Source organism: Schistocerca nitens, chromosome 5, assembly GCF_023898315.1.
Source record: "Schistocerca nitens isolate TAMUIC-IGC-003100 chromosome 5, iqSchNite1.1, whole genome shotgun sequence".
NCBI classification, from domain to species: Eukaryota; Metazoa; Arthropoda; class Insecta; order Orthoptera; family Acrididae; genus Schistocerca; species Schistocerca nitens.
Window position 1 is genome coordinate 41854559 of NC_064618.1, and position 144179 is coordinate 41998737.

Genomic DNA, 144179 nt, shown 5'->3' on the forward strand with positions numbered 1-144179 from the left:
AGAAATAATGTGACCGAGAAATTTCACCTGAGAACGACCAAATTCAGATTTGTCCAAGTTCACTGTAATGCCAACTCGTGCAAAAATACGTAATAATGAATCCAAAATTTTGTTGTGCTCACTCCAAGAACGTTTAGCAATAAGAATATCGTCAACATTGAAGTAATATTGTCACGAAGATAAACAGGTAAGATTTCGTTTAAACTACGAATGAATGCTGCAGAAGATACAGTAAGTCCAAACGATAATTTCCGAAATCACTTTTGGGTAAAATAGTCATATCCGGTTACTCTTTAACGACTCTATAGATAGATTGATAGTCGAAGAGTTGTTTTGACAGACGTAAAGAATAGTAAAAGAGTAGGCAGCGGTGCAGAAAACTAAAAGGGAAATAGCACCACTACAGCTCGGGGCCCTATGCACGCTACGGCACATATTCACTTAGTGTAGTGAATCCCCTGAGGACTTTAATAGCTGCACATAAATTTCAGTTTGTGACTTAGTGGCAAATTTGGCGGAAGTGCGTACGTAAATTGATCTAACCATGAACATGGATGTATGTCATTCTTAGAATTACGAAAGATCTTAAATTTCCGAACAGTCAAGAAGTGTTTATAGTCAAAGTTTTCTCCTCGTGGCGACAAAGACCTACCGCGTCTGTCCCAGTCCGAATGTCGATTATTGTCAAGTTGACGCGCCTGGCGCTCTCTTGTTGCTTCTCGTAAATGAAATAAATTACTTTCTTGAAACCCCTCTGCTATCTGTGATTCTAAATTTCTTCTACTGTCTTTTCCTACGATTTCGCCTTCAGTTTGTTTGACTTGCATTCGTAATGCCTCAAATTCTTTTTTAACGCCTTAATTAAATTTTCCCTGATTTTCAACATGTTTATTTATGTTCTGGTACTCTTCGGTTTCTGCAAATGGCAATGGAGCTGTATCATCCGAATCTCTGTCCCCATGTAAACTAAGACTTGTCAGTTTATCTGAAATCTCAACTCTTTCCGATGAGTCACCTATTTTTCTTTCTGTTTATTTACGTCTTCCGTAAGTGTCGCGACTCGGGTTTCGGTATTGTCACATTTAGTAGTTAACTGTTCATACTGTTGCGTTAAGTTATTTATTCTGTCATTTGGTACGGATTCCTCGATCCTCTCAAATACACTCCTGGAAATTGAAATAAGAACACCGTGAATTCATTGTCCCAGGAAGGGGAAACTTTATTGACACATTCCTGGGGTCAGATACATCACATGATCACACTGACAGAACCACAGGCACATAGACACAGGCAACAGAGCATGCACAATGTCGGCACTAGTACAGTGTATATCCACCTTTCGCAGCAATGCAGGCTGCTATTCTCCCATGGAGACGATCGTAGAGATGCTGGATGTAGTCCTGTGGAACGGCTTGCCATGCCATTTCCACCTGGCGCCTCAGTTGGACCAGCGTTCGTGCTGGACGTCCCAAACATGCTCAATGGGGGACAGATCCGGAGATCTTGCTGGCCAGGGTAGTTGACTTACACCTTCTAGAGCACGTTGGGTGGCACGGGATACATGCGGACGTGCATTGTCCTGTTGGAACAGCAAGTTCCCTTGCCGGTCTAGGAATGGTAGAACGATGGGTTCGATGACGGTTTGGATGTACCGTGCACTATTCAGTGTCCCCTCGACGATCACCAGTGGTGTACGGCCAGTGTAGGAGATCGCTCCCCACACCATGATGCCGGGTGTTGGCCCTGTGTGCTTCGGTCGTATGCAGTCCTGATTGTGGCGCTCACCTGCACGGCGCCAAACACGCATACGACCATCATTGGCACCAAGGCAGAAGCGACTCTCATCGCTGAAGACGACACGTCTCCATTCGTCCCTCCATTCACGCCTGTCGCGACACCACTGGAGGCGGGCTGCACGATGTTGGGTCGTGAGCGGAAGACGGCCTAACGGTGTGCGGGACCGTAGCCCAGCTTCATGGAGACGGTTGCGAATGGTCCTCGCCGATACCCCAGGAGCAACAGTGTCCCTAATTTGCTGGGAAGTGGCGGTGCGGTCCCCTACGGCACTGCGTAGGATCCTACGGTCTTGGCGTGCATCCGTGCGTCGCTGCGGTCCGGTCCCAGGTCGACGGGCACGTGCACCTTCCGCCGACCACTGGCGACAACATCGATGTACTGTGGACACCTCACGCCCCACGTGTTGAGCAATTCGGCGGTACGTCCACCCGGCCTCCCGCATGCCCACTATACGCCCTCGCTCAAAGTCCGTCAACTGCACATACGGTTCACGTCCACGCTGTCGCGGCATGCTACCAGTGTTAAAGACTGCGATGGAGCTCCGTATGCCACGGCAAACTGGCTGACACTGACGGCGGCGGTGCACAAATGCTGCGCAGCTAGCGCCATTCGACGGCCAACACCGCGGTTCCTGGTGTGTCCGCTGTGCCGTGCGTGTGATCATTGCTTGTACAGCCCTCTCGCAGTGTCCGGAGCAAGTATGGTGGGTCTGACACACCGGTGTCAATGTGTTCTTTTTTCCATTTCCAGGAGTGTATATCACCACGAGGCACCCGTGGCCAACATGGAGAGGACAGGTGGTGGTGTTAATTTCCTCATCACCAGACGTTACATCAGTGTTCAGAATTAATGTCTAAATCCATCAGCAGTGTCGCACTGACTGAGGGAACGACGAAGTTGATGGTACCGGTCCATCCATAGGGGCGTTAAACCAGGCTGTCGCCCCAGTGCATTTCGAGAAGAGCAGTCAATGTATCGGTACCTAGCTTCTCTCTCCCTCTCCTTTTATCATCATACTGCTGTCAACGGATACATTTGAGACACATTTCTCACACACAGCGAAAGAAGGGATCATTGTGTGTGTGTAGGATGAAAATCCTTTTCATTAGGCCTATCCCTTTGGGTCCCCCAGGAACATTGCCAACGACTAATTTTTTCGTGCAATTTATGCACATAAACTTCCATTCAGGCTTTGTAATAAGCATATAATCATGCAAACAACGGGGAAAATCCCCCTGAAGATATATGGGAAAATTGCGTAATGACATAAATCAGAAAAATAGGATTTCCATCTGTGAGTCACATCTTTAAAAAGCCATGAAGGGAACATAGTCAATTCCAGTAAATGTTGTCATTATGTAAAATTAAGCCAAGTATTATGCCTGATACCTTCTACAGCGAATTCTACAGCAGTAAGAGCACAGTTCTACATCTACAATGGAAAGAGGAAAAAATGACTGTCAATACTCTTCCGTACGAGCCCTGATTTATCTTGTCTTCGCGCTCCTTACACGAAATGTGCGGTGCTGGCAACTGGATCCTGTAACCAGCCAAACAAATGCCGCCTATCTAAATTTTTTGGACAAAAGCTTCTCTCACAAGTGAATTTATTATATTATAACTTAGGATATACGCAAGAATTCGGCAACAAATCGCTGTTCACGATAACGGTCTGTAATTTTGCGGGTCCGTTCTTTTACCCTTCTTATTGAGTCTTGATACACTCTCGTTGTTTGTGTTTGCTACGCCTAGTGCCAGGGCGCTTAAACCGACCTCCCGTACTTTCAGTCATTACACACTGTAACGGACTCAAACAAAGCCGCCACCGCTCATTGCACGTTTCATCTGACCTTCTCCTGTCTGCTACAGACAGCGTCCACACACCTCGGCGCACATTCATAATATTACGGCAGTACTGCCAAGACTTTTCATCCAAACCTCCTAAATTATTCATTAGAGTATTCCCTGAGCTTGTCACCAGTCTCAGCTCGATAATTTACAACTTTCAGTATATTAGCTAAGTATAGTACCCTGATGAGATCTTCATTTTCATGCCACCGTGAAGAATCTGTCTTAACATAAGAACCCTACAGGGAAGAAAATGTTAAATCGTTACTAAACCCTCGTGTAATTTACTACTCCATATTTTATACAAAGCAAGTTAAAATTTGTACTTCATGCACTAGATAGCTACAATTATAACGTCTCTAATGATATGTCACATACAAAATATCCTATATTTACACCCAATACTGACAATACCAGATTGTCGGGAACATTGAATTGGTACCACATGTTACGAAGAGTTTGTAATCTATGGTTAACAACCCTGTTACTCAAATCACATCTGTTTACAGATTCTCTTATTTTATTAGAAACGAACTGTTCAGTCCCATTATTCATAATTTTTGAGAAGCGTTCGACCCCTACTTGAATCCTTATATATTTCAGTCCGTTGATTCTGCTTCATGATTCAGAGAAGTGATCGTTTTTATTTTTGATTCATAAGATTAATGCGACAGTACAAGGGACGTGAACCATAAATGATTCTTTAGTTTTTGTAAAATCGCACCCGGGAAATCATTATCGGCGACATGATGTACATAGTGTTTTGAAAGACTTCTGAACTCCAAATAAAGTTCTTGGCTTCTGAAGCAACGCAGTTTCAGGCTTCGACTTACATACTGGTAACCAAAATGCGAAAGAAAAAAATTGCGGTTTCTTCGTGTGGTCGTAATTCAACTTCATCACGGAACACAAACCTTTTTCGATACGTAAATGTCTTTGGGGGACCAACCATCTTGCATGCTGAATTGCTGAATCCACTTGCTCCACGGAAAGACAGTCCATGATATGGTCCTTCGAGAAGAGAGTTCGCTGTTAATTCAAAAAGCAATATCATCCTCTCATTTGGAAAAATTTAATAATTCCAATTCCAAAGAAAGCAGGTGCTGACTGATGTGAACATCAGCGAACTATTACTGTAATAAGTCGTGGCTGCAAAATAATAACACGAATTCTTTACAGAAGAACGGAAAAACCGGTAGGAGCTGACCTCGAAGAAGATCAGTTTGGTTTCCAGAGAAATGTTGACAATGCTGACTCTACGCCTTTTTGTAGAAGCTAGGCTAAGGAAAGACAAACCTACGTCTATAGCGTTTGTAGACTTAGAGAAAGCTTTTGACTACATTGACCTGAATATTCTCCTTGAAACTCTGGGGGAAACAGGGGTAAAATACAGGAAGCGAAAGGCTATTTACAACTTCTACAGAAACCAGACGGCAGTTTTAAGAGCCGAGGGGCATGAAAGGGAAGCAGCGGTTGAGACGGAAGAGAGGCAGTCGTGGCCTATCACCGAAGTTATTCAGTTTTTTCATTGAGTAAGCAGGAAAGAAAACCAAAGAAAAATTTGGAATGGGAATTAAAGTCCAGGGAGAGCACATAAAATCTAGACTGGCAGAGGTATAAAAACCGTTTCTGAAAGTGAGAGAATTTGTTGACATCAAGTATAGATTTAAGTGTCAGGATTGCCTTTCCCCACAGTATTTGTATGGAGTGTAGCCATGTATGGAGGTGAAACATGGACGATAAACAGTCTGGACAAGAAGAGAATGGAAGCTTTTCAAATGTGGTGCTACAGAAGAATGGGAAACATTAGGTTGGTAGATCACGTAAATAATGAGGAAGTACTGAATAGAATGGGGAATCAAAGAAATTTGTGGCACAGCCTGACTAGAAAAAGCGATCGGTTGCTAGGACACATTCTTATACATCAAGAGATCATCAATTTAGTACGGGACGGAAGTGTGGAAAGTAAAAATCGTAGAGGGAGATCAACAGATGATTATGGTTATCAGATTCAGAAGGATGTAGGTTCCAGTTGTGACTCGGAGATGAGGCTCGCACAGGAAACTCTAGCAGACTGCGACGTAAATGCAGGAGATCTTTTCCCAAAATGTTTTCTCGATCACCTCCATATATGGTAAAATTTTACGCTGTTGTCAAAGTAATGATTTTATTAAAAAGGCATTCAGTGTGAGTTTCGTGGAAAACTTTTTACTGCCCTTTCCCATAGTAAGTTAAATGACGGAGATTATAATAATTCTTCGAAAACAGAACCGTCTTCTTCAGCAATTAATGCTTAGATATTTGCGCCGCAAGTGTCGACGCGGCGCGTTATCTCCCGTAAGTATTACATTGTTTGGTGTTGACTCTTTGACAGCAGGACATTTTCTAAGCGGTTTTTACTGTGTCTTATTGAGTTTTTATAATGAGATGTTCGTCGCCGATCCGTAGTCTGTGCTTTCTCTTCTGTTCAAAGATATACTCAACACAGATACGGTCAAAACAGGCGTGTTATCATTTAAATTTGTATTCTATGTTATCAAATTTCCTATTTTTCAGAAAATATTTTCATACTATTTCAAATATATATTATGTACCCTCTGCTTCCGTCACCGTCAGTTATTTTACTGATCATATAGCAAAACTGCTTCAATTCCTTTAGCGGATCAATTCCTACTTCAACCCCGTCAACATCGACTGATTCAGTTCAACTAAATTCCGTTCCCTTTATTTCACTTTTGCTGGTGTTCTTTTTTTAATCTGTTTTCAAGACGCTATCTATTCCGGTCAACTTCCGAACTGAGTTCTTTGTCGTCTCTGATAGAATTACTAAGTTAGTATCAATTCAGGGACTTTCTGTTTCCTCTCCCTTAACTTTAATTCCCTTTTCAGAGTTCTCCATTGTTTCGTTCGCTTACTCCATGTACGGGTCGAATAACGTCGCCGGCCGGGGTGCCCGAGCGGTTCTAGGCGCTACAGTCTGGAACCGTGCGACCGCTTCGGTCGCAAGTTCGAATCCTGCCTCGGGCATGGATGTGTGTGATGTCCTTAGGTCAGTTAGGTTTTAGTAGTTCTAATTGTATATTCCATATTGCGCAGTGCAGTGAACTGTGTTAAAATGCATGACGGCACAGTACGTACTATCCTTATTACCACCACACAAAATTAAGTGATTAAAAATTTCAAATCGAATTTTACAAAGAATAAGTGGCGGAAATGTTTCTATTAAAATGCCTTGTCTTTAGACGTTGGCAAACTAAATAAATAAAGTTACGGACATCCGACAATACATATGAATGTACTGCCCTGTAAGAATAAGACTACCTGCATAAGAAATGAGGTCTGAACTGAACTTTGCCTATGCTGATCCTGGTAATACTTTTTAAACGCAAAGCTTGACTGTGAACGATTTTACTATGTCCTGACTGTTCTGAAGAACTGAGCCTTTCAAATTTTCATGACTTATGTTGTGGCGTCGGAAACTCTGTACTGCTCGAAAGTGGTGTAAATAAAACACAGCGCAGCAGCAAGCCCGTCAAAGAAAATAAAAGTCTTTACCCAAGTGCACTGGAAGAAGGAGCAGCTTGGCAGATGATGCTTTATTTTGAGTTATTGTGTCCCGTTCTGTGCAATGCGGTGACAAGTACAAAACAAAATTTTTGTCAGAAGACAGTGGTAGAAACTCACTAAATGATTGAAAAGAGACTAGTATTGAAAAACTATATGGTGGATATCTGATTCCTTAACAATTACAACCATCTTTACAAAAATCGTTTGTTAGTTAACAGAACGGTATAGGAGCGGTGCATGTATAACTCTGAAAGCACGTCATACGAACAGATAGTTTTGCTTGACCCCGTCTCGATAACCATCCTAACTGACCTCAACCGACAAAAAGAAAGGTGCTAAGTATTTGTCTTTCTGAAATTTATGATAAATAACGTGCAAGATAGCAACCCAGCCTCAACATTACCCGAAAGTCTACACAGTTCTCTAATCAGTCTTTACCAGATCATATTTCCAAATAACAACATCTTTTGAATTCTCATCTCAGCGTTCTGCTAGTTCAGGACTGATCAGAAGTGTAATCAACACCCGACTCCCTCCTTGCTTCTCACTAAATGCTACTGATAACCAAAGATCCCATTGTTCAAATAACTTACGGGTTTGCTGGTGGGTGACGTCGTCGACCACCGCCGATATTTCGACAGGAGCACACCCTGCCATTCTCAAGGCACCTCTCGTCAGAATGGTTACAGTGAGAGGCAGATCAAACGGACGTTGTGCTATCAGCCTTCTGTGCAACGGGTGAGTGACGATAGCAACGAAGTGGCACCTAAGTCTGCGACCTTTTTGCCTTACGCAGGAAGCATTTACAACAGGACTGGCCGCATTTTGCGGAAATATGATGTGAAATGGGTTTTTCGACCATCTTCTAAGATTGAAGCCCCGTTGGCGTTCGTAGAAGATGATCTTGGTTTGTGTAAGGCTGGTGTCTATCGTATTCCTTGCAGTTGTGGCATGTCATATATAGATCAGACAATCAGGACTGTGAAAGACCGGTGTGTTGAACACAAGCGTCAGACACGCTTACAACAGCCGAGCAAATCCGCTATTGCAGAACATTGCCTTGACACCGGTCATCCTATGGAATACAACAACACGGAGATTCTGACTTGCACGTCCAACTATTGGGATAGTGTTATTAAGGAAGCTGTTGAAATCAAACTATTAAGCAACCTTATAAACAGAGATGGTGGATTTTGTTTAAATGCTGCTTGGAATCCGGCTCTGTCTCTCATCAAAAAACCGGGGGGCAGAATTAGTGCTACCTCTCCTGTTGATTAATAGTCGCTATCGATATTTCTGATGTTGGTTATCTTTTATTCTGTGTTGACTCTACAGTTATTTCTTCTGTGTGTGGTATCTTCCTTGTTTCTCCTCTGTGAACCGAGGTATTAAATTCCCTTGCATACTGCTTCCTCCTTGCAGTTGTGCCTTGAGAATGGCAGGGTGTGCTCCTGTCGAAATATCGGCGGTGGTCGACGACGTCACCTGGCAGCAAACCCGTAGGTTAAATGGTTCAAATGGCTCTGAGCACTATGGGACTCAACTGCTGAGGTCATTAGTCCCCTAGAACTTAGAACTAGTTAAACCTAACTAACCTAAGGACATCACACACATCCATGCCCGAGGCAGGATTCGAATCTGCGACCGTCGCGGTCTTGCGGTTCCAGACTGCAGCGCCTTTAACCGCACGGCCACTTCGGCCGGCAAACCCGTAGGTTATTTGAACATTCAATTCGCCGGGGAAACTTAAGGTCTCATGAGGATCCCATTGCTTGTACTCAGAACAAAACATATCGACAATTGAACATTTGTGTGTGAAATGTCTGTAGTACAAATGCGATGTATAGAATAAAAATGGAGTTCACGTCACTTCCATTGAGCACCAACACAGCTAACAGCCTTCTTTCTTTGTGCTACAGACATTAAAAGTGGAAATGTTTATCGTATAATTTTCTTTCTTTGGATCGCTTCCGAGTGTGTCTCAAAGCAAGAAATTTTCTATTATTTAGCCGCGCTATTGGGTTCAAAAAAAGTTACAACTTTGATTTGAGTCCTACCAAATTTTCGTCATCAAAGATAATCTTTCTCATTATCAGTAAGCACCGCATTTGCTACCGTACCAAATCAGATCGCAGGAGTTTGCGGGAAATAACGCTGGGACACTTTACTGCGGCCCGCGTGTCGTTTACAGGGCAGCAGTTCCACAGGAAACGTGAGACAGGTTCTGGCTGTGCCGGGAAGTGACAGCCCAACAAACAAGCCGTGACAAACGGCGCAGCCGTCCGCCGTTCAGTCCGCTGCTGCGACAAACTCGGCTGTCGACGCGGCGCGAGTCGTGATGGATGGTCGCGATGGCGGCTGGCGGCGCGCCCCCAGTCATGAGCTCCCCACACCGGCCTCTGCCCTCGACCTGCCCTCACACTTTCGGTACATGACAGGTGGTGTAATACGAAAAGCGAGGATATTACGCAAAGGAAATGATGTGGTACTTTTCCAGAATAGTAAGTGACTTAATCAAAACCAGGCGACAAGGAAATCTGCATGTAGTAAGTACACTAGACAGAAAATTAGCTACTCCTAGAAGACATTAGGCTAAAGTCGTTTACCACCTGGACAATGCCCCCCTTCCAGAAAAAACGAAAAAAGTACGCTATATGCAGTCCACACAGAGCATTTGAAGTGTAGTGCGCACCTGAACTATTTAGAGAGACCCTGCCATTCTCATCCTTACGGCGTGAGTCCATAAACCCACAGCATAACCTGTTACAGAACACTGGAACATTGAAATGTAACTGTAGCCGTCGTTTTTATGTTATTTTATTTTAAGCAGTTTTGGTGACAATATACCACCTTCAGGCCTTAACTGACGGTGTGGGTGTGAACTTCAATCGCACACACGATTCCATCTGTGACCAACGTCTACGAAATTGGCTTCCGGAGAATACTGTAAAAGCACTATTATCTCTGCAGCCATAAACTACCCACTCACTGGAGAAACATTCGAAATAGAATGTTGCTGACTCAATGTTTGGGCTTGATAGTTTTCACGTTTCTCTCGTCAGTTGGTAGTTCATGGTTGCAGACACAACGTCGCTTTAACTGTATTCTACGAGCCAGTTCACATGCGTTGGCCACTGATGGGATCGTGTATACGTTTGGAGTTCACACCCTAGCGTCCGTTAAAGCCCGAAGATGGTGTACTGAGTCACCGAAACTGGTTGCAACATAATAAAATATCAAAACGACGACTGCAGGTGTTTCATTTTATTACGTAAATGAAAGGCCGAAGTTTCGAGACCATCAGTCACAAGGACGGACGCACAGTAACATTGAAAGTCTCTGGTTCTAGCCTTCTACTCAACACAGAACACAGGGCCACGGTCAGTTCTGAGTACTATCACGATAGTTGGGAACTCCGTTGAAACTCAGCGATCAACGGTGGTCATCGTAACTACCGCTGGAGTCGCTGGAAAGATCAAAGAATATACTCGCATCCCAAGCGACAGATGTCGTTTGGTCCAACATGCTCTACAATTTCCTGTTTGTGCAACTTGTACTCTCAAAAGCCAATATCAATTTGATCCTTCCCATCCGTTGCCGCCTTTCCTTCATTAGAAAACGGCGCTCAAGTTGATGTCGTGTCCTTGGACTTAACGGAGGTATTTACACTGTTCTGCACTGCTGATTGAGCATTGAACCAGATTTGCGACTGGATTCAAGACTTCGCCGGCGGCGGTGGTCTGGCGGATCTAGGCGCTCAGTCAGGAACCGCGCGACTGCTACGGTCGCAGGTTCGAATCCTGCCTCGGGCATGGATGTATGTGATGTCCTTAGGTTAGTTAGGTTTAAGTAGTTCTAAGTTCTAGGGGACTTATGACCACAGATGTTGAGTCCCATAGTGCTCAGAGCCATTTGATTCAAGACTTCCTTCCAGACAGAACTTCACATGTTGCTCTGAACGGAACAAAATCGACAGACGTAGAGGTAATTTCCTGAACACCGATACACCAAGGAAGTGTGATAGGACTGTTACTGTTTACTATTTGTATAAATGATCTAGTAGAAGATATCTCAAACCACGATCTCTTTCCTGCAAATCCATATAAACTACTAAAAAGTCGTAAACTGCTGGTTGAAGACAGTACATGTATCTGTGCAATATTGACATTTTCTTGATCAGTTGTAACTCTTTATTATTAAAATAACTGAAAACACTTATTCCGTTTCTGCAGTGATCTCTTCAGATTTACAGCACATAAAACATTGATACAAAGGTTTCTAGTGTTTGTCGAAGTATTCAATGCAGTGAATACATTAGACAATTTACGACTGTGTTCTGTATCACTCATGAGTTCTGACACTCAAACTTCTCTTTAAATATTCTTGCAGGTCAGCCATCAGAGCACTTTCATGACTGTATGCCTAACTAAAATTGTAGCCTTAGACGTATTATCTATAATCCACTTGCATTCGTTGCTAAATTCGCATAGACCTCCACATTATGTTCTGATGTCTTCAGCCGCTAAGGTGGAACACACACTGTGTTAAAGATTGATGTTCAGGAAATTCAATCAATTACAAGTTATCAAGATAGTGAGTAGTACCTACACACTAAGGAATATTAGGTTAATAATGATCATGAAATTTAGATATCGTGATTTTGATTTTATTCAATTTACCCAGGGAGACAAAGTAAAAGTTGTCCTTGCCCCCCATTGTCTGCGACGAGACAAACTTGATCGCGCGATATCTTTTCCCGTAATTCTAGAAAAGCCTACTAGTACTCTAAGAGTGGTGGGAGCTACTTTATCGGACCTCCGTTAGGCCCTATTAGTTTAGGAATTAATGACTCACATCTACAGTGTTATTTCTTTTGGCGTTCAGTGCTCATCTCTGAAGATTAAATATGGTGCGGTTTCATCCCCAGGACCACACAATCTGCACTTAAGGGCTCCTTTCTACGTAACCACCTACACATGGCCAGTCATTAGACTAACACGGCTTTAATCTGCCCTGTAGGCAATGGAAAGTGTGAAGGAGAAGAAACTGAAACCATTTCAGATTTGGGGTGGGAGACGTGGAAGGGCGTTAAAATTAAGTGAAAATACAAACAACTAAATGAAAAAAATGGTTCAAATGGCTCTGAGCACTATGGGACTTAACTTCTGAGGTCATCAGTCCCCTAGAACTTAGAACTACTTAAATCTAACTAACCTAATGACATCACACACATCCATGCCCGAGGCAGGATTCGAACGTGCGACCGTAGACTGAAGCGCCTCGAACCGCTCGGCCATTGTGGCCGACACTTCCTCCAGCGTAGAAATGTTAATTTGGTGCTGAAGGAGCCACTAAGACTGTGAGGCAAGGAAGGGACAAAGATTACTGCACGGTGTCGGTTGAGCAATTTAGTATACAGCTAGGATGCGATAACTGATCTCTGGTGACCTACGGTGAAGGGAAGCTATCCATAAGATAATGAAATTTTAAAGAAACAGTAATGTCGCACAGAGGGAAATGTCTTACTGAATAACAACACGCCTGGCACAGACAAGCATGGGAATATAGGCGCCACACCACATTAATGAGAGGAGGGATTATCTATTTACAACAGAATCAAGTGGTCGCTGTGAAAATTACAATTATTACCGTAAAGCCTCAGTACATGAATTACTCACTGAGATAATAAAATCAGTATTTAATAAATAGACTTGAGGGTTATAATTGTGAAACCAAATTTTGACACAGGTGTATGGGCATGAAAAAGCATAATTAGGAGAATAAATCATGATAGGGCCAATGGTTGCAAGAGTCGTTAATGGATTAAAGAAAGAAACCAGTAAAATATGTATGAAAACCATTAAGATCGCCGAAGTGTGTGATGGAAGCAACTAAAACTGTACAGTTAGCTTCTGATGGGAGTTAACTAACATCGCATACCTACAGGTGACTGCAAAACCGCTCCACTATTACCACACTCAGGGCCTGAAGTTGGAAGTAAGAAGTTTTGACAGCTCGAGAGCGTCCAGCTCAGCCTCTGTACCCAGTGTAGCCTTCTGTAGGACCCCAAGTCTCGTCTGGCTGCAAGTGTTTATCTTCGGTATCCCAGGAAGAAGTAGTCTGTCTCAATGCTCTGTAATTCGACTGTTTCTGGTGGAGTTGATATCTTGCCATCCAATAGTAGGAGTCATTGAGAGGTACGTTAAACAATAATGTTGTAGAAAGGTTGAACAAACTTTTTATCCTGCAGATTCTGTTCTATTGTAACAAGGAAACCAGGAAATCTCTCCCACTCCATACAACAATTCTGAAGCTGACAAATAGGCAGGCTTACACACAGTCGTGAACACTCCAGAGAAATAAACACTATGAATGAGAGAGAGGACCTCTGACACCGACTTGACACGGAAGTTCTTACGTGGTGTGGCTGCCGACGCAAACGGTAGTTCTCACGCTGCAGCGTCTGTGAATGGCTGAAACTGGATTACATTTTTGTCTTTTCTAAGAGGATTCTTCATTATATCAAGAAAAAAATTATTGGCAGCTGGCTGGCCCCTGTAACATCCAGAGTACGGGGTGGGAAAAGCGAATTCCGCTTTCGACTGCCTGCGCTTAAGTCAGCTCTTAGTTCTGAACACTTTAATGATTACTAAATGGCATTTTTAGGTAAACGTCTGTGTCGGCAAAGCCAGGATGGAAGCTTTTACCTCTGCAGAAAAAACAGCCGGACCTTCACCATAATAACAGAAGGGAAAAGAAGAAGCAATTTGCTGGGCAGTCACTGTTAGTGATGAATATTATGTGCAGTTATGTTGCGGTGTGAGAGATTGACTACGTAGACCATGGGGAATGACTTTATAACATCATAGAAGATGTGTGGCAGTTTTGGGGAAAGCAGCCATGTAACATCACGTCCACATTAAAAATAAATAAATAACAAAAAAATGAAAAACATGGATATCAGTGAAGTTGTGCTAAGATTCATGTGTAGCACAAGTTCATCAAGGATATTTTACCTGAGTATGGGTACTGTTGTTATTTTTTGCTATGCACGCTCATCGTCTGATGAACTGAACGACAGAATTGGGAACCTTCCGTCCTGCTTGTTTATTGCTGTAACACTACACAGTGAATAACGTGCAACGCAACATTACTCATTACGGCATTACGCAGCGGATATGTAACTATTTCTTTCTTTGCCACTGTGTTAGGCCTATGTCGAACTGTAGCCCGCCAACCGCTTTTCTGTTGTTTGCAGATGTCGTCTGCACGTGTGTACCTGCCTTTAGTTTTTCGAACGAAGCTGAAACGATAACTTCATGATCAGAAGAAAATGGGACATGAAATAAAAGCTCGTCGCACTGTGGAGAACCTATGCACTTGTTAGTTGTGTCGCAAGTACTCATTGCATTGCCGTACTGTAATAATTAGGACAATGCAAAGACTAAAAACTCCAGTCAGCTGTCGGTCGTGTAGTCTCGGCAGTCTTCAGTCCTGTTCGCAAGTGAGAAAATGCGAGGTGTCCGCACGGCGATACTAATGTTCACGCGCCCAGTCGTGGTTTAGATAGTATCAAATAATGATCGAAGCAGTTACAGCAAGTTTTCACCGTAAATATTATGGATTCACAACTACCGACAAATCACGACACCAGTGATTGCATGCATTAGAATTACTTCATCGTACAAACATCAACAGCAATAGAAAACAAATCTGCAAGGCCGCTGATGCGATGCTTAAAAGTCAGTTAATAAAAACTGGCCGGGCCTACTGGCCAGACTTTCTAAGATAGTCCCTGGGAAGCAGAAAGAACGTATAAAACAAAAAACAATTCATTTTTCCCATTTTTCGTCACGTTTTCGCGAAAGGTTCGACACACGGACTCATTTTTACGGAATGTTCGATACAAGAAAAAAATGGATAAAAGTGTTAGTGTTTATAGTTCCAACAGACCTTTTTTCGGAAGCAGGATGTGATTCCCAAGTACAAATTAGTAGCTTGTACAAGTGGAACTACATGACCGTAATTAACGTGCTGATTAGCACAGAGTTTATATCTGCAGCCCGTTCCTTAGAACAGTTAGTTCTATCCAACATTACTACACTACTGGCCATTAAAATTGCTACACCACGAAGATGACGTGCTACAGACGCGAAATTTAACCGACAGGAAGAAGATTCTGTGATATGCAAATGTTTAGCTTTTCAGAGCATTCACACAAGTTTGACGTCGGCGGTGACACCTACAACGTGCTGACATGAGGAAAGTTTTCAACCGATTTCTCATACACAGAAAGCAGTTGACCGGGGTTGCCTAGTGAAACGTTGTTGTGATGACTCGTGTAAGGAGGAGAAATGCGTACCATCACGTTTCCGACTTCGATAAAGGTCGGATTGTAGCCTATCGCGATTGCGCTTTATCGTATCGCGACATTGCTGCTCGTGTTGGTCGAGATCCAATGACTGTTAGCAGAATATGGAACGGTCGGTTCAGGAGGGTAATACGGAACGCCGTGCTGGATCCCAACAGCCTCGTATGACTAGCAGTCGAGATGACAGGCATCTTATCCGCATGGCTGTAACGGATCGTGCAGCCACGTCTCGATCCCTTAGTCAACAGATGGGGACGTTTGCAAGACAACAACCATGTGCACTAACAGTTCGACGACGTTTACAGCAGCATGGACTATCAGCTCGGAGACCATGGCTGTGGTCACCCTTGACGCTGCATCACACATAGGAGCGCCTGCAATGGTGTACTCAGCGACGAACCTGGGTGCACGAATGGCAAAACTCATTTTTTCGGATGAATGGAGGTTCTGTATACAGCATCATGATGGTCGCATCCGTGTTTGGCGACATCGCGGTGAACGCACATTGGAAGCGTGTATTCGTCATCGCCATACTGGCATATCACCCGGCGTGATGGTATGGGGTGCCATTGGTTACACGTCTCGGTCACCTCTTGTTCGCATTGACGGCACTTTGAACAGTGGACGTTACATTTGAGATGTGTTACGACCCGTGTCTCTACCATTCATTCGATCCCTGCGAAACCCTACATTTCAGCAGGATAATGCACGATCGCATATTGCAGGTCCTTTCTGGATACAGAAAATGTTCGACTGCTGCCCTGGCCAACACATTCTCCAGATCTGTCACAAACTGAAAACGTCTGGTCAATGGTGGCAGAGCAACTGGCTCGTCACAATACGCCAGTCACTACTCTTGATGAACGGTGGTATCGTGTTGGAGCTGCATGGGCAACTGTATCTGTACACGCCATTCAAACTCTGCTTGAGTCAATGCCCAGGCGTATTAAGGCAGTTATTACGGCCAGAGGTGATTGTTCTGGATACTAATTTCTCAAGATCTATGCCCCCAAATTGCGTGAAAATGTAATCACATGTCAGTTCTAGTATAATATAATTGTCCAATGAATACCCGTTTATCATCTGCATTTCTTCTTGGTGTAAAAATTTTAATGGCTAGTAGTGTACAAATCACCATGATCGACATTGAAACTTAATTTTAATTCTTTCCCAACTGAATACACTAGCTCATATTGTGCTGTAACTACAACACGACCGAAAATTGTCTTTACAGTCAGGTCCTATAAGATCAAAAAGTTGTTACTAACATGAAGTTGGCTTTTATTTCCTTCTTTACCTCTGTACATTTCCTGTGAACTGCAATGCGTACTCTCATCCCCTGCCTCTTGAACAGCGATTATTTTACCTTGTTATTACACATATATTTTCTTACTGTGTGCCAGACTTTAATTTCTGAATCTAAGCTTGAAATCTCCCCTTAAAAAAATTTATGAATTACTGTGCTGGTAAACCCGTTACGTTATTTGATTTTGAAACAGCTGAGCAAAACTGAACGTACTCAGACATTTCTCTCTTTCCTTATTCTGATCATCACTAAACTGACACAAATTATTTTTAGCTCAACGCAATCTGCCTTTCAATAATCCCTACAAAAGAATGCCCCTGACTAACAATAACCTATACATTTCAAGAATCACTTACCGCAAAAAAATCTTTGTTACTCGAACTACTGCAATACAGCGACCGCCAATAGGGCCAGTTAAATAAAGGATTCTAACTACTGAAGGCACTAACTACTGATAGGCATAGTTAGCAAATGAAAGATTTTGATAAAGAACAAGCAATTTATTTACCTTAATAATATTCAAAATTTCGTCCGCTCTCAAAACTTTGCCATCTCTCTCCCCACATCCACCACTGCTGGCGGCTCACCTCCAACTGCACAACGCTACGCGCTGTTCACATCCAACTGCCCAACACTACAATAGCAAATATTCCAACAATGCAAACCAGCCACAGACTGCACACAGTACAGTCAGTGATTTTCATACAGCGCGCTAAGTGGCGTTACCAACACAAAAACTTAACGGCCTACTTACAAGCTGTACAGTACAGCTACATCCCCAAACATCGCATCCAGGATTGGGTATGCAATGTCCCGTTCTACAATCGAACTGTGCTACACATCCGGATATTTTTATCTTTAAAGCTTCGTAATCTACCAGCAAGCCTTTGGACAGATATTTACGAATTCTACGCCTCTGACACTAATCAGTCTGTCCTCAAGTTCCCTCCTCTATTTTCTTTTCTGCAACTGGGCCACATACTTAAACGATTTCAGCACCCTTTTCTCTTCGATCATGTCGTGCTCTGATTTCGTCTCTCATCGGCCCAATATGAAGGCGCCAACATGTTATATTGATTGTTTCTGTTCCATCAGTTACTATTTATGCAGTCTGGATGCTACTCTCCCAGTCCGCAGCTCGTGGTCGTGCGGTAGCGTTCTCGCTTCCCACACCCGAGTTCCCGGGTTCGATTCCCGGCGGGGTCAGGGATTTTCTCTGCCTCGTAATGACTGGGTGTTGTGTGCTGTCCTTAGGTTAGTTAGGTTTAAGTAGTTCTAAGTTCTAGGGGACTGAAGACCATAGATGTTAAGTCCCATAGTGCTTAGAGCCATTTGAATTTTGCTACTCTCCCAATTATGCATATGGAAGCCCATATTGTGGCAATCCGTAATGTTTTTGTACAAAGCGCACTGATTCTCTGACTTCATTCTTGCAATCGTAGGCTGGTTCGTCCACCAAGTATAAGAATATAGCTGCGTCACCCATATAACACCTGTTAGAGTGATGTCCTTCTGTATTCGAATAGGCAGCTTTGTTTGGCAGACACGTACCAGTTCCTTCGTTTCAAATAGTGCGTCCTGGTAGGAATCTCAAAGACTTAAGGTGCCGGGCTAATATTAATTCACACATCATTTTAAAAAAATTTATTAACAACAAATCTTGCTCAACAGTAATTAGGAAACATTATCGACTCTAAAGTATTTATGATGACAGTTAAAAGTTTCAAATCAAGCTCAGTACCTATTTGTGATAAAAAGTTTAAAATGCCCAAGACTACTTCAAAATGCATGTAGTAACATTTAAGCAAATTTACAATTAACTGACAGTATTTGAAAACAAAAATAACTATTTACATAAATCCATATTAACCAAAACACTTTAAATACACAACAAATTACTTCGGGATCTCCGTATCACAAATTTTGTACACGCCTTTTTTTTCGTGCCACGGATTAAAATTTGCTCATTTACAGAACAGGATTACCGCAAAATATTAAATGGCTCTAAGCACTATGGGACTTAAGATCTGAGGTCATTATTCCCCTAGACTTAGAACTACCTAAACCTAAGAACATCACACACATCCATGCCCGACGCAGGATTTGAACCTCCGACCATGGCAGCAGTGCGGTTGCAAACTGAAGCACCTAGAACCGCTCGGCCACAGTGGCCGGCCTGAAAAATATCAAACAAGTTGAGGTGACAGTTCGTCCGATGAACGCCCAATTAAGAGGAGTGGACTATTCTATTATCAAGGTAATTACTTTACTCAAGAACAAATCTGGAGCATTAGAATTCTTTACAATAAAACCTGCCTATGTTCAAGATCGATTTGATATCTTTCCAGTCCGGACAACACAGCCAAACCTTCCAGTTCGTAAAAATATTTCTTTTCTGGCTCAGCTGATGTCCGGGAGGCGGAAACCATAGGCTTCCTTTCTCTACTAATTTCCTGGAGAAAGACTTCAGCAATACCAGTATTCAGAGCATCTCTCGGCAGTGGGTTTACAGAGCCGTAATCCTATGTTAGTTGCCTCGTTAGCCTTGTGCACAATTGCTGGCAATACATTACACACATCGTTAAATTGGCGTGGTAAGTACTGAAGCATAAATCCGTTACCACTAGTACCACACATGCATACAAATAATGAGCCCCACGAGAGCAAACTTAGTGATAATCATTTAACATGAACAATTAAAACAAACAAATGACCGGTCACGAAATAGTGGAACTAATGGCGCCCACAAGAGGGGACTCAATTACAGTTTCGCAAGTTGAACAACTAAGACACGCAGATGGGCAAGTGGTCAATAACAAGGTTACTAAGTTTCACGTGAAGTTCTCAGTACTCATATGCCAATGCAACCAAGGCGCAGCGACAATATGGCTGTACAGAGCATTAATCATTACTTTAACCGACGATCTTTTTCAGGCAACACGAGCATTGTGCCGCGAAAGGGGAGCTCCTCTCCAAGTTACAGCTTCCCAAAGAACAAAACAACTACAAGTAGGACGCTAGGGCCCCACTCGCCACCTACCTGGTGCCGTTGTAATGACGTCTGCGCTGCCCTAGCCACGCCGCATGGCGGACTACATTCGCACGACAATGCTCTCTGGCAAAGAGATTATACACAACCCCCGATTCTACCAGAGAGGCACAAAGTGGAAAAATACCAAATGTTGCCGAAGGTTTCGACACACGGCACAATGCTCCCCCTGAAGTCAAAACTGTGGGGGAAGGTCATGGCACCGTCACTGGAGCGGCAGTCTGGTTGCTTAGTACCTTCAATGGAGAAATGTGTGCCCTTATCTGTTTACCACCACATTTTTCACATACCAGGGACGTAACTGGGTAAAGAAACTTGGGTACTTCATATGGACCCAAAAACCGAGGCACCATCTATATGTGGTTTTATTAGCCCCTTCACTCTAAACCCAAATATTTTTTACATAAACCTGACTGCCAACGCACAGAGTGATGGGACGCCAACCCTAATTGCAATGCGCAGCCTCCCTCTCGTGCGCATGCAGAATGCTGTTCCTAGAGGCCCGCCAATATTTCCTTATATTCTACCATCCATCTTAAATGTACGTATGTGCCCCCACAAGGGGATGCATGAAAACACTTGAATGTGCGAGGCACCTGTTCCTGGGGCAGGCTTTCCATCTCGACGGGTAGTAGAACACAAAATCTTCTTATTCAACCTGTACCCCGGAACCTCGTCCCCCACTTTAAATCGGCCTTTAATTGCACCCATCTGTGCGTTATTGTCTTTCCTAGCGCCCAGGTCAAGCAGTTCAGGTACTTTGCAAGTACAGTACAGACATACATTTCATTAATTTCTTCAGTCCCCAACGCTCCCGTTTCGTCCTCAGGTTGAAACATCCGGCTCAGGGCATCGTCGACTTGGTTATCAGTTCTTCTAATGTGTCGGACCTCAAAACGAAATGCCGAAACCCGCACCATCCACCTATCACGTTTTCCCGTCTTGCTCGGAAGAACCAGCACCCAGGACAACGCTTGGTTGTCGGTTTACAATAAAACCTGCCTATGTTCAAGATCGATTTGGAATCTTTCCAGTCCGGATAACACAGCCAAACCTTCCAGTTCGTAAAAATATTTCTTTTCTGGCTCAGCTGATGTCCGGGAGGCGGAAACCATAGGGTTCCTTTCTCTACTAATTTCCTGGAGAAAGACTTCAGCAATACCAGTATTCAGAGCATCTCTCAGCATGATAAATTGACAAAATCAGGCATACCCAAAACAGGTGCGTTGGCTAAAGCAGCTTTTATAGCATCAAAAGATCACTGTGGGACGGTCCCCAAACAAAAGGTTCTCCCTTGCGCCGAAACTGGCTTAGGAATGCGGCTAATTGAACAAAATACTGCACAAACGTACGAAAAAAATTCGGCATCCTGCCAAACCTAGAGATGGGCTCCTTGCTTCTTGGCATCGGAAATTTCTATACCACTAGAGTGCGTTGCTGATAGATACACACGCCATCAGCAGAAACTATACGCTCCCAAAAATGACATTTGCTTACTGACTGAACTGACTTTGGAAGGACCTGGGCAGTATGCAACGAATGATGGTCTAAGACACGGCTATAGGTCATGACGTCATAAAGATAGTCTTAAACAAATTTATATAAAGATCTCCCAAAACTGAATCTAACAAACGAGATAACTCCGCCACCCCTCTGGCAAGACCAAAAGGCACCAGATTATATTCGAATTCTAGACGGTGGTAAATGCAGTCACCGCCTTAGATTCTTCGGCTAAAGGAATTTGATAATATGCCTGATTTAAGTCCAAGATGGAAAAACACTTAGCCCCAGAAAACCAAGCAAAACATTTAATCGAATCGGACAACGGGACAGACTCCAAAACTATTTTTATCCACTACAGGTCGGTAACCTTGCCCTTGGGTGTTAGCCGCTAAGAAAATAAGCGAGGCGTATGGAGACAGATGGTCTAATTACTCCCTCCGTCAGCATTTTATGCACCAGTCGCCTCAACTCCATCTTAGGAGCGGACAAACGGCAGGGGGACTGGAGAACCGATACTTTATCAGTCAACTGAATGGTGTACTCAGTTTTATTTGTGACGCCCAAGTGGTCCGTCAGCACTTCAAGGAATCGTCCTAACATGGCCTCCCTCTGTTCTGTACTCAAATGTGATGTGTCAGATTTGATTAGATTAGATTCAGTTTTCGTTCCATAGACCCAAAAATTGATTAGATTCTCGTGGGTGTGGAACATGTCAAAATATAGCATAAAAACGTAAGACATCTGAATATAATACATACTATTCTGATCATTTATAGGTGAATACAATGCAGTAACTGGAACAGGTAATATTTACAGAATTAACACGCTGTCAGAATGAAACACTGTTATACACTATTAATAAATTTATCATACACACAATACCTAATCTTGACTGTTATGACCAAGTGCTGTCAAAACTGAAATCTAACATATTTGTACTTAAGATGGCTTAACAGTCGCTGTTAAGATATTCATCTATGGAATGGAAGGAGTTTCCTACCAAAAGGTCTTTCAGTCTCTGTTTAAACCGTGCTTTATCTGAAACCGAGTTTTTAATGGTTGCTGGCAATTTATTGAAAATGTGTGTTCCTGAATATTGGACCCCTTTTCGGACCAAGGTAAGTTATTTTAGTTCTATGTCGATTGTTTTTATTCCTAGTATTGATACTATGTATCAGTCAATTTGGGAACAATAGACTGGATGATACATACATTATTTCGAGACTGATGCTGACACCAACGGTATTCTACACTCGGCCTAATTTTAAAATGAATGGCGGAAACCACATAACCTAAAACAAAACCGGTTTCTTAAATAATCACACAAATACAAGACGCATAACCAACTGCATAACAATAAATTGGATACCCCGACTCAGCTCCTGGAATTTAAAATACAAGAGAATACTGCCTACTACAGGAAGAACCTTATCGTTGACACGTCGGCAACGTAAGTCTGATTTCTGTACCTGCGAGACTTGGGAAACGCGCGAAGTATGCCGATACCCCCTCGCTCGTCAATGAGAAAAATTACTCCCCGAGTCTAAACTGATAGCAATTCAAAACTAAAAACACTATTTACATAAATCAAATTTAACCAAAGCACTTTAAATACACAACAAATTACACTCGGACCTCCATATCACAATTTTGTACGTACAATCTTTTTTTTTCGTGCCACAGTATAAAATTTGCTCGTTTACAGAACAGGGGTACCGAACAATATCAAATACGTTTAGGTGCTAACTTCTTCAGATGAATGCCCAGTTAAAAGGTGTGAACTATTCGATTACCAAGGTAATTAGTTAACTCAAGAACCAAAAAAAATCTGGAGCATTAGAATTCATCAGCTGCCACCTCAGTGGGTTTACAGAGCCATAATCTTATGTTCTTCGCAGGTCAGCCTTGCACACACTTCCTGGCAATACATTAAACACATCAATAAATTCGCGTGATGAGACCTGAAGCATAAATCCGTTACCACTGGTCCCACACGTGCATACAAATAATGGGCCCCATGAGGGCAAACTGAATGACAACCTTTTAACATGAACCCCTCAGTGACAATCTTAACAATTAAAACAAACGAATGACTGGTCACGAAATAGTGGAACTAACAGCACCTACAAGAGCGGACTCAATTACAATTTCGCAGGATGAACAATTAAAACACACAGATGGGCAAGTACTCAATAACAAGGTTACTAAGCTTCACGTGGAGTTACCAGCACTCGTATGCCAATGCAACCAAGCCGCAGCGACACTATGGCTGTACAGAGCTTCAACCGTTGCTTTAAACGACGATCTCCTTCGGGCAACGCCAGTACTGTGCACGCAAAAGGGAAGCTCCTTTCCAAATACAGCCTCCCAAAGATCGGGTCTCAACTACAAATAGCCCGCACTATCGCTCCAGGTGCAGCCAAGTCTTTTTCCAGCACATACACGGGCTGCTCCCAGCACATGACTCCGATCGCCACCTCCCTCGTGCCACTGCTAAATCGAGACTCATTCACTGGTCGAGCCACGCCGCCTGGCGGACCACATGCGCACCACGAGGCTCACTGGCAATGAGATTCCACACAACCTCCGATTCCGCCAGGGAGACGCAAAATTGAAAAATACCAGAATTTGCGGAAGGTTTCCACGCACGGAACACGTCCAAGAAATGGTTTCTCGTGACCAGTTACTTGAAGTAGTGCGTCGACCTTCGAAGCTGTGAAATGACGTTCAGCTCCATCATTAAAATGCATTATTTCATACGCTCCAGTTTTACTTTGACCCACGTTTAGTGCAAATATGCCTCTTTAAACTCCTCGTTAGTTCTGGAGTTTATCGCAATCACGTTCATTGTTGCGACTGCCTCTTCTCTTAGATTTGACGAGCAAACGTAACAACACGACATGGAGTCAGAACACAGCTGTAGGAAGTATGGTGCTTTTTATGCGGACAGTTTGTTTACAGTGAGAATTTCTTATCTTTATTATCTCCTATACGTTTTGTACATAACATAGGCAGCACGCCCGCACCACATACACGCTTCACGTCAAGTCATGCTATGCTATAATCTGTTATCTCACTTTAAGTGCCTAAAATCCATCTTAGGTCCTGTTACAGTCGTTTTAGAATACGAATGGCGTGGCGTCATTTTATTTATGGCAAGTACAGCTTCTTTTTTTGTTTCATAAGATTTTATTTAAACTGTTAATTTTTAATCACGATGATATCTTTCGTAAATTATTTGTAATAAAAGGCCCAAAGTTTTTGACATTGTGTTGATTTACGAAAACGTCTTACGGGCTGTCATTTGCGCTTGATGTGCTTACATTTTATTCATGTTTTGTATCACTACTCAATGAGTTTAGAATATGCCGTATCTGACTGGCGTCATTGGTATTTGATGTACTTTTATTTTACAAAATTGTTAAGTCCAGTTCACCACCGGCAATGGAGGGTGAAGCTTTGACAATGCCAGCCACTCGTGCTGGCGAAACGTCAGAAAAATCATTAGATGAACGTCGGCCGAAGAACCCGAGACAGAAGCCAATAGGCAGTTTGTCGTACTTTTATTTTGTTTATATTTTAGAATGTTAGTCCTGTACCTATAACAACGTGGCAAGAATAAATCCTATAAGTTTTAATAATTTCACTAACTACAATTTACAGATCCTGCTATGCAGTGCTACTGCCTTATGGCTAAAATACGCCACGGGTGGTGTCATTGTTCGTGATGTTTATAGATTACACATTATATTTCTATTTGTTTATTCATGTATTACATGAACAAGTTATAAATAACGTACTTCATGTACGATTCTGTAAACCTGTTTGGGTTAGAATAAAAGTCGCAATCTTTGGACACTTGCCGCCACTAGCGAAATACTTGGTGACCTTTACGCTCTTAGAGGGAGTTTTAGCTTTGACACATGTGGAGCCCACGTTATCTACTATCACACTTACTAATTTCATGGCCAGTTTTACATTTGTATGTCTGCTGTAATGCAAGACTTGCATATATGGTATGTCATCTATTTTTGAACAGTATCAGCGAGGTAGAGCCAAAGTTTATACTGTAATGCATTTTTATAGACGTTATTCCTGTACACTGTAGGCTCCACTATGTCTATACCACAGGCTGATTTGATAATGGACAAGCAGTCCGAAACCGGTCATCAAAAGCAAATCTTCTTTCTGTGTAACGCAAGACAGTTTTCATGACTGTTATTTTAATCCCAATAAATTAGTGTATCCATTGCAACCCCTGCCAGCTGGAGATACGTAAATTGGATTGTTTTTCTATAGGCTAATTGCTGTTTTTCCATAACAAGTCTCGGTGCCTGAATCGTCTCTATTGTTCCTGGATCCTTTTCACGCTGTAGCCAGCCTAACTATGAGGTTGCTATACAGACATAGGGTAATAGCCGTATGTACGCGAGTGTAGTAGGTAGGGCGTCATAAACTTACATACGGAGGAGCATACAGCGAGGGAACCAAAAATACAGAAGAATACTTGCCCTAATGTTTAGATTCGCGTTAAAATTGCTATGAACACATTGTAGTACCAAGGAAAGCCTCATCTCGCTGAGGCGAACAGACAAGACGCTACGCTGAAAGAGTGAACCGTTTCCAGAATGGCGCAGCGCTAACTCCTGTGTCAGAACGTCTTCCACGAGGTGACTCGAAGCAGAGCGACGGCCTAGAAGAGACTATACGGGATCTGCACGATGCGCTGAGGATAGGCATAGCATGCATTTATGCATGTGTGGCCAGGGAAAAAGTATGTCCCTCGGGCGGTACATCTTCTGCAGCCTACTCCAACGATATGACATCGTTTATCACCAAGGACGGCGCGCGATTTGCAAGAAAAATCGCTCCACAACTTGTTATACGCCTGAAGAACCGCGAGAGAATGGCTCAGAGGGTTGGAAATTCGGGTTTACATGTCACGTGATTTATTTAGATGTGGGATTCCTCAAATTATTTTATTTTATTGATTACTGAATCTTCCAAACAAGTGATGCCCTTAGGGTGACAGGATTCGTTTGTGTTGCAGCGATCATATACTTTGAGATTTGATCTGAAGCATTTCCTACACACGGAAGTAGGCGTTTAGCTATTTATTCCTAGGCGTTTTTTAATGTTTGCAGTCTTCTCCTGCAGAATGTACGGGGGAAGGGGGGGGGGAGTAGATAAAAATGTGGAAACACCACCAATAAAATACATGCTTAATGTAGTATAGAAAAACCGTCGTGGCAGAATGGGTAAATACAGGTCCTGTCCGCTTTTAAAGGGGATCTTGTACCATTTTTCATACAAGATAGTGGTAAATCAAGGTAATGATGTTCGAGGTGAATAGCGATTACGGACCCTTCTTTCTATAGCAGACCACAGAGGCGAGGTGAGACAATTTATCCTCGTGGCCAGAAAACCAGACGTGGACGATGCGAGTTTTGTCAGTAGGGGCCCTGTCCTCTTGCAATAGAGCATCGCCGTTGGGGAACTTGTACCATGGGATCGACAAAATCAGCCAAAATGATCATGGAGTCCTTGGCTGTAATGCAACCCTGAACAGTGCCCATGAGACCACTGAAATACTATCATATGGCTGCATCAGTCACCACTAAATCCCCGCCATGTTCCATTCTTTGGACTTAAACTCCGCTACACGTTGGAAAGAATGTGAAGCAAGACTTATAACACCAAATGACTTTCTTTCATTTCTCCATAGTCCGAGTTTTGTGACTTCGACACTGCGTTTTCCTGATACGGACATTTCAGTCACTTCCCTCAGCGGCTCAGCATTGGTTTGCTAAGTACAGGCTTGGCAATCCTGGAGTTTCTCAGCTGGGGTCTGGTAAGCACAACCAGTCCTCTGTCAGCGTAAGCTCTGCTCATACTTCAACGACCACCGTGCGGCGCACCTGTGGAATGTTGTATGTTTCGGAGAACGGGAGTGTTGGCTTCACGGGCTGGGCCGCGAGGTAGGTACACACCTCTATAAAAAACCTTCAACTTCAAGGTGTGCTACGTGTTGAGGAGGTGAATGGCTGTTGAGGTGAAACAGTCTTTAGCGGGCCACCTCTGGGGCACCTACCACCACCCAGTTGTGTAAGGCTTGCTCAGACATGCTGGCCTCGGCCTGGGTCAACGGTTGTTTCCCTAGCGTCTCACGGGATCGCTGTGGGACTGTATCATGAAACTACTACTGCTGACGCGACGTGTGTACCGTCGGGCAGCACCTACACCCACACCTCAGCTCGGTTGGTCAGTCCTCCTGAAAAAAAGTCTCATAATCATAGTAACAGGACATTAGTGTGCAATAACACTTTCATTGTAATAAAGCGAACAGGGGGAACCTTTGAGAAGATATCCCTTTCTACATTCATAAGGCATTGGAAGGTATTGCTGGGTTCTGAAAAGTGTCAAACGACTTCGTAATGGAACATTCTTAGGTGAAACTGCTAATTCCAATCAAATATTTAAGCTCCTCGGATGTAAGGACTTAGATGACTACCCAGTCGAGGCTGAATTGCATAACACCCTTAACTTTAGTAAGGGCGTGGTTACCTGCTCCGATACAATGGTGGTGGACCCAGCAGAGTTATGTGAAAAATAGAAAAACATGGGCGTCAGGGAAGTGCAGAATTATGAGGATAATCAATGACAAATTGGCAAATCGGCAACATTTATTCTAACATTTCATACTCTAGAATTACCTGAACATATCCTTGCCTCCGTCTTAAGGGGCTCCGGAACACCCTATACTTGCAATGTTAAAATAACGCTTATAAATTACATCTTTCCTCACAAAGCGTTTGAGGTAGGAAGTTGAACTTTTTACAGATTATTTATTGGTACATGGGCTACAACTTAACACAGGGATTTTACAAAATTTTAGTTCAGTTATTAAAGATGATTTTTTTTCAATTGTAATGAAAATTCACAACATTTTTTTGCAATTTTTTATTTATATATTCAAAAATATACAGTTTTTTTGGAAAAAGGCTGTGTTAAATTATGCAGAAGGTACTGTGTAACATTTACTGAAAGTTTGAAACAAATATGTTTGGAAGATCCTTAGAAAACATGTAATTAGTATGAGAAAATAAAAGTTTTGGGAATCGAGCGACAAAGATTGGATTAACTTTTTAGTGCATTCCAGGTCCATAGGATGGATTATCTTCATCCTCTGCAAACTCCTCCTCCAGCTTCCTCTTGTTCCTCCTCCTGTTTACTCTTGCTTGTATTTCTAGACTCTTTACAGCCCTGTCTGCAGCCCGAAGGCGTTCCTTGTCTAAAGCAAGCATCGCTCATACCATGTTAGAACCTATCTTCATTCCCATATTTCTAAATACCTTGCACCTTACAATGTTGTCATCATTGAAAGTCGCAACAGCATCATACACACCAAAGTGAAGTGTTTCTATTCCAACAAATACAGTCTTGGGGATTCTCGACCATATAACACTATTTACACTTTCATTGGGGTTTTGAGTTTTTCCGTGAATACACTTTTTCAACAGTTCAGGTGCTGCTAAGTCTCTGAAAATAGGTTTTATCACCTCCATTATTGCATGAGGCAGACTATGCTTATGAGTGTACACTTCACCAGTTAGCAATCCTTTGTTATATTTACACCAACTGTCTTCTTCTTTGGGACACAAGCTATGTTGGGGATTTTCATCGTCTTTATTGTTTACAGTAATAACACATACCTTTGGCTTTCCAACATTTCTCCTTTTCTTAAAAGCCTTCAGAGGATTTCTAATAACTTTACTTTTACTCATTATTATACTTCAACAAAACAGAGACTCAAGAAACAGAATTAATTACGAATATTTTCGAGATAACGACAGAGTAAATAAACATGAAACAATCGACAATCACCAGCGATATATATTGAACCATCACAGGTTAGCCACAACACATACTTCATCTCACATCACTAAAATGTACCTGATGAACACGGACGTTAATAATAACACCATTTGACAGCAGTTTAACAGCGCCACAGTGGGTCACGCCCATGTAGAACACATTTCAAAAAAAATTAAAAAATAGTTGTAGTCTTCGGAATTGAATAAATTATATATCTATTAAAAGGTAATAGTCTGCAGATTCAGAAAACGCAAAAAAGTAAAAATTGAACTTTTCATGATTTTGAGCCTTTCCGGAGCCCCTTAAGGTTCGCTTATTTGGTCCTAACCCCATGCGATGCTACAAACGTCAACGATTTGGCCATAACACTATGGGATGTAATGGGAAGGCTACGTGAGGCAATTGTTGAGGCTCAGCTCATGAGTCAGGCACTTCTTGTACACTTCCTACGAAATGTGTAACCTGCTGTGCGGATCACCCAGTGTTGAGCATTAAGTGTGGAGTTTACAAGGAGTAAAGGAAAATTCAGGAGCTGAAACTAAAGAGACGCAAACCCTATGGTGAACCTAAAAAAGCTTTAAAAGCTATGCAGCCGCTGGTCTTAGCTAATTTTTTTGCATCAGCCCTCAAGACACCAATCGGTATGTGTGATGCCTCCGCACCACAGATTCAAGTAGGAGCACATGCGCTTGTCGATGTACCTGTGGAGGTAACGCTCCACTTGCAACTGATGTAGTTCGGAAGCCATCAGCAATAGACTTACCACCTAAGCCACGTACCACTACCCAACATCAGAAGCCAACTAAGCCATCCCCGCAACCGAGGCAACCACCTCCTCCTGCCAGTAAAGAAAAACTTCCTTCCAAAAGTAGTTCTAAGTCCAAGAACGCGGTAGTTAAACCTTCGGATCGGCGAGCTCTCTCCATTTCTGACAGAGACTAAGCTGTTGAGGATATGGACTTCCAGTCGGAGGAAACGGAGAGCAAGGAACCGGCTAACGTTCCCCCTGACTTCCACAGCAAATCACCGCCTCCGAGGGAGAAACAAAGGAACAACCATCGCTCACCAATGGCTTCCACACTGACTTCTGTGATTCAGTGGAATCTGAATGGATATCACTTACTGGTCCAGGATAAATCTTTCTGGATCTGCTTACAAGGAACGCAGCTTAAAGTCACCGACACACCTGCATTACGGTGCTACCACACATACAAGAAGGACGATACTACTGGAGACAGGGTTAAAGGTGGAGTGGCTATTTTCGTTGATGACAGATGCCACTCCTCTCCTGTCCCTCTTACTACGACCATGCAAGCAATTTCTGTGAAAGCTCTCGCAGCAGTATCACAGTGTGTCTTTGTAGCTACAACCTAATGATGCTTTGGATGCAGACGCACTGGCAGAACTCTTCGGGGCCCTCCCACGCCCATTCCCCCTTGTGGGGGACTTCAGTGCCCACAATGTGCTGTGGGGCTCGGCTACCACGTGCTCCAGGGGTCGTTAATCGAGAGACTCGTCCATTGTGAGAATATCTGCATTTCCACAGCTACAGGGTCTTTTTCAGGCACTGATCTACGTTTTTGTTCCCCAGATATTGCAGACTCAGTTCAGCGGGAACTGGCTCTAGATTTACGTTCTAGTGACTGATCACTTCCCAATGTGGAGACCACGCATATGATACAAAGGGCAAATTGGTTACAGTACAGTCGACAGGCTATGTTTGAACAAAAAGTGTGTGCATAGGAGGCGGTGGCCCATATCACTTGTAAGATCGAAAGAGTTGCCGCAGAGTCCATACCCAAATCTAGTAACCACCTCAGACGACATCCTGTACTTTGGTGGAATGACGGCTGCCGATTGGCAATCAGGTCCAGACGAACAGCTCCGCAGAACTTCAAACACTATCCAACTCCAAACAATCTCCATTTCTTCATGTCTGCGAGAAGAGGCACATGGGAGGCGAGTGATCAGTCAACAGAAGAGGGCTTTCTGGAGGAAATTCACGACTTTCATTAATCGGTCCATTTCCAATGCGCTAGTTTTGGGAATCAATAAGACGGATTTCAGGAAGGGGTAGTACACGTCCCCTTATGGCCTTGTCAAATAATGTGGTCTTGGTGAACACGCCAGAAGACATGGGTCACGTTTCAGCTGAACACTTCTCTACTGTTACTACGTTATCCAGACAAGCTCCAGCTGTTCAGGCATTCTGTGGGACTGCAGAGACAAGGAATCTAAATTTCTTCTCGCATAATGAGAAAGTCTACAACCTTCCATTCTCCATGTGGAAACTGGAATCAGCTTTGTCTACAGCCAGAGACACTGCTCCAGGGCCTGATGAGATCCATTATGCCGTGCTTCGTCATCAGTGCCCTGGAGCGATAGGACAGCTCCTCTCTTGTTTCAATCAGATCTGCTTTGATGGCCAGTACTCCACGACTTGGAAGTAGGCAATATTAATTCCATTCTGGAAACCAGGCAAGGATCGTACTGCCCATAACAGTTATTGGAGTGTCGCAATTACCAGTCGTATGATTCTCTTGAACGCATGGTCAACAGCTGCCTGGTCTGGCTGCTGGAGTCCCGAGGTCACCTGAGCCTCTCCCAGTGGGATTTCAGGCGCTACCGTTCCACCCTTGACAACTTAATTCTACTGGAGACGTCGATACAGGAGTCCTTCTTAAGCCAAAAGTATTTGGTTTGTGTTTTTTCTGACCTCTAAAAAGCATATGACACTACTTGGAGATATTATATCCTTCGCCAACTTCATGAATGAAGACTACGTGGACACCTGCCGCTTGATCCAATCCATTCTTGAAGACCGGCGTTTTCGTTATTGCATTGGTGATGCCATGTCTGATTGCTGTGTTCAGGAGAATGGTGTGCCCCAGGGCAGTGTCCTCAGTGTCACACTGTTTGCCATCGCTATCAATGGCATCTCCTCTGCAGTCAGGAGCCCTGTTAAATGTTCCTTGTTTGTGGATGACTTTGCAATCTTCTGCCCTTCCTCTGATATTACGACGACGACGAGGCTGTAAACCTGGGCCCAGACAGCTGGTTTTCGGTTGTCGCCAGAGAAGACTACATGTGTCAATTTTAACCTTGCTCGTCAGAGTTTTAACCAATCAGTGCTGACAATGAGGGACAATATTTTACGTTTCCAGGACACTGTGCGCTTTTTGGGTTTATTATTTGACTTGAAAGTAGCTTGGCTCCCACACCTGAAAGACCTACGAACAAAGGGTTCAAGTCGTTGAATAATTTGAAACGCCTTGGCGCAAAATCATGGGGAGCTGACAGGCCCCGCCTCCTGCAGTTTTATAGGGCACTTCTTGTATCACGCTTAGACTACGGCAGCGTGTTCTACGGATCGGCCTGTCCTTCCTACCTCCGGATGTTAGATACTGTCCATCGTGAGGGCATTCGGATGTCGACTAGAGCAGCTCAGTTCAGAGTCTGTGTGCAGAGGCTGGTGAACCACCACTCTGGATTCGGCGACGTGTCTTTTTGGCTCGACAGGCGCTGAAAATCTCAGCGTCACCCCAGTAATTGGCCTTTAGTTCACTGATACAACCCACCTTCGAACGACTGTTCAGGAATCGGCCCAAAGCAACCAAGCGGTTTGGTATATGTGCTACAGACTGTCTCAAGGATCTGGATTTCTCAGCCATGAAAATACACACCCAGGGATGGAACTCACAGGCATCACCGTAGGAGTTTTCTTGTCTGTTCCGACCCTCTTAGTGCACTGGAAGCACTTCACCAATTGTATCCGGTAGACCCGCTGATTCAGCTCATTCATGACACCTTACAGCGGCTCCAACATCGTGGCAGGGAGGTGATCTTTTGCTAGGCACCTGGCCACGTTGGGATACATGGTAACGACATGGCTGATAAAACTACCAAGGAAGAATGTTGGGACAGTGCTGTCCATCAATGTCCCATCCAGTGGCAGGCCATCATCTCATTTTCTTACAAATGCATCATGTTTCAGTGGGAGACTGAACGATTGAAAGTGACAGGCAACAAACCGTGGTCGCTCAAATCGACTTCAAAGGCTTAGTGGACTTCATGTCAGCCTCGCGACTGGAAGAAGGTTTTGCTTACCAGAATGCACATCGGGCATAACCCTTTCATACATGGCTTCCTGCTCCGGCAGAAGGATCCACCAGTCCGTGAAGTTTGTGGCGTGCCACTTTCAGCTCAGCATATTGTAGCTATGTGTGTCCTATAGACTGATATTAGCGCAGCCCTCGGTCTCGCTGGAGAGCTGCCCACCATTCTTGCAGATACCGATACCAGTGTTACAAGAGTGGTGAAATTTTGTGAACCGTTAGGCCTCAATCCTAAATTGGCGTGGAAGGGCAGCAGCCTTTAAAGTTTTACAAACTGCTCCGCATGTGGGGACAGCCATTATCCCCATCCATGAGATTTGCAAGCTGACTTTTCGTCACGGCGCTGATGACCATGATGTCGACGGCCCCCCTCAACCCAAATCATCATCATCATCATCATCATCATTTGAGTGGTTTTGGAATTCTAGTTCGCCCTACAATTTCCTTCTTCTGGAGCTCCCTTCGTGTTGTTGCGGTCCTGACAGGGTCAGCGAGTGCGACATTCAGTTTTGCAGTGACTATGCAGCTGTCGCCGTCTTATTTTTCATCACAACACTTCACAATGACCATACGGCACGATCACTCGCCACACGCTTTCGTCCGCACTGTGACTTCTCGGGCGATTTTTCCGCTTTCCCTTTATCGGCATAAATCTTCTATACGACACCTCTCGAAACACGGAACTCTTAGGCGACTTTGGTTACGGAAACACCCGTTATACGAGCACCAATTTGGCCACGTTCGAGGTCACTGTTCTCCGATACGGTGCACTCACCACTACAAAGAACACCGTTCTGATCACGATTGACACTTTCAGCATGTCGAGGACACCGCAATGGTGCCGCGGTTGTCAAATATAAAAGCGCAGCCTGCAGGCTTGACTAGCACCTGACTTCACGTTGAAGCTTGCATTCCTCGAGACGTCCCCATATTTCTATTTCTCTGCATTCCCTGTATATCATGCCCTGTAGAGCACAGTCGCGATCGTACGGTTATTGCAGGGACGTTTTTGATGCAGCCTTATAGTCCACGCAACACCCCATTCCCTGTACGGGATTATCCTCTTTTCAAAGTCCATGGACAAGCACTCGATACATACTAAATCTGATACGAATGTCGTAGATATTTTCTGTGGTGCAGTCTTAAAGAAACACTAGCAGCACCATACGCAGCTTACTCAAAAGGCTGTGCCTACCAACTACCAAAAGCGTATGAACTTCTGTAGGGGATACAGCGAACAATTATTCACGTATTCTCATTCCTGGGAAACGCCCTATTCACGGATGAATGGCCTTTCACAAGTGGCACCTTTTTTTAATAAACACGATGTTCATATCTAACTTTTGTGTATCCGCCTTCTGCTTCATAGGGAGAGTGAGACAACGGGTGCTCATTACATGACAATTAAGGGTAACAGAGTCAGCCGTGTGTCTGAGTCTCTTTATGCAAATGCAAGTGGTTTCGATTAGACACTGCATCGTCATCAGATCCCTCTATTGGCAAAAACTGGACCTATAGCCCATTTTTCGTACTGCTGTAACAGTTTGATTTTTATTCCTGTTATGGTAGAATGTAAAGTTGATTTTGAGTCCAGTTTTTGCCAGTTGAGGTGTTTGATGACGGTACAGTGTGTCACCGAAACCGGTAGCATTTGAGTAAATAGTTTTCGACATATGGCTGAAGGTGATATCATTAATTTTTATATACGATCATATCTAGTCGAAGGAAACTACATATCACAGTAAACGAAAGCATTGATGTAAAATTTTCGTTTAATATCTAGAGTGGCGTTATTACTAAACGAAACTCTGTCGGATCAGGCCATTAAGGCACGACCTCACCGACCGGCCGCCGTGTCATCCTCAGCCCACAGGCGTCACTGGATGTGGAGATGGAGGGGCATGTGGTCAGCACACCGTTCTCCCGGCCGTACGTCAGTTTACGAGGCCGAAGCCGCTATTACGCAATCAAGTAGCTCCTCAGTCTGCCTCACAAGAGCTGAGCGCACCCCGCTTGCCAACAGCGCCCGGCAAAAAGATGGGAATTTAAGGAGATGGGAACTGGATAAACTGACTAAACCAGAGGTTGTACAGAGTTTCAGGGAGAGCATAAGGGAACAACTGACAGGAATGGGGAAAAGAAATACAGTAGAAGAAGAATGAGTAGCTCTGAGGGATGAAGTAGTGAATGCGGCAGAGGATCAAGTAGGTAAAAAGACGAGGGCTAGTAGAAATCGTTGGGTAACAGAAGAAATATTGAATTTAATTGATGAAAGGAGAAAATATAAAAACGCAGTAAATGAAGAAGGCAAAAAGGAATACAAACGTCTCAAAAATGAGATTGACAGGTAGTGCAAAATGGCTAAGCAGGGATGACTAGAGGACAAATGTAAGGATGTAGAGGCTTATCTCATTAGGGGTAAGATAGATACTGCCTACAGGAAAATTAAAGAGACCTTTGGAGAAAAGAGAACCACTTGCAAGAATATCAAGAGCTCAGATGGCAACCCAGTTCTAAGCAGAGAACGGAAAGCAGAAAAGTGGAAGGAGTATATAGAGGGTCAATACAATATTATGGAAATTGAAGAGGATGTAGAAGAAGATGAAATGGGAGATACGATACTGCGTGAAGAGTTTGACAGAGCACTGAAAGACCTGAGTCGAAACAAGGCCCCGGAAGTAGACAACATTCCATTGGAACTACTGACTCCCTTGGGAGAGCCAGTCATGACAAAACTCTACCATCTGGTGAGCAAGACGTATGAGACAGGCGAAATACCCTCAGACTTCAAGAAGAATATAATAATTCCAATCCCAAAGAAAGCCGGTGTTGACAGATGTGAAAATTACCGAACTGTCAGTTTAATAAGTCACTGCTGCAAAATACTAACGCGAATTCTTTACAGACGAATGGAAAAACTGGTAGAAGCCGACCTCGGGGAAGATCAGTTTGGATTCCGCAGAAATGTTGGAAGACGGGAGGCAATGCTGACCCTACGACGCATCTTAGAAAATAGATTAAGGAAAGGGAAACCTATGTTTCTAGCATTTGTAGACTTAGAGAAACCTTTTGACAATGTTGACTGGAATACTCTCTTTCACATTCTAAAGATGGCAGGGGTAAAATACAGGGAGCGAAAGGCTATTTACAATTTGTACAGAAACCAAATGGCAGTTATAAGAGTCGAGGGGCACGAAACGGAAGCAGCGGTTGGGAAGGGAGTGAGACAGGGTTGTAGCCTGTCCCCGATGTTATTTAGTCTGTATATTGAGCAAGCAGTAAAGGAAACAAAAGAAAAATTCGGAGTAGGTATTAAAATCCTTGGAGCAGAAATAAAAACTTTGAGGTTCGCCGATGACATTGTAATTCTGTCAGATATAGCAAAGGACTTGGAAGAGCAGTTGAACGGAATGGACAGTGTCTTGAAAGGAGGATATAAGATGAACATCAACAAAAGCAAAACGAGGATAATGGAATGTAGTCGAATTAAGTCGGGTGATGCTGAGGGAATTAGATTAGAAAATGAGACACTTAAAGTAGTAAAGGAGTTTTGCTATTTGGGTTGCAAAATAACTGATGATGGTCGAAGTAGAGAGGATACAAAATGTAAACTGGCAATGGCAAGGAAAGCGTTTCTGAAGAAGAGAAATTTGTTAACATTGAGTATAGATTTCAGTGTCAGGAAGTCGTTTCTGAAAGTATTTGTATGGAGTGTAGCTATGTATGGAAGTGAAACATGGATAATAAATAGTTTGGACAAGACGAGGATAGAAGCTTTTGAAATGTGGTGCTACAGAAGAATGCTGAAGATTAGGTGGGTAGATCACGTAACTAATGAGGAGGTATTGAACAGAATTGGGGAGAAGAGGAGTTTGTGGCACAACGTGACTAAAAGAAGGGACCGGTAGGTAGGACATGTTCTGAGGCATCATGAGATCAGAAATTTAGCATAGGAGGGCAGCGTGGTGGGAAAAATCGTAGAGGGAGACCAAGAGATGAATCAACTAAGCAGATTCAGAAGGATGTAGGCTGCAGTAGGTACTGGGAGATGAAGAGGCTTGCACAGGATAGAGTAGCATGTAGAGCTGCATCAAACCAGTCTCAGGACTGAAGACAACAACAACAACAATCATTTATCACACATTTCGTCACACCCTGCCTTCAGTGGCTTGAAGACATAGCGGACGAGCTGTTGGATCTTATTGCTGCTGTGTGGAGGCAAATTGAGTTAGTGAATATTATTTTTTTCACATAATGTGTAGTGTCTACTGGCAAATGTGAACTGTGCTTATCCAGAACAAGCAACGCTGGATTTTCTAAGGAGCCTTTACGTATTTCTGGAAATGGAGGAGCCATTCGATGAAAACAGCCTTGGCATGTACCGCTTCTCTGAAACCATCATTACTGAAGCTGGAGAGGTCCCGCTGATTAGCGGTGAATTCATTTTGTTCTCCTGAAGATATACATCGGCGATAGGTAATAATGTCCTGTGGTGCTCATGCAGCTAAAGGTTTGACCTCTGTAGGCCACAACTGCTGAAACTACACATCTATGCCCTTTCTTTGCAGCACTTTTCGGCCATTTTCCTGGTACGGTCTATGTACCTGCTTCGCCTTCCTCATAGACTCGATGGGGAGAAAAATTATATTTATATTGCAAAGTATGCAAGTTGCTGAAAAATTGTTCAATTTGTGCCTTACTCCCTCCCGATACTGATTTTCTCCAATAGCCTCAAAATTAAGTTATGACGAGCAATGAATGAGGGACTCCAGTCTTCCCCTTCCTCTCTCAAAACTTTCTCATCCCCTCCCCCCCCCCCTACTATGATCTCCTGGATTTAACTATGTAGCACATATTGCATATAGTATTAATAGTACCAGGTAAGATATACCACAATACAGCAGAGTCTCTGTGGACTTATGAGCAGTAAAGAAGTGCAATATCATTTCTCAAGCAAGCGCCTTTCTTTCTTCCACTGCCCAATCTAGTTTTACGTTAGGGGGAAAAGAAAACTTGTTTAAAGCATGACGGCGTCCTTCCAGTTCCCCCCCTCCCCCGTGTGTAGATCATCCTTCCCTGTTCTCACATTATCTGTGTCACGGTTCCCTTGGCTGATATATGGCAGGAAGGCTTTCTTAAAATATCCACGGAAAGTTCCCAGAATTAGCATCGCTTACCGAAAGTTATAATGTACAGATAGTATTGGGAACAGAAAGCTGGTTGAAGGCAGACGTCAACGACAACGAAATCCTAAGTTCAGAGTGCAATGTTTATCGTAAGGATAGGTTAGTAGTAGTAGCCATTCGTGGTGGCGTGTTTATTGCAGTAAACAATTCGATATAATCTTGCGAGGCTATCACGGTTTCGAATGTGAATTAATCTGGGTGAATTTGAGTATCAATGAACGGTCAAAAATGGTGATCGGATCCTTTTATAGACCACCTGGGTCAGGATCTGTAGTTGTAGAGCGCTCCAGACAGAGCTTGCAGAGTATCATAAGTAATTTTCTTGATCATGCCTTTGTAATAGTGAGCGACTTCAACTTGCCAGGTATAGATTGGGAGTATCACGCCATCAAAACTAGTGCCAGAGACTGGGATTTGTGGGGAATTGTTCTGGATGTCTTGTCTGAAAATTACCTTGAGCAGATAGAGAACCAACTCGTGACGGTAACATACGAATAATCTTTTTTGAGTGGACCATGAAACGAAAAATTTTTACATTAATTTAAAATTTCTTTATAAAGAAACATAAAATATAATTAAAATGTAGATATTCTTCCGAAAATGTGCGTTTCCTCTTCTTTGTTTTGATTGGTGGTGGAGTGGATTTCCCTACGTCAGAACGTATATAACGCCATGCCAAGTCCTCTTCCGCCGCGCCCAATTCACCTCGCCGCCAGTACGCTGAGGGCCGTTCCGCTGCAGCTGTTGCTGTTGCTGTTGCATTCAAGAGTAAGCCTAAAACAGGTCTTTAAAAATCTCATAATAATTTGTGTGCATAAAATCACTTTGCTCATTAAGTAGTAGGCCTGTTGAGATAGAGACTTTTTGGAGCTTTATGTAGCACCTCCATTTGTTCATTTATATTACTCACTTCATGTCTACTCTCTTTTACATGTGTTCCAAATGCTTTTCGATTGCTATGACTGCAATGTTCCCTGTATCGAATTTCAAAATTCCGCCCTGTTTGTCCTATATAATAACTGTCACATTCAGCGCATTTAATCTTATATACTCCGGAATTATTGTATTTCATTTGTTTTGTCGTTGCTGGTTTGTGTCTTAGTCTATGTGCCATTTGCCCTTCATTCTGAGATGCCACAGCGATGTTTTTTGGAAAGCATTTAGCATAGGTTTATCAAAACTAGTCATGATTGTCTCAATGGGAATTCCGCGACCGTTCGTTAAATAAAATATGGCGTTTCAGTCTTCGATCGCTATTCTTTATTTTCAATTACCGGTTTCGGGCTAGCTGCCCATCTTCAGATCTGTTAGAAAAAGTTAAAATGTAATTAATAAGAGAGATACAGTTAGTGATAGAAGTATCTAAGTTTACAAAAAGAAATTTTGGAACGTATTAAATGCCAACATACCATATATTGTAGTTACAGAGTAACTTGTCCGTACAGAACACTCGGTTCGCTGTCATAAGTAAAGTAAATTTCAATCTTTTAAAACCTTATATCGCAGTTTTTAAGAGTAACCTGATTGGTAACAGTAAAAAGTGCGTAACCTCCCCACAAAATAAGAAATAAATGTTATTGATAATGATTCTGATTTTAGCGTAACTTCGCCACAAAATAAAATAAATATTATTTGGTTAATGATTCTAATTTTTGTGTAACCTCAGAACAAAATTGGTTACCATTTAATGTACCCACAAAATTCTTTTCTCATTTAATGTAAGCTCGAAACAGAAAAATTCCTAAACCTCGTAATAAAAAATAAATTCAGTAACCTGGTAAATTTTGGACGACAGCAGTGCTGCGTCATGGCCCTGTAAGAACATTCTGAATAAAAAAGCAAAAATTCTTACCTCAATAAAGTCGCCAACTATCTGCTCTTACAATAACTTCTTCCGGCACAGTTCTGTGCAATGCTGGCCGATAGATTTGTCATTTATGAAAGGAAGCAACTGATTTTTCTTTTGCAACAACCGGAATGATCATGGATTGGAGAAATTAGTAAATTCTTTAAATTGAAATGAATGGTTGTTAGAAATTACTTTATATGAGAAAGATTATTATCAGGACATTTTTAAAAGATTTACATGGGAGTTCAGATACATTACTAGATATGCGCGAGGCTGCTTTTTACCTTATACAATAATACGCAGACTCCGGCATCGCTGCACCGCGACCGGCCCAGCCAACACGATACACTATTCCAGAGCAGACTCCAGACCAGACAAGCGCAGACTAGCGCAGACTAGCCCAGACTAGCAACAACTTACTGCTACAGCTACACAGTTCGTACTGAGTCAACACTGCTCTCTGGTCAGCGATTCTCTTATACCTTGCATACCGCAGGCAGCGCATGAGCAATACATCGAAATTACATCTGCTCGGACCTCTTACATAAAATTACATCTGTATTACATCTGCTCGGACCTCTTGCATAAAATTACATTTGCTCGGACCTCTTACAAGTGCCCTCTACCTATAACAATTGTGCATCTGTTATTTCACCGTATATATTAATGGCGAATATTCTTTTTAATAAAACAATTTTTAAGGTAATAGCATACGAATAATCTTTTTTGAGTGGACCATGAAGCGAAAAATTTTTACATTAATTTAAAATTTCTTTATAAAGAAACATAAAATATAATTAAAATGTAGATATTCTTCCGAAAATGTGCGTTTCCTCTTCTTTGTTTTGATTGGTGGTGGAGTGGATTTCCCTACGTCAGAACGTATACAACGCCACGCCGAGTCATCTTCCGCCGCGCCCAATTCACCTCGCCGCCAGTACGCTGAGGGCCGTTCCGCTGCAGCTGTTTCTTACTGGGGCGTGCTGTTGCATTCAAGAGTAAGCCTAAAACAGGTCTTTAAAAATCTCATAATAATTTGTGTGCATAAAATCACTTTGCTCATTAAGTAGTAGGCCTGGGGTTTTTCTTTGATGAGCGTATATTTCAATCTCTTCGAGCACGTTGAGGTAGAGACTTTTTGGAGCTTCATGTAGCACCTCCATTTGTTCATTTAAATTACTCACTTCATGTCTACTCTCTTTTACATGTGTTCCAAATGCTGTTCGATTGCTATGACTGCAATGTTCCCTGTATCAAATTTCAAAATTCCGCCCTGTGTGTCTTCGATAATGCGCAAATTTCCAACTAAGGACCTGCGAGTCTCATAACAATGGACCACCTTCATCAAGCTTATGATTGTCTCCTCACACTTAAAGGCCAAAAGTTTAAATATGTCAAAGAGCTGGCCAGAAAGTATGTTGGGCAAACGAAATGTGGTTTTACGACCAGTTGACGTCAGATACTTCAAACGATCCTGAGGTGACTGAAAGGGAACTAGAAGACTGAAGAAGAACTCTAGAATTAATGTATTATGCCAATATTGTTGTACTTTCTTTATTCATAATTTTTTTAAACTGAAATATGGTTAATTATGAGAAAAATGGCCCTACAAAGAGTTTTTCATTCACTTTGAAGCAAAACTGAGGAAACTCCAAAATTGAAAACTCTATTGCACGCACCTGAGTGCATGCATTTGTGTGTATCCTCGCTAGTAGTATTAGATACCCCATACCCTAATACAAGGCGGACAACTTTTTCGTTTAGGTGAAAACTGAATTTTTAAAACTTTCTTTTTAATTTGCTACAAACTGGAAAAAGTGGAGCTGCCTCCTTCTTGCACCAAACCCTTCAATTCTCAAATCAGTCTTTATCAAATCAACTTTTCAAAAATCAGCACCATCTACAGTTGTATCTCTGTTCTCTTCTAGCTATTTCCAGACCGCACAACTGCGTGACCAACGCCGGATTCTCTCACTTCTGACTGAAAGCTACTGACAATGAGAATATTGCTACCAAACAAAGATCACATTGCTTGTACTCAAAATCTCTGTGGCGTAACATACCACCTACTGAAGACTTTGTCTGAAAACAGTCCAGTGTATAGATATTGCGTCTCTTTGGATTAAAAGAAGCAAGGTGCAGCACAAGAGGTTATAGAGTGGAAGAGTGGACGAAAAAAATATGTGAGGACAGCGTCGTTCATATTTACATACTAAGACTTTATTTTAAATCAGATTGCAGTTAACGAACACCTTTCCTGCTGATTAGAAAGCATCTTTAAACAGTAGAAAAACTTTTGTCTCCAAGACAATGAAATTTGAACTAAAGCTATCGAACATCAAAATAATTAGTAACAGCCCTTTCAAATAGCCAAGGCTATAGTCACAGAAAATAGTGTTTCTACCGTATAACAATAAAAGGTAGACATTACTCACAGAACTAAATTTTACCCTACTCAATAACAATGACCAGAGCATATTCAAATCAGTATTTAAATAATAGAAGATCTATCCGAGAACAACAATAATAATAATAAACCTGTATTTAAATAGGCCAGTCTAAAAGAATTAATGATCTTACCCTACAAATTAATAATGACAATGCCTATGCAAAACTATTTCAATAGTTAAAAATTGATACAGTGAATCAGCTGATCGCGTATATTACAACAAGTGAATGTAAATACAACACAGAGCCCCTCCAAAGGTCACACATCGAATGAAAGTAGAGCTCATATCGCTTTCACTGAATTCTAAAAGTAAGCCACAAACCTTACAAGCTTTTTCTGCATGCCGTTCAAGTTTTTCGACACATTGAGTAATCACCGTCTATAGCCTTTTTAATACTTACCGCCCCTCACATTACAGTGAAAGTAGAGAGAGAAAGGTGTGCAGAGACAGAGGAAGAGAGGGAGAGAAAGAGAGAGATCGTGTGCTGATGGATTACAGGCTGAATATTGTGGAAAAGGAAGTGCTATTGACGTGCGGTTTTCTCAGAATGGATTGGTAGTTAGGGGCTCATATTGTCAGCCAATGAACAGATTGTGATAATCTTTAGAAAGTGGCCAAAGAATCATATTTTTTTTAAAATAAGACAGTACCTATGGACATTAACAAACTAAAGATAGGGTAAATTAGAATGTCAGTGGTGTTGGTTGCAGGATTTTATTGCTAGTCGTTTATGAGATATCGTATTTTGAAAAGTTTTCACGCTGACACTTGCTTGTGCCAGTCATGCTGTGTAATTGCAATGTACATTGTTGTTATGTTTGCTTAAGGCAACATTCCGAGCGCAGTGACAGCGACAGTCAACAGAGAGAGGCGACAGAGAGGAGTGTCGCCCAGCGACAGCTACACTACTGGTTCTCTATTATTTCTTACGTGAGCTCGATCGCAGGGCGCGACAAGAGCCGCGCTGCACGTCACGCCTGTCTGTGCCTGTCACGCACACGACATGTGACACTGCTGCTCCCAGTCCAGTAGCGTCGCGTGTCGCCGAGCGTAAATATGGATTTTACTCGCGAAGAAGACGAAAAACTGATCAATTTGGTCTGTTTCAACCCCCAGATATATGATGTCAAATTAGATGCATACAAAAATACACTTGCGAAGGAGAACATACGGAAATATGTGAGGAAGAAGCTCAATAAAAACAGTGAGTTTATTTATTTAACTATAAATGGTTCAAATGGCTCTGAGCAAAATGGGAGTTAAATTCTAAGGTCATCAGTCCCCTAGAACGTAGAACTACTTAAACGTAACTAACCTAAGGACATCACACACATCCATGCCCGAGGCAGGATTCGAACCTGCGACCGTAGCGGTAGCGCGGTTCCAGACTGTAGCGCCTAGAACCGCTCGGCCACCCCGGCCGGCATTCAACTACACATTTTATTTGCCAAGTACTCGAATTTATATAAGTATGTACAAGTATGATATATAATCAAATTAATTTCGTAAATAAAAACATATACATATCGTTATGTATGTTTCTTGTAAATAATATTCAAATTAACTAGGGAAGTTCAACGAAGATCAATTACCAATATTTACAGCATTATCTTGCCATGCTACTCCGCCCTGTGTACTACATAAGAACCGTTTAAACTTGCCTCTCACCTCAAATCCAACACTCTTTGTAAGACCTCCGTTATGCGCCAATTCTATCATACTTGTTGACTGAGTCGGTGTTTCACATTGATAGAAGGGAATTGGTTGATCTTCAAGATAAGCATCTCGCAGAATATTATGTAGGCAACAAGCTGTTATAATCAGGTCATCAACTGATTCTGGTAAAATTGCAATTGGTGCATAAAACACTCCAAATACTTGAGACAATAACGCAAAGGTGTTTTCTACTACTCGACGAGAACGACACAAATGGTAGTTAACAATTTAATTTTCCAAATCCAATTTTGCATCTCTTCGAGAGTATGACTTCATCACGTAATTACCAAGTACAAATGCTTCATCTTCGATTATGAAGTGCGGCATTGAAATATCAGTGCTGGGAAAGCAATTAGATGCAGGGAAATTAAATTTGTTTGTGGCAATCTTTTTCCCCAACTCGGATTTTTGAAAAACACGGTTGTCACCTTCTTTGCCATAAGAACCAACATCTACAACAATCAATTTGTAATTGGCGTCAACTATTGCAAGCAGAACAATGGAAAAGTAGTTTTTATAGTTGAAAAAATGATATCCGCTTTTTATTGTGCTTTTAGGCCTCCATATTTCCCATGAATAGTACCTATACAGTTTGGTATATTCCATTTATGCCAGAAATCTTGTTTAACGTCCTTAAAAGTAATTTCATTTGGCAATGGCAAGGCTATTCGCACCATTTTTGTTCTCAATACGTTCAAAACTTTCATAACGATCCGGGAGATATATCCGTCTGATATGCGATAGTCATATGGCAAAGTCAAACGTTTCTCCTGTGGCCATGTATCTGTAAAAAAGGGGAAAAAAGGATCCCTTATCATTATTTATATAGACAATATGTGTTTTCTAAATGTACACCACATACATAAGAAACTGTGATAAGTATTTGAACGTTAACTTGTAAAATGCATGTCATAATTTTCATTAGAGGTGAGGATTGTAAAAGACGGTGGAAACACATTAAAGACTCCTACAATAGATTCAAGCGCCACAATAAATCAGGAACAGGATCTGCTACACTTAAGAACTCTAAATGGACAATATACAAACAGTTGAGTTTTCTTGAGACCGTACCTCAGCATAGAACTGGCTCCACTAACGTGGTGGAAGACAGGGTAGATGGACATGATACTGCTGAGTAATCTGGGGGTGAGAGTATTGTTGCTTACAGGGAGGTGAATGAGGAAGGAGCTGCGACTGAAACTCTTACAGACCGCCAACCTACAACAGGAGGCCACTAATACTTAACGACGACGCCGAAACAAAGAAGACGATACCATTCTCCATTAATTAAAAAAGAGGGATGACAATCCGCAGACATTGTTGAATAAAATAACACAAAATATGATATTGAAACACATTCATTTTGCAATCACGTCGGAGATGTTATAGGCTCGCTACCACAAATTTACAAACTTAAAACGAAGCAAGAAATTTTTAACATCCTGATTAATTATCAAATGATGGCAGTTGAGAATCCTTATTCTTCTATTCAGCAATTCAGTACCGAAGCGTCATTGAACTCCAGTTCATGTCACTCAGATTGCCCAAGTCTAACTGCGAGCACTCCTGATTACATAATTTCAAAGCCTTCTATTTCCACCAGTTCCGTTGCCATGTATGCATACTCGCCTCAAGAGCCTACTGATTTGACACTACCACATGTTCAAGAACAGCATAATTTCAGTGTAGAAGAAATTGAAAATATCATACAAGACGATACAAATAGAATACATTAACGTAAAGAATAATTTTTCTCCGACTGCAATCACATCTCTTGTAGTTGTTGGTTGTAATTCTTCACGAATTAAGTTCAAAATAAAATAAAATTGTTTTATTTAATCTGCAATAAGATCTAAGTTTTTCTTCATCACTTCGTAAATGTTTTTCTTAAATGTAGAAACTTTCCTTGCATCGTTCCTTGAACATCGAGTTAACAAGGCGTCTCCTCGTTAAATATTGGTACAAAAACAAACTCTTCAAAAAGTAAAAGCACAATTTAGTTAGTCGAGATGTTTTCGCAGACAACCGTCGTCTTCGAATTCGAACGACACGCTGTAGAGGCTGTCGCTGGGTACGGCAACAACATGTCGCTGTCATGGGCGTCGCCTGTCTCTATCACCTGTCTCTGTCACCTGTCTCTGTCGACTGTCACCCGCCGCTGTCACTAAGCTCGGAATGTTACATTTTCAGTGTCCTTGTGTGTTGCTTGAGTACATTGTGACTTGATAGTCAATTAATATTTGACAGTGGAAGCAGTAGGTCGCTAGTGGATTTTGGTATTTACACTACTGGCCATTAAAATTGCTACACCAAGAAGAAATGCAGATGATAAACGGGTATTCATTGCACAAATATATTATACTAGAACTAACATGTGATTACATTTTCACGCAATTTGGGTGCATAGGTCCTGAGAAATCAGTACCCAGAGCAACCACCTCTGGCCGTAATAACGGCCTTGGTACGCCTGGGCATTGAGTCAAACAGAGCTTGGATGGCGTGTGTAGGTACAGTTGCCCATGCAGCTTCAACACGATACCACAGTTCATCAAGAGTAGTGACTGGCGTATTGTGACGAGCCAGTTGCTCGGCCACCATTGACCAGACGTTTTCAATTGGTGAGAGATCTTGAGAATGTGCAGCAGTAGAACATTTTCTGTAATCTGAAAGGCCCGTACAGGACCTGAAACATGCGGTCGTGCATTAACCTGCTGAAATGAAGGGTACAGCCACTGGTCGTAACATATATGAAATGTAACGTCCACTGTTCAAAGTGCCGTCAATGCGAACAAGAGGTGACCGAGACGTGTAACCAATGACAACCCATACCATTACGCTGAGTGATACGCCAGTATGGCGATGGCGAATACACGCTTCCAATGTGCGTTCGCCGTGATGTCGCCAAACACGGATGCGACCATCATGATGCTGTAAACAGAACCTGGATTCATCCGAAAAAATGACGTCTTGCCATTCGTGCATCCATGTTCGTCGTTGAGTACACCACAACAGGCGCTCCTGTCTGTGATGCAGCGTCAAGCATAACCGCAGCCATGTTCTCCGAGCTGATAGTCCATGTTGCTGCAAACGTCGTCGAACTGTTCGTGCAGATGGTTGTTGTCTTCCAAATGTCGCCATCTGCTGACTCAGGGATCGAGACGTGGCTGCACGATCCGTTACAGTCATGCGTATAAGATGCCTGTCATCTCGACTGCTAGTGATACGAGGCCGTTGGAATCCAGCACGGCGTTCCGTATTACCCTTCTGAACCCACCGATTCCACATTCTGCTAACAGTCATCGGATCTCGACCAACGCGAGCAGCAATATCGCGATACGATAAACCGCAATCGCGATAGGCTACAATCCGACCTTTATCAAAGTCGGAAACGTGATGGTACCGATTTCTCCTCCTTACACGAGGCATCACAACAACGTCTCACTAGGCAACGCCGGTCAACTGCTGTTTGTGTATGAGAAATCGGTTGGAAACTTTCCTCATGACAGCACGTTGTAGGTGTCGTCACCGGCGCCAACGTTGTGTGAACGCTCTGAAAAGCTAATCATTTGCATATCACAGTATCTTTTTCCTGTCGGTTAAATTTCGCGTGTGTAGCACGTCATCTTCGTGGTATAGCAATTTTAATGGCCAGTAGTGTACTAGTGCCGAAAAAGCAGACATGCTCACGGTGTATGGACAGTGTACTAAGAACGTAGTTCATTCTTGCACGGTGCGGCAAGATATCGTAAAAGACGTCAAGCATCTCGGCAATTATTTATTAAACTCATGAGCCAGTTACGTCGAAGTGGCAGTGTAACATCTAGACAACGTAACAGAAGGAAACAAGTGACGATAGGAGAGGGGCAAATTAATGTTCTTGCTGCTGTTGCAGTTGATTCGCATGTTATCTCTCGCACATTCGCATGAGGAAGTGTCCTACGTTTTCTCCATTGTCCGTCCCTGTCACATCTCTCTCTATTAAGAGCTGCACTGGAACGATTATCAGAATCGTTTTAACTTCTGAACATGGGCGTTAAGTCAGAATACTCCAGATATATGACATATCTTGTACAGAGACGAAGCCACATTTATCAATCATAGCTAGGTGAGCCGCCGAAACATGCGCTATAGTTCTGTTGGCAATCCTCGCCAGCTTCATCTGGTGGAATCTCAGCGTCCGTGGCGTGTAAATATATGATGTCGAATAGTGAAGCATCATATAATAGGCCAGGATTTCACAGGCCTACCAGATTATATTCCACAGATGGGAAAACACGTTCCTCTGCAGACTAGGAGGAACCTGTGGTACCAACATGATGGCTGTCCAGCCTGTAGTGCACGAAGTGCTACAACATACCTTCAAGAGTTGTTTCCAAATCATTGGAATGGACACAGAGAATCTATGCCTTGGCCGGCCCGTTCCCTGAATTTGACACCTGCAGACTTCTCCCTATGGGACCCGCCAAGGTAGCCGAGAGCAGTAACGCACTGCTTCCTGGACTCGGGTAGGCGAGCCGGCCCTGGATCGAATCCGCCCGGCGGATTAACGCCGACGGCCGGTGTGCCGGCCAGCCTGGATGTGGTCTTTAAGCTGTTTTCCACATCCTACTAGGTGAATACCGGGCCGGTCCCCAGGTCCCACCTCAGTTACACGACTCACACACATTTGCAGCACATTCACACTATTTCACGATCTGCACTAGACACAGACAGCTGGGGTACACTACTTCCGTCCCAGGGGTGGCGGCAGGAAGGTCATCCGGCCACCCCTTAACATTAACCATGGCAGTTCCGTACTTAACACTGCCGACCCTGCGCACAATGCGGGATAAAGGCGGTAGCTCAAGAAGAAGGAAGACTTTTCCGTATGGGCAAAGCTGAAGGACGCTCTCTACAGGGGCATACCAACTACACCTGTGATATGCAACGACGTATTACTGCAGCCTGCTTGGACATCCCCGCTTCACTGCTAGGAAGTGTGCAGTAACCGTTCCACTCCAGACGGTGAGTGTGTACTGCCGCTGACGGTGTTCATTTTGAACACGATTCGCACTACAATCCCGCAACAAACACCGTTGATATACTGATGTACCCTACTTTTAATTTGTTAATGTCAATAGGCATCGTTCCATTTAAAGGAATGTATGTTAGCACAAAAAATACACTTTCTAAGTTTTATTAAAATCTGTCGATGGGTTCGCAATGTGAGACCCTGACTACCAATCTATTCTGTGAAAACGGTGTAACATCCACGAGATAAATTTTTGGCTACAGTGCGCCGAGAAGAAATTATGCCTCTAACAGTTATAAACATTATGTATTCGAGGTATGAAAAAACAATGAAAAGTTATAAATATTAATTATTTATATAATACTCTATGATGTAATTAGACATATCGATGTGTATCATACAAAGACAATGATAATTGTAAATTCCTTTTATGATCTGCGTTTGTCTTCCTTTGTTTTTACCTTTTGTTGGTTAGCTTTTGTAAGTTGCGGACGCATATGAAACTGAGGTCAGTTAAGAAATTGTAATTATTTGTTAATTATTACTTGAAAATAGAGTTCATTATTATTATAAATATGAGTGATTAATTATTTGTAACTCTAATTCCTCTCTCAGTAAGCATTATCTGTGTTAATTATTTCTTTCCGCTGCAACGAGCGCAGCCATTGATGACTTTTCTAGCTGATGTATGGAGCCGAAATTAATTACGCACGAGTTGCGAAGAATATTGTTTCAGGTAACATACGTCATTGTTGTGCGCGGCTGATATTCTGTGGTTTTAATGATCATTTTGCTGAAGAGAACGGTTTCCATCATAATCCACAGTTGTATAGAATCTGTTGTATGAACTGTGATTTAGTGACACTTACACAACTTACAGACAACACTTTAACACGACGTTAACTTGGAGTTCTTTAGTAATTTGATCAAATCTTTAGCCGGGAGAAAAATTATTTAGTAAGTACTCACTGTAATAAAATAAGATTATGATTTCCATTTACAAATTAGTTAAATACCAAACCACAGAATAACACATCGAACGCCACAACGGAACAACAATAGCACTTCCCATTTCCGCAATATTTGCGGTGCAAGTTTCAGGTGATTCACCCAGTACAGTCAGAAAAGTCTTATTGTAAAGAGAAAGTGTTGGTTAGCTTATCCATCCCATACAAGTGTAGCTATTTGAGGAGAGGGTTGCCGATTTTGACAGGGACGAGCGGCAATCACAACACTGAAGGGAGTGCAGGTCACGTGATGAAGACGCGGGAGACGGCGCGGCGCGGCTGGCGCTGACGCTGCCGTAGTGACGCGTGCGCGGCAGCGGCCGCCACTGGCTCACCGAGATTACCCCAAATCTGACAAGTGAGTGGCGGAGGGCACTCGTGGCAGCGCAGTCCATTTCCCGGCCGCCGGAGTCGGGCGGAGCGGCTCACGTGGGCCAGCATTGGGCGCGACGGGTGACTGACGTTGTGTCCGGTGCAGTTATCGCAGCCGCTGACTCACCGGCGGCGCGTGGAACACGTGATTATTAGCCAACACGACTCTGATCTCCGGCCTCATTTGCGGAGCAGAGTGCCCTCGCTGCAGCTCTGACGCTCTCTCACCCTAGTCGGCAAAGTAACAGGATGTGGCACTGGCGCACACGCGTATTTCCAACGTGACCAATCTTGCAGTGCCACTGCAGCGAAGTACTCTTAGTTTCAGAAATTTTGGAAATTGGTGGTAAATTAGTATGGGACCAAACCGCTGAGATCATCTGTCCCTAGGCTTACACACTACTTAACTTAATCCAACTTATGCTAAGGACAACTCATATGCACCCATGTCCGAGGAGGACTCGAACTTCCAACGGGGGGAGCCGCATTAGTGTCCGAACTTATAAGATTACAGACCTGTCTAGCAACTACTCACAGTCTGCAATCTAAAATAATAAACACATTACAGTTCAAGACGTCACATCTATGGGTCCTTTGAACACTTTTTACATATTTAGTGAAGAACAGCCTCAGTTTTTTCGGTTCTGTGCCTCAGTCGGCAAAAATCGAACGCTTACAGGAGGATCTGCAGCGAATTGACGCATGGTGCAGGGAATGGCAATTGAATCTCAATGTAAACAAGTGTAATGTGATGCGAATACATAGAAAGAAAGATCCCTTATCATTTACCTACAAAATAGCATGTCAGCAACTGGAAGCAGTTATGCCATAAATTATCTGGGAGTACGCATTAGGAGTGATTTAAAATGGAATGATCATATAAAGTTAATCGTCGGTAAATCAGATGCCAGACTGAGATTCATTGGAAGAATCCTAAGGAAATGCAGTCCGGAAACAAATGAAGTAGGTTACAGTACACTTGTTCGCCCACTGCTTCAATACTGCTCAGCAGTGTGGGATTCGTACCAGATAGGGTTGATAGAGGGGGATAGAGAGGATCCAGCGGAGAGCAGCGCGCTTCGTTACAGGATCATTTAGTAATCGCGAAAGTGTTACGGAGATGATAGATAAACTTCAGTGGAAGACTGTGCAGGAGAGACGCTCAGGAGCTCGGTACGGGCTTTTGTTGAAGTTTCGAGAACATACCTTCACCGAAGAGTCAAGCAGTATATTGCTCCCTCCTACGTATATCTCACGAAGAGACCATGAGTATAAAATCAGAGAGATTAGAGCCCACACAGAGGCATACCGACAATCCTTCTTTCCACGAACAATACGAGACTGGAATAGGAGGGAGAAGCGGTAGAGGTACTCAAGGTAGCCCCCGCCACACACCGTCACGTGGCTTGCGGAGTATGGATGTAGATGAAGATGTAGATGTAGATTATTTTTCCCTCTCTCTGTCTGTCTGTCCGACAGCTGGAAACGCTTTCCTCCAGGAACGGTTACACGTTGAAAGACGTGCACTTCACTCACCATTCAGTGCTCGCGTTTCATATTTCTAATCCCAGCATTCTGGTATTCGGTAAACTAATAACTCAGGTAATATTAATAATTTCTATGGGTTGCCTGATTTATTTGACATTTTTACAGCTTGTCTCACGCTGATCTGTGGGAGGAGCTTGGCGCCAGGTATTTTCTTTATTTATGGGCGAGGGCAGCAGTCTTCCTAACAGCCATGATGGCTCCCCGTTTCCTATCCTTTTTCCGATCGGCAGGGTAGCACTTAGTGGCGTTTGAAAGTTCAGTAGTGGCCACAGTTTCTCCTGCTCTCAGTTCCCCAGCCTGCCTTACCAACCTTGTAAATGATATTTCTTCTCAACTTTAACGTCGCGAGGTCGCCTCCCTGTGAAATTCCGGCCCTACGATTGGCCAGTTCAGGTGCGTACCCGTTTTTCGCGGGCGGGCGCCAACCGCCCTCCGCGGATGGATGGTGGACAAAGGGGCAGCAGTCAGTTCTAGTGTGACCGTGCCTGAGGCCGGAGGTGCTGCTTCCATGAGCGCCGACGTGCACTGTAGCTTCGCGCCCTGCGGCCCAGAGGTAACCTTATAGGTCATTGTACTGATGTGCGCTCGTTGAATTACGGTTTCTGCAATGTTTTCCGTGTTATAAGACTGTAGGGTTTTCCTTATACAGTCGGGCATAATGTGCGAGACGTGTTAGTCAGTCACAGCAGCTTGCAGTACGGCACTAAAGTGCATACATTCAAGCTCACTTTTCCACTTAGTCCGGCAGTAGCTCTTTCAGTTCTCCTGTGTAAAATTCGACTCAGAATTTATGTCTTACTAGCTTGAAAACTTGTCCCCTTTGTCCTACGCCACGTGGTGAGTGTCTGGCGCCCCTTCATGTTTCGTTAACGTAGTCGGACCGCGAGCCCAAGGTTATATGAATAGTTTCACGTCTTGCTGGTTGTATTCCTTTAGTACAGGAGACTACCTAGCGATTCACCAACAGTAGCATCTTTCTTAGTCTTTGGCTGATTCATGGTGGTGGTTGTTACATGCCTGCAACCCCTTCCTTTAGTAAATTGGACCCCATTTGATCATACGGCGATCGTCCCTAAAATTCCTTCTCTCCTGCTATCGTGGCTTATTATGAACGAGCGTTGGGGCAAGCTGCTGAACTCAGTTCTTTCTTCCCCCACCCCATTTGATTGTATAATTGTTCAGTATTCAACTGTTAAATAAATGAGTCCTTTAATCTGTACATTCTCCCTTTCATTGCGTGAAACCATCCTTAGTGTCACAGTAGAATAATGAAGAACTATAACGGTTGCTACAAGGTCGTGCAGGTCTCGCGCCTTTAATGATAGGATCAAGATACAATATCGCGCGCCTGGCACGACCATTGCACTCATGGCACCGATAATAGTAATAATAATTTTCAATTATCCCCCACCGATAAACCGGGAAGTGTTCACGGCTCAGTGTGAGTACGTGAGCACTAAATCCACTTGATGTGGTTGAAGTCGTGGCCTCTTTTTCACCTTGCTGGTTTAAAAAAAGAGAATATCAAAAATTACAGCCCCTACACAGAGAGATAGTAACCTGTAAAATAAATCGAGCCACCGCTTTTAACGTATAGTTGTTGTCATATATTAAGGTCTACCGTCTCTTGGCGGTGTAAAAAGTGTTAGCTTCGAAGTTAATGAAATCAAAAGACACTATCTTTTTTTTCACAAATTTCGAACTCACACGTTCACTCATCAAAACCTACCGTGCACTTCCCGTTGACCTCGACTCACGAAATTTAGCTAGTAGCAATATTTCACAGTACTATTTAGGGAAATAATCGGCAATTGGTTAATGTTTAATTATACCTTAATGATTTTTTGTCATATGTATTCCGACTGTCTGTCTGCCCTGTTAGGATGTCTTTTTCTCACGAATGTATCGATAACGGTAACAGGCAGTAGCTGTCGAGATCCTCGATTCCCGGGATGGTTGAACTATCAACATACATAGTTAAGTTTGTCCGGAACCCTCGATGTGCGATTTCTTGTTTCTTTTTACGCTTATTCGGGTAACAGGATCCGATCCTTCTCTTCAATGTCAGTTTTGATTAATTCCAGTCTTCGTTCATCATAAGGAAGAAGCTGTTATTTAAGCTCAGTTTCCACTAAAGCTTCGCTCTGATGAAGTGAAATGAGCGTGTGGTTAGCGTCTCCCACCGTGTAGACGGTTATCTGAAGCAAGTCGTTTTAGTTGACACCAACTCGGTGACTTGCGTGTCGAGCCCTGCTGATGAATTGAGATTCGCAATAATTAGATCTGAATCTGAAGAACGCCTCCAGCAAGAGTCGAAATCTGTTATTGTAATAGACATGATTCATGCGGAACTTTCGCTCAGAGACATCAGTTTGACTTCAGATGGCGAAAGGTTCGTAAGAATGAAAGACAATCAGGATCTCACTTATCGACTTAAGGAAAACGTTCAACAGTGTAAAGGGAATAAGCCGCAGATTTCTGAAGTTCAACTGTATAACGTGCAAGGCCAAGTTCCAGTGATCCTTAATAATGTCAAATTGGTGTGTGAAAGAGGGAATGTCAGAAGAGAATTGAGTTAAATGGCAACAAGTAATGTGCTAATTTTACTTGAAGATACGAACCACTAGCGAGGAATTGCTGGCGGCATGGTAAGGCAGCTGTCACAAAATTTAGAGTAGATCAAACAAAATTATGAGTGAAATTTCCTGCCAGATTAAAACTGTGTGCCAGCCCGAGACTCGAACTCGGGATGTTTGTCTTTCGTGGACAAGTGTTCTACCTCCCGAAATACACCCAAGCGAGGCTCATGACCCGTCCTCACAGCACCCCTTTCGACGGCACGTCGTCTCCTAGCTTGCGGGACTAGCACTTCTGGAAGAAAGAATATTGCAGAGACATGGCTTAGCTGTAGCCGGGGTGATTTTTCCAGACTGAAATTTTCACTCTGCTCCCCAGTTCGAGTCTCGATCTGCTGCATATTTTTATTCTGCCAGAAACTTTCGTATCAGCGTGCACTCGGCTGCGAAGTGGAAATTTCATTATGAAAATGATGACTTTCAGCTCACGGTGTAAATGAAGCATACTAAACATCAATACCGTGAAAGACAACATGCGAAAGGTAAGCATATATCTAGGAATTAAGGGAGAACTTCAGAAGCAGAATGAAAGGAACATCGAAATTTTTTTGGTTCAAATGGCTCTGAGCACTATGGGACTTAACATCTATGGTCATCAGTCCCCTAGAACTTAGAACTACTTAAACCTAACTAACCTAAGGACATCGCACAACACCCAGTCATCACGAGGCAGAGAAAATCCCTGACCCCGCCGGGAATCGAACCCGGGAACCCAGGCGTGGGAAGCGAGAACGCTACCGCACGACCACGAGCTGCGGACTAAAAGTTGCAACGAAAAATGTAGCAACGAAAAATATGACGGAGACTGTAAAGCAGATAAAAGCGTGTGAATGAAGATGACAAATGTAGTAATTACATCATAAAAATAAACCTAGTGTAAACATTACGCCATGTAGTCTTCCGCGTTTGCTTGAATCTCATTGGGTTTCGTTCCACGTGGAGCGGAAGCCAAGTTGTGTCCAGTACAATCAATACGACCATGAGTATACGTCTTAAGCTGTGTTACACGCACATAGACTGAGCGATAATGTGGAACAACAGCTTTACCGGTACATTGAACTTGGCCATCCAGCTGGTTCAACTAACCTCCAACGATGTGAGCAGTTGCTGTTCAGACGTAAGAAAAAGCCGAGGAAAGAAAAAAAAAAACTTTGAATGTCACTTAATTTTTAAAGATAGTGAAATAATTTTGGGGAAGCTGCAGTGCCACTGCACCAGTTATTCCGTGACTGGGCATTGCACACCACACAGTCACGTATTGAGGGTGGGAAGACTTGATCGCGAAATGCGTAGGCTTATTCACAGTCTTTCAAATGTGCCAGTTTTGATTATTGGCGAACCTATCCAAATAGAAAGTGGGTTTAGCGCTAAACCAGACCATATTCACATCAAAGTCCTTTCGTCAATTCTGAGGATAATAGTGTTGGCGAAACACAACCGTTGTTCCGTGACCCTGGGGCTTAATGGCTGATGGATTTGAATTTATTAGGTCTTAAACGACAATTTCTTGCAGTGTCTCTCAGTTGTTTCCCACGTGTTGTACAGACCGTCCGATCGATTTCCTGGGGCTGGTTTGAAACGCAACCCACGTGTCTTATCGATGTTTTCAAGCGTTTTCACCGGTTATGGAGGACCGACAATGTCAGCACCGTGATCACGAACACTACCCTTTCTCTCAATGTTGCGAATCCATTTCTTGATTGTTACCGCACTTGGAGTGCTTGAACTCGGTCGCAAACTTTCTTTGAGCCGCAGTTGGGCTGTTATTGCTCGCATAATAGGCCTTCACAAGCACTATACGGCCAGTCATGCTGTACAGTGACATTTTCACATGCAAATGGCCAACAACAACGAGACGCGTGCGCATGGGCATACTAATTCCCATCATGCCCCTCGGCGAACCGTGCAGTTTCAACGTCCTAACGTGAACCATTCAGACGTTATGACGATCTCATTTAATACAGTTCAATAATTGTCACCCTGAAGGTATGCCATACTTCTAGAGTTCTCTGTACGAAATTTGAATAGTTCTGCAGAATTATGCAAAGAAAACACTAGTAACTGGGAAAATTTTGCTGCTGAAAAAAAGCTTATTTGCCGATTTGCGAAACTAAAATAGTGATCACAATTTTCAAGAGTTTTGCAAAAGTAATTTCTAGTGAAGATATTTATGATTTCAGTAATATGTGACCCACTTCACTGTCAAAAGGTTTTCGATCGGATGCTGAGCATTGCTGCCCTAGTTGTGATTTGCACATGTCTTCTTATTGCGTGTATTACAACAACTTTAATTTAATTTGACGGGCTTTGCTACAGTAAATTAAGTACCGGATTTGAAGAAAGTTGCCTGTCTAATGTGCTTTCACAAACTCCTGTTACCCCGGTGTTATACATACTGGGATTTTCCTGTATTCAGCAAGACTTACGCTAAGATAAGGAACAGTAGTTGAGTGTGTGTGTGTGTGTGTGTGCGTGAGAGAGAGAGAGAGAGAGAGAGAGAGAGAGAGAGAAAGAGAGAGGGAGAGAGAGATAGAGAGAGAGAGAGAGAGAGAGAGAGAGCTGGATAAGACATGAAGTATGTGCTAGTATTCTTAGCTCTAGGATCGAGGAAACGTACATTGCGTAATGAACGCCAGAAATTAAATATGGCAGACTTTTTCCGAGGGCTTCACTTCATAGTTTGGAGGTCATTATTTTTCTTTATATTACACCGATTAGGAAAAGACTTTTGCATTATCTGTTAAAGTAGTCTTTTACATAATAGAATACATGACTTTGATAGACACTAAAGAGCACAAAATCAGACTAACGAGGAAGAAATGAAGCTTGTTCTAGGGTCTCACGTACGGAAGGAATATGTGACTTAGAAAAAGAAGAAGCAAAAACTTTTTTCAGGTGACTGTCAACCGCATCGATATACTTGGAACCGGCCGTGTGGCCGAGCGGTTCTAGGCGCTTCAGTCTGGAACCACGCGACCGCTACGGTCGTAGGTTCGAATCCTGCCTCTGGCTTGGATGTGTGTGATGTCCTTAGGTTTAAATAGATCTTAGTCTAGGGGACTGATGACCTCCCATAGTGCTCAGAGCCATTTGATATACTTGGAGAAATTCACTGTAAACACTGCGCTGTCTTGTAATATATTTATTCACAACCGGTTTCGATCATCATGCCAGTTATGGAACTTTCCTGGTTAAACAGCATGTATGACATGAGAAGTTTTCGAGTTTAACGATGATTAATGATCGAAACCGGTTGTTAATAAAGATACTGTAAGACAGCACAGTGTTTACTATGCATTTCTACAAGAGAAAAAAAAGCCAGAAAAAGACATTATATATGCTGTAGTAAGTTGCGGAGAGTTGGCAATGAGGTAAGCTACATATTAATCTTCTGTAGCATTAGTGAAATAAGATAAACTTCATTCTGATGGGGAATGTATTGTTATACTTGGTCTCCAAATATTTCCACGGCATCTTCTTAATAGACTAATGGTATCGAAAAGAAATCGAAAAACAACTGCTATTCAAAGCAGCCAGGTACGTGACAAAATGGTAAACTCTTTCTCTCAGCTTCTATCTCACCAACTATCCGTTCTTGTACTGTTTTTCCTTTAGCTTTGGCTGGATCAACGGACACATGCGATGTGGGCCAGTTTACCATTTTGTAACTAGAATAGACGTTAATTTAAGGGTCTTCGAAGAGCTTGCCAGTCTGTGGACACTGCATGCTAAAACGAGAGGGGTCGGAAATATCTGAAGAAGCAAAATTACGCATAAAAATTTGTAAAGTAGATAATTGTGAAGTCATCAATGTGTATGTACTGACTGAGAGCCGTCAGTGAAGGGTAAAATCAATGGCTCTGCAACTTTGCTCGAAAACTTTTAAAATCACCCTGTACTAAAATATTACTGCATTATACACCAAGAGTCAGTGTGTGGAAAAATCTTAAAACCTAAAATACGCAGCTTGTTATGCCACCGGTTCTGGAATGTTTGAATAAACCCACAGGTACGGCATTAAATACGCGAGAATTGTGAGGCTACTGTGAATTGCTTGATTTCGAGTGTGGTGAAATTGTGCTACAATGTCGGACGCAGTATTTCTAAAGGAAAGCTTCTGATTACATTCCGGATCTAGAAAAATTCTGTTTTTTTGCATTTTTAGTTGAAGTTGGTTGCCATCTCAAAGTCTAATTTTAAAACTGGAAGATAAAAGCATAAGCCCATTTGAAATTACAACAAAACTAATCATGTCTCAGTCGTAAAATCACGATTTGGTTAATTTCCATATGTGACAGGAGAGAGTGAATGTGCTGCGGATGACAGCGATGTGACTAAATATTCTGAAAAACGTAAATATTGCAAGGGTCATTTGATAGTCGTTTTCAGAAGTTGTAAACCTATTTTTAGTTAGTGAACAAACTGTTACGCAGATTCTCAGTGACGCAGCAATAGAGGTGATTTGTTTAAAGCATGTAGAAAAATTTTGGCCACCAGACGCAAGAAAAGATTATTTATTCGTCACACGACCGGTTTTGGACTTGTGCCCATCATCAGGTATTTATACATTCATGTACATCTTTACATTGCTGGATATCACTATTTGAATGCAAAGAAAATTATTTGCTGGTGAGTAAACAGATACAAGTGAACAATTGTAAGTGGCAAGGCAGCATTTGTCGAAAATATATCTGTACTTACATAAGGATGAAGTATCCTTATTACAGTTGTGCTGTGGTAACAGTTTTTCCACTCCGTTGCACATTTGTTACTATTTTCTACATAATTTTAATGAGGATTGTGTTGTATTGAACTGGGGAGCTAGAAACGACGGAGAGGCTTCATCCCCGCCTTAGCCCTCAGTGGTCCATAACCCCACATCAGGCTACAGCAGACCACTCAGCCCCCCGCCGCCCCACACCGAACCGAGGGTTATTGTGCGGTTCGGCCCCCAGTCGACCCCCAGAAAACGTCTCACACCACATGAGTGTAACTCCAAATATTTGCATGGTAGAGTAATTATGGTGTATGCGTACGTGGAGACAGTGTTTACGCAGCAATCGCCGACATAGTGTAACTGAGGCGGAATAAGGAAAACCAGCTCACATTCGCCGTGGCGGATGCAAAACCAATTTAAAAACCAGCCACAGATTGGCCGACATACCGGACCTCGACACTCGGAAAGGAGTGCGTTACACCGCACGGCTAACAGGATGGGCCTTTAATGAGGATACTCCACCTCTATTTACGTGTAGATGTATTTTCAACAAATGCTGCCTTGTCTGTTACAATTGCTCCATTTGTGTCTGTCTAGTCATCAGCAAATAATTTTCTTTTTATTCAAACAGAATCTCCAGCTGTATAAACATGTACAGTTCTGCTCAAAAGTATCCGAACGACCTGAATTGCATTTCGCCTGATTCACATGCAACCCGCATAACGCAGCTGTCTAGCAGGTCCTCTAATCGCTCCTTGGTATAGTCGTTTGACTATTGAAAATGGCTCCAACAAGTCACCACTAGAAAACTCTGCTCTGTATCGCAATAACTAAAGATGTAAAGTAATACCACGATACTACAAATATCAGGGAACACCTTATCACAGACAAGACTGTCCTTAAGGCTTGTAAGCTCACATGTATTGCAATAAATGACATACATGAAATGTTACCGCTCTCATTATTTCGTCAGATAGGTATTGCACGTAGTAAGTTCGTCGTATTCGTAATTTCTTCTTCAAAGTAACATACCGTACTTGTTATTTAACACAAAATGACGTTAAAAATTTATGTTCTTCACGAGCAGCTAGCTGAGAATATGTATGAACCTCAAATGACACGACGAACCGTCTCGTTCTGCATTTGCATTCAAACCCAGGCCATGCAGACTAAGATTTCGTGACTGACGGAAACGAACAGTCATTCCTGACTAGGCATACAGAGAGTGATATACCTCGATTTTAGACAGTCTCAGTTAGCAAATATCAACTTTAAATTGCATAACGTAAACATTTATAACGGACGCGAATTCCTACCCAGCATCTATTGTCTCTGTTTATGAACTACGAGATATGTTAAATATCGCTTCTTCACAAGTAACTTACTTGAAATGGCGTCAGGTAAAGCTTTGTGTTGGACAGGGATTCCAACCCAGAACCTAATCGGATTGTTATCGAAGCACAATCAACTGTGACATATCGGAATTTCTCGGCAGTAGCTAGATATTTTAACTGAAACGACGAGACGAAACATTAATTTTTTCCTTCCCAGGACTCCAACCCGGAACCTATTGCTGTTATATTCTAGAGAAAATGAACGTTAAATATGGGTTTGTTACATCAGCAGCGACATGTGAGCATGTTTGAACTAGAAATAATATGTCGAAGAGTTCAGTGCTGACTGGGAATCGAACCCCCCACATACTGTTTTTGACTACACACAAAGAGACGTCAGCTACCGAATTTTTCTCCACCAGCAGCTCGGAATCACATCCTTGAACTTACAGTGATCTCTCAAATAGTTCTGTGTCTCACTGGGAGTCAAAAACGTCAGATATCGTTAGTGTTGACAACGAATGAAAATGCATTAAAAATCAAAATTATTATCCACCAGCAGATAGGTGTTCTCATGCTGGAGCTTGGTAACACATAATGAAACCTTTAGCGCCGGGCCAGCATTTGAACCCATTCACGCGCAATATGTGGAGATGTTGAGAAATTTGCAGTTTCGAACAAACAACAAATTGCAGTCTAGCTGTATTGTCACGAAGGGATCAAAATCAGCGTTAAGGGCGGTCTGAGTTGCATTCCAAGTTCAGAACAAGTTTTATCGACATACAGGAGCTCAAATAAAAGTTGGAATAAGGGTCCTGTGACCCTACATAGCGTTTGTTTCGTCAGTAGAAATAAATAACTAGTATATGAAAGGTTACTGGCGATAGAGCTCCCACATTTCACCACTCCTGACTTTATTGTGGTTCAACCTAACGTCTACTTGGTAGAGAAGGAATATCATGTTTAATGTGAATTTCAGACCCCAATGCCATTATACCTTCTTCACTTGGCGTAGCCAGAAGAGAATAGAATCTGTCTCTCCCTATTAAAAATCATCGGCAGAAGTTGGAATCGAACTCAGACCATCATCACAGGAACCTATCATCAATCCAACAGACCACTAAATCCTCTTCCGCTTGACTCATTTTTCTATCAGAACACCGTTGCGGCACACTCGATGAGAATTCCGACACACAGGCTCCCTGTAGTGGTTTGCAGCATGTTCAGTACATTCATTTACTTGGTTGACCGAATCGCCATGAACTAGCTGCCTCGGCTACCCAGTGCATACATTCATTTTGTAATCACCGAAATAAAATCACGTAACTGCCACCTACACAGAACTGCCAACAGTGTAGGATGCAGAAATTTAAATAGGAAGTGTTCCTTTCCATTTGAGCTACGCTATTGCGCTATCTGTTTCTTGAAAACGCCCTGCAGTGCAAAAGAAAAGCTGTAACTGTCTGTCTCTCAGAAGTCTAGATCCGGCCGTATGCATTATGTCACAGCACTGTGGAACGCGGAAATTCTGGAGGAACTGTTGTTGACTTCTGGAGGTGCTGCAGTTAGATGACAGCTAGTAGCGTCACGGTAATTGTCGCGCATCGTAGATAAGACGTCGCGAGTTCTATTACATTCACTGCTACATTTCTTACAACGCAATTCTGCTGTCTGCTGAAGCTACAAACTTAATGGAACTTCGCACATAATTCCCTTCACTTCTCAACCCAAAATAGCCGCATGTGGAAAAAGGGCTAATTTCTGCGACATTTTGTTCTTTTCAGGTTTAATAGACGGCCAGGTTGCAGATGAATCTCGAAGCTTTTGTATTATGTATGGGGAGAGCGCATCGTGCCAAAATAGTCAGAAAAGAATTTTCTACATTAGCTGTCGTCTGGTCGTGGCATTTTTTCTTCTTCATACCTTGCTTGGCAGCTTTAACTCAGAACAAGTTTTCTACATGCATGTAATCAATAAACTGCATGTGCATTGTCAGACTGTTATAGATAACGTCAGAGAATTCGCATATATCGTTGATGATTAATTTCTCTCTCATGTTTAGTATTGTTTTAACAACACTAAAAGAAACCTTACGAAAATTGTGCAATGTATTATAAGAAATGAAATAAAACTACCCACGATAACCTTACGACGAAAGTCTGTTTTGATCAAACAGAGTATCTGTACACAAGTGTGCGTCTATCGGCACGAATTAGTAAAATACTACTCACTTAGATTTCGATTCGGACTGTGTTCAATCGGTATGCTGTGTCATACTCAACAGGTATGCAAATGTGGCATTTCATAAATAAAGTTATGTATTCCTAGAAACCCAAAATTTGCTTGTCAGCAGCGGAAAGAGGCGTTACCTGTTGTGCAGCATTGTAAGTTTTTCACCATTGCACTATGAGCTAAAAGTATTTTCTTGCGGTTTCCTATCGATGTTTGATCTGACTGATTGTAGCTCTTTCACAGAAAGGATAAAAGCATTGCATTCAGGGAGACTGGAACCGCGAACCATAACTGACGCTCTTTCATAGGTAAGCCCGTCAACACAGAGCTAGCGAACAGATATGTGATGTGCTTGCCTCTTTCGAGGCTAATAGTGCCTAGAACTCATAAACCGCTATTTAAAGGACGAGATTAGTTGCGATTTCCACATGCTACGATTTTCCTGGGCTGAAAACCGTAAATTTACAATCTTTTGTAACACCTCAAGCGATAATAACTCAGATTATTTAATGGAAATGACAGGAAAAATCAAGTGAACTTTGAGGCTTAATTCCGTGCACACCAGGAAGTAATCGTCGATCACAGTGTTGCCAAACATACCTTTCTTTGTTACCAAATCTCATTTACAGTACCAGCAGGAAGAAGACGAACCGATGTGAGCCTACAGCGGGCTGCGAAGTGACCATAGCTAGCCTCTCAAAGACGCGGCTGCTGCGGCCTGGAATACGTTGGTTGGTTGTTTGGGGGAAGAGACCAAACAGCGAGGTTATCGGTGTCATAGGGTTAGGGAAGGATGGGGAAGGAAGTCGGCCGTGCCCTTTCAAAAGAACCATCCCGGCATATGCCTGGAGCGATTTAGGGAAATCACGTAAAACATAAATCAGGATGGCCGGACGCGGGATTGAACCGTCGTCCTCCCGAATGCGAGTCCAGTGTGCTAACCACTGCGCCACCTCGCGCGGTCTGGAATACGTAATGCGTCTGATTCGCATTTCTGTAACTAGGTTTAGGAACTGGAGCGTAGTTACTAATAATACTCAGAACTGACTACAAATTAAGCATCATAAATCAGTTACTCTCATTGTTGTTTTTATATTTCTTTCGTAACTGTACTCAAAACTAAGAAATTCATTCACGGATGTTTTCGTGCCTCGCCGATAGTCGAGCACACCAAACAAATAAAAATAAAACAAGAATGTGAGTGTGTGTGTGTGTGTGTGTGTGAGAGAGAGAGTGAGAGAGAGAGAGAGAGAGAGAGAGAGAGAGAGGGAGGGAGAGAGAGAGAGAGAGACAGAGAAATAAAGATAAAAAAAATGAGATGGAGGGTAGAAAATTATTGTAAAGAAATTGAATGCCGGTATATAAAGAAATCATTCATTAAAATGACACGTTCCACATCATTACGAAAAGTCGTACTCATGATCTATGGAACAAGTATTAATCTAATCTAATCATATCATATTGCTGACTAGCCGTGAAGAGTCATGAATTACCGAAATTTCCGCCAATATCAGTAACCAAATCTAACCTTGAAAATAAAAGACGACAGTTTTTGTAATAAACCGGGACTTCTATCAAAACCCTTTCATCCCTGTTAACGTACCACGAAAGCTGTCTGGTAACAACGTGGGTATGCATTTAAAGATGAAGTGCATGATGTGAAGTTGTGTGACCCAACACATAATCGGATTGTTAACTAAGTAAAATCAAATGTTACGTAATGGTTTTTCATACCAGCTGCTAGGTGTTTGAATCTAAAATAAGGATACAAATTTTTGTGCCTGAGCGACAATCGAACCGCACTCCTATCGTTCTTCTTTAACGTCCACGAATGTAGCTTAAGTATCAATTTCTTACTGACCAACAGAAGGATTTGTGCGTGTTTGACCAGAAATTGTTGGAAACACATGAACAGACATTAAAAATACACGTTATTTTTCACTAGCAGGCCGGTGTGCACGTGATAGGGCTTTAATTGAAATTATGAATATTTTTGTACTGGATCAGGAATCGGACCCACATACTTACCTTTGAAGGAGACCTAGAGAAGACTGTAGTCTTGCAAAAAGGAACGAAATAATTGAACTATACTGTACCGAGGGATTCAGATCCTCGAAAGAGGAGATACGAATTCGAATCTCACTCCAGCAACAAATTTTTCAACGTCTCTAGTTCAATCAAGTACAAGTAAAGTTAGAGCTCAGTTCCTTTAAATGTAATGTAAGTAAGTTTACTGGTGACAGTATTTCTGTTTACAATGACCTCCGCCTATGTTATTCTCAAAGCAAACCTGCTCTCCACTTGCGATTGAAGGAACGTGATGTTTAATGCGGATTCTGGATTATAACGTCTTTCTCTTGAGGTTGCGAGAGGTAAAGTAAATCTGGTTGTGCCGCTTAAAAGTAAATGCCTGAACCGACGCATTGCACCTGTGATAGTTCGTTTCACCAGACCATTGTGGCCACATTTCCCAGCCCCAGGAGCGTGCTGTAACGGATGATGTGCTTAGCTTACAAAATTAGTCACGGTGGAAAAGATACGAGTCTATTTAATGGTTAAGTGGAAGCCAGCTTCTGATGCGGAGATTATGCTATTCTCACGGCAGCAGGATGTAAATGCTCCTCTAGGCATCACAGCCTCGATGTGAAGCCATTTTGAAATTTTCACTAATTCAGGAAATATCTTAGTCCGAGAAAATCCACTATGAAGTATGAAGTTACCGGATAATTCGATTATTGCCGTCATTATTACTATCGTTTTCTTCCTAACGTTGATGGAACACATGTGCTTGAAGATCATTTAATGCCTGTTGGTCAGTATGTAAGTAGTGGCCCAAGAACAGGTTCTTTCCCAGTCTACGGAATTCTTTTCATGTTAATATCAAACATCAGCAATTATTCGTAGATTACATTAAAACTAAAGTAATTGCTGAGGACTTTACTTGATAACAAAAACGCGCTGCCTTGCTTCATTTACTTGCGCCTATAAATGGCTATCGAATACTGCCAAACCAAAATCGAAGGGATATTACTGCCTTGCGATATACATCGTTGTCAGTTCTTCCATATAATTTGGCCGACGTGACCTGTTTCAACTTGCGTATGACAAAGAATGTTTTAGAAAATTAGTTGTTTTACTTTACAATAAGCAGAAAGATTTTCATTCTAAGCTATCCAGGTTCAAAATTTTCGCAGTATTAGTTCAAATTTAATATTCGCTTCTATAATGTAGGGAAGTATTTCACAGTTGCAACACCCGCATCCGCCTCATTGTCCTTACACTTAGTCGCAGGCCAAAATTCTAGCTCAGAGTGACACCAGTTTAAGTAACCTAATGTAGCGAAGACTGTTTGGCAGTGCTCTTTCTCACCGGAAAATATGCAATTCACTCATTGGGCTCCATAAGTACACTGTAACAGTAATTTCTGTGTGTATGAAATGCATACTGATTGTAGAATTTAATGGTGCCCTCTCTTCCAATTCTGTATACAATATGCCTGACCTAAATGGGCCCTTTATCATGAGAGGCTCTGGGCGGTGCAACATCATACTGGCAACAGTAATGTGCTTATACTGACAACCTCACTGTTCGTTTTACCTGCTTTTGTAATAATTTAAATAAAACAACATGACCTTCCAGTGGGAGACATTTCGTCCCCCTTGCTGTCCTAGTGGCCGAGCGGTTCTAGGCGCCACAGACTGGAACCGCGCGACCGCTACGGTCGCAGGTTCGAATCCTACCTTGGACATGGGTATGTGTGATTTAGGTTACTTAGGTTTAAGTAGTTTTAAGTTCTAGGTGACTGATGACCTCAGACGTTAAGTCCCATAGTGCTGAGAGCCATTTGAACCATTTTTTTCGTCCCCCTTTTCCTTTTGTGAAATTTGACAGTAAGCTTTTTGCCTTCCAACCAGCGAAATACAGCAGATTGCGGCTTGTAAACGACTCACAAACCACGATTTAGTGCTGTTAAGACGATTTCTTTAAACATTGTCGTAGCTGAAGGAATTTAGTTTCTTCTTAAATCGTCTTATGCAGCAACGTTACAGATATCTCAAATTGGAAAACCTCTTAATCCAGGTACGAAGATTGTAAAACAAACGTCCCACTGTTTGTGTTAGGTTGATCTTTTCGTCTGATAGCACTGCGTAAGTATTTTGTCTAAGGGGTACAAGTAGTTTTCCTGTAGCTGTGGGAATCATTGGTTGAAAACGAGTTCAACACCAGTGGGTAAAGCACTGCTAAATATTCAGAATGATTATCAACCTAAGTCTGAGTTCATCCACAAACTGAGGTGTATTTATAATACTGAAGCTAGGCGTGTATTCTTGTCTTCCTTGAGTGGACACTGGAAGGCGTTGACACACACGTATACAATACAATGAATACTTCGAACGCTATAGTTAACGTTGCTCTCATAAACTAATTTTGTTTTTTTAATTCTTCTGGTTCTTAAGCGTGCAATATGTGTCGTGGATACAGTCTTAGAGAAAAAAACTGACCGCAAGTGGTTCACGTAAGGTGGACAATACAGTCGTGCTCCCCTCTGAATTCTATGTTACGCGATATTCTCGACCTGGCAACATTGTAGACTGCTACACTTCCCGTAGGAACTCTTGACTGCAGTCAGAGTACATCGGCCTTGTCTACGACCGTAGTCTTGATGTAAAACCCGAGACTAGCTAATACGACGTTTGGTAACCATAGCACACGTCGACAAAAATTTTATCGCCCCTTTCCTCTTGGTGCTGAAGCTATGAGTATAATTCAAGCGAATCATTCAAATGGAAAGGGAATATCAAGTAAATTTAGAGAGTCAATTCAGTACCATACGCGGAAGTGACTGCACTGTCACAGTGTTGCCAAATGTTTGTGACGATGTTGTCAATTCTCAGCTGTGCTAGGAACGGCTCTGTAGCGTTATGGGAGGAGAATCCCGTGCTCGTGTCATAGGAGGATACAGAGAGGGGGCGCGGGTTTGGTTAATATGCAGCGTTGTCTCCTACCAGTTGTGTCAAACATTCAGGTGCGTAATCTTCCATCACGATTACAGTTTTCTACAAAATATATACGAATAAAAAACTTACCTTGTTACTTTGTGACAAAAGATTATTTCAGTACAGTAAAATATCTTTGGAAATCAACTTTGTACACCTGTCACGAAAAGTAAGATAACAATCACTTTGCACCTCGAAATCGATTGCATCTATGTGAAGTCTTGTGATCATACAAGTAGAATTTCATGAATGTAGAAAAATGTTGGTGCGAATGGAATCTGTAAGAAACACAGTTAACTAATTATTCTGTACCACGTAATAATCAATTCATTTGAAAATGCAGAAGAGAATAAACTAAAAATTATGCCCATTAAGACAGAAACTAAAGTGCAGATTCGGGCACTGTGCAGATCTGCGCTTTTTCATCTTCAAATCTATACAAATAATGTATACTAACCAGGGTATTCATTGCTTTCGTAATGTTTTCCTCTTGTTTAGTCTTCTAGTGATGAACTGGATCCACACTCATGGGTCTGATTGTTTCTTTGTATCCTTCAATTCCCTATCTTTGTGTGTTATTGTTCGGTGTTCAAAAAGCAAAATACTATGCCTGCCCCCACGAGGTATTAAAACGAGGTCGCAAGAAGGCTAACGAATTATAATCAAAATACAGTGAGACGCCAATTTGTCTGTCGTCATGGTGTTAAGTCGACAGAAATAGTTGGGTGTTATTGCCTGCATCACCGGCATCCCGTTGTCGTCTTCTCTTATTGAGATTTTCATTTTACCCTGAACACGAGACGCCGAGATAAATGTGTATATTCTCCGTCACGAAACATCCCATATTCCATTCATCGTGATCCATTCGTTACACGCATCGGCAGCAATGAGTGATAGGAAAGCTGTTGTGAGGTGACGAATAACAATAAAAATGGTGGTAATAACGAATCAGTAATCAAGGATGTTACTGCATCACAGACGATTAACAAAATAACCAAGGAAAGCTGAGTGTTTAATTGGCCCACTGCATAGGTGTTCTTACCACTTTGTTACCGAATTCTGTTCTGGTTGTTTGCAGAGAGAAAGGAAAGAACCCTGTAGCCATACATATCACTAGTACAACTAGATATTACCTATCAACTATCCTTGCTTTACATCACGAGACGAACATGGCGTCACCGAGCTGATATTTGAACTACATTTCTGCTTCCTCTCTCTGTCTCTCTCTTTTTATTTTTATTTTTATTTTTTGAGTGAAGCACCGAGAAGCGCGAATAATACGCAAGTAGGCATATAAGCTGTTTACTGGCATTTTAATTGGGATACATAATGCAAAAATACAACTTTTAAGTGTATTATTGCGTAATTCAGATATCAATTTGGATGCGTACCCAGTGTATAAAAGTATATCTTGAAATACGCAGAAAGTCACATGGAGGTATTCAACTGAAACATAGACGTGACCAAGACTGTAACTGGGGTCGACAGCATCGTCGTCTACCACCTTGGCAACTCGAACGGTGACAGTGCCCGGCCGGTTACTTACGTTTACTGGTATCAAAGCTACGGCATGAAAGCACAAAAACGTTAACAACCCGAAGATCACAGAATGTAAAGCAGTCATCAGTCGGAAGAGTGGTTTGAACACCGCAGTGCTTTAATAGGCATGGTCTTGTTGGAGGTGGTATGCCGTTGCTTTCCTCCGACCTCTGAGTTGACACACCTAGCCAGTTAATAGGGGAACCCACAGTTTAACTTGCCTTCCGGACCACAAAGCAACTCGTCATTTTTCACATCAACAAACACTGACGGGAAATAAGTGTAAAATGGCACATGAAAATCACGGGGCTAAGGGGCTAACGAGGAATTGAACCTGAGACCTTAGTATCGGTTCTCTTGCTCTTTATCACTTTGCCACCATGCAACTACTACCGTCGTTTTTGCCAAGCATTAAAATTAAGGATCTCTCTTTTGTGCCTGCGTTGGCACATGCGTGTCCCTTAGGAGACCTTACTTTTGGGGTTACCCTCGTATACGTGTGTGTAAACGCCTTCAAATGCCCACTCAAGGAAGACAAGGATCCGCAGTCTACCTTGAATATTATAAATACGCCTCGTCTTAACGGCACTAAATCGTGGTTTGTGAATCGTTTACCGGCCGTACTCTGCTGCATTTCGCTGGTTGGAAGGCAAAAAGCTTACTGACAAATTTCACAGAAGGAAAAGGGGGACGAAATGTCTCCCACTGGAAGGTCATGTTGTTTTATTTAAATTATTACAAAATCAGGTAAAACGAACAGTGAGGTTGTCAGTATAAGCACATTACTGTTGTCAGTATGATGTTGCACCGCCCAGAGCCTCTCATGATAAAGGGCCCATTTAGGTCAGGCGTATTGTATACAGAATTGGAAGAGAGGGCACCACTAAATTCTACAATCAGTATGCATTGCATACACACAGAAATTACTGTTACAGTGTACTTATGGAGCCCAATGAGTGAATTGCATATTTTCCGGTGAGAAAGAGCACTAGCAAACAGTCTTCGCTACATTAGGTTACTTAAACTGGTGTCACACTGAGCTAGAATTTTGGCCTGCGACTAAGTGTAAGGACAATGAATCGAATGCAGGTTTGGCAATTGTGAAATACTTTCCTACATTATAGAAGCGAATATTAAATTTGAACTAATACTGCGAAAATTTTGAACCTGGATAGCTTAGAATGAAAATCTTTATGTTTATTGTAAAGGAAAACAACTGATTTTCTAAAACATTCTTTATCATACGCAAGTTGAAACAGGTCACGTCGGCCAAATTATATGGAAGAACTGACAACGATGTATATCGCAAGGCAGTAATATCCCTTCGATTTTGGTTTGGCAGTATTCGATAGCCATTTATAGGCGCAAGTAAATGAAGCAAGGCAGCGCGTTTTTGTTATCAAGTAAAGTCCTCAGCAATTACTTTAGTTTTAATGTAATCTACGAATAATTGCTGATGTTTGATACTAAAATAAAAGAATTCCCTAGACAGGGAAAGAACCTGTTCTTGGGCCACTACTTACATACTGACCAACAGGCATTAAATGATCTTCAAGCACATGTGTTCCATCAACGTTAGGAAGAAAATGATAGTAATAATGACGGCAATAATCGAATTGTCCGATAACTTCACACTTCACAGTGGATTTTCTCGAACTAAGAAATTTCCTGAATTAGTGAAAATTTCAAAATGGCTTCACATCGAGGCTGTGATGCTTAGAGGAGCCTTTACATCCTGCTGACGTGAGAATAGCATAATCTCCGCATCAGAAGCTGGCTTCCACTTAGCCATTAAATAGACTCGTATCTTTTCCACCGTGACTAATTTTGTAAGCTAAGCACATCATCCGTTACAGCACGCTCCTGGGGCTGGGAAATGTGGCCACAATGGACTGGTGGAACGAACTATCACAGGTGGAATGCGTCGGTTCAGGCTTTTACTTTTAAGAGGCACAACCAGATTTACTTTACCCCTGGTAACCTTAACAGAAAGACGTTATAATCCAGAATCCGCATTAAACATCACGTTCCTTCATTCGCAACTGAACAGAGCAGGTTTGCTTTGGGAAATGACATAGGTGGAGGTCATTGTAAACAGAAATACTGTCACCAGTAAACTTACTTACATTACATTTAAAGGAACAGGGCTCTAATTTTACTTGTACTTGATTGAACTGGAGACGTTGAAAAATTGGGTGCTGGACTGAGATTTGAATTCGTATCTCCTCTTTCGAGGATCTGAATCCCTCGGTACAGTATAGTTCAATTATTTCGTTCCTTTTTCCAAGACTGCAGTCTTCTCTATGTCTCCTCCAAAGGTAAGTATGTGGGTCCGATTCCTGATCCAGTACAAAAATATTCATAATTTCAATTCAAGCCCTATCACGTGCACACCGGCCAGCTAGTGAAAAATAACGTGTATTTTTAACGTCTGTTCATGTGTTGCCAACAATTTCTGGTCAAACACGCACACATCATACTGTTGGTGAGTAAGAAAAATGGTTCAAATGGCCCTGAGCACTATGGGACTCAACTGCTGAGGTCATTAGTCCCCTAGAACTTAGAACTAGTTAAACCTAACTAACCTAAGGACATCACAAACATCCATGCCTGAGGCAGGATTCGAACCTGCGACCGTAGCGGTCTTGCGGTTCCAGACTGCACGGCCTCTTCGGCCGGCGGTGAGTAAGAAATTGATACTTAAGCTACATTCGTGGACGTTAAAGAAGAACGATAGGAGTGCGGTTCGATTGTCGCTCAGGCACAAAAATTTGTATCCTTATTTTAGATTCAAACACCTAGCAGCTGGTATGAAAAACCATTACGTAACATTTGATTTTACTTAGTTAACAATCCGATTACGTGTTGGGTTCGTACCTCCGTCACAGAACTTCACATCATGTACTTCATCTTTAAATGCATACCCACGTTGTTACCAGACAACTTTCGTGGTAAGTTAACAGGGATGAAAGGGTTTTCATAGAACTCCCGGTTTATTACAAAAACTGTCGTCTTTTATTTTCGAGTTTAGATTTGGTTACTGATATTGGCGAAAATTTCGGTAATTCATAACTCTTCACGGCTTGCCAGCAATATGATATGATTAGATTAGATTAATACTTGTTCCATAGATCATGAGTACGACTTTTCGTAATGATGTGGAACGTGTCATTTTAAAGAATGATTTCTTTATATACCGGCATTCAATTTCTTTACAATAATTTTCAAACCTCCATCTCATTCTTTTTTATCTTTATTTCTCTCTCTCTCTCTCTCTCTCTCTCCCTCTCTCTCTCTCTCTCTCACTCTCTCTCTCTCACACACACACACACACATTCTTGTTTTATTTTTATTTATTTGGTGTGCTCGACTATCGGCGAGGCACGAAAACGTCCGTGAATGAATTTCTTAGTTTTGAGTACAGTTACGAAAGAAATATAAAAACAACAATGAGAGTTACTGATATATGATGCTTAGTTTGTAGTCAGTTCTGAGTATTATTAGTAACTACGCTCCAGTCCCTAAACCTAGTTACAGAAATGCGAATCAGACGCATTACGTATTCCAGTCCGTAGCAGCCGCGTCTTTGAGAGGCCAGCTATGGTCACTTCGCAGCCCGCTGTAGGCTCACATCGGTTCGTCTTCTTCCTGCTGGTACTGTAAATGAGATTTGGTAACAAGGCAAGGTATGTTTGGCAACACTGTGATCCTGGTGTGCACGGAATTAAATCTCAAAGTTCACTTGATTTTTCCTGTCATTTCCATTGAATAATCTGAGTTATTATCGCTTGAGGTGTTACAAAAGATTGTAAATTTACGGTTTTCAGCCCAGGAAAATCGTAGCATGTGGAAATCGCAACTAATCTCGTCCTTTAAACAGCGGTTTACGAGTTCTAGGCACTATTAGCCTCGAAAGAGGAAAGCACATCACATATGTGTTCGCTAGCTCTGTGTTGACGTGCATACCTATAAAAAAGCGTCCGTTATGGTTCGCGGTTCGAGTCTCCCTGAATGCAACGCTTTTATCCCTTCTGTGAAAGAGCTACAATCAGTCAGATCAAACATCGATAGGAAACCGCAAGAAAATACTTTTAGCTCATAGTGCAATGGTGAAAAACTTACAATGCTGCACAACAGGTAACGCCTCTTTCCGCAGCTGACAAGCAAATTTTGGGTTTCTAGGAATACGTAACTTTATTTATGAAATGCCACATTTACATACCTGTTGAGTATGACACAGCATACCGATTGAACACAGTCCGAATCGAAATCTAAGTGAGTAGTATTTTACTAATTCGTGCCGATAGACGCACGCTTGTGTACAGATACTCTGTTTGATCAAAACAGACTTTCGTCGTAAGGTTATCGTGGGTAGTTTTATTTCATTTCTTATAATACATTGCACAATTTTCGTAAGGTTTCTTTTAGTGTTGTTAAAACAATACTAAACATGAGAGAGAAATTAATCATCAACGATATATGCGAATTCTCTGACGTTATCTATAACAGTCTGACAATGCACATGCAGTTTATTGATTACATGCATGTAGAAAACTTGTTCTGAGTTAAAGCTGCCAAGCAAGGTATGAAGAAGAAAAAATGCCACTACCAGACGACAGCTAATGTAGAAAATTCTTTTCTGACTACTTTGGCACGATGCGCTCTCCCCATACATAATACAAAAGCTTCGAGATTCATCTGCAACCTGGCCGTCTATTAAACCTGAAAAGAACAAAATGTCGCAGAAATTAGCCCTTTTTCCACATGCGGCTATTTTGGGTTGAGAAGTGAAGGGAATTATGTGCGAAGTTCCATTAAGTTTGTAGCTTCAGCAGACAGCAGAATTGCGTTGTAAGAAATGTAGCAGTGAATGTAATAGAACTCGCGACGTCTTATCTACGATGCGCGACAATTACCGTGACGCTACTAGCTGTCATCTAACTGCAGCACCTCCAGAAGTCAACAACAGTTCCTCCAGAATTTCCGCGTTCCACAGTGCTGTGAGATAATGCATACGGCCGGACCTAGACTTCTGAGAGACAGACAGTTACAGCTTTTCTTTTGCACTGCAGGGCGTTTTCAAGAAACAGATAGCGCAATAGCGTAGCTCAAATGGAAAGGAACACTTCCTATTTAAATTTCTGCATCCTACACTGTTGGCAGTTCTGTGTAGGTGGCAGTTACGTGATTTTATTTCGGTGATTACAAAATGAATGTATGCACTGGGTAGCCGAGGCAGCTAGTTCATGGCGATTCGGTCAACCAAGTAAATGAATGTACTGAACATGCTGCAAACCACTACAGGGAGCCTGTGTGTCGGAATTCTCATCGAGTGTGCCGCAACGGTGTTCTGATAGAAAAATGAGTCAAACAGAAGAGGATTTAGTGGTCTGTTGGATTGATGATAGGTTCCTGTGATGATGGTCTGAGTTCGATTCCAAACTTCGGCCGATGATTTTTAATAGGGTGAGACAGATTCTATTCTCTTCTGGCTACGCCAAGAGAAGAAGGTATAATGGCATTGTGGTCTGAAATTCACATTAAACATGATATTCCTTCTCTACCAAGTAGACGTTGGGTTGAACCACAATAAAGTCAGGAGTGGCGAAATGTGGGAGCTCTATCGCCAGTAACCTTTCATATACTAGTTATTTATTTCTACTGACGAAACAAACGCTATGTAGGGTCACAGGACCCTTATTCCAACTTTTATTTGAGCTTCTGTATGTCGATAAAACTGGTTCTGAACTTGGAATGCAACTCAGACCGCCCTTAACACGGAATTTGATCCCTTCGTGCCAATACAGCTACACTGCAATTTGTTGTTTGTTCAAAACTGCAGATTTCTCAACATCTCCACATATTGCGCGTGAATGGGTTCGAATGCTGGCCCGGCACTAAAGGTTTCATTATTACCAAGCTCTAGCATGAGAACACCTATCTGCTGGTGGATAATAATTTTGATTTTTAATGCATTTTCATTCGTTGTCAACACTAACGATATCTGACGTTTTTCACTCCCAGTGAGACACAGAACTATTTGAGAGATCACTGTAAGTTCACGGATGTTATTCCGAGCTGCTGGTGGAGAAAAATTCGGTAGCTGACGTCTCTTTGTGTGTAGTCAACAACAGTATGTGTGGGGTTCTATTCCCAGTCAGCACTGAACTCTTCGACATATTATTTCTAGTTCAAACATGCTCACATGTCGCTGCTGATGTAACAAACCCATATTTAGCGTTCGTTTTCTCTAGAATATAACAGCAATAGGTTCCGGGTTGGAGTCCTGGGAAGGAAAAAATTAATGTTTCGTCTCGTCGTTTCAGTTAAAAGATCTAGCTACTGCCGAGAAAGTCCGATATGTCACAGTTGATTGTGCTTCGATAACAATCCGATTAGGTTCTTGATTGGAATCCCTGTCCAACACAAAGCTTTACCTGACGCCATTTCAAGTAAGTTACTTGTGAAGAAGCGATATTTAACATCTCTCGTAGTTCGTTAACAGAGACAATAGATGCTGGGTAGGAATTCGCGTCCGTTAAAAATGTTTACGTTTTGCAATTTAAAGTTGATATTTGCTAACTGAGACTGTCTAAAATCGAGGTATATCACTCTGTATGCCTAGTCAGGAATGACTGTTCGTTTCCGTCAGTCACGAAATCTTAATCTGCATGGCCTGGGTTTGAATCCAAATGCAGAACGAGACGGTTCGTCGTGTCATTTGAAGTTCATACATATTCTCAGCTAGCTGCTCGTGAAGAACATAAATTTTTAACGTAATTTTGTGTTAAATAACAAGGACGGTATGTTACTTTGAAGAGGAAATTATGAATACCACAAACTTACTACGTCCAATACCTATCTGACGAAATAATGAGAGTGGTAACGTATCAGGTATGTCATTTATTGCAATAAATGTGAGCTTACAAGCCTTAAGGACAGTATTATCTGTGATAAGGTGTTCCCTGATATTTGTAGTATCGTGGTATTACTTTACATCTTTAGTTATTGCGATACAGAGCAGAGTTTTCTAGTGGTGACTTGTTGGAGCCATTTTCAATAGTCAAACGGCACCGAGGAGCGATTAGAGGAACTGCTAGTCAGCTGCGTTATGCGGGTTGCATGTGAATCAGGCGAAATGCAATTCAGGTCGTTCGGATACTTTTGAGCATGTCTGTACATAAATGTACATCCCTGAGGATGGGCGCAAGCCCGTAACCGGTCGTGTGACGAATAAATAATCTAACTGTGACGGTAGCGGAAGATTTTCTACACCCTGTAAAAGTTCAGTCACGGAGTTCAGCAGCATCCGCTATGAAAGTAATTCAGGTTTTTCCTGAAAACAATTTGACCGTTGATAAATAAAAGCTGATAAGCTTTTTTCATATCAAAATGATCCAGGCATTCATTACCAATGAATATTTCCTAGAGCTAAGAACATCTGCACATAGTTACATAAGCCTATGTCTCTTTGAGACGACACACAGATGACGAGCTTTCCATGCACAACATTTAATAAAGGCGAATGTTACGGATGAAAGACTCAAATTAATTGTATGCAAGGCTCCTGTGCTGTAGCAGATTTTGTTCATATACGTTGGTTATACCATTTAAAGTGTTAATGGTGTGTACGACCACTCGTATGCTGCAACTAACCCTACTGAGCAGCGAGAACAAACAAGTTAACGTTCCAAGCTCTTGGCTCTTTCGCCCACCCTCTCTCTCTCTCTCTCTACACATCCATAAATCAGACCCAGAGTCACCCTCACCAAACGACACCCTCCCGTAGCTGTAGCACGGCAGCACTGACTCTCTCGGTAAGAGATGATTTTCAACTATTTGGTCATCCGATAACCGCGTGTCTTCTGAAACGACGTAAATTTCGTGAGTCAGCTATTCTTTCACCTCATCTAATCGCGCAAGATGCTGTCCCTGTTTTCCAACACCGACAATGAACATGTGAAGGTTCAAAAGGTGCTTTAATCGTACGACACGTCTGGACTTCTGGCTCTATCTGATTGGCTGCTGATGATGTCATCATAAGCGTGAAACCGTAGCACCCCGATAGTCAGTGAACTCCTGACGATGATGGCGAAGATGGTCATCGAAAGCTCGAGGATTTTATTCGAATTGACGCGGCTTGAAAACCGAGAATGTTTTATTCACGTCTGAACTCGTCTGCAAAAAGAAATAGCGTATATCTTGGTAAATGATGGAAAATCTGAGTATGTATCAAACACTGGAGTGACAACTATCTTCAGATCCGGAACTTAATTTATTTTAGCTAAGAGAATCAAATTAAATGAAAATTTATATGTAAATTGAAGATGGTCACTTATTGTTGTAAAACAACGCAATAAGTAGACCAAAAAGGGCAACTACCATTTAGACTGCCGAGGCTGCCAGCAGTCGGATACATAACGGCGCTCGACACGATATATGCAGACTTGTACGTACGTGCACCGACCACAACCAGGGCAGGGAAGCTCAGCCTCCGATCGAAAACCTGTATGTTAGTGAAGTAGGTATTTTCAACTACAGATTTGCCATTAGAAATTACGCTAAGATTGTCGATAAAACTCTTGGGGTACTATCCAGAAATGTGATTGGAGCTGTCATCGCTACTCTATTGCGATTTCGTATATTTTCGGCAAAAAAAAATGTGGTTTGCTTCATGACTGCAATTACCTCATAAACCAATATCCTCACAAAAAAATGTCATGAAGATTTTCTGCAGAAGTTTTAGGGAGTTCTTCAGACTTGTGATCACAATTTTAGTTTCGTAAATCGGCAGTTATTTTCAACATTAAAATTTTCGCTATTACTAGTGTTTTCTTCGTGAAATTCTGCAGAATTATTCAAATTCAATACAACTCTATAACAACGGCATATCTCCTAAGATCTCAGAAAAAACGTTTATTTCTCAAAAGTAGCTAGTCAGCTACTCAGAAATATGATCACAATGTTTTTCGCGAAATTCTACAGAAGTATTCAAAATTTGTACAGAGAATTCTATAGCTATAGCATATGTATAAATAACTGTTAATAAATGTAATATTTATCGGAAATCGGTTGGTAAATTTACTGTTATTCAGTTATTCAGTATTGTGATCAAAATTTTTTACGAAAAATTCTGCAGTACTATTACAAATTTTTACACAGAACTCTAGAACTAAAGCAGGAACCATAAAAAATGTGTATTTCTCGAAAGTCGGATGCTAACGTCACATCACTGTGGAAATGGGTCTCTTATCATTCCAATTATCTCACACCCGTACAAAAAACTGTCATTAAAGTTTTCAGTAGAAACCTTTTAAAGCTATACATAGTTGTGATTGTAAGTTTTTTCGCTACTATAGCAATTAATTTCTTGTAAAAGATTATAATTTTCCAAGTATTGTAATTTCCTTCGCGAAATTCTGCAGGACTATTCAGATTTTATACAGAGATCTCTAGAACTATGCCATACCTATCAAGAATTGCGAAAAAAATAGCATTTCTCGGAAGTCGGCTGCCAACTTCACCAGATTGTACTATATGTATGCAGGTGTAGAAGACCTACAGAACTGCACTATCTTCCATCATCTAAGCTGTACCAAAGTGTTGTCAGTTTTCAGAAAAAGGTGAAACCGTTCATAGGCTGTTGAGTTAGCTGGAACACCGGGAAAAAGAAAAATGCACATATATTTACTGAGACGATGTGTATATGACTTATCACTCTTTCTTTACGCTGAAAAGCAAGAAAAACGAAAATTTAAACTGCGTAAGAAGTATGAATGAAAAGGAAGCGACGTAAATGATCACAGGTTCCAGCTGAAAGAGTTTTGTGCTTACGAAAGCTTCTAAGTGCAGTACTGATAACAGAATTCAGGTTTAGTGCACTGAAAGCAGACTGATAAGGAACAGTGGAAGGAAACAAATACTATACACAATTGAGCAGAGAAGAGAAAAAAATTAGTTTTTAACAATAGAAACTTCCTGGTATCAAACACGAAACGAGTCTGAAATAGTTCGGCAAATTCTGCGAGGGAATGTTAAACTGAAGAAGATTCTTCAAGGCTGAAAAGTTGTTGTTGTTGTGGTCTTCAGTCCTGAGACTGGTTTGATGCAGCTCTCCATGCTACTCTATCCTGTGCAAGCTTCTTCATCTCCCAGTACCTACTGCAACCTACATCCTTCTCAATCTGCTTAGTGTATTCATCTCTTGGTCTCCCTCTACGATTTTTACCCTCCACGCTGCCCTACAATGCTAAATTTGTGATCCCTTGATGCCTCAAAACATGTCCTACCAACCGATCCCTTCTTCTAGTCAAGTTGTGCCACAAACTTCTCTTCTCCCCAATCCTATTCAATACCTCCTCATTAGTTACGTGATCTACCCACCTTACCTTCAGCATTCTTCTGTAGCACCACATTTCGAAAGCTTCTATTCTCTTCTTGTCCAAACTAGTTATCGTCCATGTTTCAGTTCCATACATGGCTACACTCCATACAAATACTTTCAGAAACGACTTCCTGACACTTAAATCTATACTCGACGTTAACAAATTTCTCTCCTTCAGAAACGATTTCCTTGTCATTGCCAGTCTACATTTTATATCCTCTCTACTTCGACCATCATCAGTTATTTTACTCCCTAAATAGCAAAACTCCTTTACTACTTTAAGTGTCTCATTTCCTAATCTAATTCCCTCAGCATCACCCGACTTAATTCGACTACATTCCATTATCCTCGTTTTGCTTTTGTTGATGTTCATCTTATATCCTCCTTTCAAGACACTGTCCATTCCGTTCAACTGCTCTTCCAGGTCCTTTGCTGTCTCTGACAGAATTACAATGTCATCGGCGTACCTCAAAGTTTTTACTTCTCCTCCATGAATTTTAATACCTACACCAAATTTTTCTTTTGTTTCCTTTACTGCTTGCTCAATATACAGATTGAATAACATCGGGGAGAGGCTATAACCCTGTCTCACTCCTTTCCCAACCACTGCTTCCCTTTCATGCCCCTCGACTCTTATAACTGCCACCTGGTTTCTGTACAAATTGTAAATAGCCTTTCGCTCCCTGTATTTTACCCCTGCCACCTTCAGAATTTGAAAGAGAGTATTCCAGTTAACGTTGTCAAAAGCTTTCTCTAAGTCTACAAATGCTAGAAACGTAGGTTTGCCTTTTCTTAATCTTTCTTCTAAGATAAGTCGTAAGGTTAGTATTGCCTCACGTGTTCCAACATTTCTACGGAATCCAAACTGATCTTCCCCGAGGTCTGCTTCTACCAGTTTTTCCATTCGTCTGTAAAGAATTCGCGTTAGTATTTTGCAGCCATGAAAAGTTGTCTTGGAGATATTGGGAAAACCTGGCTGTTAGATATAGGAATATTGAAGACTGGAAGGGAGAACAGACTCCTTCAAACCAGTCAAATGATCACTACAAAAACTGAATAAAAACGTAACAGGTACACATCTGAAAATTTCACGTAAGAGATAAAACGAAAATTACCAAGGAATCGGCAGTTTTTAACGACCAAACAGGAATTGGCGGTATTTGAAGAAATGGCGGAAATTTAACATTGCTTTTCGTAGCCAAACGCTCCACCAAGTGACGCGCCTTCACAGCTGGGAGAGAGCTTCTAACGGAAGTAGAGCTGTGAGGGTGGGTTGTGTGTAGTGCCTGGTTAATTCAATCACTAGAGCATTTGCTTACGATTGGGAAAGGTTAAGAGGTCGAGTCCCAGTCCGTTACGCAGTTGAAATCTACCAGGAAGGTGTAGTCTCGTGTTTTGCTCGCTAAACGATAGTGAGGAAGTGTACCGATTGGCTTTGCACAAGTCAAGAAACACAGCGCTCTACGAACTCTTCGTCTCACAGACGAACAGCTCGAGCTGAGAACCGCAAGACCTCTATTTGCGAAATCCATGTCATTTTTTATAGAGCAGATGTTTGGTTTTCCCAAATAATACTTGAGAATAAAACATTATTCACAATATTCTAGAACATACTGACGTCGGCGATATTGGCCTATAATTATGCCTAACTCTCGGACGTCCCCTCCTGAAAACAAAGAATGACCTTCTTTCCAACGGCATGTTAGTCAGCGTTGGTCAAGTCACTCACGATAAACTGCCGCTGGAACGGGACCCCGTTCTTGCATATAACCTCTGTGGAATCCCGCACTCACGAGTGAACATAAACAACAGACAGTCTCACTCAAACGTGTCCTCAGCGTTCGGACCAGCACACAGTATCTGCCAGCCAGAAATAGACAGTGTAGCATATACGCTTACACAAAAATTACTACATTTGTGTAATGCCAACTTATGAACTCACAAAAATGCTTCTACACCATCGAATTAGTCTCAGGTGAGTTAACAGTTTCAAAGCTCGTCTCACAGTTTAATGTCCCTGCTGGTGCCAAACTCATTAACATACCAGAAAGGCCTCTGAAACATAATTCTTAGTGTAAATACTCAATTTTAATGTTCTCCGTCATTCGAAATCATCGGCTCCTCGCAGATGCAGGGTGGTCAGAAACAGCCTGAGAAGCGCGTAAGGGCGTTGCACAGGAGATTGTGCAGAGAAATGACTATGATGAAAAAAATCGATACGTTGCGTCGTTTCCGAGTTATTTAGCATTCAGATAACCCAATCATGTGGTCGCGCGCCCAAGTTCGAGGCAGCGACGCTCAAACCGAACAAAATCTACTTTTGTTCACCTAGCTTATATTTATCACTTCACAAAAAGGCACATGTTAACTGGTGATGAGTATTTCAACAATTGGCAACTCACGGCAGCAGATGTCTTCGCATTACGACATTTTCTTGCGTGCAGCTGCTTGTTTTTTCTCGCGCAGTGAATTGAGTAGTTAACCTCAGCGCTAAATAAGTCAGAAACAGCGCAACGTATCGAATTTTTTTTCTTAGGAATTATTTCTCAGCACAACCTCCCCAACAATACCCTTAAAAGTTTTTCAGACTTTTTCTGTCCACCCCGTCTAAATGGAGAATGCGCCGAAACTTTTCTTTCCTGTCGGCGGCTAGCCAGTGTTTTTGTTCCGCGGGAAGTGCATTTGTAGCGCACGTGTTCACCACGCTAGTATAATGCCGGACCACCCCTTTGGGCGGGCCATTGTTCCGGGAGAGCGAATTATGTCCGTCGGTCCTGTTGATAAAAGCTGGCAGGCGAGTATTAACTGCGCCGTTGTGTGATCGGCAGGGGATTTTAGTAGCAGTGACACGTGTTGTGGGCTGTTACTCGCATCTGATTGTCTGCTTTTATGCAGTGCCCGGCATCAGTGCTTTACCAATAGACTGCGTTTTTTGCTTTCGAGGAACTAATTCGTTATTGTTGTGGTCATCTAAAAGACAGGAGATGTCGGTTTTACATCTACGGCTACAACTACATTCATACTTTTCAAAATACTATGAAGGGCGTAACAGAGTGTACTCCTCATTGTGCGAAGTATTCAGACTTTTCACACTTTCATTAGCGTTTGAAGTACGGGAGGAATACTTGTTTAAATGGCCGTGTACACACCGTTCTTAATCTCGTCTACGCAGCCTCTGTGGGTTATGTAGGCATCTGTAGTGTCTTTCTGTACCAATGAAAAGTCCAATGCGACTGGAAAAAAGTGCAAGATGACAGCATCGAACAATAAAACGACAGACCAACATTCTTAGCGTCGGTTTGCTCCAGAGTTCTTAAGCACTTTGTCACTGCGAATGCAGAGTGTTTCCTTGAGAGGGATAACTTCAAAACTGAAGATTTCGACTTCGCCGGGATTAGACTAAAAGGCTCTTATATAAGCTGTATCATTTTAAGATTTGTAGTACAATGGATATTTATGTCCATAATTACCACAGAACTTAACTGCGCTAGAAACTGTTCTGTTCGGTTCGAAAGACCGAAGTTGTGGTGTCACCGCCAGACACCACACTTGCTAGGTGTTAGCTTTTAAATCGGCCGCGGTCCGGTAGTATACGTCGGACCCGCGTGTCGCCACTGTCAGTGATAGCAGACCGAGCGCCACCACACGGCAGGTCTAGAGACGTACTAGCACTCGCCCCAGTTGTACAGCCGACTTTGCCTGAGATGGATTACTGACAAATACGCTCTCATTTGCCGAGACGATAGTTAGCATAGCCTTCAGCTACATTTGCTACGACCTAGCAAGGCGCCGTATTCAATTGATATTGAGATTCTATTAATGTATCATCAAGAGCGATGTTCTACAATTGTGGATTAAAGTTAATTATTCCAGAAGCTACGTAGTTTTCTTTATAGCATTCATTACGTATCCTGTTTCAGACCTCACGCCAGCCTGCGTGAGTTTAAGCGCGTGCCTTTCGGCTTCCTCTCATTGTGTCTAGACTGTCTTGTCTAGACACAACAGAAGTATTATCTACTTATCCAGCAATTACTATAAGATTTTAAAAAATCTTATAATTATGAATTTATCTCCCAGAAATTAACAACTGTTTATTAGCAGCAATCAGATTTTGAACAAATTGACACTTGTACTGACTGAAAACAGTAATAAGTAATTTTAAGATGTACAGAGCAGATTAACATGCTGTAGGCATTTTTTAGCACTTTAATGACTTCCACATATCTTGTAAACACTTTTTTCCGAATCACAAATGCACTTGTTGACAATATACGATTTATTTATTGGACACTTTTATATGATTGACGTAACACTGTTTTTGGAAAAGACGGAATGTCGAGAGGTGTAATGCAATTTTGGATGTAACAAAAAGTGTAGCCAACACATCAGAAAGTTATTGAAGCGTACCCACATGGCCACTTCGTCTCATAGCATTTTCACGTAAACTGCAGTATTTTTGTAGCGTTACGCTGAAAAAAAAACTATTCCTCCTACTGTGCAAGTTGCATGTCAAGTATATTGTAACAATTTAATAATTCCACTTCCAAAGAAGGGGCTGACAGTTGTCAATCTACATCTACATCTACATCTATACTCCGCGAGCCACCTTACGGTGTGTGGCGGAGGGTACTTATTGTACCACTATCTGATCCCCCCCTTCCCTGTTCCATTCACGAATTGTGCGTGGGAAGAACGACTGCTTGTAAGTCTCCGTATTTGCTCTAATTTCTCGGATCTTTTCGTTGTGATCATTACGCGAGATATATGTGGGCGGTAGTAATATGTTGCCCATCTCTTCCCGGAATGTGCTCTCTCGTAATTTCGATAATAAACCTCTCCGTATTGCGTAACGCCTTTCTTGAAGTGTCCGCCACTGGAGCTTGTTCAGCATCTCCGTAACGCTCTCGCGCTGACTAAATGTCCCCATGACGAATCGCGCTGCTTTTCGCTGGATCATGTCTATCTCTTCTATTAATCCAACCTGGTAAGGGTCCCATACTGATGAGCAATACTCAAGAATCGGACGAACAAGCGTTTTGTAAGCTACTTCTTTCGTCGATGAGTCACATTTTCTTAGAATTCTTCCTATGAATCTCAACCTGGCGCCTGCTTTTCCCACTATTTGTTTTATGTGATCATTCCACTTCAGATCGCTCCGGATAGTAACTCCTAAGTATTTTACGGTCGTTACCGCTTCCAATGATTTACCACCTATGGCATAATCGTACTGGAATGGATTTCTGCCCCTATGTATGCGCATTATATTACATTTATCTACGTTTAGGGAAAGCTGCCAGCTGTCGCACCATTCATTAATCCTCTGCAGGTCTTCCTGGAGTACGTACGAGTCTTCTGATGTTGCTACTTTCTTGTAGACAACCGTGTCATCTGCAAATAGCCTCACGGAGCTACCGATGTTGTCAACTAAGTCATTTATGTATATTGTAAACAATAAAGGTCCTATCACGCTTCCTTGCGGTACTCCCGAAATTACCTCTACATCTGCAGATTTTGAACCGTTAAGAATGACATGTTGTGTTCTTTCTTCTAGGAAATCCTGAATCCAATCACAAACCTGGTCCGATATTCCGTAAGCACGTATTTTTTTCACTAAACGTAAGTGCGGAACCGTATCAAATGCCTTCCTGAAGTCCAGGAATACGGCATCAATCTGCTCGCCAGTGTCTACGGCACTGTGAATTTCTTGGGCAAATAGGGCGAGCTGGGTTTCACATGATCTCTGTTTGCGGAATCCATGTTGGTTATGATGAAGGAGATTTGTATTATCTAAGAACGTCATAATACGAGAACACAAAACATGTTCCATTATTCTACAACAGATTGACGTAAGTGAAATAGGCCTATAATTATTCGCATCTGATTTATGACCCTTCTTGAAAATGGGAACGACCTGTGCTTTCTTCCAGTCGCTAGGTACTTTACGTTCTTCCAGAGATCTACGATAAATTGCTGATAGAAAGGGGGCAAGTTCTTTAGCATAATCACTGTAGAATCTTAAGGGTATCTCGTCTGGTCCGGATGCTTTTCCGCCACTAAGTGATAGCAGTTGTTTTTCAATTCCGATATCGTTTATTTCAATATTTTCCATTTTGGCGTCCGTGCGACGGCTGAAGTCAGGGACCGTGTTACGATTTTCCGCAGTGAAACAGTTTCGGAACACTGAATTCAGTATTTCTGCCTTTCTTCGGTCGTCCTCTGTTTCGGTGCCATCGTGGTCAACGAGTGACTGAATAGGGGATTTAGATCCGCTTACCGATTTTACATATGACCAAAACTTTTTAGGGTTCTTGTTTAGATTGTTTGCCAATGTTTTATGTTCGAATTCGTTGAATGCTTCTCTCATTGCTCTCTTTACGCTCTTTTTCGCTTCGTTCAGCTTTTCCTTATCAGCTATGATTCGACTACTCTTAAACCTATGGTGAAGCTTTCTTTGTTTCCGTAGTACCTTTCGTACATGATTGTTATACCACGGTGGATCTTTCCCCTCGCTTTGGACCTTAGTCGGTACGAACTTATCTAAGGCGTACTGGACGATGTTTCTGAATTTTTTCCATTTTTGTTCCACATCCTCTTCCTCAGAAATGAACGTTTGATGGTGGTCACTCAGATATTCTGCGATTTGTGCCCTATCACTCTTGTTAAGCAAATAGATTTTCCTTCCTTTCTTGGCATTTCTTATTACACTTGTAGTCATTGATGCAACCACTGACTTATGATCACTGATACCCTCTTCTACATTCACGGAGTCGAAAAGTTCCGGTCTATTTGTTGCTATGAGGTCTAAAACGTTAGCTTCACGAGTTGGTTCTCTAACTATCTGCTCGAAGTAATTCTCGGACAAGGCAGTCAGGATAATGTCACAAGAGTCTCTGTCCCTGGCTCCAGTTCTGATTGTGTGACTATCCCATTCTATACCTGGTAGATTGAAGTCTCCCCCTATTACAATAGTATGATCACGAAACTTCTTCACGACGTTCTGCAGGTTCTCTCTGAGGCGCTCAACTACTACGGTTGCTGATGCAGGTGGCCTATAGAAGCATCCGACTATCATATCTGACCCACCTTTGATACTTAACTTAACCCAGATTATTTCACATTCGCATTCGCTAATAACTTCACTGGATATTATTGAATTCTTTACTGCTATAAATACTCCTCCACCATTGGCGTTTATCCTATCCTTGCGGTATATATTCCATTCTGTGTCTAGGATTTCGTTACTGTTCACTTCCGGTTTTAACCAACTTTCCGTTCCTAATACTATATGCGCACTATTTCCTTCAATAAGAGATACTAATTCAGGAACCTTGCCCTGGATACTCCTGCAGTTTACCAATATTACGTTAACTTTTCCTGTTTTTGGTCTCTGAGGACGGACGTTCTTTATCAACGATGATAATGTTCTCTCTGGTAAGCCGTCAGGTATTTTATCGTTTCGCCCAAGGGGGGGTCCCTCTAACCTAAAAAACCCCCGTGTGCACGCCACACGTACTCTGCTACCCTAGTAGCTGCTTCCGGTGTGTAGTGCACGCCTGACCTGTCTAGGGGGGCCCTACAGTTCTCCACCCAATAACGGAGGTCGATGAATTTGCAACCATTATAGTCGCAGAGTCGTCTGAGCCTCTGGTTTAGACCCTCCACACGGCTCCAAACCAGAGGACCGCGATCGACTCTGGGCACTATGCTGCAGATATTAAGCTCAGCTTGCACTCCGCGTGCGATGCTGGTTGTCTTCACCAAATCAGCCAGCCGCCGGAAGGAACCAAGGATGGCCTCAGAACCCAAGCGGCAGGCGTCATTCGTTCCGACATGTGCTACTATCTGCAGCCGGTCACACCCAGTGCGTTCAATAGCTGCCGGAAGGGCCTCCTCCACATTACGGACGAGACCCCCCGGCAAGCACACCGAGTGCACACTGGCATTCTTCCCCGACCTACCCGCTATTTTCCTGAGGGGCTCCATAACCCGCCTAACGTTGGAGCTCCCTATAACTAATAGGCCCGCCCTCTGTGACTGTCGGGACCTTGCCGGAGAATCGGCCACTGGCCCAACAGGCGAGGCATCCTGTGGTGGCTCGGAAACGATGTCATCACCACTAGGAAGCACCCCGTACCTGTTGGAAAGGGGTAAGGCAGCCGCCACGCGGCCAGATCCCACCTTCGCCTTTCGGCCAGGCACGCGCGAGCCCACCACTGTCCGCCATTCACCCTGGAGTGATGGCTGACCGGTAAGATGCTCACTGCCGGAAGACGCAGCGACATCAGGGGTTCCATGTGATTCCAAGGCCACCGAAGTAGGCATAGGTCTCACCACAGTTGCCCCAACGCCACTACGAGCCGACGCCTGCGCCTCGAGCTCGATGAGCCTAACAGACAAAGCCTCCACCTGTCCCCGAAGAGTGGCCAATTCTCCTTGCGTCCGCTCACAACAACCACAGTCCCTACACATGACTATGTTTACCCTACTCTATACGGTGACAAATTCCCAAGATAATCTTCTGATGAGCTACTCTGATAATCAAGAAACACTCACTGAAATACGAGACGCGAAAACTACGCTAGGTTTTCCCAGAAAAACTATTTAAAAGCTAAGCGCAGCAAATAAGTACAAAAACACTGTTATTGAAATAAAAGGTTCTACCTAGTAAGCACTCGAACACGCAAGAAATTACAAAAATAAACTAGTAATTACACAGATAACTGAAAATAAGTCGCTGCTGTTTGTAAAATATGTAAGAAGCAAACGGTGTACTCGCCTTAGTAGTAGCAGGAGCTAGCGATGCGCTCTCGCTGACGGTCTAACTGACACTCAATATTACCTAACTGCCAGTTTAATAAGTTATGGTTGCAAAACACTAACACTTGTTATCTACAAAAGAACAGAAAAACTCGTAGAAACCGACCTGGGGGAAGATCCGTTTGGGTTCCGGAGAAACAACCTTACTTATCTGAAAACTGAAGTCTATAGCATTTGCAGACTTACAGACGGCTTTTCACGAAGTTGAATGGAACAAATTCTTTAAAATTCTGAAGATAGCAAGGTTAAAATACAGGGAGCGAAATGTTATTTACAATTTATACAGAAACCAGATGATGCCCGCATCTCGTGGTCGTGCAGTAGCGTTCTCGCTTCCCACGCCCGGGTTCCCGGGTTCGATTCCCGGCGGGGTCAGGGATTTTCTCTGCCTCGTGATGGCTGGGTGTTGTGTGCTGTCCTTAGGTTAGTTAGGTTTAAGTAGTTCTAAGTTCTAGGGGACTGATGACCACAGCAGTTGAGTCCCATAGTGCTCAGAGCCATTTGAACCATTTGAACCAGAAACCAGATGCCAGGGATATGACTCGATGGCTTGAAAGGGAAGCAGTGGTTGAGAAGGGAGAAACAATGTTACTCAGTCTGTATGTTGAGCAAGCAGTAATGCAAACAGAAGAAAAATGTAGCGAAGGAATTAAAAATTAGGGACAAGAAATAAAAAGTTTCAGATTTGTCGATGACACTGTAATTTAATCAGAGACAGCTAAGGTCATGGAACAGCTGTTGAACGCAGTGGACAGTGTTTTGAAAGGAGGGTAAAAGATGAATATTATCGAAAGCAAAACAAGGGTAATGGAACATAGTCGAATTAATTTAGGTGATGCTGAGGGAATTAGGAAACCACACACTAGACGGAGTTTGCTGTTGGGGAACAAAAGAAATGGACGATAGCTGGAGTAAAGTGAATACAAACTGCAGATAGACAATGGCGAGAGAAGCCTTTTTTCCGCAGAAGAAAAATTTGTTAGCTTTGAATATGAATGTACGTGTTCGGAAGTCTTTACTGGAGATTTTTGTCTTCAGTATAGCCTTGTACGGAAGTAAAATATAGGCAGTAGGAGTTCAGACAATAATGTGATGCTGCAGAAGAATGCTGTAGGTTAGATGAGTAGATCGTATAACTAATGAGGAAGTACTGGCACAAATTTATTAAAAGAAGGGATCGGTTGACAGGACACCTTCTGAGACATCGAGAAACATCAGTTTCATGTTCGAGGAATGTGTGAGGCAAAGAAATTAAAGATGAGAGATGAATATAGTAAGCAGCTCCAAATGGGCGTAAACTGCAGTAGTTATTCGGAGATGAGAAGCCTGCATGGGAGAAGGCAGCGCGGAGAGCTGCATCAAACGAGTGTTCGGACTGAAGAAGTCGGCAACAACGTCAACAACAACACCAACAATTACAACTGAGAGTTTGATAATCTCCTCTTGGCTAAAGTCGCGAGCTGTGCAACGGCCGGCCGCTGTGGCCGAGCTGTTCTCGGCGCTTCAGTCCGGAACCGCGCTGCTGCTACGGTCGCAGGTTCGAATCCTGCTTCACGCATGGATGTGTGTGCTGTCCTTAGCTTAGTTAGGTGACTGATGACCTCAGATGTTAAGTCCGATAGTGCTCAGAGCCATATGAACCAATTTTGGCTGTGCAGAGTTGGTAGTGCCATGGATATAAATGATTTTGTATTATCTTGTTCGCGGGACAAACGTGCTAACAGCACAAATAGAAAATTCGATTTGCTGAAATTTCAGATGATTTTTGCCATAAATATATTTTCCCAATTTCGGTGTCCTTGGCGGTCAGTTCTAGCTTCATGATACATTTTCCAGCAAAGAGTCGGAAAACAGTATGTAAATGAAACACGGCATTCGTCAGTGGCCACTGCGGTAGTATTGCACACGTTAATATATGCGTCCACAAACGCCACCATCAATGTCTTTTTCTACATACATGAAATTAAAAGTAATACCTATTACTGTTATTGAACTATTAATTTTGTGCTTACATTTCCTACTGATTGTTCTTTGCTGCCGGGTGACCACATTATATACTTAATTGCTTGGGGTTGCCGAATAACACTTTCAAAAAAAGTAATCGTTTTCCCCAGAATGATCAGAGACATACCATACATGAGCTCTTTATGTTGTCTTCTTTCCCTCATCGTGGCCGTAAGTTATTGTACCGAATGTTGTCGCCCATCCACACTGCTGTGTGTTACCGTAAACTTAAAACCTTTGCTGCTTGAAAAACAAATCGAGCAGAACTGAGTGTGAAAAGTAAAGTGGGCATTATTGTGAAACCAGAATTTCTCCCACCGTTTAAAATGTGTGCAGTTGCCAAAGACGCCACCCGGTTACATTCCTGTACGTTGTGTTTGAATTACGGATTCCCAGCAGGGCTTGCCGCTGGGCGGTCGGTGATATCTGAAAATGGGTGTTGGTCTGAGGTCTTAGGTTTGCATTTTGACATGAGACGCTTACAAGGAATAAAATTCTTTATCTTATCGTCTGACTGCCGTGCATTCGTAATGATGCAGACACCCATAGAATATATACATATATATGACAGAAAAATATCTGTGACAAAGAGGACGCTATGATTTATCCATTATCTAGAAAAACTATTAGCAGTTATTCTTTGCCTCACTTGTATTGAGAAACTGCTCTCCTATTTTTTATTGATGCAAACTTATCCGTCATCCACGATACAGGCCTCTGATCGCCATCACGAGGTCTCCTTCAGTCGAAAGGTTCGCCATGACCGACAATCTTTCCTGACTAATAGAGCTACGTAATAAGGTTTTTATTCTTTCTGAAGTTGAAAAACACTTTTCTTCTTCGACCGACGTCTTGGAGATTGTTTCTTAAACTGTTGACCTCCAGTATCAGTATTTTGCACGCTATTTAAAACTAGTAACGGTCGTCCAAGTCTCTTTTCAGCAAACTTCGCCTCATCCCTAATGGTGGTAAAAGTCTGTGCCTTGTTAATTATTTACTCTCTTCAGTTTCAGTCACACTGCACAACCTAGAGAATATGTCATGAGATAGAGCTCAGTGTCCAGAACGTAGGACATGCAGTAACCCGTAGAAAAGGGCGGCGTCAAGGACCAAACCACTCTATCACTCTGAAACGCCACAACAACCATACACAAAGTTATTAGAAATAATATTCATACACGTGATAAATATAAACAATACGGCTGCATAACGCCAACAATTTCAATATTCTAGCCACATTCCCAAGGATTAAATCCAAGATGAGTTTACGATTGACAAAAATAGACAAATATAATCCTCCAAACCTTTACTTTCAAAACAAATTTGTGAATAAATCAACATTTTTTTGATTGATATTGTTGTGGTTCATGGTGTGGGTTCCTGTAGTCATGTCCTAGTTCATGAACCACGGGCAACGTATGAGTGGCCAAGTAAGTGGTCCCGACAGTCGGTATACCAGTTACTTTGGAATAAGGCTGGGCATCTCGGACATATTCTGAGTCGTGGTCACCTTTGTGCTCATGCGGCAAAGACTACCAAGTCCACCGGTTAGTCCCTCAACCGTTAGGGGTAAAACCCAATGGGATTCGGGGCAAGTAGGGCTAGCAACCTGCATCCCTGGTACTTTAAATATGATGCTGGCAACAATCAGAGCAAAATGCCTCGGTCCTTTGGAGGTGACGGAGTCCCACCTCTGACAAACCAGGGACTCCTAAGATACAACTTGGAAGACAAATGGTAATGAGATGGGGAGCTATTAATATCAATGGGGGCTACTCTGGGAAGAAGGTAGAGCTGACAGAGGCTGCAAGTAAGATGGGGCTGGACGTTTTAGCTGTTAGTGACATTCGGGTAAGGGGTGAGAAAGAAGAGGAAGTGGGAGAATACAAGGTCTATCTGTCAGGAGTCAAAGCAGGAATAGCACAATGGGGTGTAGGGCTTCACATCAGGAAAGAAATGGAACCCAGCGTAGTTGCAATAAGGTATGTAAACGAACGACTGATGTGGATAGATTTGACAGTGTCTAGCAAGAAAATTAGGATTGTGTCAGTATATTCGCATTGTGAAGGGTCAGATCAAGATAAGATGGGTAGTTTTTATGAGGCACTCAGTGATGTAGTTGTTACAGTAAAGGACAAGGACAGTGTTCTGCTCATGGGTGATTTTAACGCCAGGATTGGAAATCGAACAGAAGGGTATGAAAAGGTTATGGATAAATTTGGAGAGGATATGGAGGCCAACAGGAACGGGAAACAACTCTTGGATTTCTGTACCAGTATGGGCCTAGTAATCACAAACTCATTTTTTAAACGTAAGAACATTCACCAGTATACTTGGGAAGGCAGGGGAACCAGATCTGTCATTGACTATATAATATCAGGAATTCAGGAAGGCTGTGAGGGACACACGTGTATTCAGGGTATTCTTTGATGACACTGATCACTATTTAACCTGCAGTGAAATTGGGATTGTGAGGCCGAAAGTGCAGGAGGTCAGGTCCATATGTAGGAGGATAAGAGTGGAGAAACTTCAGGATAAGGAAATCAGGCACAAGTACATAACAGCGATCTCAGAAAGGTACCATTGAGTTGAATGTTGTCAATTACAGTCATTGGAAAAGGAATGGACAAGGTACAGGGACACAGTACTAGAAGTGGCTAAAGAATGTCTTGGAACAGTAGTGTGTAAAAGTAGGATGAAGCAAACAGCTTGGTGGAATGACACAGTCAAGGCAGCCTGTAAAAGGAAAAAGAAGGCGTATAAAAAATGGCTACATACTAGAACTTAGGTAGACAGAGAAAGTTATGTTGAAGAAAGAAACAAAGCCAAACAGATAATTGCAGCATCCAAGAAGAAATCTTGGGAAGACTTTGGAAACAGGTTGGAGACTATGGGTCAAACTGCTGGAAAACCATTCTGGAGTGTAATTATCAGTCTTCGAAAGGGAGGTAAGAAGGAAATGACAAGTATTTTGGACAGGTCAGGAAAACTGCTGGTGAATCCTGTGGATGCCTTGGGCAGATGGAGGGAATATTTTGAAGAGTTGCTCAATGTAGGTGAAAATACGATCAGTAATGTTTCAGATTTCGAGGTAGAATGGGATAGGAATGATGATGGAAATATGATCACATTTGAGGAAGTGGAGAAAATGGTCAATAGATTGCAGTGCAATAAAGCAGCTGGGGTGGATGAAATTAAGTCGGAACTCATCAAATACAGTGGAATGTCAGGTCTTAAATGGCTACACAGGATAATTGAAATGGCCTGGGAGTCGGGACAGGTTCCATTAGACGGGACAAAAGCAGTAATCACACCAATCTTTAAACATGGAAACAGAAAAGATAGTAACAACTACAGAGGTATCTCTTTAATCAGTGTTGTAGGTAAAATCTTCTCAGGTATTGTTGAAAGGAAAGTGCGGGTATAAGTTGAGGACCAATTGGATGAAAATCAGTGTGGGTTTAGGCCTCTTAGAGGTTGTTAGGACCAGATCTTTATATTACGGCAAATAATGGAGAAGTGTTATGAGTGGAACAGGGAATTGTATCTATGCTTTATAGGTCTAGAAAAGGCATATGACCGGGTTCCTAGGAGGAAGTTATTACCTGTTCTACGAGATTATGGAATAGGAGGCAAACTTTTGCAAGCAATTAAAGGTCTTTACATGGATAGTCAGGCAGCAGTTAGAGTTGACGGTAAATTGAGTTCATGGTTCAGAGTAGTTTCAGGGGTAAGACAAGGTTGCAACCTGTCTCCACTGTTGTTCATATGTTGAAAACAATAGACTGGCTGCGTGAGATTAAGATATGTGAACACAAAATAAGCAGTCTTGCGTATGCGGATGACTTAGTTGTGATGGCAGATTCGATTGAGAGTTTGCAAAGTAATATTTCAGAACTAGATCAGAAATGTAAGGACTATGGTATGAAGATTAGCATCTTCAAAACGAAAGTAATGTCAGTGGGAAAGAAATATAAACGGATTGAGTGCCAAATAGGAGGAAAAAAGTTAGAACAGGTGGACGGTTTCAAGTACTTAGGATGCATATTCTCACAGGATGGCAACATAGTGGAAGAACTGGAAGCGAGATGTAGCAAAGCTAATGCAGTGAGCGCTCAGCTACGATCTACTCTCTTCTGCAAGAAGGAAGTCAGTACCAAGACTAAGTTATCTGTGCACCATTCAATCTTTCGACCAACTTTGTTGTATGGGAGCGAAAGCTGGGTGGATTCAGGTTACCTTATCAACAAGGTTGAGGTTACGGATATGAAAGTAGCTACGATGATTGCAGGTACTAGTAGATGGGAACAATGGCAGGAGGGTGTCCACAATGAGGAAATCAAAGAAAAACTGGGAATGAACTCTATAGATGTAGCAGTCAGGGCGAACAGGTTTAGATGGTGGGGTCGTGTTACACGCATGGGAGAAGCAAGGTTACCCAAGATACTCATGGGTTCAGCAGTAGAGGGCAGGCGGAGTCGGGGTAGACCAAGGAGAAGGCACCTGGATTCGGTTAAGAATGATTTTGAAGTAATAGGTTTAACATCAGAAGAGTCACCATTGTTAGCACTGAATAGGGGATCGTGGAGGAATTTTATAAGGTGGCTATGCTCCAGACTGAACGCTGAAAGGCATAATCAGTCTTAAATGATGATGATGATGATAAATTATGTGTTGGCAGAAGAGCCAACACCGTGTTGCTAGAGGAGGCCGAAATGCACGCGTTGAAGCTCACGCAGACTGGCGTGAGGTCTGGAACAGTTAAAGGAGTTGAGTCTACTAAATAAAGTACGGAGTTGCTTGAATACTTAACTTTAATCCATAATTGGAGAACTTCGCTCTTGATGATACATTAATTATAATCTCAATATAAACTGGTAATGGCGCCTTGCTAGGTCGTAGCAAATGACGTAGCTGAAGGCTATGCTAACTATCGTCTCGGCAAATGAGAGCGTATTTGTCAGTGTAGCATTGCTAGCAAAGTCTGCTGTACAACTGGGGCGAGTGCTAGGACGTCTCACTAGACCTGCCGTGTGGTGGCGCTCGGTCTGCAATCACTGACAGTGGCGACACGCGGGTCCGACGTATACTAACGGACCCCGGCCGATTTAAAGGCTACCACCTAGCAAGTGTGGTGTCTGGCGGTGACACCACAATAAATATTGTTTATATTGCAGGTGATGGAACTGAGTGCGCTAGCGGCTTGGATAACAAATAAACGTAGCAGCAGCAGATAAAGCAAGGAGATGTCTACTCCGTAGAGTGGTGCTAAGTGCTACCTAACGGGGCAACAGGATCTGTTTCAAGACAGTTAGTTCGCACGCTGACTGCAGCATTCTCTGATGTCACTGACGTGCGTGATACCTGGTATTAACCGCTAACTGGGACATCCAAAAATGTTAACCCACAAGGTACACGTGTGTCCTCGGGACACAAAAATTTTGAACATGTTTTAGAAGTAAAAATATTAAAGTTGATAAAATTTATATATTAGCTATTTAATATGGTAGTATTAGCGCCAATACAAAACTAGTTTCTTTATTTCTGGTCATCCCTTCCTGAAACTATATAAAAAAACAGTGGAGTAGTTAAAGCACAAGAAGTGAAAAGCATGCATTTGTCAAGTCCCAGTCGAGAGGTACAAACTTTAACCTATACTACTGAAATTACACATTTACGATCAAAATGGACTGTTCTTCAAAGCTGTAAACCTAAAGAAAAGTTCCAATAACGCACAAAGATTTTTGCAGGCATAGCTTCTGAGAAGATTCTATAGTAAAATTTTCAGTCGAATGACATACCTTATTTATGAAAGTGGTAAAAAAATAGCAGCAATTGCTTAAAAATCACAGGTTTTAGATAATTTATTGTTTTCACCATTTAAATTCAGTATTTTTACTCGTCCAAACCACCGAAACATTTTGAGCACAAAACACTGGAACATTCCTAACACATTGGTGCTCGACATATGGTACACTCTCCTGATGCTTTCCTATCTTTCTTAGATGGACACATTGAGGAGCTTTTTCCCTTAGATTTAGTAGCAGGGGTCTCTTGGCGGGCTTGGGATGTTCCTGGTGCCTCGTTAGGATTCGTTCCTAAATTATGACAATTCGAATTTCTGACATCTTTTCTCAGAAATGTAGAATCCAGTCTTCTTTTCATATTGTCACAAGTTCTGTTCCTAGTTGAATGAGGAATTCTCGACGAGTCACATCGTTATTATCTTCTTTGCCACGGAGTAAAACAAAAGCAAGTACACCAGCTATATCCAATATGGTATAGACGATTGCCATAGGCCATCACCTTGTTCTTCTGGAAGTTGTATAATTATATTTTCATCAAGAGCATCAACACCCCCTTTTCTTCTATTGTAGTCGTGTGTAATTTCAGGCTTTGTTCCACCTCACACTCACCACGGTTCATTGTTGATATCATGTTCACTACCATGTTCTTCCTGGGGTGTGTGAAAGTAGCGTTATACAGCCAGAGTATCCATGCTTTGAGGAAGACACATTTCTGCCTTTCGCCGTCGAAAAGTTTGATGGTAGCTCAGCCTTTTCTTTCTTATAGTGCCAATATAAGTCAAATGGCATTTGGACAACTCATTAACCAGTTCTACACTTGAGAACCAGTTCTCTCCAGTCACATTTCGTTGCTTCCTCTGATTTGTTCAACCAACCGCATGACAACTGCTGTTCGAAGGAGCATACGCTGTGCGGTGGTTACAGCCTAATTTCCACTATGAATTTCGGCATTCAAACAGTAATGCATTTTGGCATCAGCCAGGATGACTATTTTTATTCCATATTTCCTTAGCTTGGAAGGAATGTACATCCTCAATGCACATCTGCCACTGAATCTAGCAAGAATTCGGTCCACGGTGACATATTCTCCTACTAAGTAGTTTTCTTGGCAAGATTTTACAAATGAATGTAATAGCCAAGAGATGTGGTATAGTTTATCTCTGAGTTTTCTGGCATTACGGGTTGTTGAACCATCAAAACGAAGTAAACGCAATAAAAATAATAGACGTTTCAAGGGCATATTTGCGTTACAAATTGGTCTACCAGTGCCATTTGTAGCATATAAACAATCCAGATCTTCATTGTTTTATTCGAATGCTCCCCAGAATAACAAAGAGCCATAACGGCCTTTATTTCCACTTTATCTGTAACTTTTGGCAAAGAATTTCTTTTATACTCAGGTGGCGATGATATAATTTTTTCATTGGTTCTGACTACTATCTCTGCAATCATTTCATCGAAGTAGTTCTCAAAATGCTCGAGGGGTCTTTTTGTTTACCGTCTAGCTGGGCCACGTATTCCAGGAAGATGAATTGGAGAGATGATATTACTTTGTGGGGTTCTTCCACGCATGCCGGGTGTTGTTAATCATTTGAATCTATTCCTCCGATAGATTTCCCTTCATTGCTGTCATCAGCTCTTTCATCACTTTCAGTTTCATGTTCACTAGTTTCACAATCACTGTCACTTCCGCTTATATCATCAATGTCACTGTCCACTGGTTCGTTCTGAGTATCGATGATATCTTCCTCACTCATTTTTATGAAATCTGGTATAATAAATCCAAAATACCGCAAGTGCTGTTAAGAAAAAGACTTTCACTGCCGGTACAACTGGGTCCTTGGGAGCCGTGTGCTTTTATACAAGGGCAGTTCAATAAGTAATGCAACACATTTTTTTTCTCGGCCAATTTTGGTTGAAAAAACCGGAAATTTCTTGTGGAATATTTTCAAACATTCCCGCTTCGTCTCGTATAGTTTCATTGACTTCCGACAGGTGGCAGCGCTGTACGGATGTGCGTTGCAAACAACGGGCAGTGATCGAGTTTCTTTTGGCGGAAAACCAGGGCATCTCAGATAGTCATAGGCGCTTGCAGAATGTCTACGGTGATCTGGCAGTGGACAAAAGCACGGTGAGTCGTTGGGCAAAGCGTGTGTCATCATCGCCGCAAGGTCAAGCAAGACTGTCTGATCTCCCGCGTGCGGGCCGGCCGTGCACAGCTGTGACTCCTGCAATGGCGGAGCGTGCAAACACACTCGTTCGAGATGATCGACGGATCACCATCAAACAACTCAGTGCTCAACTTGACATCTCTGTTGGTAGTGCTGTCACAATTGTTCACCAGTTGGGATATTCAAAGGTTTGTTCCCGCTGGGTCCCTCGTTGTCTAACCAAACACCATAAAGAGCAAAGGAGAACCATCTGTGCGGAATTGCTTGCTCGTCATGTGGCTGAGGGTGACAATTTCTTGTCAAAGATTGTTACAGGCGATGAAACATTTGTTCATCACTTCGAACCTGAAACAAAACGGCAATCAATGGAGTGGCGCCACACCCACTCCCCTACCAAGAAGAAGTTTAAAGCCATACCCTCAGCCGGTAAAGTCATGGTTACAGTCTTCTGGGACGCTGAAGGGTTTATTCTGTTCGATGTCCTTCCCCATGGTCAAACGATCAACTCTGAAGTGTATTGTGCTACTCTTCAGAAATTGAAGAAACGACTTCAGCGTGTTCGTAGGCACAAAAATCAGAACGAACTTCTCCTTCTTCATGACAACGCAAGACCTCACACAAGTCTTCGCACCTGAGAGGAGCTCACAAAACTTCAGTGGACTGTTCTTCCTCATGCACCCTACAGCCCCGATCTTGCACCGTCGGATTTCCATATGTTTGGCCCAATGAAGGGCGCAATCCGTGGGACGCACTACGCGGATGATGAAGAAGTTATTGATGCAGTACGACGTTGGCTCCGACATCGACCAGTGGAATGGTACCGTGCAGGCATACAAGCCCTCATTTCAAGGTGGCGTAAGGCCGTAGCATTGAATGGAGTGTTGTGTAGCTAAAAGATTGGGGAATAACCTGGTGTATTTCAATGCTGAATAAAACAACCCCTGTTTCAGAAAAAAAATGTGTTGCATTACTTATTGAACTGCCCTCGTAGATGCGAAACTAGCAAAGACACACCTACGACAATGCTGTGGGCAGCTAGCCAACTGAATGCTGGCAGAGTATGTAGGAGTGCAAGTCAGTGCGCTGCACACATTGCAGTGCTGGAAAAAATAAATCTCTCTCGGGTCCCTAGGACCCTGGTGTACTAGTTATGGGTCAAGGACAGGCTTCGGCTAGCATCTGCCCGAAGTAGAATGGGCCGCTCTGTCCGCCGGTGCTTTGCCTTAGAGCAGATTCACATGACAAGCGCTTAACGCGCGTTTTGATAACGCGCCTTTACAATTACTGTACACACATTTCATTCAGGCCGTACACATGCTAATGGGCGTTTGAATTAAGTGCGCATTGAACGTTACGCTAGCGCTTGACTGTTGTCAGCGCCCGTCAACGTTCGCTTTGAGATAATTGGTTTTCTATGTTACCGTTCAGTTGACGGCGCGCTTTTAACGCGTATAGACGTATCGTCCGAAATGGAAACGGAAGCTTTTAATACCGAATTATTTATAGACGAAACAGAGAAACGTCCTGCGAAATAGAACGTGACAGGTAGCATTTATTCAGATAAGAACTTAAGGAGAAGGTCTTGGGAAGAACTCGTTCTCATATTCTGTGAAGGAGACGACAATGAAGAAATGAAGAAATTATTATGTGAGTACATAAGTTTAGATTTTCAACAAATCTGTGTTACAAATTAAATATTGCAATCTAGTCAGTCAACTTTTCCTTCGTTGATGAAATAATTTGTACTCGAACATTGTCTGCCTGTCGCATAGCAGGCTCGGTATAATGTGAGACTAGATTTTACAGTGGTGGAGTATGAAGAGTATCTTCATAACTGTAGCCATCCCTCATTCTGACATAATTGTGTAGTGTTGATATCGATTTTTCGATATTTTCAGCAAAACCGGTGTTAACATCTAATGGCCTACGTAAAATTATGCCAAAAGTACATTCGACATACCGGCGTGCTAATGTCAAACATTTATTAAATATTTTTTAGCATAAGTTAGTGACCTTCAGCCATATGGCCATATTAAATTCTTTACATGCCAAAAGCTTCATCAGCCACTATCACTAATGGCAACACTGTTGTTGTATTTTGTATTAACAATGCCTTTGACTCAGGTAGCTCTAATGACCTTTCTGTCTGCTTCTTGTACAATGAAGAACTCTTGAATATACGTGAGTCACTGTTTTTGCCGTAGGCACCTATGTCAACCCATACCAAAAAAATAGTTTGCATCCGCTAGCGCTAATAAAGCTAGCGAAAAATAATTTTTCTATTTATAATACATTGAACCCGTGTGTTCAGGCTGGATTAACCGTATGTTTACCGTCCAACGCTCCCTAACAATCAAGAGTTCTTTTCAAATATATCTTTCAATGGTTCACTCATAACAATGGGTCTCAACTTTCTCCAAATAGTTTCACATACTTGTGGTATTATAGTCACCGCAGTGGACTTGCCAATAATATACCAAGTGAACATCCTGTGGCCAAATATCTGAAAAAAGACATAAAACCTTAATGTAAATATTTGAAAAGGGGCTAAGAGGCTGGTCTACTATTATTTAATTCTGTTTTTCTATTCAGTGTCATCTTTGGAAAAGAAATGGAAGAGTTTACAATTATATGAGAGTGGTAAATAATATGAAGACTGTTTAAATCTGGATCAGGAGCTTCGAAAAATTCGTCATATATTCATTATAATAGACTACGATTTCTACAGGCATCTATAGCCAACAAAGATACATGTAGTTTCGATGCAGATAATGCATCAGATTCGCCCTAAGTTACTGATGGAAGTAAGTTCTGCCTTTAAGAGTCCTAAATCCAGTCCATATATATATATATATATATATATATATATATATATATATATATATAAGTGATCCTGACGAAAGATTTGCATATTACAGCAAAGCTTAGCACATAAAAATGCTTCGGAACCACAAGAAGATGACGATGAAGACAAGATGTTTTGTTTGTGACTCGTTAAAGAGATTTAAAAAAATCCCAGAATGTAGACGACTTCATACTGAAATTAGCATTTATAATTTAATCTACCAAAACCAAATTTTCCTTCAAGGACCGCGACATCAGTCATTTGAAAATCAAGATTATCATAACCCGTTACCACAACGAAGAAACTATTTGTCACAAGAGCAGCGTAGTCAAGCTTCTGCAGAAGGCTTTCAATTCCATGATTGCAGATCACAGCAGTCTAGTGTGCCAAATAATTTAGCACATGATGGTTATACTACAGCAGTGGGACCTCTTTCGACAGTAACACACACACTCCATCGCCAGCACTAACCAATGCCAGCAATGAGTCGGAGTTACAGTTGTTCTGCTAGTAACAAAACACGTTTAACGCACGTTAAGCGCTTGTCATGTGAGCCTGCTCTTAGGTGTGCAAATCCCCTGAATTTTCTTCGAGCCCGGCAGCGTTTCTGGATGCATTACGCAGCAACAGGACGTCGAACGACCTGAGGTAGTTCATTGTAATTTATTTCGTGGTACTTACCAGCTTTCGTAAACCAGAAAAATTTGAGAAAATTGCACACATCAAGTGAAAAATTGTTGAGAGTTGTGCCACACTGCAACAATACTACGCGCCGCCACTTTGCCCCGTATCCTGAGTAAATGCAGCAAGACTGTCTCTAAACAAGACACCAGCACATAACGTTGACATTTGCACTGTGGTAGAGATATTTTCAGTGCAATACAAGGATAAAACTCAAAAGAATCTTAATTCCTCTTTAAGAAGTAATTAGAGACCACGTGGCTCTCTCATGCCTCTGTCATGTCTCTGAACAGTGTCAAAAGTTTGATGTTTCGGAAGGAATATTAAATGTCTCAGAAGGTGGCAGTATAGACCGATTCGAGTAAAACATTTGATATAACATGTGGCCAGTTTTCATTGTTTAAAGAGATACAGCTCGTTAAAGAGATAAGTATTTATTTCGGTTGTTGGTGATCCACATGCCCTCGGTTTATTTGTGTACTGTTGTTCGTTTTTTGGAGCTCTAGTTGTGAAGCTGTACTTAAGACTAGACAACTGAATATTTCACCCGTGATTGTGACTGTGATTTTGTGGCCTTTTCTAGTGTATCGTTTAAGGATGCTCTACGTATTAACAAAATACTGTGTATCCGGTATGACATTTGTGCACTGGTCTTTTTAAAAACGCTGCTATCGATCGTAGAGAATATGGTACACGGTTTCCTAATCACAGAGTACCGGACTGAAGTGTGTTTACTGGTGTTTTTACTAAACTGCATGAGACTGGTATAGAAGCACGCAGTCATATGTCATCCTGTAAAGAGCCTATTTCAGTTCACTTTCAAGTAATTCGTCTAGTAGGTTACTTTTCTTTGTAAGTACATAAAACTGCGACCAGTCACTTTTCTCGAAATAGTTATTTATTATTCCATGAGCCGGGTTTCGAATCTTTACAGGCTCATCATCAGATTGTTTTCCGGAAGTTACATATCTATTTCAAGCATAATACTGGGTGCTGTCTCTGTGACAAGAACATGAAACACGCTTTAATACATCTTTGTACTTACTGCGACAGGATGGGCGGCTTATATTGTTCTTAATATCCATTTGTCAGCTTCCATTGCGCTTCCGGAAAAAAACATCTGAAGATTAGCCTGAAAAGGTCCGAAAACCGGTTCATGGAATAATAAATAACTACTTCAAAAAAAGTGACGGGTAGCAGTTTTATGAGTTTACATTCAACAAACAGTCACTGTTACTGAAACATCCGTAATAGATAATCTTAATCGGTAACTTTTCTGCTATTTGTTTTACAAATTGCGCAGCCGGAAGAGGGATTGCATAGGAAACCATAGCCTTAATAATTTTTATATTTGTGTTCCATATCAGCAAAGTATATTATACCTTTCTCCAAAATCTTGACAATGAATAAACTCTGCAGTGTTTCTGAGTGTGTGGGTTACTCATTGCACACAGCGTCCAATGGTATCAGGGTCGTTGTTCTTATTTCCCTCTTCCTATAGACGCTTAGGATCTTTTACTTTTCCTTCATTGAATGTCGATTACCCCCCCCCCCCCTATTAGGGGGGAGCGTCTGGCTGCATCGTAATAGGCCGCTCTACAGCCTACAGAATAGTGAAAAAAACATAATGAGAATATAACAAACAATAAAAACAGGTGATAAAACGATGACATTGTAAAAAACTGTAAAATGGCAGAAAGTTGTGGAATTTAAAATATAAAAACACGGTGTTCATGATGCAGATGAGACACACAGTAAGTAGACAGACACAAAAAAAAAAAAAAATACACAGTGACAGTCTGATTTCTCTTGGCATGAGATAAAAAACGCAAGTAGTGACAGTATGGTGGCTGTTTGCAACACTTACAGGGGACGCACGACACTGAACATTCACTTTAAACAGCACTATAGGAGCGACATGGCGGCAGATGGGGTTGGGGGAGGACCCAAACTGATGAGGGAGAGAAAATGGGGGAGCTGAGGAAAAGAAAAAAAGGGGGGGGGAGCCGATGGAGGGAGAGGACATAGAAAAAAGGGGGCAGGGCGGATGCGAGAAGGAGTGGGGAAGGCAATCGAGGGGAAAGCAAAAGGACTCAGGGGAGAGAAGGGAGTCAGAGAGAGGGTGGGTGGGGAAGAAACTGGATGGAAGTTGGGAGAGGGAGCCTGAGGAAAGGTCAGAGGGAGGGAGGGGGAAGTGAATATAAGAGTTGATAGGAGGGATAAATGGAGGGAGAGAGGGCATGGGAAAGGAAATGAAGGGTGTAGCGGTGGAGGGCATGTAGGGCACAACGGTGAAGGCATGTATGAGGGCAGGGATTGGAGAGGAGAGGAGCAACCAGGGGATGAGGGTGATGAAGTCGGAGGGAGGTGCAGAGGACACGGACATGTTTGAGGAAAAGGAGCAGATGGGGAAAGGAATCAGGTCACAGAGGATCTGCATGGGTTGGGTGATTTCTTTCGTTTATTGTATTTCAATGCCCCATCTGGGGTGGGCTGGCAGCAGCATATGCGCTGCCCTTCAACCGAAAGATAGTAATTGTACGAAAGAAGACATTTAAAATAACTGAAAGGAGAAAATATGACGTACATAGATATGAGAAGGGAGAACAGCACGAAAGAGAACAGTCGGGCGAGTTCGTCAGGCCACACTATGAAAGTATCGTCCACATACCTCTAAGTTACATTTGGTTTAAGGTAAGCTGATTAAAGTGCTCTTTCCTCTAAATTCTCCACAAAAAAGCTGGCCATCAAGAGAGATGAAGGGCTGACCATTGCGACTCCATCGTTTTGTTCAAAATATACATCGTTGAAAATAAATCAGTTTAAGGATACGGCGAGCCGAAACAATGCCGTGACATCCTCCTGAAATATTTGACCGGTTAGTGGCACCGAATCTGCGAGAGGGACCTTTGTAAAGTGAAGCCACACCAAAGCTAACTAAACAGTCAGCGCTGCTTAGAGAGAGAGCCCCCAGTCTGTTGATAAAATCAGCTGAGTTAGGGATGTGATGTGACCACTTGCCCAACAACGGTCGCAGCATAGAAGCAAATCATATGTAGGATCTCCAATGTTGCCCACTATTGGTCATAATGGAAAATATAACTTACGAATTTTTGAAGGCCTTACATTGTTAGTGGTACACAACCATGTAGTCTTAATCTCTTGTTAATCTTTTGAGAAAAGCAGGAGAAATTCAACAGTGTAGAAGTTTTCCGTTCCACACCTCCTGTAGGATCCCAATCAATCCCCCAACAGGTAGAATCACTCAGCAGACCATACATGTAACCACCATACACATATGAGGCAGCAAAATTTATTACCTTTTCCAGCCTTCAATACCGCTACATTACCCTTTCTGCAGAGGTTAAATTACTATGTTGAAGAGGAGCTTTGAAAAGAGCACAGCAAGATTCTTCCCTTGTTATTTATTCTGCAACACCCGAAGGAAGGCGTCTTACGGCTTCTTCACCTCAACTCAAAAAGTTTACCAAAGGTGATTCCCTAGTTGTAGGTGTAAAATTAAGTCCCTTACTTAATACAGACAGCGTCGTCTCGTCCAGGATTTAAAATTCACAATACGCCTTGCGATTGGCCAGGCAAACCGAGTCGCACAATTATACAAATGCCCACCGAGCCCTGCTCGAACACTTGGCCAGTAGTGCAGAGTGATGCGGTAACAACGATCTCCCGCGTCTTTAGTCCCTTCTTGAATGGGCCAGCATCTGGGAGCCCGCTGCAGTTTCTCGGTGACGGTCTGTCCACTGTCCCTACTGTAAAATATGGTGTTTTTTGGTTTTGTCTTGCTTCAAGGCGCAAAAAAAACTATAGAACACGAGGACAGAGAAGAGTTAAAGAAACGACTATACGTCAGTCCCAACTGACATAATAGAAGACAACTAAAAACAGGCACATGGAAAAAGGGCAAAAAAGACACCATACAGAAACGGTGGTCCAAAACTAAAAATTAAATGGCCTTCGCCATAATGATTTGGCGGATAAAAAGTAAAATGTGGTCGACAACCCACTCGTCATTTGCTAAAACAGGCGATAACTGAGAAGGCAAACCCAAGTGGGAAAGCAACCGGTTAAGAAATGGGCATTCCATCAGGAAGAGGAGAACAGTTAAAACATGTGCGCAATGTGCACAAAGTGGTGGGGTAGCACCACTTATCAAATGGGAATGGCTAAAAAGGCAGCGCACAATACGCAGCCCAGTGAAGATAACCTCCTCCCGGTGGGAGGGCCTACAGGAGGTCGTCCAAGACGCTGGGAGAGCATGAATAATCCTGAGCTTACTCCCATGAACGGAGGACCAATGGCGATGCCAAAGGGACACCACCTCCTGACCAACGGCAACGCAGAGATCGTTGGAGGGAATATATTAACTAGTGGGCTGAGGTACGAGGACTGCAGCCTTCACAGCAGAGTAAGCAGCCTCGTGTCCTGGCAGACCGACATGACCAGGAACCCACAGAAACATCACACTGGCTCCACCAAGAGTGAACAAGTGACAGTATTCCTGGACCCACTGCACAGAGGGGTGAGCGGTGTACAGAGCACATAGACTTTCAAGGGCATTGAGTGAGTCTGAGCAGAGGACACAATTGAAAAGGCTGTGTCGTCGGATGTACTCCGTGACCTGATAAAGGGCGAACAGCTCGGCTGTAAATACTGAGCAGTGTGTCGGAAGCCGATATCGAGAGACACAGGTGCCAATGAAGAAGGCACACCCGACACCACCGTCAGTGAGAGAGCCAAAGGTACTATCACAAAGTTCCATGCGAAGGTCATGAAACTGATGGTGATAGCCTGAGGCTCTTCCTTAGGAAGAGAAGGTTAACATGGGTCGCTTCACGACGCCAAGCTGCTGAAGGGTTCATACTCACTGGGCAAGATGCAAGTAGTGTGAAGTTAAGCCGCCATAGCAAGTGACGAATGCGGACTCCAGGAGATAACAGAGAAGAGGGACGCGCCACATACTGGCGATCAAAGGAATCATCAAAGAAGGAGGCATAGGACGGGTGGCCACACGTGGCAGACAAACGGCATATCATACGTGCTGCGGAGAATGTCACGGGTGTAGGACAGCATCTTCAGCATACAGACTCTCAACCAGGCTAGTGTAAAAGGCACCCATGGCCAAACGGATGCCACGATTGTGGATAGTGTTGAGATGGTGTAAAAGGGATGGACGTGCAGACGCATAAACAAAGCACCCATAGTGAATTTCGAACGGACAAGGAACCGGTACGAACGGAGGAGAGTAGATCGATCGGCACCCCAGGGAGTACCACTGAGGACATGTAGCACATTGAGGAACTGCATACAGTGGGTTGCCAGGTACGACACATGGGAGGACCAAGAGAGTTTCCTATCGAGCATGAGCCCCAGGAATTTCGTAGTCTCAACGAAGGGAAGGCCAACAGGCCCAAGATGTAGAGATGGTGGGAGAAACCAATTGCGTCGCCAGAAATTCATACAGACGGTTTTGTCAGTGGAAAAGCGAAAGCCATTGTCGATTCTCCAGGAATAAAGACGATCAAGACATCGCTGAAGACACCGCTCAGTGCGATAGGTCAGTGGAGGGAGAACTGCAATAGATGGTAAAATCGTCAACAAAAAGGGAGCCGGTGATGCCCAGTGGGCGACAGGCTATTACAGGGTTAGTGGCGATAGCAAAGAGGATGACCCTGAGGACGGAACCCTGAGGCGCACCATTTTCCTGGATAAAGGTGTCTGAGAAGGCAGAACCCACACGCACCTTGACAACTCAGTCTTTTAAACATGTGTCACGGAAACGGGGTAGGTGGCCAAGGAAGCGCCACGTGTAAGGATTACAGATGATACCAGTTCCCCAGAAGGGGTTGTAGGCCTTCTCCAAAGCGAATAACAAGGCCACAAACATTTCAGCAGAAAATCATTCATGACAGGAGTCGACAAAGTAACGAGATGGTCAACTGCAGGTCGCCACGCTCGAAATTCACACTGTGCATTCGTCAGTAAATTGCAAGTCTCGAGCCACCATACGAGCCAGACATGAATCATATGTTCCATCACCTTGCAAACGCAGCTGGTAAGAGAGATGAGGCGGTAGCTAGAAGGAAGGTTCTTGTCCTTATCAGGCTTAGGTGTGGGTATGAGGGTGGCTTCACGCCAGCATCTGGGAAATGTGCCCTCTGCCCAGATGCGGTTGAACATGTTAAGCAGAAAGTGCTTGCCCATAAGAGAAAGGTTCTGCAACATCTGAATGTGGATGGCGCCTAGCCCTGGGGCGGAGGATCACGATTAACTGAGAGCATGATGTAGCTCCCTCATAGTAAAGACAGCATTGTAGCACTCACGATTCGGAGAATAGAAGGGTACCGCCCGAGCCTCCTCCGCTCGTTTCCGATGGAGGAAGGCAGGGTGATTGTGGGAAGACCTCGAAACTGCCGTAAAACGGTGGCCCACGGTGTTGGAGATAAGAGGAGCATCAGGGTCGACGACGGCATCGTCTGCTACTGTCAGGCCGGAAACTGGGGAATGGATCTTGGTCCCAGAGAGCCGTTGGAGGTTGGCCCACACGACAGAGGAAGTGATGGAACTGTTAAAAGAACCAGTGAATGAAATCCAGACAGCTCTTTTGCTATCCCGAAGAACTTCACGACACTTTGCACGCATCTGTTTATAATGAATGCAGCGTGCCATCGTAGGATGAGGGTTAAAAACGCAGAGAGCACGTCTCCGTGCGTGAATTGCGTCGCAGCAAGCCTGAGGGACTGGGACACGACGTGGTAAAGAGGAAGTGCGAGGGTCAAATGGCTCTGAGCACTATGCGACTTAACTTCTGAGGTCATCAGTCGCCTAGAACTTAGAACTAATTAAACCTAACTAAGCTAAGGACATCACACACATCCATGCCTGAGGCAGGATTTGGACCTGCGACAGTAGTGGTCGCTCGGCTCCAGACTGTAGCGCCTAGAACCGCACGGCCACTCCGGCCGGCGAAGTGCGAGGAATGGAACGTTCTGCAACAGTAAGGATAACGTTTGTGAGATATTCAACCTGGTCATCACAACGGAAATCTTACTGTGCGAAGGTCGCCAGGGAGGAGTAAAGCTGCCAGTCAGCTTTAGTAAGCTGCCATTTGGGCGTGCATATGGATGGGGTAGGAGTCAGCAAACGGATAGCATAAGGGAAATTGTCGCTCGAGTATTTGTCAGAAACAACAGACCACTCAAGACGATGAGCAAGTTGAGTAGTGCAGAAGGATAGGTCCAAATGGGAACAGGTGTGTGAGAAGTCAGAAAGGAAAGCAGGTGCTCCAATGACAAGGCAGAAGAGGTTAAGTTGGTTATGAAAGTCCGCCAAGAGGGCATCTTTTCTGACAGGTCCTGGAAGAACCCAAAAGGAGATGATGCCCATTAAAGTCACTGAGTAGCAAAAATGGGGAGTTGGCTCTCCAATAAGCTGAAGGAAGTGACATCAAATGACAGAGGAACATAAGTGGCGCAGAGCGAAAAAGTCAGGTGGGGAAGGAAATGGCGAACTGCAACAGGTTGAATATGGGTACTCAGGGACATGCGTTGGCTATGAATGTCATCCTGGGTGAGCAGCATGACGCCCCCATCAGATGCAATGCCAACCTCAGGGGGAAGGTCAAAAGGAATCGGTAAGAAATGTGAAAGCTCAAAGTGGTCATGAGGCCGAAATTTCGTTTCCTGAAGGCAGAGTACAAGGGAACACTGCGATGATAAAAGCAGCCGTAAGTCCTCTTTGTGAGATCGATGGCCACAAACTTACCATTCGAGGAGAGTCATGATGAGGAAGAGATGAAGAGGTGTCAACTCGGCGGCTGCCGAGTGACAGCCGGTTAAGAGTCGCTATTACAGGGCATAGAAGCAGGAGAATTCTGTTCCATGGCGTCCACAGAAGCATTGGCTTGCTTGTGCAGTCGGTTTGTGGAGTCCTAAGCTGAAAATCGGTTGGCGGTGCGCACCGGCGACATGGAGGCTCGCCGGGCTAACATGCGGCAATATCGTCGAAGAGGTTAGAGTTGATGAAGGACAAGACTATTTGCGTTTGGTGGACTTCTTTGAGCCTTTCCGGTTAGAGGAAGACTCGGGTGTTGTTTGGCTGGAGGGACCGAGGAAGTCTTCATGGGAGTATTTCTGTCCTTTCCAGCCTACCAGTTGTGTAGCTGTTGGCTTCACCCCTTGAGGTGAGTGTTTGGCAACTTGTTGCACAGCTGGATTGGGGGGGGGGGGGGATGGCGATGCTACCTTGACACTGGGCGATTTCACAACCGCAGAGGTGAATTGGAGCTCGCAGGTCTGTGTGGCCATGTCCTTCATGGAACGAGAGGAACAAGAAGAGAACTATAGGTGTCAGATGGGGGAACGCAGGGTTTTCTACTAGCCACTAACTTGCGAGCGACTGGGTAAGGTACTTTTTCCTTTACCCAGACCTCTTCGACAGCCCGCTCATCAAGATACACTGGACAATCCGGAGAGGAAGCAGCATGGCAGCCATTTCAGTTGATACAGCAGGGAGAAGGAGGCAGACAACCACCCTCATGTGCATCCCTACCACCGGTTACACATTTGGCTGGGTGTTGGCAAGACATGATTGGAACGTGATTGAAACGATGACACCCCTCGCATCAGGATTGGAATTTACAGCCAGACTGTGATAATTTCATACCCAGCTTTGATCTTGAACGGAAGCACCACTCTATCAAATATGAGGAAAAGTCTGTGGTTGGGGACTAAGGAGGAATCTACCTTTTTAATTACATGATGGACGGCATAATTACATGATGGTCACGAAGTCAATGAAGTTAAGGAATTCTGCTACCTAGGCAGTAAAATAACCAAATGACGGACGGAGCAAGGAGGACATCAAAAGCAGACTCGCTATGGTAAAAAAGGCATTTCTGGCCAAGAGAAGTCTACTAATATCAAATACCGGCCTTAATTTGAGGAAGAAATTTCTGAGGATGTACGTCTGGAGTACAGCATTGTATGGTAGTGAAACATGGACTGTGGGAAAACCGGAACAGAAGAGAATCGAAGCATTTGAGATGTGGTGCTATAGACGAATGTTGAAAATTAGGGGGACTGATAAGGTAAGGAATGAGGAGGTTCTACGCAGAATCGGAGAGGAAAGGAATATGAGGAAAACACTGATAAGGAGAAGGGACAGGATGATAGGACATCTGCTAAGACATGAGGGAATGACTTCCATGGTACTAGAGGGAGCTGTACAGGGCAAAAACTGTAGAGGAAGACAGAGATTGGAATACGTCAAGCAAATAATTGAGGACGTAGGTTGCAAGTGCTACTCTGAGATGAAGAGGTTAGCACAGGAAAGTAATTCGTGGCGGGCCGCATCAAACCAGTCAGTAGACTGATGAAAAAAAAAATTGACGGCAATGACACCCTGATGAGAGATGTAAGAAAGGATTTTGTCCTCCGATAGACCGTCGAGCAGCCTAGTGTAAATTACACCACGGGAAGAGTTCAAAGTACTATGGGCCTCGACACGGACAGCCATGGAGAAGCGAGGCAGCACGCAGTTGTTGTGCTTGAGAATTAGGTCTCCAAAAGCAAATTCCCATTTTGCATCAACACCTTTCTGAATAATAAACGTATTTACCATGGCGAGGGATTGACCGTCTTCAGTATGTGATACTACGAGGATCCGTGATGCAGTGGGAAAGGTCTTTTAATCAGTAGCCTCATTACGTTTTGTTGACGTTTAGTGAAAGATGATTTACTCATCGCGAGAAAATCCCCCATCATTGCCAGTGCCTCCAACGGCGCGCTCCTTCCAATGGGCCCTCTTCACAAGGGGCGCACCCTGATTGTTCACACCTCAGGTCACACCTCCCAAACACCTGACAGAGGGACCAACGGGAATTTGGGAAGGTTCCAGCTCAGACAGTCACCCATCGCTGGGCCTGGCCTATACCAGGGGGTACATGCGAACCCTACATGTCGATCTGGGGCTGGGAATTACGCGTTACCCAGTCACCTGTTACATGTCAGAGGCGTGGGCCGGCCTTCAGGAGGCGGGCCGGCCTTCAGGAGCGCACAGAGAGGAAGAAGAAAAAGAGGAACCTCGAACGAAAAAGCGGAGGAACGAGGAGAAGGGAAACAAAGGAAGGAAAAGGGAGCGAAAAACTTAGGTGAGACTTTTCTTACGTCAGCGACAGACGATGCAGAACATTCCCAATAACATGCCAGACATGTTCCCCAAGGGAGGGGAAAAGGAATAGGAAGAGGATAGACATGCAGCATGGAAGGGAAAAGTGCTGCAAAGGCTGAGGCACCATGGTAACCATGCGAGAACCCGCCAAAGAGTGGTGAACACACTTGGGAGAAAATATGGCGTCTATGAAGGGCTAAAATGCTTCTGACGAGGCAGTCTTCTATTGTCGGTGCGGTGAGTAGGTCGTGCTCTTACGAGTGCATCTAATAAGACTTCGTTTTTGGATGGAAAACGTTAATTAGTTCGTTTTCTGATGTCGGTGACTATTGTATTACTAAACACCAACAACGAAGAAAAATATTGCTCCTTCGTTCAGTGTGAAACGATTACTTACTTGGATCTGTTGTCTTCTTTTTCCTAAGTGTGGGCCTAGAGTGGGATTTGCAGCAAAATTCTCATGCTACTAGTCAATAATTGTCTTTTTTTCACTAAGTAAAACTCATACCGGGATCTATAACCGCATTTGCGCTTGCCGATCTCTATCGATATAGCTGTGATAGCTGCGGACTGACTTTGAAGTTATCCTATGCGAACAATATGATTCACCCTATTCAGTTTCTTGATCAGAATGAACATTTACAAGCCAGGGTAGATGTTGATGAACTGTGCTAGACTGCAGTTCCTGGTTTTCTTCTGATTCATGTGTTATTATATAACTTGCTGGTGTGCGAACCCCAGGTAACCACCTCCTGTAGCTTTTTGTTAGAACAACTGCTTCGGTATTGCGAATATCAGAGGTTATTTTATTCCGAAGAGCATCCAGGTCCTATAGTCCCTGCATAAACTCCTTTGTTGACAGAATGCTTTTAATAATGAAATATGGCTGTGAGAAAGCAGTTGTACAAGAATAATATAAAATAAACAACCAGTTGCTACAAATGTTTACTTTTAACAGGTTTCGACGCGACTATGGGTGTCTTCATCAGAAAATCCACAGAGGTGTATCAGCAGTCCGACGGTCTTGCAACGGGTAATCCTTTATGTCGTATCCTCGCAGACGAATTCATAAATTCCTTACAAGAAAGAACTTTTACAAAACGTTTTGTTGTCACTCAAGCTATTCTTTTGTACTCCAGGTTTTGATTATTTACAAAGGCTCTTTTTTTAAGTCATCAGCCTTCTGAATGGTTTGATGCGGCCCGATACGAATTCCTCTCCCGTACCAACCTCACAGTAGCACTTGCACCCTACATCATCAACTACTTGTTGGATGTATTCGAATTTCTATCTTCCTCCACATATCTCACCCTCTACAGTTTCTTCTAGTACGAAGGAACTTATTTCCTGAAGTCTTAACAGATGTCCTGTAATCTTGTCCCTTCTTTTTGTCAAAGTTTTCCACATACTCCTTTTCTCGCCGATTCTGCGAAGAACCTCCTCATTCCGTACATTATTAGCTTACCTAATTTTCAACCTGTTTCGGTAACACAATATTTCAAACGCTTCGATCTTCTCCTTTTTCCATTTTTCCTCCGTCCATGTTCCACTATCATACAATGCTGTGCTTTAAACGAACATTCTCAGAATGCTTTCCCTCAAATTAAGGTCTATGTTTGATACTACTGGACTTCCCTAGGTAAGTCATGCCCTTTTGGCCAGTGCTAGTCTGTTTTTATATCCTCGTTGCTCCGTCCGTTGTTTTGCTGCCTAGGTAGCAGAATTCCTGAACTTCATCTTCTTCATGAGCACCAAACATTTTACATTGTCGAACGCCTTTTCCAGCTCGACAAATCCTGTTAGTGAGTGTTGATTTTTCTTTAGTATTGTTTCTATTATCAAACGCAAAATTAGAATTGACTTTCTGGTGCCTGTCTTTACCTTTCCTAAAGCCAAACGGATCGTCATCAAATGTATCCTCAATTTTCATTTACGTTCTTCTGTATATTATTCTTATCAACGAAATTAATGCATGGAATGTTAAGCAGATTGTGCCATAGTTCCAGCACTTATCAACTTTTGCAGTCTTCGGGATAGTGTAGATTTTATTTTCCCCAAAGTCAGATGTTATACCGTCGGACTCATACATTCTACACACCAACGTGAATATCCGTTTTGTTGCCACTTAACCCAATGATTTTAGAATTTCTGATAGAAAGTTATCCGTCCCTTCTGCCCAATTCTATGTTAAGTCTTCAAAAGCTATTTTAAATTAAGATTCTAATACTCGATCCCCTATGACTTATCTTTTGACTCCTGTTCCTTCTTCTATTAGGTCATCAGACAAATCTTCGCCGTATAGAAGCCTTTAATGTGCTCTCTCCACTTATCTTCTCTCTCCTCTCATTTGGCAGAGGAATTCCCATTGCACTCTTAGTGTTGCAGCCCTTGTTTTTGATTTCACCGAATATTGTTTTGACTTTTCTATATGCTGAGTCAGTCCTACCGACAATCATTTCTTTTTAGATTTCTTCACATTTTTTCTTGCAGCCATTTCGCCTTAGCTTACCTGTACTTCCTGTTTACTTCATTCCTCAGCGACTTGTATTTCGTATTCCTAAATTTCCCTGAACATTTTTGTGTTTCTTTCTTTCATCGATCATCTGAAGTATTTCTTCCGTTACCCATGGTTTCTTCGCAGGTACCTTCTCTGTATCTATGCTTTTCTATCCAAGTTCCTCGATTGCCCTTTTTAGAGATGTCCTTTCCTCTTGAACTGAAATATCTACTGAACTATTCCTTATTGCAGAATGTATAGCCCCAGAGAACTTCAAGCGTATCTCTTCATTCCTTAGTACTTCCGTATCCCACTTCTTTGCGTATCGTTTCTTCTTGACTAATCTCTTAAACTTCACTCTTCATCACTGCTACATTGTGATCTGAGTCTTTATTTACACCTGGGTATCTGATTTCGGAATCTCTGTCTGAACATGATGTAATCTAACTGAAATCTCCTCGTATCCCCCGACCTTCTCCTCCTCTTGTGATTCTTGAACAGAGTATTCGCTATTATTAGAGGAAATTTATTACAGAATTCAATCAGTCTTTCTCCTTTCTCATTGCTAGTACCAAGCCCATATTCTACCGTAACCTTTTTTTGTACTCCTTCCCCTACGACCGCATTTCAGTCCCCCATGACTGTTGGATTTTCACCTGCTGCTTCTACGTACTGAATTATCCGTTCAGTGCCCCATACACTTTCACCATCTCTTCATCTTCTGGTTGTGACGCCGGCATGTATACCTGAACTATCCTTGTCGGTTTTCTGTCAGTTCTGATGAGAACAACCCTATCACTGAACTGTTCATAGTAACACTCTCTCTGCCCTACCTTCCCGTTCATAGCGAATCCTACTTCCGCTACACCATTCTCTGCTGGTGTTGGTATTACAACATTATGTGCCTTTAATGCAGTGGTTTCCGTTGCCTTTTACATCCTCATGCAGTTGATCATTGCTGATTCTGCCTCCTCTAGGGGCAGTTTCCAATCTCAAGGGCTAGAGAGTTCCCTGAACCTCTGTCCGCTCCTCCGCCCTCTTTGATTAGGCCTTTGGCTGAGTGAGGGTGACTCCTTATGCCGGAAATTAAGCGATGGCGGTATTTTAGCCCGGAACTGAGGACGTTTTGATAACTAATCAAAAACACTACTCCCAGACCACGCGTGCCCTAGCAACGCTTAGTAACAATACTGATCGTCAATTCAAAATTTTCATCAAGCTTGACAAAAAACTACTCTTAGATGTGAGCTCGCAAACGAATTCCGTAAGTTAAGCTACTTCGATTTACCATAACAATAACTGACAAGATAATTTCTTTCAATATTTTTCAACAATAAACCTACTATGATGGAACGGTGCTGTCCTGTTCAGCACACCCTCATTCCCACAAAAAAACATTTTTCATTCTTCCTTTCGTACGACTGTTACTACATCTTGGCAGGTGAATATCTTGAAGCTGGGATTATTGTGGCTAAAATTGTTGCGGTCAATAACGGACACGATCCGACGATAGCGGATAATATTTTCAAAAATTAAATCAATAATTAAATTATTCGCTAATGAACTAAATGAAAAGAAAAAATTCTCTGTAGCATTGTTAGGACCTGTATCTTAGAGGATTCAACATTTCCTCCCAAACAAAAACGGGTGTAGAGTAGCATTTTCTACCAATAATACCTTAAAAATAGTCTTCTTCATAATTTGAAAGAAGCCCATTTTCCCTTACAAAACTCAGGTGTCAATGAAAATAGTCATGACATATGTTCAGCTTATTACATAGAACAAACAAAAGAGCATTTTCTGTTAGATAAAAAAAACATCTTTTAGGAAAGATGGTACAAACATACATACATGGTCGCTGAAGATCATTTATTAATCGCAGGCCATAAACCTAAAGACGTTCATGACGTCAGTATCCTGCACACAAAGAGGAAATGCTTGAAACTTAACATTCTTGACGAGTTAGAAATTTCCAGACATCTTTCTTTTAACGAAGTTTTAATTTTCAGTGACAATTGCAGTTACGAAATAAACAAATAATGGTATGAAGGCACTCCTTAAAAATGTCTGAAACTAACGCGACATTTTCTTCAGAGTAGACTCTAAAATGTCCTTCTCCTCTCCCTTTTTTCATTTTCATGTATTCGTTTCGTACGAAAGTACACCTAATATTTGCTATTGTACTGTCCTCTATAATTTTCATTTCGTATTATACTGGCTATTGATATGTGGGAAGGCTACTTTTATGCCATTTAAAATATTTGTCGTGAATTAATCAGCTCGTATCTTCGACTCTTAACAGTTACCGTGACTTGTTTCGTATAAATGTGAGTTTCTTCGTCTTATGCCACCTCCAGTGACTGTTACCTCAAGCACACGTTAGAAGCGTGCACTGCGGCACGTCATGTAGCTGCTGTTTTACTGGCAGTTACCAGGTTTACGACAGCTTCAAAGTCTTTAACTTTATGTGGTTTTAATATTAACGTCTTAATGAAGTATTTTGTGTGACAATAGCTTCATTGCTGTAAAATTTGTTCCTCTAATAAATCTGTTCGTAATAAAAACAGTCCATTCTTTAGTATTCCTTGGCGTTACTGTTTATTTATAGTGTTTCTATGTAACTGTGGATTTTCTGATGAAGCCACCCACAGTCGGTGTCGAAGCCCGATAAAGGAAAAATTTTGTTCAAACCGTTTGACTTTTTTGTAAGTATTAGAAACTCATCCCCCTTAAGGAACACTATCAGTGTGTTTCTTCTGTTTTTGGTAAACGGTGAGAAAGTATGCGGACTACTAAGTGTTTATTTCATATTATACAGTTCCATTTATGTTTTCCCCATAAACACATCATCATTTCCCTGCACACTCTGTTATCATTAATACTTGGACCTCTGACTGAGAAATGAAGAGCAAGTGTAAAATGAAACCTATTCCCTAGGCCGTCGTGTTGAAGTCTCTGTGTTAGCTTCCATTGCGTTTCTCGAAGAAGTGATTGGGTCAAACATAAGTAAATTCTATTAACGACCTCACACGACATTGCACACCATATTGGGATATAGGAAGGCATTGCCTACTTTTAAGGAAAATCACAGTCGTTTCCAAAAGTCTGTGGCCTGTGGCAAGAGGTGCATTCTGAATAATAACAAATCAGGTACGAAAGAGAATAAGGATTTGTAATAGAAGTGTATAGTTTTGAGCCACACCGGTCACCTCTGATATGACCACGCAAATGAACAAAGTATGGATGAAATAGAACACTTCATGCCGACGGCAGAACGTAGTCCTTGAACAATCACACATAAAATTTAACACTTCGTATGCGTGTTCTGCATCTCTGTCATTTACTAAGGATTAAACACATTCGAGAAAGAGATGAAGGTAGACGAATGGAGTTTTGTCGAAATAAATGACAGAGGGATAGAAAAACAATTAAAATCACTCAAAAGAGTAAAGGCCGCTGGACATGATGGGATACCAGTTCGATTTTACACAGAGTACGCGAAGGAACTTGCCCCCCTTCTTGCAGCGGTGTACCGTAGGTCTGTAGAAGAGCGTAGCGTTCCAAAGGATTGGAAAAGTGCACAGGTCATCCCCTTATTCAAGAAGGGGCGTCGAACAGATGACCTATATCTCTAACGTCGATCAGTTGTAGAATTTTGGAACACGTATTATGTTCGAGTGTAATGACTTTTTCTGGAGACTAGAAATCTACTCTGTAGGAATCAGCATGGGTTTCGAAAAAGACGATCGTGTGAAACCCAGCTCCCGCTATTCGTCCACGAGACTCAGACGGCCATAGACACGGGTTCCCAGCTAGATGTCGTGTTTCTTGACTTCCGCAAGGCGTTCGATACAGTTCCCCACAGTCGTTTAATGAACAGAGTAAGAGCATATGGACTATCAGACCAATTGTGTGATTGGACTGAGGAGTTCCTAGATAACAGAACGCAGCATGTCATTCTCAATGGAGAGAAGTCTTCCGAAGTAAGAGTGATTTCAGGTGTGCCGCAGGGGAGAGTCGTAGGACCGTTGCTATTCACAATATACATAAGTGAGCTTGTGGATAACATCGGAAGTTCGCTGTGGCTTTTTGCCGATGATGCTGTAGTATATCGAGAGGTTGTAACAATGGAAAATTGTACTGAAATGCAGAAGGATCTGCAGCGACCTGACGCATGGTGCAGGGAATGGCAATTGAATCTCAATGTAGACGAGTGTAATGTGCTGCGAATACATAGAAAGAAAGATCCTTTATCATTTAGCTACAATATAGCAGGTCAGCAACTGGAAGCAGTTAATTCCATAAATTATCTGGGAGTAGGCATTTGCAGTGATTTAAAATGGAATGATCATATAAAGTTGATCGTCGGTAAAGCAGATGACAGACTGAGATTCATTGGAAGAATCCTAAAGAAATGCAATCCGGAAACAAAGGAAGTAGGTTACAGTACACTTGTTCGCCCACTGCTTGAATATTGCTCACCAGTGTGGGATCCGTACCAGATAGGACTGATTGAAGAGATAGAGAAGATCGAACGGAGAGCAGCGCGCTTCGTTACAAGATAATTTAGTAATTGCGAAAGCGTTACGGAGATGATAGATAAACTCCAGTGGAAGACTGTGCAGGAGAGACGCTCAGTAGCTGGGTAGGGGCTTTTGTTGAAGTTTCGAGAACATAACTTCAGCGAGGAGTGAAGCAGTATATTGCTCCCTCCTACGTATATCTCACGAAGAGACCATGAGAATAAAATCAGAGAGATTAGAGCCCACACACACGCTTACCGGCAATCTTTCTTTCCACGAACAATACGAGACTGGAATAGAAGGGAGAACCGATAGAGGTACTCAAAGTACCCTCCGCCACACACCGTCGGGTGGCTTGCGGAATATGGATGTAGATGTAGAACTAGATGCAGATCGTCGAGTAGTCCCAGTTGTTTACTGATGAAGCCAGTTTCTCACATCAATAGTCCGACGAAAACCCACACCTTTTTATGCAGACTCATTTTCAAGGAAACTTCTCTGTGTACTTGTGGTGTGTGGAGAGACAGACCATTTCGTTGTGCCTATCTCCTTCCCTAAGTCTCCAACTTCCACGCACAGGTCAATCTGGAAGGGTAATATGAATACTCTTCAAGGTTGGAAACACAGAGAAAGAGGCTTTCATTTTGCAGAGATCCTGCTTAAATAATGCCACAGTTACAAGGTGCAACGTGAGCTCTTACATCACATTCTTAAAGGAATGAGATGAACTACCTTTAAATAATGGAAATTACTAAACATATGTCCATTAGTCCAAGCTTAGTAATAAATGGGAAGACACAGTTCCCTCACTTTCCACTTCTACCTGCAGATAATATTCATAATCCCATCCAGCCTTTGTCTAAGATACCTCTCCTAGTGTCATGCCATATTTTTTCTCTATATTTTATTTACAATAGTTTCACTTTCCCTGTTAAAAATGATTGCTGACAGATGTAAAAATTACCGAACTATCAGTTTAATAAGTCACGGATGCAAAATATTAACACTAATTCTTTACAGACGAATGGAAAAACTGATAGAAGCCGACCTCGGGGAAGATCAGTTTGGATTCCGTAGAAATATTGGAACACGTGAGGCAATACTGACCCTACGACTTACCTTAGAAGCTAGATTAAGGAAAGGCAAACCTACATTTCTAGCATTTGTAGACTTAGAGAAAGCTTTTGACAATGTTGACTGGAATACTCTCTTGCAAATTCTGAAGGTGGCAGGGGTAAAATACAGGGAGCGAAAGGCTATTTACAATTTGAACAGAAACCAGGTGGCAGTTATAAGAGTCGAGGGACATGAAAAGGAAGCAGTGGTTGGGTAGGGAGTGAGACAGGGTTTTAGCCTCTCCCCGATGTTATTCAATCCGTATATTGAGCAAGCAGTGAAGGAAACGAAAGAAATATCTGGAGTAGGTATTAAAATCCATGGAGAAGAAATAAAAACTTTGAGGTTCGCCGATGACATTGTAATTCTGTCAGAGACAGCAAAGGACTTGGAAGAGCAGTTGAATGGAATGGATAGTATCTTGAAAGGAGGATATAATATGAACATCAACAAAAGCAAAACGAGGGAGATGGAATGTAGTCAAATTAAGTCGGGTGATGCTGAGGGAATTAGATTAGGAAATGAGACGCTTAAAGTATTAAAGGAGTTTTGCTATTTGGGGAGCAAAATAACTGAATAAGGTCGAAGTAGAGAGGATATAAAATGTAGACTGGCAATGGCAAGGAAAGCGTTTCTGAAGAAGAGAAATTTGTTAACATCGAGTATAGATTTAAGTGTGAGGAAGTCGTTTCTGAAAGTATTTGTATGGAGTGTAGCCATGTATGGGAGTGAAACATGGACGATAACTAGTTTGGACAAGAAGAGAATAGAATCTTTCGAAATGTGGTGCTACAGAAGAATGTTGAAGATTAGACGGGTAGATCATATAACTAATTAGGAGGTATTGAATAGAATTGGGGAGATGAGGAGTTTGTGGCACATCTTGACGAGAAGAAGGGATCGATGGTAGGACATGTTCTGAGGCATCAAGGGATCACCAATTTAGTATTGGAGGGAAGCGTGGAGGGTAAAAATTGTGGAGGGAGACCAAGAGATGAATACACTAAACAGATTCAGAAGGATGTAGGTTGCAGTAGGTACTGGGAGATGAAGAAGCTTGCACAGGATAGAGTGGCTTGGAGAGCTGCATCAAACCAGACCACAACAACAACAACAACGTTAAAAAAATTACCTTATAGTCATAGCTACCACACTTACATCCTTAACCTCACATGCCTTACCCGTTTATAAAACTGCACTTGTTTAAGACAAGGGATGATGCTGAGGAAATTAGATTAGGAAATGAGACACTTACAGTAGTAGATGAGTTTTGCTATTTGCGGAGCAAATTAACTGATGATGGCCGAAGTAGAGAGGATATAAAATGTAGACTGGCAATAGCAAGGAAAGCGTTTCTGAAGAAGAGAAATTTGTTCACATCGAGTATAGATTTAAGTCTCAGGAAGCCGTTTCTGAAAGGGCACTACTGGCCATTACAATTGCTACACCACGAAGATGACGTGCTACAGACGCGAAATTTAACCGACAGGAAGAAGATGCTGTGATATGCAAATTAGTAGCTTTTCAGAACATTCACACAAGGTTGGAGCCGATGGCGACACTTACAACGTGCTGAGATGAGGAGAGCTTCCAACCGATTTCTCATACACAAACAGCAGTTGACCGGCGTTGCCGGGTGAAACGTTGTTGTGATGCCTTGTGCAAGGGGGAGAAATGCGTACTATCACGTTTCCGACTTTGATAAAGGTCGGTTTGTAGCCTATCACGATTGCGGTTTATCGTATCGCGACATTGCTGCTCGCGTCGGTCGAGATCGAATGACTGTTAGCGGAATATGGAATCCGTGGGTTCAGGAGAGTGATACGGGCCGCCGTGCTGGATCTCAACGGCTTCGTATCACTAGAAGTCGTGATGACAGGCATCTTATCCGCATGGCTGTAACGGATCGTGCAGCCACGTCTCGATCCCTGAGTCAACAGATGGGGACGTTTGCAAGACAACAACCATCTGCACGAACAGTTCGACGACATTTGCAGCAGCATGGACTATCAACTCGGAGACCATGGCTGCGGTTGCCCTTGACGCCGCATCACGGACAGTAGCGCCTGCGATGGTGTACTCAACGACGAACCTGGGTGCACAAATGGCAAAACGTGACTTTTGCGAATGAATTCAGGTTCTGTTTACAGCATCATGATGGTCGCATCCGAGTTTGGCGACATCGCGGTGAACGCACGTTGGTAGCGTGTATTCGTCATCGCCATACTGTCTTATCACCCGGCGTGATGGTGTGGGGTGCCATTGTTTACACATCTCTGTCACCTCTTGTTCGCATTGACGGCACTTTCAACATAGGCCGTTACATTTGAGATGTGTTACGGCCCATGGCTCTACCCTTCATTCGATCCCTGCAAAACCCTACACTTTTGCAGGAAAATGCATGACCGCATGTTACAGGTCCTGTACGGGCCTTTCTGGATACAGAATATGTTCGACTGCTGCCTTGGCCAGCACATTCTCCAGATCTCTCACGAATTGAAAAGTTTGGTCAATGGTGGCCGAGCAACTGGCTCGTCACAATACGCCAGTCACTACTCTTGATGAACTGTGGTATCGTGTTGAAGCTGCATGGGCAGCTGTACCTGTACACGTCATCCAAGCTCTGTTTGACTCAATGCCCAGGCATTTCAATGCCTTTATTACGGCCGGAGGTGGTTGTTCTGGGTACTGATTTCTCAGGATCTATGCATCCAAATTGCGTGAAAATGTAACCGCATGTCAGTTCTAGTATAATATATTTGTCCAATTAATACCCGTATATCATCTGCATTTCTTGTTAGTGTAGCAATTTTAATGGCCAGTAGTGTATTTGTATGTAGTGTACCCATGTATGGAAGTGAAACATGGACGATACATAGTTTAGACAAGAAGAGAATAGAAGTTTTCGAAAAGTGGTGCTACAGAAGAATTCTGAAGATTAGATGGGTAGATCACATTACTAATGAGGAGTTACTGAATAGAATTGAGGAGAAGAGAAATTTGGGGCATAACTTGACTAGAAGAAGGCATCGGTTGGTAGGACATGTTCTGAGGTATCAAGGGATTACCAATTTAGTATTGGAGGGTAAAAATCGTAGAGGGAGACCAACAAATGAATACACTAAGCAGATTCAGAAGGATGTAGGTTGCAGTAGGTTAAGGGAGGTGAAGAAGATTCCACAGGATAGAGTAGCATGGAGAGCTGCATCAAACCGGTCTCTGAAGACTACAACAACAAGAACAACGAGACAAGGTTATTTTGTTTAGACACACGCTTGCAGCATGTCATCGACGATTATTGTTCAAATTATTTTCTTCTAAAAAAATGGTTCAAATGGCTCTGAGCACTAAGGGACTTAACTTCTGACTTAATCAGTTCTCTAGAACTTAGAACAGCTTAAACCTAACTAACCTAAGGACATCACCCACATCCATGCCCGCGGTAGAACTCGAACCTGCGACCGTAGCAGTCGCGAGGTTCCAGAACTGTAGCGCCGAGATGACTGTGTTACCGATCTTGGTGTTAACAGTCTTCCTTGGTTCGCATAGTACAGGATCTTTGGTTACAGCTCACGTAATTACGCCTAAAGATAATTTTTCTGAAGAATATGTACTATTCAGTGCCCACAAATTGACCGCTAGAGCGGAGTGAACCTGTGTAAATAATAACTTTACTAATCTTCGGATGCATAGAGGCGTGGCTGGGCGCGATCTGTGTGAAGAAGATAATGGAACTTACTTTGCCTACCAGCTACGTAAGACACGCTCGGGCTGAAGAAAGTCTCTGATGGCTAATATACCTAGACAGATTGCGACGTCACCCACCCTGAGATAGCAACATCTCACATCCCATACGGCTACTGCGATATTTTAATAGATACTATCTTTTAGATGTAGAAACACACCTACCAACTTCCGTTTATATGAATATATGAAGATGGTATCTGTTCTTTTGGACATGTCCGAAAGAACAGATACCACTGGTGATCTTGCAGGTCTCGAAGAAAGAAATTACAATGAAATCCAGACCATTACACGCTTACAGGCGTTGATAAATATCAACGGGGACAGTTGAAAATGTGTGTTCTGGGATCTCATGTTTACATGGCAGATGCTCTATTCGACTTTTTGCTTTTTTCTCTGTATTGTTCGTTGCTTTTGGTCTGGGTGGATGTCACAAGACATCCGTTCAAGTTGACCATTGATTCCTTTACTTAGTTTTCTTTTATTACAGAGGCGTGCAGTCTTCTGACCGAACACGCCGAGCTACCGTGCCGCCATCCGACTGAGCCTTCGAGGACAAAGAGGACAATGCAAGGACTTGTCTCTGGCACGCTCCCCATGAGACCGGCACTTCCATCTTACTGTCCACACACTACATTTGTAGTGCCCCTGCCCACTATACTCATTACTCGCGGTAGTCAATCTGCCGATTGCCGTAAGAGTTTGAGCAATATGACTGCATCCGCACTGCAGAAGATCATTGGCCGGTAAGCCTTATCTATATGAATATGGTATCTTTCACAGTGCGAGAAGGGGGCGTTGGTTTAGTGAACGTGCACGATAAGGCTCGTGCCATGTATATTAATACTATGCTCAAACGGTGGCGCAACAGGAATCACTCGCTTACGGGAACGACCATCGAAGAACCAGTACCAACATTGCATCTTACCCCCGGTCAGTGTCGGCCAGTTAACGTATGTGCGGACGTTCATCGTTGAACACAGTTACGTTCGAGACGACATATAGGGACGTGTACCATCTGCTTCTTCGACAGATCGCCCGGAACAGGGTGGAACGGAAGCATCCAGCCGTTAATTGGCACGTGGGGTGACGCACACCCACTTGCATACAACAGTCAGCCGCACGGGATTAGCCGAGCGGTCTGAGGCGCTGCAGTCATGGACTGTGCGGCTGGTCCCGGCGGAGATTCGAGTCCTCCCTCGGGCATGGGTGTGTGTGTGTGTTTGTCCTTAGGATAATTAAGGTTAAGTAGTGCGAGTTTAGGGATTGATGACCTTCGCAGTTAAGTGGCTCTGAGCATTATGGGACTTAACATCTATGTTCATCAGTCCCCTAGAAAGAACTACTTAAACCTAAGGACATCACACAACACCCAGTCATCACGAGGCAGAGAAAATCCCTGACCCCGCCGGGAATCGAACCCGGGAACCCGGGCGTGGGAAGCGAGAACACTACCGCACGACCACGAACTGCGGACAGCAGTTAAGTCCCATAAGATTTCACACACTTTTTTTTACAACAGTCAGGTCAACATGCTAAATTGTAGTGAACCGGAAATACCCAACGAATGACAAAAAGAACGCAATACATTTGGAGGTTCCGGCCATGTGTCAGCAATGCGGCATGCTGCACACGGACGGCCACCGGCTGGCCTGCTGCGAGGCGTTGGCTGTCTGGACTCTAGCAAAGAAGGTAATAGAAATCATGCGGCGCACTATATATACAGGGTTATTACAAATGATTGAAGCGATTTCACAGCTCTACAATAACTTTAATATTTGAGATATTTTCACAATGCTTTGCACACACATACAAAAACTCAAAAAGTTCTTTTAGGCATTCAGAAATGTTCGATATGTGCCCCTTTAGTGATTCGGCAGACATCAAGCCGATAATCAAGTTCCTCCCACACTCGGCGCAGCATGTCCCCATCAATGAGTTCGAAAGCATCGTTGATGCGAGCTCGCAGTTCTGGCACATTTCTTGGTAGAGGAGGTTTAAACACTGAATCTTTCACATAACCCCACAGAAAGAAATCGCATGGGGTTAAGTCGGGAGAGCGTGGAGGCCATGACATGAATTGCTGATCATGATCTCCATTACGACCGATCTATCGGTTTCCCAATCTCCTTTTTAAGAAATGCCGAACATCATGATGGAAGTGCGGTGGAGCACCATCCTGTTGAAGGATGAAGTCGGCGCTGTCGGTCTCCAGTTGTGGCATGAGCCAATTTTGCAGCATGTCCAGATACACGTGTCCTGTAACGTTTTTTTCGCAGAAGAAAAAGGAGTCGTAAACTTTAAACCGTGAGATTGCACAAAACACGTTAACTTTTGGTGAATTGCGAATTTGCTGCACGAATGCGTGAGGATTCTCTACCGCCCAGATTCGCATATTGTGTCTGTTCACTTCACCACTAAGAAAAAAATGTTGCTTCATCACTGAAAACAAGTTTCGAACTGAACGCATCCTCTTCCATGAGCTGTTGCAACCGCGCCGAAAATTCAAAGCGTTGACTTTGTCATCGGGTGTCAGGGCTTGTAGCAATTGTAAACGGTAAGGCTTCTGCTTTAGCCTTTTCCGTAAGGTTTTCCAAACCGTCGGCAAGCTCCCTGCTTTCTTTATTCGTCGACTTCCGCGGGCTACGCGTGAAACTTGCCCGCACGCGTTCAACCGTTTCTTCGCTCACTGCAGGCCGACCCGTTGATTTCCCCTTACAGAGGCATCCAGAAGCTTTAAACTGCGCATACCATCGCCGTATGGAGTTAGCAGTTGGTGGATCTTTGTTGAACTTCGTCCTGAAGTGTCGTTGCACTGTTATGACTGACTGATGTGAGTGCATTTCAAGCACGACATACGCTTTCTCGGCTCCTGACGCCATTTTGTCTCACTGCGCTCTCGAGCGCTCTGGCGGCAGAAACCTGAAGTGCGGCTTCAGCCGAACAAAACTTTATGAGTTTTTCTACGTATCTGCAGTGTGTCGTGACCATATGTCAATGAATGGAGCTACAGTGAATTTATGAAATCGCTTCAATCATTTGTAATAGCCCTGTACAGCAATATCTTCCGACTTAGTAATTTTTCCAGAAGAAATGTATTTTCCACGTCATCAGACGAACGCAGTGACGTGGATCACAGGTATGACGCTCCGCTACATGTACAGACACACGCCTGAACGTACAGCGAGTACTGGGTTACTGGCAATACTTGCAAGATGGACGCACAAAACTGTTGCGGCTACTAAAGTACAAGGACTGGTATGGCTATTTCCTTAAGGAACGGTTTTTGCGGACCCACCATATACTTGGGGTGTGCCGGATGCGCAAAAATGAGCGGCGGTACTGTCGTTGTGAAACCGACCAAGTAAAGTGATGAGCTAGGGAAATTACACGAGTATGTGGCCCAGGAAGAACTTATACCTGCACAGTTTTACAAGCTGCGACACTGTCGCAAATAAATCAGTGACCCGTGTACACAATAAGTTTCCTATAATTTACGTCTATGGTCACAAACTTTTTGTTAACAGATTACCGGTTTCGGTCTATAATGACCATCATCAGATCTGTTTTATAAAAGCAAAGTCCTAACGTACTGCAGCCATAGTGGCATCGTCAAATGTTAAATGCAATATTTGACGATGCTGGTGCTGATTTTGCGTTTAACATATGACGATACTACTATGGCTGCAGTATATTAGTACTTTGTTTTTATACAACAGATCTGATGATGGTCATTAGAGACCGAAACCGGTAATCTGTTAACAAATAGTTTGTGATCATAGACGTAAATTATAGGAAAATTACGTGCACACTTAGCAGTGGGATGTTTTAATGCCTATAAATACTTTTCTAAGTGTGCCAGAGATAGCCACACTTTGACTTTGTTATTATTTCATGCTGCATGGTAGGACGGCAGCGAGGTTCCTTCCAGGACACTTATATAAGGACGTACTACGGTTTTGTGAATAATATACGTTTCTGTTCCTCCTACCTTCCTTAAAAAGAAAAGAAAATTTTAAAAAACACAAACTAAACAAATAATCGTAATGCGACAGTAAAAGAAAAAAGAGATGGCTACGAAATAAATGTCGGATATAGCGTCTACCATTTAAGCATGGGAGTCCGGCTTCGAGTCCCGGTCGGGGCATAAATTTTTATCTGTCCCCGTTAATATCTATCTACGCCTGTGAGGAGCTAATGGTCTGAATTTCATTGTAAATTCAACTTCGTTCATGTCGCACAACTCCTTCTTGGTGTTGCGATGTTTTCTTTCGTCAGTGTTTGTTATTCTTTCTCAACCATCACGTGTACTTCAGTGTGGGAATAGCGGTTAAGTAGCAGTACTTTGTTAATGGATTGTGAAAATAAACACGAAACGTACCAGCCGATGCCGACACAGCGTCATCAGACGAGAGGAAGGCGAGCGAAAAGAACGCCGCCGGTGGGCGCTGCCGCCTGCCGCCTGCCGCCTGCCGCCGGCGACACACGGCGAGCGAACGCCGCGACTGCACACTCTTTGGTGGCCGCAGCCCTCCTGATCAAACGGTGATTTGTTTTTGATGAAATTCCTCTGTGTTCCGCCATTATTGCGTCCTCTTTGTGCCCAGAGAGTGGCTGCGGGGGGTCGGTGGTTTCGGGCAGGGGGCTGCCACGCACGTGTAATAATGTTCTATTAGAGAAACAAATATGACAATAAAGGCAAACACGTCGCTTTAATCTCCACTGCGCCCCGCGCCACGCAGATTCGAGATACAAGCAGCAGTCGCAAAACTACCTGCCGCAGAGAACACTGCTCGCAAATATCTCCTCATCTTCCTCGCTTGCTCTGCCGCCGTGACTACAGAAGGAGATCGATAAATCGACCAAAATTGTCGAAGGAATCAACGTTTATTCTACGTCAAGGGAATGTTTTTCCCTTCCCCTTCGGCCAGGTGGGAACCACATGACAATTTCTGTTCCCTCCCATTTGTTCCTTAGTGTTCCTGTAGCATTCCTTTATCATTTCACCTTGTCTCTTTATCCCTTCTTCAAACTAACTCATTCCTGTTCCCTTTCAACATCCACATTGGAAACGTTCTGAATTCTATGTATACAGTTACCTCCATGTTCCTCAAGGTACGTTAATCTGTGTGGCGGAGGGTACTCGGTGTACCAAGTTCACTTCACCCTTTTCTGGTTGCAGTCGCGTATAGTTCGCCGGAAGAACGATTGCTGGTAAGCTTTAGTGTGGGCTCGAAGTAATACACCAGTGTCGAATGTGCTTTCATTTACAATGTTTAAAATTACCAAGAACCGAAGGAGTAGTACGTCATTGAACTTAATCATTATCTTAATGAGCTTTTCGCGAGATATATGTTGGAGGAAGCAGTGTACTGATTGACTTTTCTCGGAACTCTGACACTAGATCATAGCGTGAAGTAGAATGGCTCTCTTGCAGTGTCTGATGCTGGAGTTTGCTGAGCATCCCGGTAGCGCTTATTGAATGAACCTGTAAGGAATCGTGCTACTTTGGATCGTCTCTAATAGCTGTATCACTCCTATCTGCCGGCCGGTGTGGCCAAGCGGTTGTAGGCGCTTCAGTCCGGAACCGCACGACCGCTACGGTCGCAGGATCGAATGCTTCCTCTGGCATGGATATGTGTGACGTCCTTAGTTAGATTTAAGTAGCTCTAAGTTGTACGGCACTGATGACCTCAGATGTTAAGTCCCATAGTGCTCAGACCCATTTGAATCATCACTCCTATCTTGTAAAGATCCCGTACTGACGCCAGGAATTGGTCGAACGAGAGTTTGATAAGCTTTCTTTATTGATAGGCTACTTTTCTTTGGGTTTCTCCAATGACTGTCTGGCATCTGCCTTACTCGCTCCTAATTTTAGGTGATCATTCCGCTTCAAATCGCTCCGTACGCACAACCCTACGTATTTTATGGATGTAACTGCTTCCCGCGATTGACCTGAAATTTTGTAATCGCATATTGAACGGTCTTTCTATGTGTTCGCAGTACACACTGTTTGTTTACGTTGTGAGTCAATTGTCACTCCCTGCACCAAGTGTCGATGCTCTGCAGGTCTCCCTACATTTTAACCTGTGACGTCATCTTCTAGGTCATTTACATATTGTGACAAGTAACGGACCTATAAAAATTCCCTGGGACACGCCAAAAGTTACTCTTACGTCTGAAGACTTTCCTTCGTCCTGAATAACATGCTGTATTCTGTTTACTAGGAACTCTCCAGTCCATTCACACAGGTGGCCTGATATTCCATACGCTCATATTTTTTTTTCGTTAAGTGGCATACGGAACGGTGTCGAATGCCTCCCGGAAGTGAAGAACACAGCATCCACCTAGGCACCTGTGTCTACAGCTTTCTGCGTCTCGTCCTGCAAGCTGCGTTCAGAGTATCGTTGATTTCGGAATCCATGTAGGATCCAACAGAAGATATTTTTCGGTCTCAAGAAATATCTTAAAACATAAAACATGTTCCAGATTCGGTAACAGACGTCGTCATAGACACAGACCTATAGTTTTGCGGGTCTGTTCGATGTTACTTCTTGATAACGGGAATGACTTGGGGTTTTCCGTTAATTAGGTGAGATTCGCCCCACTAGAAACGTACGGTACTGCTAGACAGGAGACAAAAATTCTTAAGAAAATATACAGTACCAAACAAGAACCTTCCATCAGCAAATATATACACTCCTGGAAATTGAAATAAGAACACCGTGAATTCATTGTCCCAGGAAGGGGAAACTTTATTGACACATTCCTGGGGTGAGATACATCACATGATCACACTGACAGAACCACAGGCACATAGACACAGGCAACACAGCATGCACAATGTCGGCACTAGTACAGTGTATATCCACCTTTCGCAGAAATGCAGGCTGCTATTCTCCCATGGAGACGGTCGTAGAGATGCTGGATGTAGTCCTGTGGAACGGCTTGCCATGCCATTTCCACCTGGCGCCTCAGTTGGACCAGCGTTCGTGCTGGACGTGCAGACCGCGTGAGACGACGCTTCATCCAGTCCCAAACATGCTCAATGGGGGACAGATCCGGAGATCTTGCTGGCCAGGGTAGTTGACTTACACCTTCTAGAGCACGTTGGGTGGCACGGGATACATGCGGACGTGCATTGTCCTGTTGGAACAGCAAGTTCCCTTGCCGGTCTAGGAATGGTAGAACGATGGGTTCGATGACGGTTTGGATGTACCGTGCACTATTCAGTGTCCCCTCGACGATCACCAGTGGTGTACGGCCAGTGTAGGAGATCGCTCCCCACACCATGATGCCGGGTGTTGGCCCTGTGTGCCTCGGTCGTATGCAGTCCTGATTGTGGCGCTCACCTGCACGGCGCCAAACACGCATACGACCATCATTGGCACCAAGGCAGAAGCGACTCTCATCGCTGAAGACGACACGTCTCCATTCGTCCCTCCATTCACGCCTGTCGCGACACCACTGGAGGCGGGCTGCACGATGTTGGGGCGTGAGCGGAAGACGGCCTAACGGTGTGCGGGACCGTAGCCCAGCTTCATGGAGACGGTTGCGAATGGTCCTCGCCGATACCCCAGGAGCAACAGTGTCCCTAATTTGCTGGGAAGTGGCGATGCGGTCCCCTACGGCACTGCGTATGATCCTACGGTCTTGGCGTGCTTCCGTGCGTCGCTGCGGTCCGGTCCCAGGTCGACGGGCACGTGCACCTTCCGCCGACCACTGGCGACAAAATCGATGTACTGTGGAGACCTCACGCCCCACTTGTTGAGCAATTCGGCGGTACGTCCACCCGGCCTCCTGCATGCCCACTATACGCCCTCGCTCAAAGTCCGTCAACTGCACATACGGTTCACGTCCACGCTGTCGCGGCATGCTACCAGTGTTAAAGACTGCGATGGAGCTCCGTATGCCACGGCAAACTGGCTGACACTGACGGCGGCGGTGCACAAATGCTGCGCAGCTAGCGCCATTCGACGGCCAACACCGCCGTTCCTGGTGTGTCCGCTGTGCCGTGCGTGTGATAATTGCTTGTACAGCCCTCTCGCAGTGTCCGGAGCAAGTATGGTGGGTCTGACACACCGGTGTCAATGTGTTCTTTTTTCCATTTCCAGGAGTGTAGATTCACAACGCCGTGCGCTAAATACATACATACAAACATATCCAGCGATCACAGCCCCTGCAGGGCACGCGTTCCACAAATTGCCTCCGCTCCTATGTGTTTTGTGCTCGGTTCCTCCACGTATCTTCAGTCCTCACGACTTCCAGGTTCTTCCACTGGTCGTCCACCAAGCGCTGCCCTTGGTCGTCATATGGGTCTTCTGGAGTTTGGTTTTCCCGTAACCGCTTTGTTCACCTGCCTCTCTTTTGCCCTACGGGCGCTGCTTTCTTTTGTTCTTCAGTTTCTGTAGGATTGTTGGTTCTTGCATAAAGAGACATATTTTGTAGTTCTTCCCCTTTCCTCCATTTTCCTTTATCTATGATCGGTCGCCATATCTTCTTCACTACTCTTCTCCCAATTGTGATAGTTTTTACTTTTCTCGTTTAGGTATGCTCTACGATTATGAACCGTACATGACAACTGGAAATATAAATGTGTTATAGCTTCTCATCTTAGTAATCGATGATACTGATTTTGGGGCGAGGATCCCCCAGAGAGCATATATCCATTTCATCCCCACTTTCTTTTACATCCATTCGTACGTTGTTGTCAAGTATGTGCACTAGTGAACTCTCTTGAACCTCATGTCACCTATCTCAAGAAATTCTTCCTGCTGTTCCTTTCTTCCTAATCTTCTTCCTAATCGCATGAACACTTGCGGAGATGCTGTGGGAATTCAAATGGGAATCCCTGGGAGGAAGAAGACGTTCTTTGGAGGAGCACTATTGAGTAAATTTAGAGAACCGGCATCATAAGCTGTCTGCCGAACGACTTTGCTGCAGCCGATATGCATTGCGTGTAAGGACTGCAAAAGTAAGATACGAGAAATTACAGTTCATACGGAGGCATACAGACAGTCGTTTTTCCTTCCTCTATTTGCGATTCGAACAGGGGAGGGAATGACTAGTAGTGATACATTGTACCCTCGGCCACGCGCCTTACGGTGGCTTGCGGAACGTATATGTAGATATAGATTTAGAACTCCGTTTCGTATTGGTTCACCTTTAGACCTACCGTCTGTGCTTGGTTATCTATTTTCTGATACATTTCTTTCAGCTCTTCGTTTGATTCACTTACTAATACTGTATCATCGGAATATGGGAGACAATTCAAATTATCATCCATTTCGGCTCCAGCCCACTCGTGTTGCCTAGATTCCTTTATTACTTTCTCTAAGAAGACACTGAACAAAGCGGATGGAAAAGGATTCTCTTGTCTGAGACCTTTCTGAATCTAGACCTGTCTCGTTCTCGAACCTTCTGATGTAACCATTCGGAAACGCACTATTGTAATTGACCCAGCCATATAAATTTGCACCATTCTCACTATGCGCAGTAGATCTTGATATATTGTGGCCATCTTTACGGAACGCATAACAATAAGCTTGCTGAAAAACTACTTAATATTATTAATCCAAAATAACTGATCAGGGAAAACTAAGGAAGATTACAAGACGTGAACATTACAGAAGAAAATGTTATAAATCTTGCAGCCTTCGGATCACTAGCAACGAAGCACGTATTCACGCAGGAGTCTAAGAAAAAGAGTGGAAAGAAATGGTTTATGAGTGGAAAACAAACACCGTTAACTTATGAAAAAGCGCTGGGAGTGTAAGATGGCACAAAGTATCGAGCTAACTACCAAGTTACAACGTTCTACAAAACGAAGAAGTAAGAATAATTCACCACATTGACAACGTGTCATGGTTTCCGGACTAAAGATTGAGAAGTGAGACAACGCGTCCATCAGGCTGTCCCAGTATTCCGGCAATCGCTAGCCGCCTGAGACTAGGCTGGCTGCGCAGTTGGACACGTACGTCTGCGCCTCGCGGTCGACTTCTCTGCTCCGTGCTATCCTTTCCTTCTCTCTGAAAATGGCGCGGGGAAAATTAATTAACCAGATCAGTCGTAATTCGGTTCGTTAAGCCTCTCATCGCCCACGGTGGCTCGGAGGCGCTGCTGACGAGCCATTTCGCTCAGCCACCCCTGTCCGCACTGCGGGACGTCGCCGCAAGCGGGGCGGGCAGGTTGCTGTCCACTTAGCCACTGATCCGCCGCGAAAGCTAAAAGAAAAAAAAAAAAAAATCAACTCGACGACGAAAGCTGCGTATGCCGGAGTAACGCTTATCAACTGAGGTGAGCTAGTTCGACGTTCAGCCCTCAGTCATTGATAGTGCGGAGACTAACGTCGCAGTAAGAAGGGAAAAAGCATTAGCAAAAATCTCGAAAGGTACTTCAGCGACTTACTTCAAACTTTTACATGATGCTCAAATAAACTTTCATACATTTTTATATAACAATGTTTAGGTTTTCTATGAAAACCGACTGTTGTTGTTGTTGTTGTTGTTATTGTCGTCTTCAGTCCTGAGACTGGTTTGATGCAGCTCTCCATGCTACTCTATCCTGTGCAAGCTTCTTCATCTCCCAGTACCTACTGCAACCTACATCCTTCTGAATCTGCTTAGTGTATTCATCTCTTGGTCTCCCCCTACGATTTTTACCCTCCACGCTGCCCTCCAATACTAAATTGGTGATCCCTTGATGCCTCAGAACATGTCCCACCAACCGATCCCTTCTTCTGGTCAAGTTGTGCCACAAACTCCTCTTCTCCCCAATCCTATTCAGTACCTCCTCATTAGTTATGTGATCTACCCATCTAATCTTCAGCATTCTTCTGTAGCACCACATTTCGAAAGCTTCTATTCTCTTCTTGTCCAAACTATTTACCGTCCATGTTTCACTTCCATACATGGCTACACTCCATACAAATACTTTCAGAAATGACTTCCTGACACTTAAATCTATATTCGATGTTAACAAATTTCTCTCCTTCAGAAACGCTTTCCTTGCCATTGCCAGTCTACATTTTATATCCTCTCTACTTCTACCATCATCAGTTATTTTGCTCCCCAAATAGCAAAACTCCTTTACTACTTTAAGTGTCTCATTTCCTAATCTAATACCCTCAACATCACCCGACTTAATTCGACTACATTCCATTATCCTCGTTTTGCTTTTGTTGATGTTCATCTTATATCCTCCCTTCAAGACACCATCCATTCCGTTCAACTGCTCTTCCAAGTCCTTTGCTGTCTTTGACAGAATTACAATGTCATCGGCGAACCTCAAGGTTTTTATTTCTTCTCCATGGATTTTAATACCTATTCCGAATTTTTCTTTTGTTTCCTTTACTGCTTGCTCAATATACAGATTGAATAACATCGTGGAGAGGCTACAACCCTGTCTTACTCCCTTCCCAACCACTGCTTCCCTTTCATGTCCCTCGACACTTATAACTGCCATCTGGTTTCTGTACAAATTGTAAATAGCCTTTCGCTCCCTGTATTTTACCCCTGCCACCTTTAGAATTTGAAAGAGAGTATTCCAGTCAACATTGTCAAAAGCTTTCTCTAAACCTACAAATGCTAGAAACGTAGGTTTGCCTTTCCTTAATATTTCTTCTAAGGTAAGTCGTAAGGTCAGTATTGCCTCTCGTGTTCCAGTATTTCTACGGAATCCAAACTGATCTTCCCCGAGGTCGGCTTCTATCAGTTTTTCCATTCGTCTGTAAAGAATTCGCATTAGTATTTCGCAGCTGTGGCTTATTAAACTGATTGTTCGGTAATTCTCACATCTGTCAACACCTGCTTTCTTTGGGATTGGAATTATTATATTCTTCTTGAAGTCTGAGGGTATTTCGCCAGTTTCATACATCTTGCTCACGAGATGGTAGAGTTTTGTCAGGACTGGCTCTCCCAAGGCCGTCAGTAGTTCCAATGGAATGTTGTCTACTCCGGGGGCCTTGTTTCGACTCAGGTCTTTCAGTGCTCTGTCAAACTCTTCACGCAGTATCGTATCTCCCATTTCATCTTCATCTACATCCTCTTCCATTTCCATAATATTGTCCTCAAGTACATCGCCCTTGTATAGACCCTCAGTATACTCCTTCCACCTTTCTGCTTTCCCTTCTTTGCTTAGAACTTGGTTTCCATCTGAGCTCTTGATGTTCATACAAGTGGTTCTCTTATTTCCAAAGGTCTCTTTAATTTTCCTGTAGGCAGTATCTATCTTACCCCTAGTGAGATAAGCCACTACATCCTTACATTTGTCCTCTAGCCATCCCTGCTTAGCCATTTTGCACTTCCTGTCGATCTCATTTTTGAGACGTTTGTATTCCTTTTTGCCTGCTTCATTTACTGCATTTTTATATTTTCTCCTTTCATCAATTAAATTCAATATTTCTTCTGTTACCCAAGGATTTCTACTAGCCCTCGTCTTTTTACCTACTTGATACTCAGCTGCCTTCACTACTTCATCCCTCAAAGCTACCCATTCTTCTTCTACTGTATTTCTTTCCCCCATTCCTGTCAATTGTTCTCTTATGCTCTCCCTGAAGCTCTCTACAACCTCTGGTTCTTTCAGTTTATCCAGGTCCCATCTCCTTAAATTCCCACCTTTTTGCAGTTTCTTCAGTTTTAATCTACAGGTCATAACCAATAGATTGTGGTCGGAGTTCACATCTGCCCCTGGAAATGTCTAACAATTTAAAACCTGGTTCCTAAATCTCTGTCTTACCATTATATAATCTACCTGATACCTTTTAGTATCCCCAGGGTTCTTCCATGTATACAACCTTCTATCATGATTCTTAAACCAAGTGTTAGCTATGATTAAGCTGTGCTCTGTGCAAAATTCTACCAGGCGGCTTCCTCTTTCATTTCTTAGCCCCAATCCATATTCACCTACTACGTTTCCTTCTCTCCCTTTTCCTACACTCGAATTCCAGTCACCCATGACTATTAAATTTTCGTCTCCCTTCACTATCTGAATAATTTCTTTTATTTCATCATACATTTCTTCAATTTCTTCGTCTTCTGCAGAGCTAGTTGGCATATAAACTTGTACTACTTTAGTAGGTGTGGCCTTCGTATCTATCTTGGCCACAATAATGCGTTCACTATGCTGTTTGTAGTAGCTTACCCGCGTTCCTATTTTCCTATTCATTATTAAACCTACTCCTGCATTACCCCTATTTGACTTTGTGTTTATAACCCTGTAGTCACCTGACCAGAAGTCTTGTTCCTCCTGCCACCAAACTTCACTAATTCCCACTATATCTAACTTTAACCTATCCATTTCCCTTTTCAAATTTTCTGACCTACCTGCCGGATTAAGGGACCTGACATTCCACGCTCCAATCCGTAGAACGCCAGTTTTCTTTCTCCTGATAACGACATCCTCTTGAGTAGTCCCCGCCCGGAGATCCGAATGGGGGACTATTTTACCTCCGGAATATTTTACCCAAGAGGACGCCATTATGATTTAATCATACAGTAAAGCTGCATGCCGTCGGGAAAAATTACGGCCGTAGTCTCCCCTTGCTTTCAGCCGTTCGCAGTACCAGCACAGCAAGGCCGTTTTGGTTATTGTTACAAGGCCAGATCAGTCAATCATCCAGACTGTTTCCCTTGCAACTACTGAAAAGGCTGCTGCCCCTCTTCAGGAACCACACGTTTGTCTGGCCTCTCAACAGATACCCCTCCGTTGTGGTTGTACCTACGGTACGGCTATCTGTATCGCTGAGGCACGCAAGCCTCCCCACCAACGGCAAGGTCCATGGTTCATGGGGGGGGGGGGGGGGGGAACCGACTACGAGAAAGAAAAATTCTGTGCTGTGCTGTGCCGTGAAAAAGCGTGGGTTCAATTTCTTTCTCGCAGTTAGTTTTAAGAGTCAGCGGGCCATTTAATCAATTACAGAAATAGTTCCCCCCATTCATCTATATCATTTCTACAATTACAGCATATAATTTTAAACAAAAATTGTATCCACAACTGTGTGGTTTTTAGATTTCTTGCTCGCAGAGGGTTTTAACAGAAAACGGAAAAGTTATATCAACGGCTTACGATTGAAGTACTGTTACGGAACCTCAGTCGTCCGACACTTCGCACTCCTACTCGCTTACAGATTATTGAAAATACTGTCTCGATATACTTTCATAGAAGCTACTAACTTCCTAGATCCACAAGTAGAACAGGATTCTCGTAGGCCGCAGACCAGTGATCCCAACCGATTTAGCCATTTACTACAATAAACAGGACTGAAGGCCAGCGAGAGAGAGGAAAGGGAGAAAGCCCGAGATAGGTTTGTACGACCTTGTTGAGATGATGGCGGACTTCTTGCCCAAAGACTCGCCTCGCTTTTGTTCACTGCCAGTCTCCGAAGACATTCTGCAAGCGCCTATGAATATCTGCGATGCTCTGCTTTAGTGACAAAAGAAAATGACAGCGGTCTACTTGGAACACAAGTGTGCTACAGATATCTTTTAAAACGCTACGTACAGCGGCGCCGCGAATCAGAAACTAGAGTGGCTGAAGCGGAAATAGTCCACGATATCCTACATTAAATTCCGGACATTTCCAACAGAAATTGTCCGAGAAAAAAATGTGTTGCATTATTTATTGAACGCTTCTCGTATTTGTCAGCTTCGTGCTCGCCCGAACTTTTAGAAAGCAGAATAAGTTCCTAACTACTTGCTGAAGTGCAACAGAATATACACCCTTTTATTCACCTTTATTGCTGACGGAAAGCAAGAATCCACTGCCGATTCTACCTCGACCAACCCGATCACTTTCCGTATCCAAAACTTGAAGTAGAAGGATGGCAGACTGACGTGCATTACATGACCAGAAAAACAGGCATCCCTCAACAACAGCTCGACCAGGTCATTGTAAACCAAGCCTACTGGGTCCCAGGGTCGTGAACACAGACTACTGGAGGGGAGACGAGTGTTGTGGGAAGACACACTCGTCTCCCTCTCGCAAGGTTGGTAGCCCACGTAAGTGATGTGTGCTTCTGGGGAAGTAAAACTGACGCATAGGGGTCGACGACCATTCTGGTGTTGGGGAGGCGAACTCGAAAGCTGAGTTGGATCCAAATTAGTCTCCTCACTTATTTCATAAATAGGAAAGAAAACAACGTGCAACACACAACATAAACGAAAGAAGAATACGCAGAGCGTCCGATAGTAGCTACCGCGCAATCACTTACTAAGACTGCCAGTGTCATGAACGTGGTTGTCGAGGTCCGACCCCTTCCCGACTCTTATGCTCTATCCGACATCGCTGCGGCCGAAAAAAGGTCCTGCAAGACCTCTGATGAGCGGCGTACATTCGCAAAAAAGAACTGCCTCGTAACGTCGAAACTGCGCGTTGCGTGATGTGTTTCTGTAATAGTGGTTCCATGTGACTCGGAATGCTTTTTTATTTGCCGCGTTCTAAGTTTGTACTGTTGCCCAACACTCTTAATACTATGATATTTCCAGAGAACTAGAATACAGTCAATAGTAGAAGTTCCCTTCCTTTTATGTCGTATTACTATTATTATTACTACTTAGTTCAGCCCTTAAAAGCACATAAAACTACTGCTCAGCTTCCAGAAACTTTATTGTTATTACTATACACTTCGACTCTTAAAAGAGCACATTAGAACCACCCGTTAGCTGTAATATTCTCATCCTCCCAAAACGTTTTCATTTTATATGTGTCTGCTATAGTTTTTGCGTTCTAGATTTCTTTCTGTTTGTTGCTTGGATGTGAACTTAGCAGTGTATTTCGTTTGTGTAGTTACGTGTGGGTGAATGGAGATTTCGCTGAGACAGCACATTTTTTCTAACGTCACAGAGGAGTATATTAGGGAGGGGGCGGGTTGGTGTTGAGGAATGTCTTCATAGTCATAAAATGCTGGTCCAAATTGCTATGCTTGCACACCTTGCGGTTTGCCACTAATAGAAGAATCATCAGGTGTTTATCGAAGGACTATTTCGCTATGGGTCTACCGAAATGGCTTTAATCTCATTAAGTTCTAAGAGTTCTTGAGTAACGCTGGTTTGAAGCAAGTACTTATACCTAAGTACCATCCCCAGAGTAACAGAGCAGCACGAATCATGAGGAGTTGGGCGGTTATGTCACACTTGTGCTAATAAACATGCGAAATGGGGAGAATTAGTGTCAGACTACGAAAAAACAATCAATTACATGCTACTGGAATGACACTCGTAATAGTATTAGGAAAGTAAGCGGCCAGCGAACCGTTGTTAAAATTTTTGCCGTGGCCCGTGAGAATTATTTAGACCAATCAGCAATGAAAAATATAAAAAAAAAGCATTTGGCAACAAACGTGGCATTAAGGATCCGGAATCGTACTATAGGCTCCTCCACTAAGCGATACTACACTAGTGGCCATTAAAGATGCTACACCAAGAATAAATTCAGATGGTAAACGGGTATTCATTGGACAAATATATTATACTAGAACTAACATGTGATTACATTTTCACGCAATTTAGGTGCATAGATCCTGAGAAATCAGTACCCACAACCACCTCTGGCCGTAATAACGGCCTTGAAATGCCTGGGCATTGAGTCAAACAGAGCTTGGATGACGTGTACAGGTACTGGCGTAGTGATTGGCGTATTGTGACGAGCCAGTTGCTCGGCCACCATTGACCACTCGTTTTCAGTTGGTGAGAGATCTGGAGAATGTGTTGGCCAGGCCTGCAGTCGAACATTTTCTGTATCCAGAAGGCCCGTACAGGACCTGCAACATGCAGTCGTGCATTATCCTGCTGAACTGTAGGGTTTCACAGGGATCGAATGAAGGTTAGAGCCACGGGTTATAACACATCTTAAATATAACGTCCACTGTTCAAAATGCCGTCAATGCGAACAAGAGGTGACCGAGACGTTTAACCAATGGCACCCCATACCATCATCACGGGTGATACACCAGTGTCGCGATGACGAATACACTCTTCCAATGTGCATTCACCGCGATGTCACCAAACACGGATGCGACCATCATGATGCTGTAAACAGAACTTAGATTCATCCGAGAAAATCACGTTTTGCCATTCGTGCACCCAGGTTCGTCGTTGAGTACACCATCGCAGGCGCTCCTGTCTGCGATGCAGCGCCAAGTGTAACCGCAGCCATGGTCTCCGAGCTGATGGTCCATGCTGCAAACATCGTCGACCTTTTCGTGCAGATGGTTGTTGTCTTGCAGACTTCCCCATCTGTTGACTCAGGGATCGAGACGTGGCTGCACGATCCGTTACAGCCATGCGGATAAGATGCCTGTCATCTCGACTGCTAGTGATACGAGGCCGTTGAGATCCAGCACGGCGTTCCGTATTACCCTCTTGAACCCACCGATTCCATATTCTGCTAACAGTCATTGGATCTCGACTAACGCGAGCAGCAATGTCGCGATACGATAAACCGCAATCGCGATAGGCTACAATCCGACCTTTATCAATGTGAAACGTGATGGTACGCATTTCTCCTCCTTACACGAGGCATCACAACAACGTTTCACCAGGCAACGCCGGTCAACTGCTGTTTGTGTATGAGAAGTCGTTTGGAAACTTTCCTTATGTCAGCACGTTGTAGGTGTTGCCACCGGCGCCTACCTTGTGTGAATGCTCTGAAAAGCGAATCATTTGCATATCACAGCATCTTCTTCCTGTTGGTTAAATTTCGCGTCTGTAGCACGTCATCTTCGTGGTGTAGCAATTTTAATGGCCAGTAGTGTATTAGACAAATGAAATGGTGATGGCCACAAGAGCAGTGCTAAGCATGCTTTAGAAGAGTCATGTAAAGTTTGATGCCAACCAGCACTTCCACGAATGAACTTTGATAATATTAGTCAACTAAAAACAGAATATTTAGCTAATTACACTGTCTCACAAAGAAGCGAAGCACCCAGAAGTCACGGTTGAATTGTCAAAGTAGCTTCGTACAATTACGCAACACTGGTGGATATATAAATGATTAGAGCTGCAATTCTATGTGACAGGTATAACTGGCACCAGAGTGTAACTGTCTTATTCATATTTACTGATGTTCAGGGGGTGTTACGGTATAGAAGGTGCATGAACAGAGTCAGTTGTCGATTAGTCACTGCGAATGAGACGAAGATGCTGTGTACTTGTGTGAGACCGCATTATGAACACTTGACAGAATTTTAAAGTTTCCTCAGCATGTGTCTTCATTTAGCCAACTGGTCGAATCCTGCAATATCCGTATCTGTGGGGCATTCAGATGTGACAGAGGCCCAGTGTTGGACTATATGGGAGCACGAGGTCAGGTATACTCATCTTCAGGTTTGTGATCGCTCACGTATGAGGATCAAGGACGTCGTAACCATTTCATATCTGCGCCTGTCACTCCAGAACATGTAATGTACTCTGCTCCAAGCAATATTCCGTTTCATCCAGCACTGCAGGTCAGAGAGTAGCAGGGGTTAGGTGAGGGGAATATTAAGTGTCATAAAAGTGTGAGATACGTTCCCACTTCAGGCACACACAGTAGATAAGAGAACTATTTTATTTGTTTAAAATAAGAATAGTTCTCGATTTTGTTTTATGCTTCATGTCCTGCAGCTAAGCGAAATGCATCCGAAAAGCGACATCCATCCGGAGCAGCCTGCAGCCAACCCTGGGTACTGTCCATTAGTCAATAGCATGGCTCAAATGGTTCAGATGGTTCAAAATCGTTCAAATGGCTCTGAGCACTATGGGACTTAACATGTGACGTCATCAGTCCCCTAGAACTTAGAACTTCTTAAACCTAACTAACCTAAGGACATCACACACATCCATGCCCGAGGCAGGATTCTATCCTGCGACCATAGCGGTCGCGCGGTTCCAGATGAAGCGCCTAGAACCGCTCGGCCACAACGGCCGGCTAGTAACACGGCTCAAGTCTACAATCTCGGGAAGATGGGCATCAACCGATTCTGCCATCAGCAGAAGTGATTACAGAAATGAAATATTAGAAACATCGATGTAACTGAGACAGTTATAAGGAAAAAGGAGAAAGTGACTAAATCTTGATTATGAGAAAATAAGATTCAAAGTTTGCGACCAGATTTAGCATTCTATGATCATTTTTTACATTGTTTGCAATAACCATCATAAGCACTGGCTATTAAAGTAGTTATACATAAAATACCAATGAATTAAATTCATACTATTGTGCTCAGTAATTTAGTTAGCATTCATACCCTTCTGCCTCCAAGGATGTCACTTATATATCTTTTACTCTCATTAATACTGGGATTGCAATGATTCAGATCAGCGTAATAGAATACTTTGTCGTAATTTCATATTTTGCGTTAATCCATACACTGAAATGTTATCTTAAATACATAAGAGAAAT